Source organism: Ailuropoda melanoleuca, chromosome 11, assembly GCF_002007445.2.
Source record: "Ailuropoda melanoleuca isolate Jingjing chromosome 11, ASM200744v2, whole genome shotgun sequence".
NCBI classification, from domain to species: Eukaryota; Metazoa; Chordata; class Mammalia; order Carnivora; family Ursidae; genus Ailuropoda; species Ailuropoda melanoleuca.
Window position 1 is genome coordinate 57257947 of NC_048228.1, and position 113511 is coordinate 57371457.

Genomic DNA, 113511 nt, shown 5'->3' on the forward strand with positions numbered 1-113511 from the left:
TTACAGATATTGAGGATTAAATGAAATAATGTGTGCAAAGAACAAGGCCCATGGCAAGGTACAGAGTAAATGATAACTAGGTTTGTATGACAGAAATCTATAACCAATCTGTACCCAATAAATTACTGATTTTAACATTTCTAGTCAAAAATTAATTTTATAATTAAAACATCACACATGTGAATGTTTTCCTCCATATTTCCACTCTTTTGTGATCAATGAGTAACAAGCTGCAAAATGGCTACTTCTACAAAGCATGATCTAGTTCTCTCAGAAAAAAATACAGCATGTGAAGAGTATTTTTTATTTTAAAATGGCAGTTCTGGATTATGAAATACAAAAACAGATTTTGGGTACTTTAAAACTGCAGTTAAGAACTATGTGCTAAACGTCATGCAAGCAGCCTGAGTCAGCATTTCCATTAAACTCAAGGAATTTCCACACACACACACACACACCACATACACCACACACACCACATATGTAACAAACACATGCACACACCTCACATACACCACACAGATGCCACGAGCTCCACACATACACCATACACACACCACACATACAACCACGCACAACACATACACGTGAACTTTAAATGATTTGCTGATATGAAAAGGGAAATTGCTTTTAATATCATAGAGAGAAGCACATGGTTGAGAAAGATAACTTTGGACAACACACTTTCGTCCACATGTGATTCTTATCATCCTTACTGTCAGAGTTACTCGGATAGTAAGTATAGTTCTGTGTAAACACATAATTCAATTCAGCTCAGCTTTAGTCTACTCTCTTAAATATGTGTTTTTAGAGTTTGAGTACCTACACATTTCAAATCCAAATTAGTTTGGTGGAAATGCATTTTTAAGAGCACTGCCATCTTTAATCTTCTCTACTCATTACATACATAGTGGAAAACTCGGAACATTAATATCCTTTTCAAAAATTTTTCATTATTAAAAATATCAGGAATTTGTTCCTATTCCATTAATTAGTTTGAATTAGTGACTCTTCCTTTTTGTCCACTTTGGTTTTGTAATAAAACTGGCCTTTAAACACCTATTTTTTTCTCTATCTAACAGAGTTACAACTGAATCAATCCAAGAATAATATACCAAGAGCTCGGCTGAGGACCCTCAAGATGACAGTTGCATTTGCCACTTCATTTACTGTCTGCTGGACCCCCTACTATGTCCTAGGAATTTGGTACTGGTTTGATCCTGAAATGTTAAACAGGGTGTCAGATCCAGTAAATCACTTCTTTTTTCTTTTTGCTTTTTTAAATCCATGCTTTGATCCCCTTATCTATGGATATTTCTCTTTGTAATTGATAGACCATGTAGGAAGTCATATAAAGAGGAGCAAGGTAGTGAATTTCATCAAATGGGAATAATAAACACAAAGGTCACAGCACATTTACATATAAACAAGGCAGAGTTTAAGTTTATATTAACATCTTCTTTTCAAAATCACTCCAATGCAAATTGAAAAAATACAAACACAAAGATAAAGAAAATTCAAGAAAAATAATAAAATATTCCCTCATAATCATAAACTTCTGAATTAATGTCTGCCCTTTCTGGACTCCTATAACACATTACATAGGTTTCTTATCACTTTCTCCTTGTCTATTAATATTTAAATGTTTAAAACAGCCATGGCCCTAAGGCAAAGAGATTCCAAAAAGTAAGGCTGAGAAACCACAACACAGCCTTAAGCTAGGCATACCTTTGAGAGTTTTTTCTCCAAGGGGCTTAGCAGCAATTATATCTTATGCTACAACAATATCTAAAGCACAGAGAGAGTATTTCCCCTGCCCATAAGATCAATCTTCCTTCCTCTGGTTAAAAAAAAAAAAAATGCAATGAATCTATTTTTTTTTTTTTAATTACAAAAGCATTCTGAAGTTTGAAGTATTCAGCAACCAACTCACCATCCATTCCACCGCAGTTCTCCTTCATCCCTGTCTTTGCATGGAACAGCGTGAAGTGCCTTCATAAAAAGGAGAGGCGTTGAGGGATTAGTATTTGGACAGGGATTAGAACATTCTTCTAGGGGCGCCTGGGTGACACAGTGGTTAAGCATCTGCCTTTGGCTCAGGGCGTGATCCCAGCGTTCTGGGATGAGCCCCACATCAGGCTCCTCCGCTAGGAGCCTGCTTCTTCCTCTCTCACTCCCCCTGCTTGTGTTCCCTCTCTCACTGGCTGTCTCTGTCAAATAAATAAATAAATAAAATTTAAAAAAAAAAAAAGAACATTCCTCTGGGCTCCATAGTCAATGGAGTTTGTGGTAATTAACTGTAGTAAAAACGTTTTCAAATACAATCAAGAAAAGACTGATTATGCTTTACACATAATATGCCCTCTGTTTTAATATGATAGATTTTTTTCTGATTTCACTAAATCTATAATCCAAAAGTCCCTGAGAAAAACAAATAAGAAATCAAGCAAAAGCACAAGTGAAAAGATATTTGATACATAAGAGGAACATTGAAAACTACAGTTTTAATATATACAGGTCAAAGAAACAAAGTATTTAAAAAAGGAAAAGAAAAACTGTAAATGTGTAACTAACACCCACTGATAGTCACATCAAGTGGCATGGTTTTCAAAATATGTGGGTACAATACCTCTTTTAACTCAGGCCTGTTTCTACCTGTTCCATGAGAAAGGGGGAGGATGAAAACTATGAGAATATAATATAAATGACAAGAAAAGTTTAGAAAGGACTTTAAAGAAATTCAGCCATCATTTAACTTCTTAAAAAATAGGTAAAATACCATTATAGTCCTATGAGATATGTAGTGCCACTCGAAGATGAAATGTAATTTCAAATTTTCCAGAGCATGTGGAACTGTAGAAAGTCAATTAGTAATTAGACTAATGGAAGTCTTTCCTTATTTTTCTCTTCTCATACATTCTCTTCAGCATAGTTGCATGTGTGTGTGTTTCCACATCCTACATTATTATCCAATTTTTCACTTCCACTGATCCTGTTTGTCACCATTCAGCTCCTTCCTTCTACTCTCTTCATTCATATTTTCTTTTTTACTAAGCCCATACCTTTAATTAAGCAATCCATGTGCCAACTCCACTGTTATATTGCAAGGCTCAAAATTTGTAATGTGCTAAAATGCTCAAAGTTAACTTTTAAGGCATGTATATTGATACCAAGATTTAATAGTTCTATCAGATGACACAATGCTATCGATAAGTCACAATAAAACCAGTCTTCTTTAATCTTTATCATATACTATGATTCCTAAGTTGATAACAATTCTTACTTCCAGATTTAAAGGTAAAACAACACACATATATAAGATATAATTTAAGGGCTTTATTAGATATGTGTTCAATGAACATATATGTCAGTTTGGCTCTTAGATAATCAAGGAACTGTTTTATTTAGATAAGTTCTCAGGCATTTTTTGATACATTAACTAAAGGGCTATTCATAATTTGGTGCAGGGGTTTATAACCCATGGTCCATGCACAAGACTATATTTCAGTGCAACTGCTTTTCTTTTATTTCTATTTGTATTATTTTATGCATTTAAAAACATTATCCTGAAAGGGGTTTATAGGCCAAACCAGATTGCCAAAGGAGTTCACGTCACAAAGAAGGTTGAGTCCCTCACCGATTGTTGTATAAGAAAGTTTATTATAATAAAATTGTATCAGAACGTATTCATTTTAAATAAATAAAAATCTTTAAAAAGGTGGGGAGGGGCACCCGGGTGGCTCAGTCAGCCTCAGGTAAGCAGCTGACTTTGGCTCAGGTCATGATCTCAGGGTCCTGGGATCAGGGCTCTGCATCCGGCTCCCTGCTCAGTGGGCAGTCTGCTTCTCCTTCTCTGTGCTCTCTCTCACTCTCTCTCTCTCTCAAGTAAATAAATAAAAATCTTTTAAAAATGAATGTATTTGTTTATATGCATGCATAATAATGTTAATATTGAACTGGATTGTTTCAGTTTGGTTACTCACCATTTCAGACTTAGAAATTTTCTTAAGGCTCTGGCCTTCAACAGACGAATGGATAAAGAAGATGTGGTCCATATATACAATGGAATATTACTCAGCCATCAGAAAGAATGATTACCCAACATTTGCAGCAACATGGACAGGACTGGAGGAGATTATGCTAAGTGAAATAAATCAAGCAGAGAAAGACAATTATCATATGGTTTCACTCATTTATGGAACATAAGAAATAGCAGAGAGATTAGTAGGAGAAGGAAGGGAAGAATGAAGGGGGGATAAACAGAAGGGGGAACGAACCATGAAAGACTATGGACTCTGGGAAACAAACTGAGGGTTTCAGAGGGGAGGGGGGTGGGGGACTGGGATAGGCCGGTGATGGGTATTAAGGAGGGCACGTATTGCATGTACCACTGGGTGTTATATGCAAACAATGAATCATGGAACACTACATCAAAAACTAATGATGTACTGTATGGTGACTAACATAATATAATAAAAAAATTTAAAAAAAGAAATTTTCTTAAGGCTCAATATGTAATGAAAAACTTCTCAGAAATAAGTATATTATATAAATACTGTGGTCCATAAATTATAATATGGATATGTAATTTAAATTTATATCTCAAAAGGTAAATGTGGCTTTAAATTAAAGATATACCATTCAATATCGAATATTCAATATTTGATATTACAGTTGTTTACTCTATTCCCGATCATAATAAGATGAAGATTCCTTGTAAAAAAAGGATATACTCTGTAGAGTGAATCCAGTATATAGATAATTAAGATTCTATCTTGGCTGTCTCCTTTATTTAGCATATAAAACTGACTATAATTTGGGTTTCCTCTTGCATTTCAATTTAGTAAACAAATGACATAAATGAATGACAATGAATTGAACAAAGATTGCGCTAACTTAATTTCAGCCTAAGAAACAGAGCTATAACAGGTAAGAAAGAAAAGAAAAATACTGGAAGAGGAATGGTTATCACAAACATTCCTTTCCAAGGAGTATATATCGGTGTAAATGAGTTAGGAGTTTCCTTAAAGTGATGTGGTCTCAGAATTTACTTTGTAGTCATAAAGATAATATTTATGGGCAGTTAAAATACGTTTAGAATTTCTTCTATTCTACCTTTAGCCTAGTTTCAAATGTTGAGCCAATTCTTTGAGCTTGTCTAATTACTATAAATTGTGTCCATAGGAAACTAAATAAAAGAATAAGGTCGCGTTTAATCCCTAATTAAAATTAATTTATTGAAATCTTCAATTTAATAGTTAGGGTTATTAAGTTTAAAAAATCAAGTTTAAAACTATTAGCCTAATTTTTAGAGTTATATAATATATAAAATGCATGTATAGGAACAATAGAAGAATATATGTAAAAAGTATTGATATCATTATCTCTGAGTGATTTTTTTAATCTTCTTTCTTGTGAATTCCTATAATTCCAAATTTCCAGAATGACCATATATTGCTTTCGTAATGAGAAAAAAATAATAAATGTTATATGTGTGTTTGTATGAATTTTACGTGTCACTGTTCGTTAGAATGCTTTCTGCTGTAATAAGAAATGTCAGACTAGAAGTGACATGTTTTCATCTCATGTTACAGGACGTTCATAGGTAAACATGCAGAATGGTTAATTCAGAGCTTTGAGTCATTTTCTCTGCTTCCACTAGGCTTTCCTTTTGCAATTAGAAGTTAGTTGCCATTCTAAGTCTCAAAGAAAGCACGGCTCTCTCTCCCAGAACTTTCAGCACTTCCTTCTAAATTGGCTAGAACTGGAACACAAGGCCAATTCTAAACCAATCAATAGCAAAGGAGAGGGGAACTACCTTAAACACCTTAAGGGTATATTTCATTTTAGGGAGGCAGGGCTCATTTCCCTGAATATTTAGCTACCAGATAACAAAAATAAAGAATGTACTTCATTCTCTCCCTCTCTCTCTCTCCCCACTTTCTCTCTCTCTCTCATTCTCTCTCCTGCTCTCCTACCCCTCCCTCTCTTTTTCTCTCTGTCCTGTCTCTCTCTTTCTTTCTCCTAAGGGCAGAAGGAGAATGTTTTAGAGGTCAGAAAGCAGCAGTAACTTCCACTATCAAAATAAAATTGAAACTATGCATACCACAAAGTTTAAATAGCACACAATTTAATGCAAAGCATACAGACTAAATACAGTTATCAGAGCATAGTAATTGCATAGTGATTGTAGCCCTAAGGGGAAAGAACAGATTTTATTGTTTTCCACAATCTAAATCCAAACATTTTAAACCCCAGTAGTTGGAATCTTCAATGGATGCAGAGGGCAGCTTCTGCCCAATTATTCACTTTCCTGGGAACTCTTGGCCCCTGTTTTGTGTTTGTCTGTTTTTATCATTTATTCCACTAGGTAAGAAATTTTCATAAGTTTTTAAAATTCTGGCTATCACTTCAGATCCAGAGAATGACTGTGAAATAAATTAGTAATTAAATTTGTGGCAATCTGAAGCAGATTTTCCATGAAGCTAATAAAACTTAACTTCAAGTTCCTTATTTATACTGTTCCCTCCTAAGGCCCTGGGAAAGATGTCTTCATGATGTCATGTGTTTTGATAAAATTCACAAAAATAAGATATTATAATTGCAATGGGTTAAGACTATTTCTATCCCTTTTTATTCCCCTCTGTTTCCCTCCTTCCCTCAGATGAGGCAGTATTGGCATGGCCATGGATATCTTTACAATCCAGCTAAGGGTGAGTTGAAATAGGAATATATTAACATTGATTCTAGAGGGATATTATGTGGTTCTTGGTCACTTTCATGTACAGTGAGGTCACTGCTAACCATCACAGTAAACTTCTAGGCATATATGGTACTAGATAACGTATTGGTAGCAATCATACTGATTTATCTGTCATAGTGACAGGAAAGTGTAAGGTCAGAGGTCATATCCATGATGTAAATGTGTCTGGACTTATGGCACCAGAACTATGTGGGTAAGAGAGGGAAAACAAGGTATAAAATGTACAGAAGCTGGTCTATGGAAAATTTTTCCAGTCCCTAGGATGAACACCCTAAAGTATTTCCCAATAAATCACAACTTTGTATAATCCACTCTGAGGACAGATGGAACCTGTGATTTGCTTCTAACCATGCTTTACTTATGGCAAAGCTCATGGGATGTGACTCCCTTGGTTAGGTTACAATAAGGCAAAGGTGATGGGGTTCCCATGATTCCCATGATTCATTCCCATGATTATATTATGTTATATAAGACTCCCATCTTAGCTGACTGGAACCAAATATCCCTGCCACTCTTGAGAAAGCAAACAGCCATGCTGTGAACTATCTTTGCAGAGAAAACATGGGAGAGAATTGTGGGCAGCCTCTAGGACTTATGGGTAGTCTCCTGTGAACTGGGCCCTCAGTCATACAAATGCAGGAAAATGAATTCTGCCAACCAACCTGAATAAACTTGGAAGTGGATTCCTCCTTAGTCAGTCCTCCAGAGAAGTGCACAGCCTGGCCAACATCTTGATTACAGCCTGAAGAGACCCTGAGCAAAAGACCCAGTGTCACTCCAGGACTGTGTAGCCACAGAGCTGTAAGATAAGAAATATGTGTTGGGGCATCTGGGTGGCTCAGTTGGTTGGGCGTCTGCCTTTCGCTCAGATCATGATCCCAGGGTCCTGGGATCGAGCCCCACATCGGGCTCCCTGCTCGGNTTCTGCCAACCAACCTGAATAAACTTGGAAGTGGATTCCTCCTTAGTCAGTCCTCCAGAGAAGTGCACAGCCTGGCCAACATCTTGATTACAGCCTGAAGAGACCCTGAGCAAAAGACCCAGTGTCACTCCAGGACTGTGTAGCCACAGAGCTGTAAGATAAGAAATATGTGTTGCTTTAAGTCTCTATGTTTATGGTAATTAATTATGCAACAATAGAAAACTAATTATTTCACATGTATAATTAAAAGGAAAAGATTTGGTCCTTATCAAATCCTAGTCAAAATGGAAATTCTCTGCTCAGAAATATACTTAACAATGCAGCATATACAAATATAAACTCCCCTACATTTCTTTCTTTTGACTTTTTGACTTAAAAAAGTCTTTTTCCTTTTCCTTTTTGACTTAAAGTGTACAATGTATCTAAATTTCTGTGTTTGTAGGACACAAAACTATATGCAGTACTAAATACATCAAGTATGTCTGTTTTATGCATCTCAATGCATCAGAAGTCATTACTAATAAAGAATTGTGAAATTGAAAGAAAACTTTTTAAACTATCAATATATAAAAAGTTATATTATAAAACATCATTATATAAAAACATAATCAGGTAGTATGCATCCAAAATACCTNAGAAAACTTTTTAAACTATCAATATATAAAAAGTTATATTATAAAACATCATTATATAAAAACATAATCAGGGAGTATGCATCCAAAATACCTTAGGGAGGGGCGCCTGGGTGGCACAGCGGTTAAGCGTCTTCCTTCGGCTCAGGGCGTGATCCCGGCGTTGTGGGATCGAGCCCCACATCAGGCTCCTCCGCTATGAGCCTGCTTCTTCCTCTCCCACTCCCCCTGCTTGTGTTCCCTCTCTCACTGGCTGTCTCTATCTCTGTCAAATAAATAAAATCTTAAAAAAAAAAAATACCTTAGGGAAAAAAGTATTTTAGATTATGGCCAGGAATTAATGATAAAATTATTTTATTATTTTTGTAGATTGATGTTTATGGTATTTGTCAGCTTTTTGTAATTTGTGATTTCACCTCTCCTTCTAACAAATTTTTTTCTTTTATACCCAATTATGTATTACAGAGAGCTCTCAAAATTGTAAAAACTTCAGGCCTCAGAAAACATGAATCCTCTGATAGGAAAGAACTAAACCCCTGCTTGTTTGCTTGCTTGCTTTCCTTCTTTTTAAGTAGGCTCCATGCCCAGTGTGAAACCCAACACAGGGCTTGAACTCACAACCCCGAAATCAACACCTGAGCTGAGATCTGGAGTGAGATACTTAACCAACTAAGCCATCCAGGCCCCCCACCCCCATGTTATTTCTAAGATCATTTCCACTTCCCAAATTTATACACTAGTCCTAGTAAAAGGATACAATCTTATTTTCTTGCCGAGTTTGCCATCTTCATGATCTCTCCAGAAAGTTATACTTGCTAGGATGAGATCCCTCCTCATAGCTGCAATTCTAATGCCTCCTCTCCATCACACTTGGGACTGAAGTCTGTTCCTAAATCAGCTTTAACTGTCCTTTAGGAAAGGACATGCTACCTGATTTCAGACATCCCAGCTGCAAACTATATGCCAAGCTATGTACCAAAATTTTTAATGCTGCCTGTGATTATATATTTCTAATTATTATGTTCTACTACTAATTATCATGTGTTCTACTTTCTAGGCTGCACTTTCTATCTTTTCTAACAGCTGGTTCCTCTACAAACAACTGCTTACCCCAATAGATGTAGTTCCCAGAACTAGCTCCACAAAGTCTTCCCAAGTCTACTGCAGATAACAATCCCACAACCCGCTATTTGACAAAATACAACCACCATCAGAACTGCACTTTCAAATTCAATAGAAATAGATCTCAGAGAAATACAAGTGCAGAAACTGGCAAAGATTCATCAGAGCAGTGCTCTCTCACCTTCTTACTACTAAATCTATAAATCTTCCTCAAGGACATCCTGTTCTTTGTATCCTCCTATTACAGTGAAAGACTGCTCCCTGCTCCACTTAAAGGCCAATCCATTCCCCTTTGTTCTAGATACCATTCCCTCTCAACTTTCAAGGACATAACTTTTTCAGATCTCTTTCCTACACCATCAATCTCCCCCTCTACTAAATCAACCCCATTGGCATATAAAAATACTTTATCATCTCACACCGCTAAAAAAATCCTCAACTATATATTTGATTTCAGTTTCACCATCCACAATCCATTTTTCCATTCTTCACAGAACACTTCTCAAGAGTTGTCCACACCCAATCACTCCTCTTAATTCCCTTTTAATCTTCAACACATGTTAACCTGCATTCTGTTTCTTCTATTCCACTGAAACTCTTGTCAAGGTCACCAAAGATCACCTTACTATCAAAACTAATGGTGATTTCTCTATTCTTGACTTACTGTAATGCTCATCAATATTCAAATAATTGTCCATTCTCTCTGTAAGGAGCTCAGGTGGAGGAGGACTTCATCATACCTGGGAAAATACTGGAGTAGAGAGAGATGGAAGAGAAGACTTGACTTGGGAGATACCACATGACAAGGAAGTAGGTCAGGAGATTGCCAAGCACAAGGGAGCTTCATGGAAGCTAAATTGACGTCTGAAGGCCATCCTTCTTCCTTCCACTGAGTAAAGCACATTGCCCTCATGGAGGTGACCTATTGTTTCCTTGTCATTATCTAGTGATATCCTTCCAATTTCAGATATCTGCACATCATCCCTCAATCATTCATGAAAATAGTCATTGTCCTAAAATAGTGCTGAGCCCCCATGTGAATAACCACTCTGCGTGGAAATCCCACTTTTCATTAGTCTAGTACATTTTTAACTCCCCTGAAAAGGAAGAAGGGTAATTTTTTAAGAATTTGAGGAGAAAGTCCAGCATCAATACTTGAGTGGAACTGGACAGTGATGAAATCCTACACCTATTCACTTCCCAGTTGAGACACTCTTCTTAGTTCTGTGAAACCATCCCCTCCTGGTTTTCTTCCTGTGTCACTCACAGTTCTTTCTCAGTTTCATTTTGTGTTCCTTCTTTTCTACCTAATATTTATATGGGCTCATGGCCAGGGATTCTTGTTTGTCTGTCTGTCTTCCATCCCTTGGAAGTGAAAGACGGTGGGGGGGGGAGCACACCTATACACCCATGTGCAAAGCATACATTAGAGGAAGTGGGTTAGAGCAGTGAAAAGTGTGCTCATAGGTCTGGCAGCACCACAGCATACACATCATCAGGGAATTTGTTAGAAATGCAAATTCTCAGGCTCAACCCAGGCACACTGAAGCAGAAATGCTAGGTGGGGTCCACAATCTGTGCTTTAACCGGCAAGCCAGGTGATTCTGGTATGTGTTGAAGTTTGATGGCCCCTGGGCTAGAGGTTCTGGCTATCAAACTGAAGATGAGAAAATAAGCCAAAGATGAGAAGGAGGATCATCTGAACATTGTTTCAGTCAAGAAAAAAAAAAGGTGTAACTTTGGGAGGCAACTGAGTATGTGGTAAACAGTGACTGTAGCTGAATTGGGATCTTTGGAATAGGGCTCCGAACATCCTCTTTTATAAAAGGGCTTTTTTATGAAGGTGAGTTTATCCTCCAATTGGGGCAGAACCTGATGCACTTACAGGACATTCCCTAGAAAGCCCCAAGGATGTGAAGCCCCACTTACAGATTTTTAGGTCACCTGTTTTCTACCAATATTAGCAGAAGGTTAAAATTAGGAGCATCATTTATTACGTTTTATCTCCAGTCACTGTTGCATAAGTAAGTCAAATAAGAAAAGGGTCTTGGAAAATTATGTGTATTTTTTAATCTATGATTTGTCTATTTATTGCTCTGTAGGCAATATTTTAAAAATATTCCAGAAAAATGTATTTGCACATATCCTAATTCATAGGACACTTAAGAGAATATTCACATTTTGAAAAGATTTATTTCCTTCACAAAGGTATTTCTCTGGGTTCTTCTAAATAGTTAGCTTCAAATGCTACTGCAACACCTTTGGGCAAAGAAGCCTGCCTCAAAACTCAGGAGGTTGGCTACTTTCCAACTATATTCACAAAGGTCTGGCCTCAGGACTCAGTACTTCCTATTCTTTTTGGTAATCATGAAACAGGTGTTCCAATTGTTGGGATCAGGGCATAACATACTAGGAAAATACTCAATGAGGAATAAAATTGGGTTCTGGTCCTGGCTCTGCACCTCCAATGGTGTGAATCTGTTCGAGACGTTTAGCCATTTTAAGTCATCCTTGGTAAAACAATGGGGCTGTATATGTAGATGATTGTTAAGTATCCTTCCTGTGCTAATATTCAATAACTCAGGAGTATAAAGTGAAAAAATACATGTTAAAAAACTCTGTAATTATAAAACACAACATAGATGTTATCTTTATAATTTATGATGTGAACTATTTGATTTACAGAAATCCAATTGGCAACTTAAGTTTTCAGGAAGATATTCATAACAATGTACACCTATATAATGATCAAGATGGGAAGATTTTAAATGCATTGTTGTATTTTGGATTGGATCTAGAACAGGTAAAAATTACATTAGTGAAAAACTGGTGAAATACAAATAAAGTGTGTAGTTATTTAAGAGTATTGTACCAATATCAATTTCTTTGTTTTGACAAATGTACCATGGTTATGTAAGATGTTATCATTAGGGGAAGCTGAGTAAAGTGTATACAAAAATTCTCTGTCTTACCTTTGCAACTTTTCTAATATTGAAATTTCTAAAATTACACCAAAATAAAGATTTTAAAATAAATTATTGTGCTATGCCTTTGGAATACAACTACGCATTCGTATATATAAACATATACATATGTTTAGGAAAGAAACAGTGGGTCTTTGACGGATCAAAGTTGAGAAGGGAAGAGAGTCAGGAAATCACAAAATCAAACCACCATATTTTTAAAAATATTTCACAAAAGCAACAGAAAAGAGAGCTCTTTGATGTTAGAAAAGTTTTACTGAAAGTTGTTAGAAAGGAAAGAAACCTGGACTAAGAAAGTAAAAATCTGGGGCGCCTGGGTGGCACAGCGGTTAAGCGTCTGCCTTCGGCTCAGGGCGTGATCCCGGCGTTGTGGGATCGGGCCCCACATCAGGCTCTTCCTCTGTGAGCCTGCTTCTTCCTCTCCCACTCCCCCTGCTTGTGTTCCCTCTCTCGCTGGCTGTCTCTATCTCTGTCGAATAAAAAAATTAAAAAATCTTTAAAAAAAAAAAGAAAGTAAAAATCTGCCTTGGCATTCATCAGGTTTAGATAATAGATACAGATAAAGCCAGCTGTACAGTTAACAGAAGATAGTATTTTTCCCAAAAACATGCTGTTAAGTGTCACAAAAAACCCTGACTTTGGGTAACTGCTACTTTTTTTTACTCACAAAGAATCCTTTTCTCTAAAGTCACAGATTGTCAAAAAGCTTGCTCTTTGAAATCAATACATTAAGATTAAAATATCCTACTCTTGGCTAGGTCACCTAAGTCACTTAACACAGAGAAGCAGTCTCTGCTTCCAACCCAGGAGCAGAACTTCGGAAAAGGGGTTTGTGGACACATCACACATCTATTTTAACTGCAGTTTCCAAGAAAACAGCAGCCTGGGTCCATGCTGGAGTCCAGAACGAATGGAGACCCCTTTACAAACAGCCTCATTTTCTTTTGAGCCTACGAGCCACTACATTTTATTTTCTCCTAAATTCCACACTCCCCCAAATTCCTATAACAAAGCTATCTTTTCCTTTGTTTGGTGAGGCACCCCATAGTTCTTCCGGAATGTGGACTCCTTCCTGGCAATAAACCAGAAACTTGACTTTCTTGAAATACATTTTTTTACTGATAGACTTAGGCTTTCTTGGATGAGGAAGCCTGCCCCTTATTAAAAATTTGGGAGTAATAATTTGACATAAAAACGGACAACAAAAAAAAGTTTCAAGTTCAAATACTATACAAAATTATTATTAAAAAAGAGAATAAGGAACATAACATCATCATTATAGATGATGAAAACATACCTGAAAGATGTGCCACAACAATAGATCAAAACTTGTTACTATTTTTGAACTAGCTAAACAAAAAAGATACAACATAGGAAAGAACATGATTCAGAATTAGAAAAACTCTTCTGGATGGCAGGAGTCCTTTTACAATGCATATTTTAATCAAATCATCAAATTGCACACTTAAAATATCTTACAGTTTTGTCAATTACCTCCATGAGGGTGGGAAAAAACTCACAAATGAGGTGATAGATCTCAGAAGAATTAGTAATAAAGAATAAATTAGGGGGGGCGCCTGGGTGGCACAGCGGTTGAGCGTCTGCCTTCGGCTCAGGGCGTGATCCCAGCGTTATGGGATCGAGCCCCACATCGGGCTCCTCTGCTATGAGCCTGCTTCTTCCTCTCCCCTTCCCCCTGCTTGTGTTCCCTCTCTCGCTGGCTGTCTCTATCTCTGTCAAATAAATAAATAAAATCTTAAAAAAAAAAAAAAGAATAAATTAGGGAGCGCCTGAGTGGCTCAGTCAGTTGAGCAGGAGACTCTTGATTTTGGCTCAGGTCATGATCTCAGGTTCCTGGAATNCTCTCTCGCTGGCTGTCTCTATCTCTGTCAAATAAATAAATAAAATCTTAAAAAAAAAAAAAGAATAAATTAGGGAGCGCCTGAGTGGCTCAGTCAGTTGAGCAGGCGACTCTTGATTTTGGCTCAGGTCATGATCTCAGGTTCCTGGAACGGAGCCCCGAGACCAGCTCCGAGCTCAGCGTGGAGTTGGCTTGAGGTTCCCTCACTCTTCTCTCCTTCTGCCCCTGCTCCCGCTTGCATGCTTTCTCTCTCTCTCTAAAACAAATAAATCTTTAAAAAAAGAAAAAGAATAGACTAGAAGTGGGGTAGGTGGGATGGGTAAAATAGGTAAAGGGAATTAAGAGGTACAAATGTACAGTTATAAAATAAATAAGTCACAAAGATGAATAGTACAGCACAACAAATATAGTCAGTAATATTGTATTAACATTATAAAAGAAAAAAAAGAATAAACTAGAAGGAACACAAAAGCTAATGCATGTAACAGATTATGATTTCCTGTAAAGAATCTGAGCCAATCCTTAGGTCCTTTAGTCATTTTGCTTGTCTGATGCTCATTCTGTAGTAATTCTTCAGGAAGGCTTTATGACAACAATAGTCTCATCAAATATTGATCAAGTGTTGATAATAGTTTATACACTTTGTGCATGAGAGTTGCTTTTGTTGCACATAAAATCTTTAGCCCACATTTTCTCCTTGAGTATCCTAAATACGTTGTTTCATTTTCTTTTGGAAAAAAGTTTCACTGTCAAAGGTCTAGTGATATTCCAATTTTTTTCTATTTTGCAAATGTAATAATACATTAAAATGTTAAATTAGGGTATGTTATACTTTTGAAATAATTCACACTATATTTCACCAAACCTAAAATGACCTTGAATTTATGAATACCATTATTTTCTGTATTGATGAAAAAGGAAAAAATACATTCCAATTTCAGGGATGTTAAAATATAAAATGTGGGTTGTGGATGAAATTCAAGTTATCCATTTTCTATTGCTATATAACAATTTGCCATAAACATAGTACTAGCTTAGTACTAGAGTAGAATCTTGAAAGAATGGGACATAGACCAAGTTCCTTTTAATGATGATGCAGAAAATGTACAGAACTAGATTAAGAAAACTGAATAATGCCAAAGGCGAGCAGCATGAAGTTTCCAGGTACTTGGAAATGTTCAATTTTGAAATGAAAATGAAGAGGCACAAAGGATAATGCAGTTTTGCCTGGACCCTCTCTCCACACTACAGAGGAAGAAATTCCAATTAAAAAATGCCGTATGTTACAGGAGGTGATATAAAGTCAAAGTATATGCTTTTGAAATCCTACAGACTTTTCTTCAAATGTGCAGTTTAGAATGAAAGACAAACTCTAATGTTAAGTACTTCTAATTCTTGTTTTCTAAGAAAGGGGAAAGGGGAACCAATAGAAAAATTTAGATGAGAAGTCCTTAGACAGTTGTTCTACTACTTAATCTGACAGTGACTTGGTCTGTGACCTTGACCATGTTACTTTGGCTGTCTGGAGGTTCTTTTCCCTCACCTATAAAGTGGAAGCAAACTGGATGACAATATCATTCAAAGCTTTAGAAATCACGAATCTATTAAATCTGTGACAGTGCCGGGCACGTAGTAGACGCCCAAAGTTATTTGTTAAATGTATAACGTTTTAAAATGGAATCTCGGAAATCCTGAAAATCTGGAGCTACCTACTACAAACTTTCGATTTTTTATTTATTAAATGAAGGGGCTTCCTCTTATTCCTACGCAACCCCATCACTTCGCTGGCCACTGGAACCTCTATGCTTGGCCACCGGTCCAGAGGCACCGCGTAACTTCAGTGTTTCGGTCCATTTACATCCGCCGGAAACCAGGCGCAGCCGGGCCACTTACTGCACACACCTGCGCGGAGGCTCATCCGGGTCCCCCGCGGCCACACCCAAACCGGAAACCAGGGCGCTCCTGGGCTTGACGGGAAGGCTCTGGCCGGCTGCACGCTCCCCAGCCCCGCCCCCTCCGGTGATGTCACCACCCGCCCCTTGACCTCGCGGTCCCGCCCCCTTCCGTGCCTACCCGTAGCCAGTGGCGGCGGCGTCTCTTGGAGGCGATGGAGGCGTCGGAGGAGGTGGCCGCACCTCAGGGGGAAGAGGCGTCCTGCTCTTCCTGGGGGGCCGGCAGGTGAGAGAACGAGTGTGGGCGCGAAGCAGCGAGGGGTGGCGGCCGGGAGCCGGACGCCGACTTCTTGCTGCTCCCGGTCGGGCGGATAGGGAGCGCGCGCGAGGTCGCGGAGCCGGGCAGAACCAGCCCTGGAGAGGCGAGGGGAGCGCGCGGGGTGGGTGTGGCGCCCTGGGCTCGGACCTATGCGGCTCCCGGCTTCGCTGAGGAGAAAGGCCACTTCTCGGTCCTTTCCGCCCTTTCTCAGTTCCAGTTGGGGTCTACCTTCCTTTCAGTCAGCGGACGTGTTTGGGGGGCGAGGGCGCGGGGTGTAGCGGAGTGGAGCGGGCTCCGTCGGGAGTTCGGCCCGGTCGCTTGGCGTGAGCTTCCCAGCACTGTTGCCAAACACCTTACCTTCTTCTTTCGGTTAAATGAAAGCTAAGAGCGCCACTGTGCGGGATCTTGCATCGAGATCCTCCTTTGAAAACTATTACCAGAGGGAACTTGGTAATGATGAATCAGAGGCAGTCAGGACACCCTGAGGCCTCTGTTGACTACAGTATAAAAAAAAAAAAATCCAGGAAAAAACCCACGAGTTTTATTCATTCTTACTTCCCAGTTGGCGTTCAGGTTTTTCATGTCTTTTGCTCGCCTGTAAACCGGGGGGGGGGGGTTGTTCGTGTGGTTCCTTTTCAGTCATCTCGTGTAATTAATAAAGCGGTTAGTTGCATACTGCCCACCACCAGAATACAAGATTCCAAAGATAAAAGTGATGGGTATATGATTTTGAGCTAATGTGAGACTGTCCATAAACCTGTAGCTTTTTCGCTGGTTCATACTGAAGGGATGTTTTCAGTACCATGATACTGCCTACCGAGGCCAACAGTGCCACATCTACTTGGGGGATGTTATATAATACAAACAAAACCTCCCCCTGTTTAAAAGGATTTTTGATTGCCATACAGACCTTATTACAAAAATGACTTTTGAAACATTCCAGTAAGGCAGGATTTTCCGAAAAGTAAGTGCCAGTCGACATTAAGTGACAAGGCTGGTTAGAACGTAGCTGTTCTCATGTTTACTTAAGAGCTTTGCCCACTAGACTATCTTCCTCCATGCAAGAAAGACCGCTAGGGATAAGAAAACTGTGTAATAGGAAATTTTGCTTTTTTTTTGTATTTCATTATTATACCAAAACAGGGCATATTGTGTATGTGTGTGTTTTTATTAGACAGGTGATCTAAACATAGCTCTCTCCTGGTTTGCTTTCATAATTGCAATCAAATATTTCTAATAGTTATCCATATATCACTTAGCTAGAAGCTGATAACATTTTGATTAACTCTATTTACAGATCTTTTGGCTTATATATCAAAACCAGGCTTAGAAAATTGGATTCCAAAACCTAAATTTCGTGCTTTCACATTATTTTTAGAATCCTATAATTGATAATTAGAGCTTCCCAGAACCTGGAATAGGTTTCAGTTTTGCCAAGATGATATTAATCTTATCGGTCACTGTGTCTCAGGCCAAAGTGCCCCCTCTGCCTGGAAACCATTTCTGTTTCCCAGTGTTTATCCCATTTTCATTTTCATTTCACTTTTGTATGCCATACTGTGAAAAAATTGAGCTGTGGTAAATCACTATATCTTATCGTGCTAGTGTGCTTCCTTTTTTTTTTTTTTTTTTTTTTTTTTTAATTTCCTTAAGTAATCTCTACACCCATCATGGGGCTCAGATTCATAACCCTGAAATCAAGAGTCGCATGCTCTACCAACTGAACCAACCTGGCAGCCCCCCCCTTTTTTTTTTAATTTTTAAAATTCATTCAACAGATACTTTTTGAGTGCCTTCTTTATGCTTACTATGAGAGGCAGTAGGCAGTAGAGCATGGTGATCAAGAGCTAGACGGCTTAGGTTCAGATTCTGGCTCTACCATTTACCTACTCTGGAACCTTGGGCAGCTTATTTAAATTAACTTCTGTGAGCCTGTTTTTTTCCTCTGTTTCGTGCAGTTGGTAATAGTGCCTGTCTCATTAAGTTGTAAGGGTTAGCGGAGTTAGCGCATTTAAAGCACTTAAAACAGTGTGTGACACACTGTTTGCTCTTAAATTACTAATGCCAGGTACAGTTTTAGGTATTTGGAACACGTTAGTGAATCCTTAACAGATTGTATATTCTCTTGGGGAAGGCAGATAATAAACAATGATAAATAATTTGAAGAAAATACAGCAGGTTAATGAGTTAGGGGGTGAAGGAAAAGGGGAGACATTTAATTTAAAGGCTGATCAGAAGTGGTCTGTGTAATATTGTGAGGCAATATTTTAATTGAGACTTAAATGATAAGAGTCAGCTATTCAGAGATCTCAAGGAGGAACATTTCCAAGCAGAGGGAATAGCAAGTGTAAAAACTGAAGTGATAGCATGCTTGGCTTTTTGAGGAACAGCAAGTCGGTTCGTGTGGCTGAAGATGGTAATAGGGAAAGTAGTGGGAGCTGTGATTGAAGAGGTAGTTGGGATACAGAACACCTAAGCCCTTTTAGCATGGTAAGTTTTTTAAATTTTTTTTTAAAGATTTTATTTATTTATTTGAGTGAAAGAAGGAGCAGGGGGGAGGGGCAGAGGGAGAGGGAGAAGCCCAGTGTGGGGTCTCGGGGGCTCCATCCCAGGACCCTGAGATTATGACCTGAGCCGAAGACAAGCACTTAACCATGTGAGCCAGCCAGGTGCCCTAGGTGTTTAAAATTCGAAAAGTAAAGGAAATTTACTGAAGGATAGTTCTAAGTTGAAGAATAATGTCTGACTGCATTCTAAAAAATTTAGACTGTAATATAGAGAGTAAACTGAAGGGGGAAGGCAATATAGTAGTACCAGAGAAACTAGTTAGGAGGTCTTTGAAATAGTTCAGATGAAATATAATAATGGTTTGGCCTGAGATTGTACTGGCACACAGTTGAGAAAATGAGGGAACAAACTAAGAAAGATCTCTAGATTCTGGGCCTGAGCAAGTGAGTAAATAATGGTACCAGTGAGTTGGTAAAGACTGGCAAAGAATAGAATAAGCAGGGAGAATTGAATTCTGTTTTGGGCTTGTTATGTTCATGAAACCAATTAAACATCAGAAGAGAGAGATTGTTCTAGCGGATATGGAAAATCTGGATGTCAGAAGAGAGATCAAACATAGAGAAATAAGTTTAGATATCATCAGTATATGGTAAATTCCATATGTGGATTAAATGAGATTAGAGAGAGTATGTATATTAGAGAAGGTGTATGGGGTACTCCAACAAAATTGCTTAAGTACAGATTCATCAGAATATATGTAAAATAACATCTTGTAACAACTAAGAATAAAACTGTAGGCTGTAATTTTATAATACAGAGTAGGCAGTCAGTGAATTTAACTTTGACCTATTTTTAAAATGGAAATAAAGGGATGAAAAATAAAATATATATCTGGTTTGTAAAATCCCCGTTAGTAACTGCCGTGTATAATTGAATATTAGATTATAAAATGTGAATATTGAATAACCATACTTGCCCTTATAAGTTGTGTTTTATTTTTTCAGTTCAAATACAAATTTGCCCATCGTGTCAGAATCTGTGGAGATTGATGATGCATTGTACAGGTGAGAATCGTATGGAAACTGAAACTTACTTTCCTCATTTTAGTTCTAAAGTAATGGAATACTCTATTCGAAAATACCGTTAGGCCTATGCAGAGTTTTGTAAATATATCCTAAGAATTCCTCTGAGGTTGAAATTAGGGTTTTCTCTGATTTTTTTTTTTTTTCTGTAGTCTGAAAGGTTGAATAATAATTAAATCTTAGTTGCTTTAGGTTTAGGTGATATGACTAAGAATGATTTTCTTACCCACTATAAAATATTCGTCTTGTTTTTGGACAGGAGTACATATTTATGTTCTTGATAATGCAGGAGTCTCATGAAAAACAGTCCATTTCGCTTCAGTTATACAGAAACGTCTGGAGAATATATTTATTTCAGTGTAATCTCATTAACAACATTGCATGTTTGCACTATATAGATAGCAAGGAAGTATTATGTGGTTGAAGATGATTTGAATGGAATTTAGTGAGATTCTTTTTTACTGTACCTTTTCATGAAATCAAAATATTTTTATTAGAATTAAAGAGAAATTTAAAATATATACATTGCTAGCACTTTTTTTTTTTTAAGTTGTTGATTTATTTGTTTAAGTAACCCCTACACCCAACATGGGACTTGAACTCAGGACCCCAAGATCAAGAGTCGCATGTTCTTCCAGCTGAACCAGCCAGGTGCCCCTGTATTGCTATCTCTTTTAAGACATTTTTTTAATACTTCAAGTTGTTTGTATGGAAGATAGTATAATCTCAGTTTTAAAGTTTTTAGATTTCCCCTCTATTTAATTATGAAAATTAGATTTTATGTAGATAGAATTGAAATAATGGGCTATTTCTTTTTTATATTTCTTCTTTATATATATTAATTTCTTTATATATATATTTCTTTTTTATATTTTGTGTGGGATGCAGAGTCAATTTTGAGCATTTTAAGAAGAGCTGAATCAACCTAGTAGGTTGATTCAATTATTGTTTTGTGCTGTACACTTGAAAAAAGAGATAAAAGACTAAACAATTTTACTTTGTGAAAATTACTTTACCATATGGTTTCCTGATTATAAATATACTTTAGAAATCACATTAAGTTTGGACTCTTAATCTATAATTATGATGTTCTTAACATCATTTTGATCATATTCCTGGGATAACAAATAGCAGCTTCTTGGAATAGCGCTGGCTCATTTTATTCATTGTTTAGTTACAATCCTTATGAAACTTTTTATCTCTCTCCAACCCTGTAATGACTGATTAGTGATCATAATTTTCAGTGTACCAGAGATTAAATTTTCCTTTTGCAATGTTGTGTAAGTAGGGCTGAAGTTTACTTGAGTGAAAAATACAGAATATAGTAGTTTATATATGATCAGGTACTGCTGGATCATAAAGTGGTTCTAGTTTTAATTTTTGAGGAACCTCCATACTGTTTTCCATAGCAGCTAGACCACTTTACATTCTTACCAATAGTGCACAAGGATTCCAATTTCTCCATGTTCTTACCTTTTTATTTTCTGACATTTTTTTTTTATAATGGCCAAACAGGTGTAAGGTGATATCTCTTTGTGGTTTTGCATTTTCTTGACAATTAGTGATGTAGAGCACCTTTTCATACCTGTTGGCCATTTGTGTCTTTGGAGAAATGTCTGTTCTAGTCCTTGCTCATTTTTAAATCCTATTCCTGGGGGCGGGGGGCGGTGGTTGCTATTGACTTGTAGTTCCATATATAATTCAAGTATTAACCTCTTATCAGATACATGGTTTGCAGATATTCTCTCCCATTCTGTAGTTTGCCTTTTCACTTTGTTGATTGTCTTCTTTGCTGCACAGAAGCTTTTTAGCTTGAAGTGGTCCCACTTGTCTACTTTTGCTTTTATTGCCTGCGCTTTTGGTATCATATCCAGGAAATTCTTGCCAAGACCAATGTTAAGAAACTTTCCCCCTATTTTTCTCCATAAGTTTTATAGTTCGAGGTCTTAAATTTAAGTCCTTAATCCATTTTGAGTTGATTTTGTATGCAGTGTAAGGTAAAGGTCCAACTTCGTCTTTTACATGCAGAAATCCAGTTTTGCCAATACCATGCATTAGCCCCAACTTTCCTTTTCCTCTGACTACACTGGTTATACTAGACACTTTCTTACCAAACACAGTTTCTATTTTTACACCTCATTGTCTTTTCCTTGATTGCCCTTTTGTGCCTTAAAAGCACTCAACACCATTGGATCCCTTTTCCTTCTTCCCTCTTCCCATTCCCAAGCTTAATTAAATGCTACCAAATCTACTCAGTAACCTAAGCTAGACACCTTGGTAAAGTCTTAGATTATTCCCTATTCGTCATCCCCCAAATTCAATTTTTTAAAAATCCTTTTAGTTCTTTCTGAACAACTCTTAATTTCAGTTCTTTAATTCTCTCTCCCTTCATTCAGCATCTCTCAGTTGAACTGTTACAACAGTCTGTTATGTGATCTCTTTAGTAAATCTCTAATCCACCTTCCATACTTCATTCAGAGTGATGTTTTTCAAATTTACCTCAAAGCCCCTGGTTTCTCTGTTTAAAATATTTATATGGTTCTCTATCATTTACATTAGTGAAGCCAAACTTTATAATAGCATATAAGTTTCCTTTTCTATACAGCGTAACAGTGGATGAGAGGATAATCTTTGGTATTAGATCTGAATTTGAATTATCCTTCATCATTTTAGAGTGTGTGATCTTAATTAAATTACTCTTAAGTCTAATTTTTCTTTCATTCATTTATTTTTCATACATTCATCCATTCAACAAATATTAAGGAGAAAAATGTATACAAATTGCAAATTAATCATGAAGAATAGTGCCTAGGAGCTCAATAATTCTGTTACTATTACCATGAGTTATGGCCGTGTGTTTCTTTTTAGCGTCCATGTCACTCATTACTTTACCCTCTAACATCCTATTCTTTAGCTTTGTAAAACTATATGTATACACTGTCAGAGTCTAGTATTTGATATTACTCTACGTATAACCTAAAAGCTAACATATTATTGTTTAGTGGATGCTGACAGAAGATGTTAAACTTCAGGGTCAGAGACAAAGGATTTCATTACTTATGATACAGCAATTAGCATGCCCATCAGGGTGGTGTTGGTTCCCCTTGCCCCCAAGTCCCATAGGGGCAGTGCCATGGGCCCAGATGGATTCTTTGTATGCAATGAGTTTACATCACAGCTGAAATACACTGCATTTGGGGGACCCACCATTTTATGTCAAACAGTAAGCAAGCCTGCTCTTTGTCTTGGAGAAAGACTCACCTCATCCCTCAATTTTATGTGCTGCAAACACGACTCTAAGAGAAGGCCCAATAAAGAACAGTCAGGAACTTGCCTGTTAGACATTATCTAGAGAGACATGTAGGAGTGTGAACGGTCCACGAAGAGTGTCTTCCAACATAAATATATGTTTTTTTCACTGTTTTTGAGGTGTAACTGATGTATAATAAAAGTACATATTTAAGGTATACAATTTGATGCGTTTGACATAATGTACATATTAATGAAATCACCATTGAAATACAGATAATGAATATATCCATCACACCCGAACATTTTCTTTGTGCCCCTTTGTAATCCCTCCTCCTTTCTCTCTCCATCCTNTTGGTTCCCCTTGCCCCCAAGTCCCATAGGGGCAGTGCCATGGGCCCAGATGGATTCTTTGTATGCAATGAGTTTACATCACAGCTGAAATACACTGCATTTGGGGGACCCACCATTTTATGTCAAACAGTAAGCAAGCCTGCTCTTTGTCTTGGAGAAAGACTCACCTCATCCCTCAATTTTATGTGCTGCAAACACGACTCTAAGAGAAGGCCCAATAAAGAACAGTCAGGAACTTGCCTGTTAGACATATCTAGAGAGACATGTAGGAGTGTGAACGGTCCACGAAGAGTGTCTTCCAACATAAATATATGTTTTTTTCACTGTTTTTGAGGTGTAACTGATGTATAATAAAAGTACATATTTAAGGTATACAATTTGATGCGTTTGACATAATGTACATATTAATGAAATCACCATTGAAATACAGATAATGAATATATCCATCACACCCGAACATTTTCTTTGTGCCCCTTTGTAATCCCTCCTCCTTTCTCTCTCCATCCACCATTTCCCCAGGCAACTACTGATCAGCTTTTTGTCACTATAGAATACTTTGTATTTTCTAGAATTTTATATAAATGAAATTGTACTTTATGTACATTTTTGGGGGGAGAGGGTCTGGTTTCTTTCACTAAGCATAATAATTTTGAAATTTGTCTATATTGTTTTACCAGTAGTTCCTTTTTATTGCTGAGTTGTATTCTAGCATATGGATATACTACATTTTATTTAACCATTTTTTAAAAAATTTTTAATTTAGGGGCGCCTGGGTGGCACAGCGGTTAAGCGTCTGCCTTCGGCTCAGGGCGTGATCCCGGCGTTATGGGATCGAGCCCCACATCAGGCTCCTCTGCTATGAGCCTGCTTCTTCCTCTCCCACTCCCCCTGCTAGTGTTCCCTCTCTCGCTGGCTGTCTCTATCTCTGTCAAATAAATAAATTCTTTAAAAAAAAAAAAATTTTTTTTAATTAAATTCAATTTAAGTAACAGACTGTATTATTAGTTTCAGAGGTGGAATTCAGTGATTCATGAGTTGCATACAACACCCAATGCTCATTATTTCAGGTGCCCTCCTTAATGCCCATCACCCAGTTGCCCCATCCCCCTACCCACCTCCCCTCCAGCAATCCTTAGTTTGTTCCCTATAGTTAGGAGTCTCTTATGGTTTGCTTCCCTCTCAGTTTTTCTTACTTTTCCTTCCCTTAACTGTTGATAAGCATTTGGGTTGTTTCCAGGTTTGCATTATCACAAATAAGGCTGCTATGAGAATTTATATAGGAGTTTTAGGGTCAATATATGTTTTCATTCACTCATTGATAAGTACCTAGAAGTAAATGTCTGGGAGGTATGTAAATGTATTTTTAACTTTTTAAGAAATGCCAAGCTATTTTCCAAAGCATTTGTACCATTTTACATTTCTACCAGTTGCGTATGAGAGTTTGAGTTACCCCACATATTTACTCACCCCCTGAAATGGTCAGATCTTTTTTAATTTTAGGCTTTCTAGTACGTGTATAGTAGTAGTACATTGTGGTTTTAATTTGTATTTCCATAATGACTAATGATCACGGGCATCTTTTCATGAGCCTATTTGCTACCTATCTTTAGGGAAATATCTATAAATCTTTAGCATCTCTTTTTTTTATTAGCTTGTCTGTCTTAATGGGTTCTTTATATACTATATAAATCATGTCCTTTGTTACATATATGGTTGCATATATTTTCTTCTAGTTTGTGGCTTGTCTTTTACTTTTCATAATGTCTTTGGCAGAGCAAAATTTTTAATTCTGATCGGACATAATTAATGTGTTTTTTGTGCTATTTTTTAAATGTTGGCAAGACTCAAGGACGCGAAGATTTTCTCTGATGTTATCTTCTTGAAGTTTCATAGTATTAACTCTTAAACTTAAGTTTTTGATCCATTTTAAGTTAATTTTTATATAATGTGAGGTGAAGGTCAGAATTTATTTTTTTCCAAAAAGCACTAATGTTTTAGCACCCCAGTTGAAGATTATCCATCCTCTTAGAATTCCCTGGGTATCTGTCTTTGGCAGAATTCAAAAGAGTATATATCTGTTTATTTATTTCTGGTATTTTCTTTTTCAGTGATCTGTATGTTTCACTTTACAACATCACACCTCCTTGCTTACCATAGTCCTGTTATAAATCTTGGAATCTGGGAGTGTAATTCCGCCAACTTTGATCTTCTTTTGCAGAGTTGTTTTGGGTCTTCTATGTCCTTTGAATTTCCACATACATTTTAGCATCAGCTTGTCGATTCTTTAAAAAAAAAAAATCCTACTGGAATTTGGTTTGAGTTTGTGTTGAATGTGATGTTCAGTTTTGGGAATATCGACATTTTGACAATATTGAATTTTAAGATCCATTAATAAACATGGTATGTCTGTCAATTTATTTCTTTAGTCTCTCCTAGTAGTGTTATATAATTACCAGTGTGGAGATCTTAGACAGCTTTTATCAAATTTATCCCTAAGTAATTTGCATTTTTATACTATTGCAAATGGTCATTTTTAAATTTCAGTTACCATTTATTCATTATTCTTAAATTCAAGCTCAATTGATTTTTGATTAATTATACTTATCCAACAAGCTTGCTAAACTTACTCACTAGTTCTAGTAAATTGTTTTGTAAACTCCATAGGATTTTCTAACAGTCATGTTGTTTGAAAATAAAGAAGTTTTACTTCCTCCTTTCCATTCCAGATGCCTTTGTTTCTTTGTCTTATCACACTGGTTGGAGCATCCAATACAATGTTAAGTGGAAGTGGAAAAGGTGGACAACGTCACTTTGTTCTTGATTTTCATTGGAAAACATTCATTCTTCCATGGTGGAGTATGTTGTTAGCTGTAGGCTTTTCATAGATTCCCTTTATTAGGCTGAGGAAATTTCCTTCTGTTACTAGTTTGCATAGAGTTTTGTTTTGGGTTTTTTTTTTAAGTCAGAAATGGGTATCAAGTTTGTCAAACACTTTTTCTTCATCCATTGAGGTGATGATATGGATTTTCTTTTAGTCTTTTAATGTAGTGAATTATAATGATGGCTCTTAGATTATTATACAACCCTTGCATTCCAATTCTAGGATAAAACTAATTTGGTCATGATGTACTTTTATGTTTATGTATAAAAATTCTGTTAAGAATTTTTGCTTCTGGTTACCTAAGACAGATAAATCACTGAACACTACCTCTGAAACTAATAATACTCTATATGTTAATTAGTTGAACTTATATTAAAAAAAGGAAAAAAAAATTTTTGAATCTGTGTATGTGAGGGATATTGTTGGTGGAGTGTTTTTTAATTCAGTGATTTTGTGTTTTGATACCAGGGTAATGCTGATCTCATAGAATGAGCTGAGTATTTCTTCAAATTTCTAGAAAGTATGTGTAGAATTGGTATTATTTTTCCTTAAATTTTTGGTGGAAATAACAATGGAGTTTCGAGTTTTCTTTGTGGGAAAGTTTTTAACATCTAATAGACATGGTAACTTTCAGGTAATATACAATTGACCCTTAGCTCAGATTCATGTGGATTTTTTTCAATAAGTATATTAGAAATTTTTTTGAAAATTTGCAACAATTTGAAAAAATGCAAACCACACAGCCTAAAAATACTTAAAAATTAACAAAAAGGTATGTCATGAATGTATAAAATATATGTAGAGACTTCTCTGTTTTATCATTTACTACCATAAAATACACACAAATCTATTATTTAAAAATTTTGTCAAAACTTATGCAAACAAACACAGAATATACATGGTGCCATTTATAGTCAAGAGAAAGGTAAACCAACATAAAAGTTCAGTACTAAGTCGTAACTGCATAGCTGATATATCACTGTATGTTAACTGGTGGGAATTAAAATAAAAACTTAAAAAATCATAACTACATAAAAATTAACTGTAGTGCATACTATCCTAGTGTAATAATTTTGTAGCCACCTCCTGTTGCCATTGTGGTAAGGTCAAGTGTTGGCGAGTATCCCCTTAAAACACCATGTGATGCTAATCATCTTAGTGTGAGCAGTTTCTCTCTTCAGTAAATTGTGTATCTCAGTAAAAAGTGACCTCACAGTTCTCACATATTTTTCATTGTGTTTAGTGGAATGCTGTAAACCTCGAATAACACAGTGGGTCCCATACAGTGTCACTAATGATGCTAGAAGTGCTCCCTAGGAGTAGAGAAAAGCCATGACATTACAAGAAAAAGTTGAATTAACTGATACATACCATAGATTGAAGTCGGTAGCTGTGGTTGCCTGCCATTTCAAGATAATTAAATGTAGCATTAAGGACCATTGTTGAGAGAGAGAAAGGAAGGGAGGAAGAAAAGGAAGTTTGTGAAGCTGAAGCTGCTGCTCCACCAGCAGGCACAAAACCTTGTACTTTTTGCAAAATTCCTTTTTATCTTGTATTGAAAATGCAGCTTTTATGTGGGTATAAGAGTTGCTCTAAGAAAAACATGCTTATACACTCTAATATGATTTGAGAAAAAACAAAGTCATTTTAAGACAACTTAAAGCAAAAAGAAGGTGAAGGATCTAAAGCTGGATAATTTAATGCCAGCAAAGGATGGTTTGATAATTTAGAAAGGGACTTGGCTTAAGAAATGTCAAGATAACAGGAAGAAGCACTTGCTGAACCAGAGGCAGCAGTTGAGTTCCAGATGGCTTTCAGAAAATCATTGTGGAGAAAGAATATCTACCTGAACAGTTTTTTAATGCAGATGAAAGTGTCCTGTTCTGGAAAAAAACAATGCCACAAGGAACATTTATTGGTAAGGAAGAGAAACAAGCACCAAGACTTAAGGCAGGAAAGGATAGGCTCACTCAACTATTTTATGCAAATGCAGTTTTGTTTATGATGAGCACTGCCCTTACCTATAAAGCTGCTAACCGCCCCCCCTCCACCCTTGAGCCTTAGAGGAAAAAAGTAAACACCAACCACTAGTCTTTTGGTTGTACAGCAAGAAGGCCTGGACAGTAAAACTCTTTATTCTGAATTGGTTCCATTGATGTTTTGTCCCTGAAGTTAGGAAGTACCTTGCCAGTAAGGGACTGTCTGTTAAAATTCTTTTGATATTGGACGGTGCTGTTGGGCACCCAGAACCCTATGAGTTCAGTATGAAAGGCATCAAAGTGGTCTACTTGCCCCCTAAATACGTCTCTAATTCAACCTCTAGATCAGGGGGTCATAAGGACCTTTAAGTCTCATTACACATGGTACTCTATTGAAAGGATTGTTAATGCCATGGGATAGAAACCCAGCAGAGAGAACATCTTGGGAAGGATTACAGCATTGAAGATAATCATTATTATAGAAAGTGCCAGCAAAGCATTTAGGCCCAGAACAGTAAATTCCTACAGGAGAAAACAGTGTATAGACTTCATAGGATTTATGACAGAGTGAATCAAGGAAATTAGGGAAGAGATTGTAGCTATGGTTAAAAAAAAGGGGGGGGCAGGTGATGGGTTTCAGGATATGGATTTTGGAGAAATTCAAGAGCTAATAGACACCATACCAGAGGAATTAACAGAAAATGACTTGATGGAAATGAGTACTTCCAAAACAGTACCAGGTGATGTGGAAGAAGATGTAGAAGAAACACTGCCAGAAAACAAATTGACATTTGATAATCTAGCAGAAGAGTTCTAATTATTCAAGACTGCTTTTGACTTCTTTTATGGCATGGACCCTTCTGTAATAAGGGCACTGAAATTAAAGCATATTGTGGGAGAAGGATTGGTACCATATAAAAATATATTTAGAGAAATGAAAAAGCAAAAAATAGACAAATCATGATGTATTTCCGTAAAGTTACACTGAATGTGCTTGTATGTCTTGCTTACCCTTTCCCCTCCTCCACTTCTTCCACCCTTGCTACCCTGGGCAGCAGGACCACCCCTCCTCCTCCTCCTCCTCCTATTCAGTGTGAAGACAATCAGAATGAAGACCCTTATGATCAGCTTCCACTTAATGAATAGTAAATGATCACCATGCTGCACAGTTAATAAACCGATCTGTTGTGTGTGTGTGAAAAACTAACTGTACTGAAAGAACTGTATGAGACATTTATGTGTCATCATCATCATCTAAGTATTCATTGTGTAGAACATCATATAAAAAGTGGATAGCCTGTCCTTACATAGGCATAAGGTGAATATGTAATTCAAAATTAACATGTTATCTTACTGTTTCGTATCTTTACTTTCAAAGAATTGCATTATTCTACAGTATGACCCCCTCTCTCTCATCATTGGAGAAACTGCTTATCAGCTTCTCATTACAAGTAAGTGGGTTTTTTAGAAAATGTAACAGTTTCCAGTACTGTCTAGATGTATGACTACAGTAATATATGCCATAAAAATTTTGTAAAGATTTACTCATTAGTATATAAGCTAGGCTACCAAAAGCAATCCCATTGCTGCTGCTTTGTTTTTAAATACATGGATTATTAAACTTATAAATAAATATGGATTCTTTTTCATGTTATCTTTTTAATGTCTGGTGTTAATACATCTAACATCTACAGTGTTTTGTATCATGTAAGACAACATTGATGTAGGTACAGATGATTCATTTTATAAATATAATTTACAGTATCAATAAATACAGTACAGTACTGTAAATGTATTTTCCTTATGATTTTTCTTAATATTTTCTGTAGCTTACTTCATCATAAGAATATGGTGTATAATACACAGAAGTTACAAAACATGTTAATTGACTGTTTTTGTTACAGGTGAAGCTTCCAGTCAACAGTAGGCTATTACTAGATAAGTTTTTGAGAGTCAGAAGTTATGCACAGATTTTTGACTGTGGAGGGTTAGTGCCCCTAACTTCAACATTGTTTAAGAGTTAACTGCCTTTCTTTTTGAGTGAGCTTTGAGATTTTGTCTCTTTCGGAGAATATGTTTGTATCTTAGTGGTTGAATTTAGTGGCGTAAAACTGTTTGTAATTTTCCCTGAATACCCTTTTTAATGTCTGTAGAATCAGAATTATGTTCCTTCACCATTTCTATTACTAATAATTTGTCTTTTTTCTGATCATTCCAGCTAGAGGTTTATTGATTTTATTTTATTCTCAAAGAACCAGCTTTTAGTTTGATTTTCCAGCTTTTAGTTTGATGTTCTGTATTATTTTTCTGTTTTGTATCTTGGTGATTTCTCTCCTTTTTTGGGATTTTTCTTCTGCTTACTTTGATATCAATTTGCTTTGTTTTTCTAATTTCTTTTTTAATTAAGTTTTTATTTAAATTCCAGTACAGTTAACTGTACACAGTGTTATATTAGTTTCAGGTGTACAGTATAGTGATTCACCAATTCTATACGTTATTCAGTGCTCATCAGGATAAAGTATACTCTTAAATCCCTATCACCTGTTTCACCCCCCCCACACACACCCTCCGTCCGGTAACCATCAGTTTGTTCCCCATAGTCTGTTTCTTTATATCTGTTTTTTTTTTCTTGAATTTGTTTCTTAAATTCCACGTGAGTGAAATCATATAGTATTTGCCCTTCTCTGTCTTACTATGCTTATCCTTATACTCTGGCTCCATCCATGTTGTAGGAAATGACATGATTTCATTCTTTTTCATGGCTGAATGATAATCCCATTTTATGTATATACCACATTTTCTTTATCCATTCATCTATCAGTGGACAGTTGGGCTACTTCCATAATTTGGCTATTATAAATAATGCTGCAAGAAACAGAGGTGTATGTATTTCTTTGAGTTAGTGTTTTTGTATTTTATGGCTAAATAACCAGTAGTTTGATTAGTGGATAGTAGAATAGTTCTATTTTTAACTTTCTGAGGAACTTCCATACTGTTTTCCACAGTGGTTACACCAGCTTGCATTCCTACAAACAGTGCATGAGGGTGCCTTTTTCTCCACATCCTCACGAACACTTGTTGTTTCTCGTGTTTTTTTTGATTAGAGCTGTTCTGAGAGGTGTGAGATGATATCTCATTGTAGTTTTGATATTGCATTTCCCTAATGATGAGTGACTTTAAGCATCTTTTCATGTGTCTGTTAACCATCTGTATGTTGTCTTTGGAGTAAAGTTTATTCATGTCCTCTGCCCATTTTTAAATTGGATTATTTGGGGTTTTGGGGGTGTTATGTATGAGTTCTTTATATATTTTGTATACTAACCCTTTATCAGATGTGTCATTTGCAAATATCTTGTCTCACTGAGTAGGTTGCTTTTTTAGTTTTGTTGATTATTTCCTTCACTGCAGAAGGTTTTTATTTTGTTTTAGTTCCAATAGTTTATGTTTGCTTTTTTATCCCTTCCCTCAGGAGACATATCTGGAAAAATGTTCCTATGGCCAGTGTCAGAGACATTACTGCTGTGCTCTCTTCTAGGATTTTTATGGTTTCAGGTCTCACGTTTAGATCTTTTATCCATTTTGAATTTATTTTTGTGTTTGGTGTAAGAAAGTGGTCCAGTTTCATTCTTTTGCATGTTGCTGTCCAGTTTTCCCAACACCATTTGTTGAAGACTGTCTTTTTCCCATTGGATATTCTTTTCTCCTTTGTTGAACATCAACAGACCATGTAATTGTTGAGTTCATTTCTGGGTTTTCTGTTGTGTTCCATTGATCTATGTTTTAATTTTTGTGCCACTACCATACAGTTTTGATTACTACAGCTTTGTAATAACAACTTGATGTCTGAAATTGTGATACCTCCAGTTTTGTTTTTCTTTTTCAAGATTGCTTTGGCTTTTGGGGGTCTTTTGTGGTTCCATACAAATTTTAGGATTGTTTGTTGTAGTCCTGTGAAAATGCTGTTAGTATTTTGATAGGGATTCTAAATCTATAGATTGCTTTGGTAGTATAGACATTTTAACCATATTCTTTCAATCCATGACCATGAAATGTCTTTAATTTCAATTTATTTCATCAGTGTTTTATACTTGTCATTACAGGTCTTTCATTTCTTTGGTTAAGTTTATTCCTAGGTATTTTATTATTCTTGGTGCAGTTGTAAATGGGATTTTTTTCTTAAGTTCTTTTTGCTGCTTGATTATTAGTGTATAGAAATGCAACAGATTTCTGTATGTTGATTTTTGCATCCTGCAACTTTACTGAATTCATGTATCAGTTCTAGTTTTTTGGTGGAGTCTTAATGGTTTTCTATATATAGTATCATATCATCTGCAAGTAGTGGAAGTTTTACTTCTTATCAATTCTTACCAATTTGGATGCCTTTTATTTCGTTTTGTTCTCTGATTGCTGTGGCTAGTACTTTTAGTACTGTGTTTGAATAAAAGTGAGAGTGAATATCTTTGTCTTATTCCTGACCTTAGGGGAAAAGCCCTTGGTTTTTTCCCATCAAGTATGATGTTCATTGTGGGTTTTTCATATAAAGTCTTTATTATGTTGAGATATGTTCCCCTCTAAACCACTTTGTTGAGGGTTTTAATCATGAATGGATGTTGTACTTTGTCAAATGCTTTTTCTGCATCTATCGAAATGATCATAATGGTTTTTATCCTTTCTATTGCTGATGTGATGTTCTTTTTTTAGTTTCTTAAAGTGGAAGTTGAGATAATCAATTTTTGAGACCTTTATTCTTTAGTAATATGTCTATTTCACGCTAAAAATGTCCCTCTAAACACTGCAGTATATGTATCTCACAGATATGTCATTTTCATTCTGTTCAGAAAAATTTGTAACTTTTTTTTTGACTCATGTTATTTAGAAGTGTATTACTTGGCTTCCAAATATTGAGAGATTTTTCAGAGATCTTTCTGTTGTTAATCTCTAATTCAGTTCCCTTGATATCAGTGGATAAGCTTTGCATGACTTCGTTGTTTTGGGGTTTTTTTTTTTTTAGTGTTTTGCTACAGAATATGGTCTATCTTGTCATTGTTCTATATGCATTTAAAAGAATGTCTGTTCTGTTGTTTGTTGGGTTGTCCTATCAATGTCAAATTGTTTGATAGTGTTTTTTAGGTATTCTATATCATAATTGATTTTCTGTCTAGTCTTTACACCAATTATTGAGAAAGGGGTGTTGTCTTTCATTTTGTGTTTGAACATTTCTCATTTCAGTTCTATCAGTTTTTGCTTTGTATAGTTTGAACCTCTTTCATTAGTGCATAAACTTTTAGAATTGTTATGTCCTCTTGATGTATTGATGTATTGACCCTTTATCATTTTGAAATGGCCCTCTTTATCCTAGTGGTTTTCTTTGTTCTGAAATCTATTTGTCTAATGTTAATAGAGCCACTCCAGTTTTCTCTTGGTTATTGGTAGCATGGTTTATCTTTTTATACTCACTTATTCCTATTTGTATACTCATCTTATTTGTGTATTTAAATTTGGCTCCTTGTAAATAGAATATAGTTGGGTTTTTCTTTTTATTCAATCTGCCAATCTTTGTTTTTTAATTGGAGTTGTTAGACCATTTACATTTAATGTGAAATACTGATACCATTTTGCTTTGTAATTGTCTGGCCTCTTACTGGTTTTCCATTTTTTCTGTTTTTTTTTAAGAGTTGAGCATTTTTTATTATGATATTTCATCTCCTTTGTTGGCATATTACTGTACTTTTGCTTTGTTTTTTGATTACTTCATGGTATGTAGCATATATCTTTAATATATTACAGTGTATGTTAAAATACTATTCTATCACTTTCTGTACGGTATAGGGACGTTACAACAATATACTTCCATTTCTCCTATCCCAGGATTTCACTTATTGTTATCTTACATTTTACTTCTACATATTTTACAAATTTGCAATTCATTATTGTTTTGGGCTTAGTCAGCTATCTTTAAAAGAGATTTTTAAATAACAAGAAAGGGTTTTTGTATTTATTATTATATTTGTCATTTCTGGTATTCTCTTTTCCTTTGTGTAAGTTAAGATTTCCATCTAGTGTCATTTTCCACCTCCCTGAGGATTTAGTGTAACATTTCTTATTGTGAAGGTCTGTCAGCAATGAATTCTTTCAATTTTTGTATGTCTGAAAAACTCTTTACTTTCTTTTTTTAAATTGAGTATAGAATTCCACATTGACAGTTTTTTCCTTTCAGTGTTTTTAAAATGTTGGGCCACCATTTCTGATCTGTAGTGCTTCCTGGGAGAAAATCAACTGTCATCTTTCCTCTGTAAATAATGTGCCTTATTTTCCCTGATTGCTTTTAATATTATGTCTTTGTAATGGTTTAAACAATTATGATATGCCTTGGTGTAGTTTCCTTCATATTTCTTATTCTTGGATTTGTTCACATTGTGGTGGTCTGTGAGTTGATTGTATTCCTGGAAAAATGGTAGTCATTAGATCTTTAAATATATTTTTATCTCTCTTTTTCTCCAGTCTCTTTCAGGGACTCTCATTCTTGTTCCACAACTCATTTATGCTGTGGGCTCTTTGGGTTTTTAGTCAATCTATGTGTTTCATTTTGGAAAGTTTCTATTGCTGTTATCTTCAAGTTCACTTCTGCAAAATTGAGTCTATTAATTCCATCCAATATATATTTTCATCTTATTTACTATGGTTTTTATCTCTAGAGGTCTTGCTGCTCATGCTTTCCTCTACCTTTTTGAACATATGGATTATATTTTATAATTATTTCAACATATTTGTCTATAAAGCCTATCATCTATGTCATTCCTAAGTCTGTTCTGTTGTCAGTTTTTCTATTCATTGTGAATTGTATTTCTCTACTTCTTTGCATACCTGGTAATTTTTTAATATATGCCACATAGTGTGAATTTTACCTTTTTGGGTGCTGCATCATTTTGTGTTCCTTTAAATATTCTTGAGCTTTGTTGAGAGACGCAGTTAAATTACTTGAAAACAGTTTTATTTTTTTCAAAGCTTGCTTTTAAGCTTTGTTAGACGAGATTAGAGGCGACTTAGGTCTGAGGCTAATTTTTGCCCATTATTGATATATTCCTCTGAGTATTCTATCCAGATTTTCCACTTGGCTGGAGAGGAACACAAGCTATTTCTGGTCCTGTTTAAACAACCATCATTGTTTCACAAGCCCTTCTCAGGTGTTTCTTGCTCCAGCTTGAGGTTGTTTCCTCACATGCATTTGCTGATCTTTCTCAGCTAAAGACTCAAGGAGAACCCTCTACAGATCTTTGGTGCTCTCTGTGTGCATCTCTCTGCTTTCAAATTTTAGCCTTGAATTCTTCAGCCCTGTCTCATCAATTCAGGGAGACCACCAAGTTCTGTTTAGGTTCCCCTTCCTGCACTGCAGCCTGGAAACTCGGTAGCTAGGGCATTCATAAAGCTCACCTCATTTGTTTTTCTTTTCTGAGATTACTGTCCTGAGATGCCTGTTCTCTGTGTCTGAAATCTGTTATTTATATTGTCCAGTTTTCAGTTGTTTCAGGCAGGCAGAGGATAAATCTGGTCCTGTTATTTCACCATGGCCAGAAGTAAGAGTATTAATGTATTTATTATGTATCTCTTATATGCCATTCTTTTCCATGATTTTCCAGTGCTTTTCCTTTTTTGATTATTTTTTAATTCCTATTAATTCTTCAGAATTCAGCTTGGATAAAGCTCATTTGTGAAGCTTTCCATGATCTCCACTAATAGAGATAATTGCTCCCTCTTCTGTATTTCAGATTCCTTTAGTTTCTGGTACTTTTGTATATAGTACTTAATAAAGAATTAGTTTACTATTTATCTTTCTCTCTTGATAACATGTCACAGGCATTCTGCTAAGTATTTCATATATTTTATCTTACTTAATTTAATCCTCATAATGCCCCATATGAGGTTGTTATTTTTATGGTCCCCACACAGTGCCAGTGCCTGGCATGAGAAAGATATTTTAATAAATTTATCATGGCGAAGATAATTGAAGTGCATCCAGAAGAAGGTGATTAGAGTGTTGAGGGGGCCTCAAAATTATGTCATGTTTGGAATTGTTTAAGGAACTGAAGATGTTTAGCCTGGAGAAAGAAGACTCTAGAACCTGAATACCATCTTCAAAGGTTTGGAGGGCTGTCACATCGAAGAGGGATTAGACGAGTTCCCTATGGCCCCAAGGAGGTAAAATTAGGACTATTGGGTGAAAACTGTAGGGAGATATCATACTTTGATGAAAGGGAGAATTTTTAATGAATAGGGCTCTCTAATCTAAAAGTAGAGTGGATAACCCTGGTAATTTCTTTCCACTGGATACCTCACTAATATTTTGAGTATCCACTTAGTGTAGAGTAAGCTGTAATATAACAATGCTGGACTTGAGTTTATACTCTAGGCTCTTTAAATCCCATCTTTACTACTTACTAACAATATGAACTTCTTAGGATTTAAGTGTCAATTTCAGAGTACCTGACATTGCCTAGCACAAAGTAGGTACTTAATTATTACTCTTTCCCTTGGTGGCCAAACATTGAAAAGGTAGATAATTTAGGCGACTGCTGAGAATCTGTCTGAGATTTTATGACTTTTTGGAAAACTTTGATTCATCTATCTTTGTTTTATCCTTTTGTCTGTAAGTTCTTTGTCATTCATAACCCAGTTTGTGTCATGGCTATTCATTATTTACCTAAGTAGTCTTCAGACTAATTCATGAGAACAAGTCTGAGATGAAAAACATTTTCTTAACGTAGTTCCTGTGACTCAGAACATAGGAAAAAAGGATTCAAGTCCTCTGCTATGTAGAACATAAACATGTTGTTTTTGTTCTTATGTGCTAATTCATTTCATTAATTTAGCAAGTTGTTTTTATATGCCTATAATGTGCCAGGCCCTGTTAATCACTGAGACTACAGTAGTAAATAAAGCAAAGGTCCTGCTTTAAGGAATCTACAGTTTCCTAGGAAAAATAGACAAATAACAAAAACACATTGTGATAAATCTTGTAATAGCTTGAGTGTAGGATGTCATGGATGCACATAAAAGATGATCCGGCACTGTCTTGAGTAAGTTTAGGTGTCAGGGGACATATCAAGGGGGAAAGTAATGTAAAAGCTGAGACTGGAGGATGAGTAGAAGTTTCTCAGGCAGAAAATATTGAGGGAGAGAAATACTCCAGAAAAATGTCTAATGCCCAAAGACAACATACCACGTTTGGGGAACTGAAGACCTTTAGTCCACCTGGAAAATGGAGTTTGATGGAGGAATGACAAAAGATGAGACTAGAGAGACAAGCAGAGACTAGCTTATGAACAGCCCTGTGACTAATAGTAGAATCTAGGCTTTATCATAAAGGAAATAAGAAACCATTGGAGTTTTTAAAGCAGGGGAATGATTTGACCAGATTTGTATTTCAGAAAGATTATTCAGGTTATTAGGAAGTTAATAGGTTACATATAAAACTGAAAAATCAAGAAAAGTATAAACATATTACTGGGAAAAAAGGGGGTAAATATTAGAAGAAACAACTAAAAGAATTGAGAGTGTTTGCTTTGGTGTATAGGAATCTGAGTAGGGAAGAGTTAGGTTAGGGAACTGATTTTTTTTTTTTATTTCCTCCAGTAAACCTTATTAGAATGATTTGACTTGCTTAATCTACATGCATTGTAGCATAGTGGTTTAGAGTATGGATGCTGGGGCACATGGGTGGCTCACTCGGTTCAGTGGCTGCCTTCGGCTCAGGTCTTAACCCCAGCATCCTGGGATCGAGCCTCATATCAGGCTCCCTGCTCAGGGAGAGCCTGCTTCTCCCTCTCCCACTTCCCCTGCTTGTGCTCTCGCTCGCTCTCTCTCTCTCAAATAAATAAAACCTTAAAAAATGCATTTAATAAAAAAAGCATGCATGCTAAGTCCAGACTGCCTGAATTGAGTCTTACTTCCACTATTTATAAATTTCTCTGTGCTCAAATTTTCCTTTCTGTAAAAATGGAATAATAATAGAACTTGTAGAATTTTGTGAGGATTAAATTAGTTGATACAAGTAAAACACTAAAATAATGTGTGGTGCATAATAAACACTCAGAGTTATTCTGATATTACGTATCAGCACTGTTAAGGTACTGACATACAAGAATAGACAAATTTACTGTTATGTTGGTGGAGGGGTTTAAATGTTGCTTTTAATAATCAAGAGAACAAGCAGACAAAAAAATCAGAATGGGTATAGAATTCATCAACATGGTTATTAAAATTAATGTAATTGTATATGTAAAGAATATTGTATCTAACCAACTGTTGAATACATTCTTTTAAAGAGCACATGGAACATTTGCAACATTTGCAAATTCTCAAATATTAAAAAAGTGAAATCATATAGATTGTAATATCTAATCACAACACATTTAGGCTAGAAGTTAACACAAAAGATAACTAGAATATTCCCCATGAAATTAGAAGTTTAAGAATACACTTAAGCTTAACCCATAAGTCAAAAAAGAATCATAATTAAAAATGGAAAAAAATAATGAAGTACAATGTATCAAAATTTGGGGTGCTCCAATGTTCATAGCTGCATTGTCCACAATAGCCAAATCATGGAAGGAGCCGAGATGCCCTTCAACAGATGACTGGATTAAAGAAGCTGTGGTCCATATATACAATGGAATATTACTCAGCTATCAGAAAGAACGAATTCTCAACATTTGCTGCAACATGGACGGCACTGGAGGAGATAATGCTAAGTGAAATAAGTCAAGCAGAGAAAGACAATTATCATATGATTTCTCTCATCTATGGAACATAAGAACTAGGAGGATCGGTAGGGGAAGAAAGGGATAAAGAAAAGGGGGGTAATCAGAAGGGGGAATGAAACATGAGAGACTATGGACTATGAGAAACAAACTGAAGACTTCAGAGGGGAGGGGGTGGGGGAATGGGATAGACTGGTGATGGGTAGTAAGGAGGGCACGTATTGCATGGTGCACTGGGTGTTATACGCAACTAATGAAGCATCAAACTTTACATCGGAATCTGGGGATGTACTGTATGGTGATTAACATAATATAATAAAATAAAATTTAAAAAAAATTGGGGGTGCTGTTTAATATCAGTTCAAGTTTTACATATGTATTTTAGAAAAGAAAACCTGAAAACTTGTAAGTTTTTATTTCAGGAAAAAAGAAAATAGAAGACACCAGCCAAGGGCTATCCTTATAAGCAGGCTAATGACCAAGACCTACTGTTAACTTTTTCCTACACATTAAGGATGTGAAACTACAGGGACTTTGATATACTGCAGGAGTGGAGTTATTTGGTACACTTCAGAAAAACAGTTTGGCATTATCTAATAAAATTATCCCTATATTTCCTCTCCTAGATATTTTATGCTATATATATATATACACACACACACACATACACACACACATATATATCTGTAGAAACTGCTCTGTACACATGTGTATCATGAGACATATCTACATATCTAAGAATGCTCATATTCTCACTATAAGTAACTGTCCAAAACTATAGAATAGCAGGGGTGCCTGGCTGGCTCAGTTGGAAGACCATGCAACTCTTGATCTCAGGGTTTTAAGTTTGAGCGCCCCATTGGGTATAGAGATTATTTTAAAAAATAAACTTCAAAAAGTCATACTACAAAACTATAGAATAGTTAAATTATGGTATGTTATTACAGTAGAATAGTACAATACAATAGAATACAATAAAACAACTGAAAATTAATGAATAGCCACATGCATTGATAATAAATAAATCTCATAAATACAGTATCATTCAAAAGAGGCATGACATTAGACAATATTCAAAATGATCCCACTTACATAAAGTTCCAAAACAGGCAAAACTTAAATATATTGCTTAGGGTTACACAAATAAGGATGGCAAGACTATATAATACACAATTCCACATGTACCATAGTAGATGTTCAGCAAATATTTGCTGAATAGATGGATAACTTGGATCTCTGAAACAGAAATGGTAAATACTGATTTAAAAAGAAAAGTCTAGGTTTTATTATATTTTGCAAGAATAAGGAAGGAGGGGCGCGTGGGTGGCTCAGTTGGTTAAGCATCTACGTTGGGCTCAGGTCATGATCCCAGGGTCCTGGGATCCAGCCCCACATTGGGCTCCCTGCTAACCGGGGAGCCTGCTTCTCCCTCTCCCACTCCTGCTGCTTGTTTTCTCTCTCTCTCTCTCTCTCTCTCTCTATATATATATATATATGTGTGTGTGTATATATCAAATAAATAAATAAAGGAATAAGGAAAGAAATAACAGCTTATGTTTATGAAGTTTCTTCTGACTAGACAAGAAAACCCTTTTCAGGCTTTTAAATTGAATATAAATGGCCGAAATACAGAAATTAAATAAACATCTCTATACTAACCAAGCATACATTAAACCAGCATGTATGTTGTGAATTCCAAAAAAGATCCTTGTAAACCAAAGGGTTCAGTTATTTGTACTTAATTCATCTTTCAGTGATTCTTGTAAGAATCCATTGGAATGTCCATTATCTTTAAAAACTTGGTACAGCATCAAGTTTATCACTGTTCTTTCAAATTAACTTTCTTTTGCCTTTGTTATTGTATCTGACTTTTTAAAATCGCCAATATGTATTTTTTGAAATTCCCGTTCTGATGCTACCTTGTGGCTATTAGTATGAATAGCTTAATAAGATCCCTTATATACTTTATCAGCATTTATATTTAAAGTAATGTTTGGGGGTACCTGGCTGGCTCAGTTGATAAAGCATGTGACTTTAGATCTTGAGGTCGGGAGTTTGAGCCCTATGTTGGGCGTAGATACTACTTACAAAAAGAAAGAAATAAAATAATGTTACAGAACTGCCATAAGTCATCTGAACTCCAAGAAGGGAACCAGTTTTTTTGTTGCAGAAATCCTGTTTATAGTGAAAGGCTTAAAGTGGAGATAACAAACTCAGATGCCTATAGTGGCCCCTGAGGTAATACATGAAAGGACCAGGATGGAAACTGTGGCAAGTCTAGAGCACATAGTCCTCCCTATCTAAACAGGACAACTCCTACTCAACTCCATCTGTTTGTTGCCGTGAGAGAAGGTGGTGCCAGAGCTTCAGTTTTTTTCAGAATATGTCATATATTTGGCAATTAATTTAGGAATGTTAAACACTGCAAGTGATCCAAAACAGGTCTGTGGCAGGATCTAGTTGCTAGGCTATTCATTTGCAAACAACTTTAAAGGATATGTAATTTTGGTGAAGTCATTAATTTTTCATTGTGTTTTACCTATAGTCGACAGAGGTACGTTCTTGGAGACACAGCAATGCAGAAGATGGCCAAGTCCCATGTTTTCTTAAGTGGTATGGGCGGTCTGGGTTTGGAAATTGGTAAGTAGTATTTTTATTCATAATTTTATGACACTTTGAGCAACATAAGTTAATTTAATTTCTTTCCCTTGTATATATTGTTTCCTATAAAGGAAATTAAATCCAAAATCTTGAGAAGATTCAGTTTTGGTTCTTTTGCCAACCTTTCTTTCTTTTTCTTTTTTTCTTTTTTGTTTTTTTTAAGATTTACTTATTTATTTGAGAGAAAGAGCAAGCACAAGCAAGGGGGAGGGGCAGAGGGACAACTTGCCACTGATCAGGGAGCCTGACCTGAGGTTCAATCCCAGGACCCTGGGATCATTACCTGAGTCAAAGGTAGACACTTAACCAACTAAGCCACCTAGGAGCCCCTTGACAACACTGTTTCATAATACTGTTACATTCTTCCACAAGGAACCAATGACTCTTGCTTCTCTTTGTGATGTTAATAGCCATTAATGATCATTTCTCTATCTTTAATTCATTATGACAGAGCACACACACGTATTTATAACAACTTGTCTGAAATAATACACTAAAACATTAGTGTATTATACCTCATCGTGGTATGATTACAGAGAATTTAACTATTTCCTTTTTGTTCATCTGCATTTTCTAAGGAACTTGTATTTCTTAGGTAGTAAAAAAAAGTTAAAATTATTCAGTCAAAGATGTGACCAAGCTCCATCAAAACTGTCTAATATGCATTCCTGATAATTAAGCTATTCCTTTTTCTTTTTCCTTCATAGCAAAGAATCTTGTTCTTGCAGGAATTAAGGTAAGTGAGTAAATGTCCTTGGTTAAAATAATTGTTTATTGTGAACTTTTTTTTTGCTCATCATTAGTGGTAATATTGTTTACACTTTTGCCTAATTATTGCTGCTTCTTCATTTAGTAGCAAAATTATTTAAATGCTGTATTTTCCTCTTTTTAATATTACAGAAAATTTCAAAAGTACATGACAGTAGAATAGTTTTAACATGTACCCATGTACCCATCATGCAGCTGCAATTACCTGCTCATAGACAAATTTGTTCCATGTTTTCTCTTTCCCACTCCCCACTCTTCCCCAACCGCCAAATTATTTTGATATAAAACTCAGACATCCACATAGGGGAAGGGAAGGAAAAATAAGGTGAAAATTGAGAAGGAGGCAAACCATAAGAGACCCTGAACTCTATGAAACAAACTGAGGGTTGGGGGAGGGGTGTAGGGATAATTGGGTGATGGGCATTAAGGAGGGCACTTGATGTAATGAGCACTAGGTGTTATTTGCAACTGATGAGTCACTAAATTCTACCTCTGAAACTAATAAAAAAAAAAAAAACCCTCAGACATCCTAATATATCATCCTTAAATATATTAGTATATATCTCTAAATGATAAGGGTGCCTTTCGAAAGCATAACCACAATACCATTTTCACATCTAAAAATGTAGCCAATTCCTTAATAGCATTGTCTTAGTTAGCTATTACCGGAAACACATTACCCCAAAATTTAGCAACTTAACACTTATAAGGGTGCAACTTACTTAGCTGGTTCCTCTGAGGATCTCTCATGAGGCTCCAATCACGATAGTGGCAGGGCTGCAGTCATCTCCAGGCTAGGGAAAGAATCTGCTTCCCAAGCTTGCTTTCACAGTGATTCACAGGATTCAATGGCAGGGTTGTTCCACTTCACATTCCCGCTTCAATTCCTTGCTTGCTCTTGGTTGGAGGTTCCCCTCAGTTCCTTGAAATAAGACCCTTTCCATAGGACAGCTCACGATATGGTGGTTTTCTTCATCAGCGTAGGCTATCAAGAAGACAAGAAAGGGATGTACTAGCAAAACAATCACAGTCCTTTGTAACCTAATTTCAGAAGTGACATTCCATTATCTACGCTTGTTTGCTAAAAGCAATTCACTAGTTTATGAATGTAAGGAAAGGGAATTACACGAATGCCTGAGTAACAGGAATTGGGAGTTATCGGGGCTGTCTTACAGCCTGCCTACCTCAATCGTCAAATATCTAGCTAGAGTTCAAATTTTCCCAGTTGTCTTATGAAAATTTTGTTTTGTTCTAATCAGCATCCAAGTTGAGTCCATATACTGAACTTGATTGCTTTCAATGTATAGATTTCCCTTCCCTGATTTTTCCCCCCTTACAATGTACTTGTAAATGAAACCAGATCATTTATTACATATACCTCTGCCCGTGCATTTCCTGTAAACTGGTAGTTCTATGCAGAGATTCAAATTCAGATTCGATTGTTTTGGCACTACTGCTTCACAGATAATTTTATGTTTTCTCATCAGGAGGAAATCATAATCTGTTGGCCTTGTTTTTGTGATTATTACTAACTATTAATGATCATTGCCTAGATTCATTATTTCATCAGGGATAATGATATTCTAATTTTGTCATTTCTTTTTGATTTAATAGCTGGAATAATATTTTAGACAATTTTCCATTCATCCCATATTTAGATTCACTAAAGTGTAGTTTGTACATGTATAAAAGGCACGATAAAGACTTGATTTTTTTTTCACCTTTTCAAAATCAGTAGTTTCATCCCCCAACAGTGACTAGTGAACTTGTGTGGCATGTGTATATATGTGAACATCATGATAAACATGGATTTAAACATATATGATTTGTTTTGATCCAGTGTAATTGTTATTCTCGTTGATGCTTAAATTGTTTCTTCTTGTCTTATTGGGATCTTCATCAAGTTCTGGAGTCCTTTTGATACAACCCTAGTACTTTTTGTCACTGATGGTAAAGTCTTTTCAGTGGACAGAGCTAGAAAATTGATCATGAGTGAACACTGAAATTTCTGAGTTTCAAGTTTAGGATGATAGCATATCGACCTCTTTAATTTTATGATTTTGTATTTGTATCTCTTCTCTTACTCTAAGGGTTTGAGTCTTAGTGACATTGACCTAATTATGTATTTGCTTTATCCTATATTATATTATACCTATTTATGAAATAACTTCAGCATAACAATTTCAGTATTGTTAATAACAATACAATTATTTTATCACTTTTTGATTTTTTTTTTAAAGATTTTATTTATGTATTTGACAGAGATAGAGACAGCCAGCGAGAGAGGGAACACAAGCAGGGGGAGTGGGAGAGGAAGAAGCAGGCTCCCAGCGGAAGACCCTGACGTGAGGCTTGATCCCAGAACTCCAGGATCACACCCTGAGCCGAAGACAGACGCCCAACGACTGAGCCACCCAGGCGCCCCTGATTTTCTTTTTTTTTCCTTAAGAAAAGTCCCATCTATATTTGGCAGGCAAATTAACTACTTTTTAGAAAGTAGTGGTAGTATTTTTAGGGATCATTTTTTAAAATCTAACTTACTTTTACTATTATAAGACTTAAATAATTCAAAGTAGAAATTATAGGGGCGCCTGGGTGGCTCAGTCGATTAAACGTCCAACTCTTGATTTTGGTTCAGGTCATGATCTCAGGGTTGTGAGATCAAGTCCCACCTTGGGCTCTGCACTGGACATGAAGCCTGCTTAAGATTCTGTTTCTCTCCTTCTCCCTCTATGCCCACCACCCACCCCTACCCTCCCACCACATGCTTGCACTCCCTCTCTCAAAAAAAAAAAAAAAAAAAAAAAAAAATAGACAAAGTAGAAATTATAAAGCAAGGTTTATTGAGGTAAGTCTACCTTCTCTCTATCCAATTCCCTTATTAGGTTGCCTGCCTTTTTTTCGTGTTTTTAAATATAAGCAAATGCATACATACAAATATGCAAATCTGTGTGTGTGTGTGTATAGATATATTATCCCTACCTCCCTTTCTTAGATAAAATGCCATACTTGCCTCTACCTTGTTCCTTATCACTTAACAACATATCCTGGGATTACTCCCTAATGATAAATACATACATTTCATTCTTTTTTTTATAGCTGCATGGGTATACATTGTATGGATGTATCATATATTATTACCCAGTTCCTTACTGGTGGACATTTTTATTATCTTCAGCCCTTTTCTATTGCAAATAGTCCTACAGTTAATACTCTTGTACTTATATCTTTTTGTATCTTTTCCAGTGTATCTTTGTGATAGATTCTTAAAAGTGGGATTGTTGTGTCAAAGAATAAAAGCACACATTTTTTTTTTTTTAAAGATTTTATTTTATTTTTATCTGACAGGGATAGAGACAGCCAGTGAGAGAGGGAACACAAGCAGGGGGAGTGGCAGAGGAAGAAGCAGGCTCACAGCAGAGGAGCCTGATGTGGGGCTCGATCCCATAACGCCGGGATCACGCCCTGAGCCGAAGGCAGACGCTCAACCGCTGTGCCACCCAGGCGCCCCTAAAAGCACACATTTTGCTAGAGATTGCCAAATTCTTTTCCATTGAGGTTATGCCACTCTACATTCCCACCGATAATATATGAGAATGCCTGATTTACCTCATTCACCAATAGAGTATATTGTCAAACTTTTGGATTTATGCCATTCTGTTGAATGAGAAAAGGTATTTCATTCTTGAACAGGGTTGAACCTGCTTAAATACTTTAAAGGGCCATATGCATTTCTTTTTCAGATCTCTAATATAAGTTAAAAAATGTTCCTTCCAGTTAGTCAGTTATCTTTCTTACTTTGAACGTAGAGCAGTTGGAAATGTTTGTTTTGGTGGGTTCTTTTGATTTTTTTTTTTTAAATTTATTTGTTTGACAGAGACAGCCAGTGAGAGAGGGAACACAAGCAGGGGGATTGGGAGAGGAAGAAGCAGGCTCCTAGCGGAGGAGCCTGATGGGAGGCTCGACCCCAGAATGCTGGGATCACGCCCTGAGCCGAAGGCAGACGCTTAACGGCTGTGCCACCCAGGCGCCCCTCTTTTGATTTTTTGTATTTTGATTAATATAGCATGCTACTTTCCTAAATTAAAATTCTCTTATGATTTAAAGTAGTCTTTTCATTAATATTCCTGGGTTTCCAGGTATATATAGTCCTACCGTCTGTGAATGAATTCAACTTTATATCCTTCCCAGTTCTTAAGCTTTTAATTACTTTGTATTGTCTAATTACCCAGGATAATTCTGATACAGTATAAATGGTATTGGAGATAGTTGTCTTATTCCTGACTTTAACAGAGATTTTTCTCTTTTTCAAAGGCACTTACCATTCATGATACAGAAAAATGCCAAACATGGGATCTAGGAACCAACTTCTTTCTCTGTGAAGATGATGTTGTTAATATGAGAAACAGGTGAAGATAGGATATTTTGATGTATTATTGTAGGATTTTTTTTTTACTCCTGCGATTACTTAGAGTGTTTTCTGTGTCCAGAACACCAGTTCATTCATAGTTGTTTGACTCATCACCGTAAATTCACATCACTGTAGAAAAATAAGTGTTAACATATACTTATTTATATTTGTGAAATTTTTAGGATATTAATAGTTACCTAGAAATGAATTCAAGATTGTTAAAGGTCTTTATTATTGCTGAATTATTGAAAGACTTAATGGGCTTGGAACCATAAGAGTACACTTTGGGATTCTCTGGCTTACTATGAAATGTGACAGTATGCTGCATCTCAAGATTGTATAGTTATCTGTAAACATAAGTATGTCTTATCTTCTTTCATCCTCTATAGTTTGTTAAATTTCCTTTGAAATTTTCTAACATTCAGGTTTCTCTGATGTCATCAAAGTGTCCGAAGTATGAGGGATTGGGTATATTGAACGAAAGAATTGTGAAGTTTTTTTGTTTTGTTTTGTTTTTTAGAGCTGAAGCTGTACTTCAGCATATTGCAGAACTAAATCCATATGTTCATGTCACATCATCTTCTGTTCTTTTAAATGAAACCACAGATCTCTCCTTCTTAGATAAATACCAGGTTGGTACTATTTTATATTAGATGTTATTGACAGATTACAAGGCAAATTGGTAAGTATTATTGTAGTATATAATTAATTAAATCTAGTCTCTTGAGCAGAACAGAAAATTTTAGGTTAAAAGACTTCCTTTAGAATAATACCTTTCAAATGCTCCAGTTTAGGAAGGGGCCTGAGAACTACTGACCAAACCATTACATTTGACTAATGGTTTTGGCTAATGACCATATACATGTGCAAACCCAGCTACTTTCACAGTAATGTGCATAAAAAACCACCCAAAACTCTGTGGTTTCTAGCAACATGTATTTCTTTCTTCTCCATCTTCATGTCAGTTGGAGTTCAGCTGTTCTAGGATGAACTCAAATTGCAGAGTCTTTGTTTTGTTCCATATGCCTCTCTTCTAGAACCAGGAGCCACCAGGGACATGGTGCCATGCCAATAAAAGAAATGCAAAAGGGCAAGTCCAACTATCTAAGCACATTTCAAGCTTCTGTTCATGTTACTTCCATTAATACTTTATTGGCCAAAGCAAGTCACATGGTCAAGCCCAAAGTCAAGCAGGAAAGTACCTCTGCTCTTCCTAAGGCTATGGGCAAAGGATGATGTACAATCCGATTGCAGAGGAATAAAAAATGCAGGTCAGCATTCAGTCTAATAACAGCAACAATTCTCAACACCTTAGATGTTTCAAAAGTGACCAGGTTGACCCTGGTTTTCTCTGTGATTAAATCATGATGTTGCTTATTTAGGGAGAAACACTCCTGTGTTCCACCTTTACTCAGTGCTTTTGACACTGTGTAACCATACGTGTGTGGATTTTTCTCCCAGCATAGCAGTTCTCCAACTCCCTGGACACCTAGTTCAGTGTCCTACAGTTCAATTCAGTTTTGACACTACCTATCTGGAGAAGATAGCTTCACATCCCACACATTAAGAGTTCATTCCCTTAAGAGCACTCTCTCTTTGCCCCATTTCTGATATGAATCACAGTTCCAGGTTGTTACCCTGTGCTTCTGAGGACTGGCTATAAATCAGAGGTTCCCACATCCCCCTCCTAGGGTCCAATTAATTTGTCAGAGCAGCTCACAGAACTCTGTAAAACAGTTTACTTACCAGATTGGTTTATTAAAAAAGCTATAACTCAGGAACAAATGGAAGAAATGCAAAGAGCAATGTATGGGGAAAAGGGCACACAGCTTCCATGCCCTCTCCAAGTATGCCACCTTCCCAGTGCTTCCATGAATCTGGAAGCTCTCTGAGCGCCTAGTTCAGTTTTATGAAGGCTTCATTATGGAAGCACAACTGATTAAATGATTGATCTTTAGTGATTAAGTAAATCTCCAGCCCCAGTCTCCTCCCTGTAGGTCTGAGACATAGGGCTGAAAGTTCTGACCTTCAAATCACAAGGTTGGTTTCCCTGAGAATCAGCCCCCATCCTTAGGGGGCTTACAAAAGTCATTTCATTAATTTAAACTCAGGTGTAGCTGAAAGGGGCTTGTTATGAATAACAAAAGATGTTATTTCACCTTTATCACTCTGGAGCTATTTCAGGACTTGGGACAAAACTAAATACTATATGTCTCAATAGCTCTTATATAGGAAATTACAAGAGTTTCAGGATCTGTGTGCTGGGAACCTTGTGTGATGACCAAAAGGTTTATTTATTATTATAATTATAAAATCACACCAATTTAAAAACCAGTGTAGACTTCCATTCTGGACTAGATAACCTGAAATCCATCTTCTACAAAGATGCACAATAGTCTTCCTAAATAAAATTGTTTAATAGACTTCCTCTTTTTTTTAATTGAAGTATAATTAACATACAATGCTTTATTTCAGGTATATAGCATAATGATTCAATAATTCTATGCATTACTCAGTGTTCACCATGAAAAGTGTAGTCACCATCTGTCACCAATGTTAATTACAGTATTATTAACTATATTCCCAATGCTGCACCTTTCATCTTTGTGACTTATTTATTTTATAACTGAAAGTTTGTACCTCGTCATCCTCTTTACCTGTTTTACCAGTCCTCCTAGCCATCTCCCCTCTAGCAACCACCATTTTATTCTTTCTATTTGAAAGTCTGGTTTTTTTGTTTCTTTGTTCATTTCTTTTATTTTTTGAGATTCCACAAGCAAATGAGATCATACAGTATTTGTCTTTGACTTATTTCTTTTACCATAATACTGTGTAGGTCCGTCCATGTTGCTGCAAGTGGCAAGATCTTATTCTTTTTTATGACTGAGTAATAATTCCACTATATTTTCTCCACAATATGCATCCTCCAGTTTGCATTCTCACCAACAGTGTAAGAGGGTTCCTTTTTCTCCACATCCTCGCCAATACTTGATATTTCTTATCTTTTTGATTCTAGCCATTCTGACAGATGTGATGTGATACCTCATTGTGGTTTTCATTTGCATTTCCCCGATGATGAGTAATGTTGAGGATTTTTCATCTGTCTGTTGGCCATATATATGTCTTTGGAAAATGGCTATTCATGTACTCTGTTTAATTTTTAATCAGATTATTTGGGATTTTGGTGTTTTCTTGTATAAGTTCTTTATATACTTTGCATATTAACCCCTTATCAGATATATCATTTGCAAATATCTTCTCCTGTTTAGTAGGGTGCCTTTTCTTTTTTTTTTCTTTTTTTTTTTTTTAAGATTTTATTTATTTATTTGACAGAGATAGAGACAGCCAGCGAGAGAGGGAACACAAGCAGGGGGAGTGGGAGAGGAAGAATCAGGCTCATAGCGGAGGAGCCTGATGTGGGGCTCGATCCCATAACGCCGGGATCATGCCCTGAGCCGAAGGCAGACGCTTAACCGCTGTGCCACCCAGGCGCCCTGGTTGCCTTTTCATTTTATTGATGGTTTCCTTCACTGTGCTGAAGCTTTGATATAGTCCCAGTAGTTTATTTTTGCTTTTGTTTCCCTTGCACAAGGTGACATATCTAGAAAAATGTTGCTGTGGCTGATGTTGAAGAGATTACTGCCTCTGTTTTCTTCCAGGAGTTTTATGGTTTCAGGTCTCACATTTAGATCTTTATCCATTTTGAGTTCATTTCTGTGTTTGGTGTAAGAAAGTGGTCCATTTTGATTCTCTTACATGTAGCTGTCCCAGTTTTCCCAGGACCATTTTTGGAAAACTGCCTTTTCCCCACTATACATTCTTACCTTCTTTGTTTTAGATTAACTGAATATATAAGCATGGGTTTATATCTGGGCTCTCTATTCTGTTGATCCATGTGTCTCTTTTTGTGCCAGTACCATACTGTTTTGATTACTACAGCTTTGTAGTATAGCTTGAAATCTGGGATTGTGCTACCTTCAGCTTTGTTCTTCTTTCTCAGGATTGCTTTGCCTGTTTAGAGTCTTTTGTGGTTCCATAGTATTTTTGTATTATTTGTTGTAGTTCTGTGAAAAATGTGTTGGTATTTTGATAGGGATTGCATTAAATCTGTAGATTGCTTTGTGTAGTATGGACTTCTTAATATTAATTCTTCCAGTCCATGAGCATGGAATATCTTTCCATTTGTTTTATTGTATCTTTAATTTCTATTATCAGTGTTTCATAGTTTTCAGAGTAAAGGTCTTTTACCTTCTTGGTTAATTTTATTATGGGGGGGGTTGGTGCAATTGTAAATGAGATTGTTTTCTTAATTTCTCTTTCTGCTACTTCATATTGGTATATAAAAAGATTTCTGTATATTAATTTTGTAAACTGTGATTTTACTGAATTCACATATCAGTTCTAATAGTTTTTTGATGGAGTCTTTAGGGTTTTCTATGTATAGTGTCATGCCATCTGCAAATAGTGACAGCTTTACCTCTTCCTTACCAGTTTGGTTACCTTTCATTTCTTTTTGTCTGATTGCTACAGCTCAGACTTCCAATACTGTGTTGAATAAAAACGGTAAGAGTGGGCATCCTTAACTTGTTTCTGATCTTAAAGGGACAGCTCTCAGTTTTTTACCGTGAGTAGAAAATGTTAGCTGTGGGTTTTTCACACATATGGCCTTTATAATGTTTAGGTATGTTCCCTGTAAACCTGCTTTGTTGAGAGTTTTTATCATGAATGAGTGTTGTACTTTGTCAGATGCTTTTCCTGCATTTATTGAGATTAAGGTGATCATAGGGTTTTTATTCTTTCTCTTGTTAATGTGACTTATCATTTTGATCAGTTTATAAATATTGAAACCCCTGCCTTGCATCCCTAAATAAATCCTACTGATCTTGGTAGAAAGGGTTTTTTAACGTATTGTTGAATTGTTTGCTAATATTTTGTTGAGGATTTTTGCATATGTGTTTATCAGAGATATTAGCCTGTAGTTTTCTTTTTTTGTAGTGTCTTTGTCTGCTTTAGAATCAGAGCCTCATAGAATGAATTTGAAAGTTTTCCTTCCTCTTCTGTTTTTTGGAATAGTTTGAGAAGAATAGGTATTAACTCTTCTTTAAATGTTTGGTGGAATTCACCTGTGAGGCCATCTGGTCCTGGCCTTTTGTTTTCTGGGATTTTTTTGATTACCTATTTGATTTTTTATAAACTTCTTTTAAATGAGAATCTGAGACCAAAATAATGTAAGGGATGTGTTCAGAGACCAAAAAGGAATAGGTAGCTAAAAGAAACCAATGAACTACTTATTGGCTATGATCACTTTCAGACAGGGGTTGCTGGTTTCAGTAACCACATTTCTTGGGAATTAGTGGTAAAGAAGAAACAGAAGATACGAAATAGGTTTACATGAGAGAGAGAAATGGAATTGAGACCTATCCACCTTCATAAAGTTAGAACCTGAGAGAGCTATACAGTGGAAGTGTGGATGAGAACAGTCTCTGCCCATCAGAACAAGAAGATTGCCTGTTTTCTCTTGCGCTCTGGATGAAAAAATCATGATCTTCTTTGGGAATTCGCAACCATATGCCTGTCCTCACCCGAGTTTGGAGATAAACTTTATAATTCTTTGTAATCTAAAATACCCCAAGCTGAGAACTTAACATAAGAAGTAGGCTCGTGATTTCCTGGAATGCCAGAGAGAAACAAACTGAACAATTACAGAGGAATCTACCTTCAACTAAGCCATAGTATATTCCAGTATATAAAGCCCCTTTGAAGATGAGTTCAGGATACAAAATAAGACAGGAAAAAGTAGTACAGTGTGATCAAGAGTCAGTGGATATAAAAAACAATAGAATTAACCTCCAGGAATTTCAGATAATAGAGTAATTGGATAGGGACTAAAAATATAGGTGTTCAAATTGACTGAATCTTAAAAGAAAGAATTAAATATACAATATGGAAGTAAGACACTATTAAAAACACTCAGGCAGTTGAGATAGAGAGCCAATAGAACTTTTAGAAATGAAAATATAGTCTTTAAACAGATATTTTTTTTTTTAAGATTTTATTTATTTATTTGACAGAGATAGACACAGCCAGCGAGAGAGGGAACACAAGCAGGGGGAGTGGGAGAGGAAGAAGCAGGCTCATAGTAGAGGAGCCTGATGTGGGGCTCGATCCCATAACGCCGGGATCACGCCCTGAGCCGAAGGCAGACGCATAACCGCTGTGCCACTCAGGCGCCCCGAAAATATAGTCTTTAAAAAATTAAAACTCACTGGGTAGATTAAACAGTGGATAGATAAAACTGGAGTGAGAATTGTTGAATTAAAAGAGCCGAGATTACTGAGACTATAGCCCATTGAAATTAGAGTAAGTATGAAGAGAAATTAAAAGAAATGAGAGCTTGGGGCACCTGGGTGGCTCAGTAGGTTAAGCGTCTGCCTTCAGTTCAGGTCATGATCCCAGAACCCTAAGTTTGTAAATAAAATAAAATCTTAGACTCATTATTCACTGAATCTAATTTGTGTTTCATCAAAACTGGAAAATTCTCAGCCGTAATTTTTTCAAATATCGCTCTTTCCTAATACTTTCCTTCCAGAAATCTAAGATTTTATTTATTTATTTGAGAGACCGCTTGCATGAACCCGGGGGGGGGGGGGGNCGGGGGGGGGGGGGGGGGGTCAGCGGGAGAGGGAGAAGCAGACTCCCTGCTGAGCAGAGAGCCTGTTGTGAATCTGTTGAATATCTGAAGTAAAAGCAAGCTAAGCCAACTAATGTAATATGTAATATTTTTACTTTTGCTATTCCATAACTCTGAAGGTTTTAACCTTAGGATGGAGTATAATAGGATAGTATTTTTTAATAACGCAAACAATGTGTTTTTAGCATAGTAAAACTGAAATGCTTCTGATTTAGAAGTGTATTTTTCCGAGCTAATTGTTTATTTTCTAGTATTTAATTTCTTATATTCTTCTTAACAGTGTGTAGTATTGACTGAGATCCAACTTCCGTTGCAGAAGAAAATCAATAACTTTTGCCATTCTCATTGCCCTCCAATTAAGGTAATAGTATCATTTAATAATGACATGTAGTTAAAGAAAGAACACTTTTACTGTTAGAATTTGTAGCTTCTCAGTGGGTTATGTAAGAAAGTTTTTTTTACAAGGGCAATCACAATAATATTTTTCTCTTTAATTTTGGCATCGTATTCATTTCCTGTTTTTAAAACCAAGATCTAAATTTGGCTTATAGCAAATTGCTAAAACCAAGGAAGAATTAAGGTTAGTAATAGAAAGGATAGTAAATATTGAATTTATCATCTAACTTTAAATATGGTGTAACGGTGGTTTTCAAGAAGTTTATCAGTTCTTGTAAGAAATACTCATTGAGCATCTGCTACAGTTGTAGGCACTAGGAATACGTTAGTAAATAGGACATACAAATTTTCCTGCTCTAGAAAATTATCATCCAGTAAGGAACATACATAATAAAAAAGGAAGTAAATACCTAGTTTCAAGTCTTATGAAGAAAAAACCTAGATAAAGAGTAGAGTATAATGTCTGCATGATGTTGGGATGGGGACCAGAGCTGGTTTTCTTAAATTGAAGGTCAGAGAACTCCTCTCCGAGGAGATGACATTTGGATAGAGCCCTGAATAATGATAAAGAGCCAGCTATGGAAAATGTGGGAAAGAGCATTCAAAGCATGAAGAACAGCAAGTATAAAGAATTGTAAGTAAAAATTCGCTTGGTGTGTTTAAGGAACAGCAAGAAGCAAGCAAGACCAAAATGGAGTTTGGGTAAAGAGGAGAATAGTATGCGTACAAGTTACCAGAGGATTAGGTTCAAAGAAGTAATTAGAGGGCCATAACTCACATAATGTGAGGATAGCTGAGATGTAAGCCCATGAGTTTTGACCCGATTTATGTTTTTAAAAGATCACTCTGGGTATGCTGTATGGGAAATAGTCTAGAGCAGTAGTTTTCAAAGTGTGGTCCAGGGGTACTGAAAATTCTTGAGATCTTTTCGTGGGGTCTGCAAAGTCAGACTGTTTTCATACTATTACTAAAATGTTACTTGCTTTTTCACTCTGATTCTGTTATGGGGTACAGTGGAATTTCCAAAGTCTAGATGATGTGTAGTGATACTATTGCTTTGACAGCTAATGGAATGTGTATGTGTTCTTGCGTTTTAAGTGTTTCCCAGTTTTAATCTGTAACACAGCAAATATCAGAAGTTATAACCCAGATAAATAAAAACTCTTTTGGTCCTCAGTATTCTTAAGAACATGAAGGAATCACAAAACCAAAGAGAAAAGAGAGCCATTGAATTTTAAGAGTAGAGTAGAGGCAACTAGTAGCCTACATGAGAGATGCTGGTGCCTTATTCAAGAGAGGTAGAAATAGAGATTGTAAGAAATCATTGAATTCGAAGTATGAGAATGGATGAATATGAGTTGTGAAGGAAAGAATGATCAAGAATACTTCTAGATTTTTCTGGAGTAATTGAGTTGTGACATTGGAAAGACCGGAAATAGGTTTGGATTGGAAAAATCCTAATTTATCATGTGCAGTTACATACATATTACTAGCTCCACCTCCTTTGTGGGGTTATTTATTCCTCTGGAAAAGGGAAAAAACTATCTGTTCCCTTTGAGGTAGGCACTAGACCAACAATCATACTCTATTGAATAGATGTGCTAAAATCTTTTGGATTGTGGTGTTTACATAACATATTTACATTCTGTGCAACATTTGTGCTGTTCACAATTTAAGCTAAACAGATGAATAAGACATAGGATTGTCAGTAAATTTAAGACAGGGTACAGAAGTTTTTTTTTTTTAAAGATTTTATTTATTTATTTGACAGAGATAGAGACAGCCAGTGAGAGAGGGAACACAAGCAGGGGGAGTGGGAGAGGAAGAAGCAGGCTCATAGTAGAGGAGCCTGATGTGGGGCTCGATCCCATAACGCCGGGATCACGCCCTGAGCCGAAGGCAGACGCTTAACCGCTCTGCCACCCAGGCGCCCCAAGACAGGGTACAGAAGTTTTACAAAATAATTACACTGAGTTATGAACTAAAATCTTTATGTAATTGATTTACATAGCCCTACTTGAAAGTTGTTTTGAAAAGAAATTGTCCTCAAGTTTGCAGCTTTTAAAGTTAAAAATGTTTCAGTTTTGTTTCATAAAAAATGCCACGTGTACCTATTTTGATAGTAAAGGCAGTACATGATCCAGTAGGAAGTAGTCTTCTGTTAACTCTTTCACTACTTCATGTAATAGGTGGTATAAATGACCTCAGTAGGCTACATTTTTATATCCAAATATGAATAGAGTTTAGTTTTTGTTAAAAAAAAATCACTTTATACAGGATCATATGTGTTACAGAATTAGAACTTTTCTTTATTATTTTTAGCTCTAAAAATAACTTTGAGCACAGAAACAGTTTCTTTACAGATTTTTAGAATGGAGAGAGTGTCTGTATTATAAAAATCACTTTAATACAGTGTTTAAGAATCTGATTTTTACCTCTCTTGACTTTGATGTATACTGTCAATTCCTCAGCCCTTTTCTGTTTATTGTCCATTTTCAGGTTTTACCTCTGTTCTGTTTTCCATTAACTCTACTTTTGCTGAATGGACACTCTTTATTTTCTCAAATGAAAAGTAAAAATTCACTGCTAAGATCGTTGAATCAAAATAACCATTTCATAAAAACTTTGCTTGTTTTTTAGGGCAAGAAAAGAATTTTTGTTGCTTAAAAATCAGAGAATGTATAATGATGATATGCTGCATCTGCTGATTGCATAGCACTTAGATATCCAGTCCCAAATACCAATATCCTTGATTCCTGAACCAGTTTACAAATAATGTATTTTATTTTTGATTCACTTTATATCCCAAAGAATAATGTTTTCGTTTTGTTTTTTGTGGGGTTTTTTGGATAATCTTAATTATAAATAAAGTTGTCGTGAAGGGGCTTAAAATAGAAGTGGAGGTTTTTTCTTCATAAATAGATTAGCTTGAACTTATTTTTTTATCATTTCACAGTTCATCAGTGCAGATATACATGGAATTTGGTCACGGTTGTTTTGTGATTTCGGTGATGAATTTGAAGTTTCAGATACAACAGGAGAAGAGCCAAAAGAAATTTTCATTTCAAATATAACACAAGTATGATTGAATATATATATACATATATTTTTCGGTATATTTATATGATTGATTTTTTAAGGTTGATGTGAATACAATTTTTTAAAAGGTGATATTAGCAAAATATTGTAATATGCAGTTACCTATGTCATAAATTTTAATTTGAATTTTGTTCAATGTTGTGCTCCTATTGGACATGAAGTGTGATTCAGTGTTTACTGAACTGTGTTTATTGTGTCAGATCGTAGATATACTAAGTATGTCATAAGTCACTTGGCCTAACGCTTAACTACAGGAGGATGCATGCTTAAGTCATTATAGACAAAAGCTTTTCTAAAATTTGTTATGTTTCTAAAACATCATTTGGAGGAGGAAAAAAGTGTAAGAGTTAATTACCCTTAAGATCAAAAAGTATGAACTTTCTAACCATGTTCTCTTCATATAAGCTTAAGTTTTTTATTTCCTAAAAGAATTGGAGAAATCATCGTGATCAATTTCTACTACTTGTTTTTTAGTCTAAATCATTACATTTATTTGCATACTTTCTAATCAATTTACATTAAAGCTCAAAAGAAGCCAAATGTAAGGGAATAATATACTTTGACCTAATAGTGTTTGTGCTTCTATCTTTAAGCTTGATTTTTAACCCAGTGTAAGGTTGCCTTTTCACCCCTTTTTAAGAAAAATGCATTTTATTTTATTTATTTTTTTTTTTTAAAGATTTTATTTATTCGACAGAGATAGAGACAGCCAGCGAGAGAGGGAACACAAGCAAGGGGAGAGGGAGAGGAAGAAGCAGGCTCACAGCAGAGGAGCCTGACGTGGGGCTCGATCCCATAACACCGGGATCACGCCCTGAGCCGAAGGCAGACGCTTAACCGCTGTGCCACCCAGGCGCCCCAAGAAAAATGCATTTTAAAAGATCATTCTCTCTCTACTTACAGAATGATTTTTTTATTCAGGCTTTAACCTTTATACGTGTTTTTAGTTTGTCCATAAGAATCTCATATAATTAGAATAGCCTCCAGGGTATAGTATGGATTCTTGTATTGCATTGATGTTTTCTTTTATTGAATAGTGTACAAAGTATGAAGGTTATCCATAAAGAATTATAAAAATAACCATAAATGTTCCCATTTAACTTATCTGCAAGTTATTCCTCTTTTTTAATAAAGTCCTTATGAATTTTGTTCTTCTTGAGACGTTAGTAAACCCACATTAGGGTAATTTTATCTACAGGTTTGTGATCATAATTTTATTCTTTTCCAAATTATTAAGCCACAGGAGAATTTTTAGAATCTTCACAATTATGAAAGACAGAATGACAGTTCTTTAGGTTTTATGTAGATTAAATTATTATTACCTTATTCAAGAGTTTGTTGGTAAGATAAGCCAGTTTCTTCCTATTTTTATCCTGGTAAGCTGGGCTACACGATATTTTTTTCCTTTAAAGTGTTGGGCAAGCTTTATCAATTTTCTGGCTTTAAATGTCTATCCTTTCTTATATTTCTTTGATTTTCAAAGTTAGACTCATCTTTTTTGCACAGTTTTTTGTGACATGAGTTTAAAATTTAAATTTGATGACTTTGAATATCTTTTAGAAGTCACAGAAATCTTTATATTTGTGAAATACTTGAACTCCCATGTAGAATCTCTTTCTCCCCATACATAAAAATTGTATTTTAAACATTCATAATAAAATAAGATGATCATTATTTAGCAATAATTCTTAAAACGCTTTTACTAAGAAGGGAATGTCTTAGTATTTTGATTGTTTTGAGAATTTTATGATAACATGATCCGTTTTGTGTGAGATTTGAAATTTGTACAAAAAAGGTATACATGAACTTGCTTTTAGGCTAATCCTGGCATTGTCACCTGCCTTGAAAATCATCCTCACAAGCTTGAGACAGGGCAGTTCTTAACATTTCGAGAAGTTAATGGAATGACAGGCTTAAATGGATCTACACAGCAAATAACTGGTAAGTTCATGTGTTTTATTAATTCATTTATACTTCTTACTCAGCACTTTAATAGTTCAGACAGTCTACTCAGGGTTGAGAACACAACATTAACTCAGACAAACATGATCTAGTTCTTGGCCTCAAAACATTCAATCTAAGTGAGGAGATGCTTACATTAAGCAGTGATGGTATAAAGGGAATACAGGCATTCTGGAAACTCTAAATATAGCAAGGAAATCTACCCAGTCTTGGTACAGCAGCAGTGGGGACAGTGTGTCTTGATTAAAATTTTAAGATTGCATCGGCTCAGGAAGGTGGTGAAAAGAATATTCTATGCAAGGACAAACAATAAGACGCTAAACAATTCAAGGGACTAGAAGATATAATATGGCAAGGCTGGCAGTGGGAGTTAAGATAGCAAAACTCTTAAGGCACTTCAGAGGAAATTTCATAATCTCATATAGTAAATAAGCAAAGATTCCAACATGGGCAACTTATTTATTCATTTAGGGAGTGCAAGAAAGGGAGGTTTTGGAGAGAAGATAATGTGACAGTTCAGGCTCGTTGAGTAAGATGGCAGTGAACTATACTAGTGGAGACATGTTTTTGTCCAGTGGTTGGATGGGTAAAAGAAATGAATGGATGTTATTGTGGGCGTTTGTGAGTTTGTTGGCAAAAAGTTGAAGGAATTTGTTTTTTTAATAGAATAAGATGAGATCGTTGCCCAAAGGAGAGGAAAGGTGCCAAGGTCAGAGATTTGGGGAGAATAAACATTTTAAAAAATAGAAAGATTATCAGGCTTCATTTAGTGCCCATTTGAAGTTGAAGATAGTGAATATTTAGCAGTGTTAATCTGCGTAGTTCGTGATTTTCCTCCCTCCATGTTTAAAAGAGTTAAAGACATTTCTAGACATCTTGTAACTCAAAGATGGCATGTTTACACCTGTTAGCTAAGAACAATTCAGGTTTATCTTTAGGACATTTGTAAATGGACTAGTAAATGGATTACTTTTTTTTTCTTTTAATGACTGAAAAATGGATCCTTAGAGAAAAAAATTAGTCCCTATTATGAACTCTTTATACGAAAACAATTTTGCATCTACAGTTAGTTAAGCATCTTTGGTAACAGAATTACTGGATTTTGTTTCCCAGACTATATCCAGATATGTAAAATACAGGTTAGATCATTGATATTGAAGAATTTGTATCTGCTTTTGCAAAAATTGACTCAACTAATCATTTAGGGTTATTATTATTTTGGGGTCTATGCAGTGGGGGTTTGTGATGGTTCAGAATCTTGAGGCTACATATAAAATGTTCCATTTGTTTGCTTATCTACACATTAGCCAGTACCACCCTATATTTTAGTACCAATTGTATATAGTTATCAATATTAGTTATTATCAATATTAGTTATTGATGTTTTATAAAATATTTTAATATGTAGTAATAAGCACCTGTCATTACTCTTATCCCCCTCTGATTTTTCTTGATTATTTTTAAGTCCTTAAGTTCACACTGGAAAAATAGTCTGTCTAGTTTTCCACACTTTCTGCCCCCTCCAAAAAAGATTTATAGTGGGATCTTCTAATTTTATAAATTAGGGAAAATTAACATCTTTATCATGCTAAATCTTCAAATTTAAATACCCATATCAGTATATAATGGTTTTCTTATTTTTCTTTTAGTGGTATCACCATTTTCTTTTAGCATTGGTGATACTACGGAACTGGAACCTTACTTACATGGAGGCATAGCTGTCCAAGTTAAGACTCCTAAAACATTTTGCTTTGTAAGTATTTTTTTTTTTTTGCTTTAAATATATTTCTTTGCAGAAGAATGGCAGAAGAGAAAAAAGTAATAAAATAGTTAACCAGACAATTTAGGAGCTGAACAGATTTTTGGTTTTTAATTTGTACCCACTTTGAGGGAAATATCAGTTTAAGGAAATAAACTGATATCAATAAAAAATATATAGCTAGAATACCAGTGCATATAATTGAGGTATAAAAGTTACCTCAGAGGAACTTTGTGAATCATCAAAGAGTTGATCATACTTCTTACTCCCTAAGACAAAAGATAAAACTAATATATATTTGTAAGATTTAACAAGCATTGAAACTGTGTGCTTTATTACTGAATAACTTACATTTTTAAAGTAAAAGAAATATTTATTCTATTTATCATACTTGTCAGTTCAGGTTTTTAAATTTTAATTTCAAGAAAGAGTGTATATGTTGGAAATGTAAAAGAAGTCCTATAAACTGACATTGTAAGGAAAATTTAAGTTTCTAAATAAAGAGAATATAGTAGGGACACTTGGGTGGCTCAGTCAGTTAAGTGTCTGCCTTTAGCTCAGGTCATGATTCCAGGGTCCTGGGATCAGTTCCCACGTTGGGCCCTTTGCTCAGTGGCTGCTTCTTCCTCTGCCTGCCGCTCCCCCTGCTCATGCTCTCTCTCTCTGACAATAAATGAATAAAATCTTAAAAGAAAAAAAGAGAGACTATAGGAGCTATTGTGTACCAAGGAACTAAGGAGTCTCTTGCTGCTTAAATCCACAGGCCACTTCTTATTATAAGCTGTCTACTACATCTCTATCTTTTCTTGTAAGTTCTCAAGGTTTAGCTTGATTGCCTCTTCTTTTCCAGAACAATTATTAACATAGCCCTCTACAAGGCTTGGTTCAAGCCAAAGTTTGAACAAAACAACAATTAAAATACAGCTCATCAAATCTGCCCCTGCATTATTAAAAACTGTCCCCAGTTTTTAATTATGCCTCAGGTTTATGCCCCAAGTAAATTTCAGATTGGGCGGGCATTTTGGGGGGATGGTTGGTTGGTTGGCTGGGTTTTTTGGCCTTTGTGTATTCTTTGCTCCACACAGAAAATTTCATCTTTGAGTATTTATTCAAGTCTTGTCAGGCATAACAAATCTTGATAATTTGATATCAAAAAAATATGGTAGCTTTTTGACTAAAACAGTAGATTTTTTTCTAGTATATAGGTGTTTTCGCCAATTCTTCCCAAATATAGTATGTGCAGCAGGTTGTCTAATTGCATTTAACATTTAAAAAATGAAGTGTAGCAATTAAGACAAGGGTCAGTGGGAAATAGTAGCTCTTATATTTCAATTAAACCATATTAGCCCAACCATCCGTATTTATTTCAGACCTTTGGGAGAGATGTATTCCTTTTAGTGCTGTATATATTTTGTTCGGTGATCACTCACTTGCTCTGAAGTAATAGTTTTTGTTTCTTTTAAGGAACCATTGGAGACTCAGATAAAACATCCAAAGTGCCTTATTGCGGATTATAGCAAACCTGAGGTAAATAAACACTTTGTAGGTTTGAAAGAGGCAGTAGAGTGGGGGTTGGGATTTGGTAAGAGACATTATAAAGTTGAAGTAGGGTAACCATGTATACACCTTTCTGTAAGGTTTTTTTAAGGAAGGTTGGATTCACATACCTAGAGTTGACTCCCAAGGATTAAAAACAGGAATTTATATCATGGGAAATTTTTAAAAATAATAGGAAAGTGCTTTACTTTAATAATGATATGCTAGCTTTGGTAGCTAAAAAAACAGTTTCAATAATTTTTGCAAATAATCTTACTAAAAGATTTTCTGAACCATGTAGAGTTTTATATGATACATGTTTCTTAAAAACCTTGGAAGCATTTATTCTATTCTTTCAAATCCCTGAATATAATTTTGTAGCAGTGAATGTTTTTGTGATAAGAATTATATTAACAGTTTCCAAATTTGTAAGTATTGATCAGGAAAGAGGGTTAGGTGATATTGATCTTGCACAAATGTTTTTTGTTGTTGTTTAGTTGATACTACTCTGACTTTCATATGGATAATGTACTAAAAACTGGTTATACCACCTGGGATTGACACTTGGAACTGTTGCTTAAATATAGGTTAGTGGCGTTGAAGTCAAGTTGTTTAACTTCTCTAAGCTTCAGCTTCCTTATCTGTTAATTAGAGATAATAGTAGTGTTAAGGTAATTAATTTATTGTAAGAATTAAATAATATTTATAAAGTGTTAGCATAGTGCCTGTCTAGTACATATTATGTTCTCAGTAACTCTTGACCAATTTTTAATGTTCTAAATAGGCACCTTTAGAGATTCACACAGCAATGCTTGCCTTGGACCAGTTTCAGGAGAACTATAGTCGCAAGCCAAATATTGGGTAATTTTTTTTGTTTGAAATAACTTGTTTCCTAAGTAGTAGTTTGGAAATGATAGTTTAAAAAATTTAAAAAGTAACTAAAGCCCCTTATAGTTGCAATACTACTAGATACACCGAACTGTATAAACATTTATTATGACCTTCTGTTCTTTGTTCTGGTGGGAGTGGAAAGATCAATTTATAAAAATGGAATTATGCTAAATAAGAATTTTCCCATTTTGAAGTCTTCAAAAGCTGCAACTTTCTAAAATAAAAAACCTGAGAATTATTGAATTATGAGTCCACTATGTATAATTTTTTCCTTTCTAGTCTATTAAATCAGAGGTATTACCACAAAAAGTTTTTGCCTTGTCAATGTAAAACTAAATCCTATTTATATACCATACTTTGGTAAACATGATTTTTAACTAATCTATTTATGAATCAGTTACCTTCAAATCAGGGAAGCACTTCATGCTGCCTGCTGGCAAAATTCCACATTTTTTTCATACATATTTCTTAAATTTTAGTTTTGAATATGACTTAATGTTTATAGCTCCTGAGAAAATTGAAATTGGGGTGCTTCATTTTGAATCGTAGGTGCCAGCAAGATTCAGAAGAGCTCTTGAAACTAGCAACATCTATAAGTGAAACCTTGGAAGAGAAGGTGAATATTCAAAGTTATGGCCATCAAAAAAGGTGTAACATATATATATTCTATATATTAATATTCTCTTACCTTTCAGATCCCAGCTTTGCTGCTTATTGACTCTGTGACAGTAGGCAAGTTACTTGAATTTGTTCTGCTTTAGTTTATAAATCTATAAAATAGGGTTAACCTACCTCAGGGGGTTATTATGAACATTAAGTGATTTAATTTTGTGAAGTACTTAGAAGAGTATATGGTATATAGTAATTAGTATTTGCTGTTGCTGCTATATTTTTAGTATTAATATTATCTCTTCTGATTTACTTTGTTAACCCACTAAAACTCACTGTATAAAGTTGTAAGCTTTCCTATAAATCATCTTTTATCCATTATATATTCATATCTCTGAATTGCATTTTGCACATCATGTTTGGACATTTCACCTAGAAAATGGCTTTTTCATGTTGTGATGCCAGTGCCAGCTAGCCAGTAGTTTCATTTTAGCAGATACCAAAATAGCAGTGTTTGTGCGATTAGTTGAAAATTTTATTGTTTTTGTTATTATACCATAAAAATGAGGGGGAAATGAAAAGTCTTAACATTAGTAGTTAAGTAGAATATGATCTCATATTTTGCGTGATTAAACAAAGAAGGAAATAACGTACTGAAAACAGTGAGTCATTAACCACAAGTTAAAGACCTTGTATGCATATTTAGTGGTTACAGAAATGTGTGAAAAGCTAGAAATAGATTGATAAAGTCTGTGATTAAAAGGAAGGATATGATTAAGGATTCACCTGGTTTACTGAGGTAAAACTTAGATAAAGAAAATTTCACCTTTTTCAGATATACAGTACATAGAATTCTGTATACCATTCAACTGTACACAATTAAGTCAAAATGTACAGTCTTGTATCCACCACCACCATTGAGATTTATAAAACATTTTCATAATGCCAAAAAATTCCCTCATGCCTCTTTATAATCATCTCCCTCTACCCCAACCAACCCATGCAACCAGTATAGTATTGCCTTTTCCTTAGAGTGTCATGTAAATGGAATCACGCAGTATGTAGCCTTTTGAGTCTGGATTCTTTTACTAAATGTAATGAATTCAAGTTTCATCCATGTTGTTGCATTTTCATTCCTATTTATTGTTGAGTAGTATTCCATTGAATAGGTATGGAAAACAAACTGTGGAGCAGTTACTGTTATAGCAGATAGTGGACATTTAGGTTTCCAATATGAACAATTATGAATAAAGCTCCTACAAACATCCATACAGATTTTGATGTGGACATATGTGTTCATTTCTCTTGGGTAAACACCTAATAGTGTATTACAGAGTCAAATGGTAGGTATGTTTAATTTTATAAGAAACTGCCAAATTGTTTTTGCAGAGTAGCTGTACCAGTTTTGCATTTCCACCAGAAATGTATGAGAGTTTGAATTGCTCTGTATTCGCTTCATAATGGTGTATTACCTGTTTGTTTGATTTGAGCCATTTTAAAGTGTGTATATTGGTTTCTTGTTTTGGTTTTAATTTGCACTTCATGGATGACTATGAATTGGGTATCTTTTCATGTGCTTATTTGTCACTCCTATCTCTTCTTTGATAAACTGTTCTTTCAGATCTTTGTTTTTTAATTAGGTAGGCTGTTTTCTCATTGATTGAGAGAGTTCTTTATATGTTGTGTGTATCAATCCTTTATGGAATACATGTTTTACAAATATTCTCTTCCCGTTCATGGATTGTCTTTTCATTTTATTACAGCATCTTTTAAAGAGAAGTTCTTAATTTTGATAAACTTCAGAGTATCAGTTTTCTTGTATGTGGTTTGTACCTCTTTTTAAATCCAAGGTCACAACTTTTGTCCTGTGTTTTCTTTGAAAATTTTTATAGTTTTGTGAGTTCATTTTTGTATACATGCAAAGTATAGGTCAAGTGTACATAACTTACATTTTTGATTCACTGGGTACAGTTTTATACTTTTATGAGTTTTTTTAATACCTTGCCAGGCATAGATTAAGGTTAATTTTTTTTGTATATGAATATCCAGTAATTCTAGCCCATTTGTTGAAAAGATAATTCTTTCCTTATTCAATATTCTGGGTATTCTTTGTCAATAATTTATTGAACACATGTGTAGGGCTATTTCTGAACTCAGTGTAATCTTCCAATGGTTGTTTCTGTCCTTTTGCTAGTACCATCCTATCTTGGTTACTGTAGCTATATGATAAGTCTTGAAATCAAGTTTGGCCTCTAGTATATTTTTAGAAAAAGCTCAAAATTATGTTTTTTTCGACTTCTTACATGTTTTAAATATTTTTGGTAGCCTCCATGCTTGAAAGACAATTTGAATATAAAATTCTAGGCCTTACTTTCTTCAGTGGTATCTTACTTTGTATCTTATTGTTGAGAAATTTGCTGAGAAATATGATACGAACTTAATTTTCTTATTCCTGTAAGTAGTCTGGTCTTTTTGCCTTATGACTTTGTATATTTTTTCATCTGTAAACTATAATAATTTTACCTGGTTATATCTCAAAATTGATCATTCAGTCCATTTTCCCAGGTATACCATAAGCCCATTTTGATACATAGATTCAGATTTTATTTCTTCCACTTTTGGTGGAGGGGAGTGTTTGCTGGTGGAATGGATTATTTTGGTACTTAGTTATTAAATTTCTCATTCAAGGTAGGTTTTTTTCATGTTTGTTTTCCCACATCTCCCAAATGTTCATTAAGGGTATATAATTCAGTCAAATTTCCTCTGCCTTTGTGATTAGTTTGGTGGAGAAGTTTTCAGTAGCTGAAATGTTTTGATTCTAATTTTCTGTTTCTTTCTTTCATTGCTGTGATACAGTAAATTGGTTTTTCTGCATTTTTTTGGTTTAAGGTAAGGATTTTGGATGCTGTTCAGATTACTACTTCTAAAATCCCTATTCTCTTAGGATACTGGGGTTTCTTTGATGGATGCTTTTTGGGGGCTTTTTGGGTTTCTGGTTTAGCTTGTTTGTTTTTGGAGGGTAGGGTTTGGTGTCTTGTGGATGGATCTCTTTGATTTCTGCCAAAACCTTAACTTCCTCTCTTACTTATTGTTTTAGCCTTCTGCGTCAAAGGATGTCGCCCTCTTTCTGCTTACATCATTCTCTCCCAGATAAATTCATTCACCGTAGTCAGTGCTGAGATCTGCTAGATTTCATGTTTTCAGTATTTTTTGCACTTAGTGTGGGGCTTTCTGTTTTCTCAGAATGATTTGTCACTGTTAGGCCTTTCATTCTGTTTTCTGTGGTTACACATTTCCTGCTCTCTGTGCAGCCTTGCAACAGTATGGTGTCAGGAAGTAGTTTTGTTGGAGTTGAGTACTTATTTTTCTATTAACAGGTAATTTGAAGTTCATAAGGTTCTGATTCTTAGTAATACTGAAACTCTGCCACTGGTTTATTTGTCTTCTTGTGGATACATACCTGGTTTTCGAGATTGTGTGGGGAAATTCAGATTTAAGCTGTTGTCATTATCCTAAGGCAACCAGATATTCCCCAGATTTGGCTGTTTGTTAATTAAAAAATAATAGAATCTTAGGAGATAGTGTAACCTAATGGTAAGTTGTACTTTTGGGGTTCAGATTCTATTTGATTAGCTATAAAATCTTAAGTGAATTCCTTTTTCAAAGTTTCAGTTTTCTAATTTGTATAATAAAATTATATTTTCTAGGGTTATTTTGCAAATTACACGTGGGTTTAATACAAACTGACAGTAGGTGCTCAAATTACCTGCTTCTATTCGCGTTCTCAATATTAAAAATTTGCATTTTTAATATTATCACTACCACCAGTATCTCTGCATTCAGAAATGGCACAGCTTAAATGAAATCATAATCTGAGTTTAGTTTAGTACTAAGTAGTTGAAAAATAATGAAATCTAGAACACTGAAATGGAATATAAAATTCCATTTTTATGGAGTGGGTGGAATAATAAGTAGATAGTAACCTCTTTTGGTATCACAGAGAACTTTGAGAATATAATAAAAGCTTTCACTATTTCTCCCTAAATGCACAAATAGTGTTACTTTACATAGGATTTCAAATCAGTTGAGCCCTATTTGAATCTTAAGGTTACGATTAAGGTTACTGGTGTTGAAAGAATAGGAAGAGAAAGAAAAGCCAGAGCTCATGAAGAGATCGTTCTCACAAATAAAAAAATGGTGCTAATAGCTCCAGAATCCAATTCTCCAATATTTCCTTAAAAGAAGAAACAACATTTTAGTTTTTAAGTATGATAATGAGAACTTCCTGGTGATTGGTTCTTAAATTAGTATGAAAAATAGCCATTACTTTCAATTTTTTTCTAATGATGTATTGCGTCATTATTTTTTACGCTTTTACTTTTTATTTACCACTTCAAGCACAAACTAATAGCTCCTTATCATTTATTATGGGTCATTTTATCTTTATTTTCTTTTATTTAGGATCGAGTTTTTCCAGTAGTTTTCATTTAAACACTTTTTTAAAAATTCTGGTTATTTATATATATTGACTGACATCACAGAACTAACTGGTCTTTAACAAAAACTGTAAATGGTAGATATTCCAGTTAATCTTAAATCTTGCCCTAGTGTAACATAAGATTCAAAAAGCAAAAATGGGCAGTTACTGGTACAGAGAAATACTGCTTACGGTAACTAACATGCAATTGGATCTTTTATTATGAGATTGGAACTTTTTTAGGACCTAAAATCTATTTAGTAGGGAAATTGAGTAACTTTTTTAGAAGTTAAGCTACAATAATTTAATAATTCTCACACTAAGCCACTGAAATTTTGAGTGTCTTTGTAAAAACCGTTAAGATTATTGTCTTTCATGGATTGTGTTTCAGCCAGAAGTAAATGCTGACATTGTGCATTGGCTCTCTTGGACTGCTCAAGGTTTTTTACCCCCACTTGCTGCAGCAGTAGGAGGTGTTGCCAGCCAAGAAGTATTGAAAGCCGTGACAGGGAAGTTTTCTCCGTTGTGCCAGTGGGTTAGTTCTGTATTTTAATATTTTTTTATACTTAAGGTTGAATTTCCCTCTCATACAATGAATGTTTGTTATGAATTATAATATTAATATATTATAAGCAACCATAAAATATTTTTTGATGCATGAGTTAGATGTGATATGCCACCAAAATTTAATTCTCTAATTGAAACTGACAAGATCATTGGTTGAGGCTATTGGAATATAACTCAAAGTTGCATTCTAGGATATATTTCCCTCACTCATTTGTGAGAGCGAAGGAATGAATTTTCTACCCTTATACTTAGTTTCTAGTACTATGACCTTAGTGTTCATGGGCTCTCAGGACTTTTAAACAGTTGCATGGAATCTTTGGGCATCAGGAATCTTCAGAATCCCTTCCTGGGTTTAAACTAAAGGTAGAAGCATGGGAGTGGTGTAAATTTGAAGCCTATACATATAGGGTAAAAACATCTCAAGAAGGAATAAAAAATCGTTCTTTCTGTTACCAAAAGGACTAATTGGCAGAAGATATCAAAGGATACTCTTTAGGCCCTTTCTTTTTTGAAAACACTTTAACATTTTGAATGTAACATTTAATTTTTTTTATGTTTTAAAAAGTATCCACATGATGCTATTTTGCTGCTGAATTACTTGGTTTATTTTAACACAGTGCAAGTTCAGCTGTAAATGTCTGGTTTAGATACAGCTGTTAACAGTATGGGGATTATAAGTTAAATATATTATTGGGATTCTGTGTTGTTATAATTAAATAAACAACCATTTAGTTATGTTCAAATTTAGCCACATAAGTTACTTAAATGAAAATGAGTGTGAATTCTTTTTTTTAATCAACTTGGTATTTTTTTAAATGCTAAAATTGTGGCTTCCTAAATCATTTCTTCTGTGGTATATGTACTTATAAATGACATAATATACCCAAGCTGGAAAATAAAACAGAGTAGGTACTTTCTTATTGAAAAGTAATCAGATTACTTATTCAAATGTAGCTGAAATTGAATGGGGCGTCCAGAGTTTTTGTGTAATTATAAATAGATTTGGAGGTGAAATTTCCTTTTGTTTGTTAAAATTAGAATGTCATTTTTCAGATGGGTAAGTAACATGAATCAAATTATATCTTTTTAACAGTTCCTTAAGGTTTAACCATTGTTTTAATGAAGTAATATAGGGAAGTATATTGTATAAAAAGCAGTAGTTTTTTTAATGTATTGTTTTACTCAGGATTGGCATTTTTATCATTGTTTCCCTTAATGATTATTAAATAACTAGAGAAGTGACAAACTACTTTTTTAGCAACTTGATGTTTATACATAGTAAGTTGTGTTTTTATCTTCTATTTTAAAGTTATACATCGAAGCAGCAGATATTGTTGAATCCCTAGACAAACCTGAACGTGAACAGTTTCTCCCACGGTAATTCTGAAATTTTTCTCACTTTTTTCTTAGTTGAATGTTTGTAAGAGACAACCAGGTTAAAAGAGTTTTTACTCGAATATGCAATTGTTTTAGATTTCTTTTATAACTTCTTGATTTCTGTAGTCATTTTTTTTCTCTACTTAGAAGATAAGTGTCACAATAATGCAGTATCTCTTAACTCCTTTATAAATAATGAATATAAAGTTTTAAGTTGTATGCTATGAGAATAGTTACCATTTAGAATTTGAGAATATGGACGCCAAAATTCTCAACAAGATCCTAGCTAATAGGATCCAACAGTGCATCAAAAGGATTATCCATCATGACCAAGTGGGATTCATCCCTGGGAAGCAAGGGTGGTTCAACATTCGCAAAATCGATCAGTGTGATACATAATATCAACAAGGAAAGAGTCAAGAACCATATGATCCTCTCAATTGATGCAGAAAAAGCATTTGACAAAATACAGCATCCTTTCCTGATTAAAACCCTTCAAAGTGTAGCGATAGAGGGTACATTCCTCAATTTCATAAAAACCATCTATGAAAAGCCTACAGCGAATATCATTCTCAATGGGGAAATGCTGAAAGCCTTTCCCTTAAGATCAGGAACACGACAAGGATGCCCACTCTCGCCATTATTATTCAACATAGTCCTAGAAGTCCTTGCAACAGCAATCAGACAACAAAAAGGGATAAAAGGTATCCAAATTGGCAAAGAAGAAGTCAAACTATCTGTCTTCACAGATGACATGATACTCTATATAGAAAACCCAAAAGACTCCACCCCCAAATTACTAGAACTTATAGAGCAATTCAGTAATGCGGCGGGATACAAAATCAATGATCAGAAATCAATTGCATTTCTATACACGAACACTGAGACTGAAGAAAGAGAAATTAGGGAATCGATTCCATTTACAGTAGCACCAAAAATCATATGATATCTTGGAATTAACCAGAGACGTAAAGGATCTATATTCTAGAAACTACAAATCACTCTTGAAAGACATTGAAGAAGACACAGAAAGATGGAAAAATATTCCATGCTCATGGATCGGAAGAATAAACATAGTTAAAATGTCTATGCTGCCGAGAGCAATCTACACTTTCAATGCCATCCCGATCAAAATACCAATGACATTTTTCAAAGAACTGGAACAAAGAGCNTTGAAAGATATTGAGGAAGACACAGAAAGATGGAAAAATATTCCATGCTCATGGATCGGAAGAATAAACATAGTTAAAATGTCTATGCTGCCGAGAGCAATCTACACTTTCAATGCCATCCCGATCAAAATACCAATGACATTTTTCAAAGAACTGGAACAAAGAGCCCTTAAATTTGTGTGGAACCAGAAAAGGCCCCGAATCGCCAAGAATTGTTGAAAAGGAAAAACAAAGCTGGGGGCATCACGTGGCCAGATTTCAAGCTATACTACAAAGCTGTGATCACAAACACAGCATGGTACTGGCACAAAGACAGACACCTAGACCAATGGAACAGAATAGAGAACCCAGAAATGGATGCTTGGCTCTTTGGGCAACTAATCTTTGACAAGGCAGGAAAAAACATCCAGTGGAAAAAAGATGGTCTCTTCAATAAATGGTGCTGGGAAAATTGGACAGCTACATGCAAAAGAATGAAACTTGACCACTCTCTCACACCATACACAAAGATAAACTCCAAATGGATGAAAGACCTCGATGTGAGACAGGAATCCATCAAAATCCTAGAGGAGAACACAGGCAGCAACCTCTTCAACATCAGCCACAGCAACTTTTTTCATGACACATCTCCAAAGGCAAGAGAAACAAAAGAAAAAATGAACTTGTGGACTTCATCAAGATAAAAAGCTTCTGCACAGCCAAGGAAACAGTCAAAAAAACTAACAGGCAGCCCAAGGAATGGGAGAAGATATTTGCAAATGACACTACAGATAAAAGATTAGTATCCAGGATCTACAAAGAACTTCTCAAACTCACTACACGGGAAACAAATAATCAAATCAAATCGAAAAATGGGCAGAAGATATGAACAGACACTTTTCCAATGAAGACATGCAAATGGCTGATACATAAAGAAATGTTCAAAATCATTAGCCATCAGGGAAAGTCAAATCAAAACCACATTGAGATACCACCTTATGCCAGTTAGAATGGCAAAAATGGACAAGGCAGGAAACAACAAATGTTGGAGAGGATGTGGAGAAAGGGGATCCCTCTGACATTGTTGGTGGGAATGCAAGCTGGTACAGCCACTTTGGAAGACAGTGTGGAGGTCCCTTAAAAGGTTAGATCGGTAGGAAAAGAAAGGAAAGAGGAAAGCGGGGGTAAACAGAAGGGGGAATGAACCATGAGAGACTGTGGACTCTGGGAAACAAACTGAGGGCTTCAGAGGGGAGGGGGATGGGGGAATGGGATAGGCCGGTGATGGGTAAGGAGGGCACGTATTGCATGGTACGCTGGGTGTTATACACAAGTAGTGAATCATAGAACTTCACATCAAAATCTAGGGATGTTCTGTATGGTGACTAACATAATAAAAAATCATTATAAAAAAAAGAAACTAGTAAATATAAATTTTAAAAAAAGATGTGGTCCATATATGCAATGGAATATTACTCAGCCATCAGAAAAAACGATTACCCAACATTTGCAGCAACATGGATGGGACTGGAGGAGATTATGCTAAGTGAAATAAGCAGAGAAAGACAATTATCATATGGTTTCACTCATTTATGGAACATAAGAAATAGCAGGAAGATCGGTAGGAGAGGGACGGGAAGAATGAAGGAGGGGTAAACAGAAGGGGGAATGAACCATGAAAGACTATGGACTCTGGGAAACAAACTGAGGGCTTTAGAGGGGAGGGAGGTGGGGGACTGGGATAGGCCGGTGATGGGGTATTAAGCAGGGCACATATCGTATGGTGCGCTGGGTGTTATATGCAAATAATGAATCATGGAACATTATATCAAAAGCTAAGAATTTACTGTATGGTGACTAACATAACATAATAAAAAATTATTATTAAAAACCAAAAACGCCAAAATACCATTTTGAATTTATATGAAAACAATTGCTATCTGCAAGTTTTATTTATATCAGTCATTCTTCATCTTTTTGAGTCACAAATCTCTGAGAATCTGATAAAAGCTTATGGATTCATTCTCCCCAAAATTCACATAACCCAAAGTTCTGCATTCAATTTCAGTGCATTAACAACTCCAAAGCCCTGCCATAGACTTCTCTAGGAACCTTTATTAAAAATCCCTACCTGGGATGCGTGGGTGGTGCAGTCAGTTAAGTGTGCAACTCTTGCTTTAGCTCAGGTCATGACCTTAGGGTTGTGAGGTCAAGCTCCACATCAGGTCCACATTCAGTGTGGAGTCGGCTTGAGATTCTCTCTCTCATCCCCCCTCCCTCTCATACCTTCTCCGTCTCTCTCTCCCTCTCTCAAATAAATGAATACATCTTTAAAAAAAAAAAAAATTCCTCCTTTACTTGATCTCAGGATCATGAGATCCAGCCCAGCCTCAGGTTCCACGCTGGGTGTGGAGCCTGCTTAAGATTCTCTTTCTCCCTCTCCCCATCCCCCTCCATTCATGTGTGTGTGTGTGTGTGTGTGTGTGCTCTCTCTTAAAAAAAAAAAATCCCTACTTTAGAAAATTGTCTTATCTAGATAAAACTGGAGTCACCTTTACTTAAGTCATTTGGATATAGGATATTAAATGGAGAAAGAAAAAACTGATATCTTAATGGGGTTTTGTGTTTCAAATAAGATACTTTTCTTTTAGATTGGAGGAAACTCAGAGTATTCTATTTAAAGTACAACATTAACTTGGTATTAACCATAGTAAAACTAATCTTCATAATGTTTTTATGCCTTTCTGGTTTTTGGTGTATGTTATTTTCCTCAGGGGAGATAGATATGATGCCTTACGAGCTTGCATTGGAGACGCTTTGTGTCAGAAGCTGCAAAAGTTGAATATCTTTTTAGTAAGTATAAATAATGATGAGAATAAATCGTACAAACTGCTATTGTGTATCCTCAAATTCATTTATTAAAGTAAATTTGAGTCTACGTGTCTACAATTCCTGACACAGTAGACATTCAGTAGAAGTTTAAGACAGGCCAGATCCATTCTGCTGCCTGTTTTTGGAAATAAAGTTTCATTGGAACACAGCCAAACCCATTCATTTATGTATTGTGTGTGGCTTCTTTCATGCTATAATAGCAGAAGTGAGTAGTTGTGACAGAGACCATATGGCCTACAAAACAAAATATTTACTATCTCGTCCTTTACAAAACGTGTTTGCCAAACCCTACTGTAAAGAATTAATACATTCAAAATTAAAATATGAGTAGGATAAGTATGATAAGTTTTGAAAATTAAGTGATTTTCTAGAAGTACATTAAAAATTGGATTTGGGCTGGGTTTGTGGGGTGTTTTGTTTTGTTTTGTTTTTTCCATTTAATTTTTTCCCTACCATATGAAGGAAGATGTAGGTAGAATCTATCTTTCTTAAATCTTAAGTAGTACATTGGCAGGATATCTCTCCCCAGTACCAAAAAACTCCTTTTCCTGCCATTTATGGGGGTTTTTAAAATTAGTGAAAATACTGCTGTAGTAATAGTTTTTAAAATAATGTTTTGCCTATCAGCAGCTGTTGCTGAGCTATAGAAATTCTTAGAATAGGTAGCTTCATCAAATGAATTTTGAAAATTACCTATAAACAAGGAATCTTTCATCAAAATGTTGCACTGATGTTTTGTATGTGTTTGTTCCTATCTCATAGAAATAATTAGCTCAATGTTTGCTTTCGTTGGAATATTAAAATGTCTTCTGTTTAAAGGAATTGTAAATATTATTCTTGAATTATAAATATTATTCTTTTCCTTACTTGATTTATATATTTTTTTCTTTAACTAAAACAGTTAAAGTAGCATAATAAACTAGTTATGTATTCTAAAGTAAAATGAATCACAAATGTTTGAATTATTTAAAAAATTATATATGTATTAAAAATTGGCATTTGAAGAAAGTTAAGATTTCCCTGTAGTAAGTAGTCTTAATTGTATTTAATCTGATATATTTCATTTTTCTTCTCTATAGGTAGGATGTGGAGCCATAGGCTGTGAAATGTTAAAAAATTTTGCTTTACTTGGTGTTGGTACAGGCAAAGAAAACGGAATGGTAAGATATAAATCCTTGAGAGTTAAAAGTTTATATTTCTGTTGCTTATTTTTTTTTTTTTTTAAAGATTTTATTTATTTAATAGAGAATCAGCCAGCAAGAGAGGGAACACAAGCAGGGGAAGTGGGAGAAGAAGAAGCAGGCTCCCAGGGGAAGAGCCTGACATGGGCCTGGATCCCAGAACTCTGGTATCATGCCCTGAGCCGAAGGCAGATGCTTAACGACTGAACCACCCAGGCGCCCCATGTTGCTCATTTTTGTACTATATTTGACTGCATAGATTTGAAATACTATTTTTTAATGAGAATTATGCTAGAAATTGGAAGATTCTGATTATATTCTGACCACTTTTCAAAAATTATGTGTCCTTGTGGCAAATTATTTTTAATTCTCTGTTCCTCAGTTTCTTTCTCTAATACTATGAAACTGATATCTCTACTTCCTACCTCATCATGTAATTATGAAGATCAAATGTGAAAGGGGTTTGCAAACTATAAAGCACATTAGAATTGTTATTTCTATTAAGATTCCTTATTAATTATTAAATAAATCTTTAAGATGGGAGAAGCTAACATTAGAAAGGGGCAGAGTTCTCAGATAAAGTTTCAGTTAGTGATTATCAAAAGAAAAGGGAGTAATACAAATTTTGGTGTACAGTTTAAATCCTTAAGATGATAAATATGAGTTAATTGGGAAACCATGTCATATATTTAAATAAAAATATATTTCACTGATTTGTTTTGCCTTAAATATATAAACTAGCTTCCAGAGCAGTGATTTCATAGATTTATCATGGTTACTAACTGTAAGTAATGAAATGACTAAAGTTTACATACTAGTTCACATTTTATGATTATATTAACATTGTCTTAATATTTCACGTAAAAAGTGAAATTAAGAAAAGGTATTCATTACTATCACAGTTATAGACAGATATTCTTACATATATATTTTTCCTGCTTAGCATTTCCTAAATTGTGTTTCACAAGCCACTATTAGTTCTGGTGGTTTTAAAAGGTACTTCTAATTAAAAAAAAAAAAAAGAAATCTTGGTAACCTAAGTTTGGGAATCCCCTGAATATCGTAACTCCTTGGAAATTCATAATGCATATCAGCATATAAAGAGACTATCATAAATAATCCTACTGATTTCAGGTGACAAAACACAGTAAGTTAATGTGCACAGATCTCTATCCTGCAAATACATAGACTTGATATGTAAATTATTCTTTCTTATAGTGTTTACAAATGTAGCCAAGCTAACTGAGAAGGAAGGAGAGATCCTGAGGTTCCAAGAACCAAGAGAGAAATTAATTCCTAAACTAAAAGCTGTGGTTATTCACAAGTGTTTTCATCTTGAGTATATGTCCAAAACATTACATAGAAAAGGAAGTAACATGAGAAACTGTTAACTAAGAAGATGTACCACATGGGTATGTGGAATCCAAAATTATAAAAATTTCAAGCAGGGAGATGAATATAACAAATAAGACCATTGAAATCTCCAGAGCTCTGACAAAAACAAATATGAAACTGCATCATGGTGATACTTTAACAACAAGAGTACATAGAACTATGCAGAGAAATTAATGTCCATTCAAGACAATTCACAACAAAAAAAAGACAATCCACCAGAAAAAAAAGTACCACCTGGAAGAATAGTCAGCCAATGAAAATAGCAGAATTAGCTAAGAACTATAGATAACAGGAGTGCTACAAATAATAGAGCAAACAAACTTTAAAGTTTAAAATGACCAAAGGTAAAAAAAAAAAAAAAAAAGGAATAGAAACAAGAGGGGGAAAGCACTAATATTTTTACAGAAAACCAAATAAGACTTTTTGTGTAGTCAGTGAACTTAAAATTCATATATAACTGAAGTGAGAATTGATGAACAGAAGTTAAAAACCCAGAAGGATATCTTTCTTTAATGAAAGAGGATCCATTTGCGTGGTCCAATGTAAGTGTAGTAGAATTTTCAGAGAGGGTAAGGATAGTGAAGAAGCAGTATATTCCAAGATAATGACAAAAGTTTCCAGAGTTAGAGACCAGTGTTTTGAAATTGAAAAGGTAAACTAGCCAGCAAATCAAAGGCAAAGATAAAAAGAGAGATTACCTAATAGATTTCTCATCAGCAATAAACGCACCCCTGAAGACAGAGAAGCATATCTTTATAGTGCATGGGAAAATTATTATCAACCTAGATTTCTATATCCAGCTCCATTATCTTTCAAGAGAAGTAAAGAGAACTGACAGGTGAAAGGATGAAAGATAGTCATTTATTGGTTCTCATTGAAAGAACTATTAGATAACATGAGCAGTGCATGAAGCAAGGGTAAGTAGAGGCATTTGTCAGCATTCTTAGATTTAAATAAGCATTGGGGGTTTTTTAATCTTTAAAATATTGACTTTGGGGAATGAGATGATTAAGAATAAGTAAAATGTTCATTGATAAGAAAGGAGAAGGGAGAGTTCAGATATCCAGTTATTCAGGAGGAAGATAGAGATTGTCATTAATTTTAGTGCTTAAGTCACATGTGCATGTGAAAATTTTGAGTATAACCACATAAAAATAGATGTTTAACTTCCAAACCAATTCAGTAAGGATTGAGGGGGATTGGAATCAAGAAAACTTAAGACCTCCCCCCCAAAAAAGGGAGTGAATAAAAAGTGGGGTGAAGGAGGTAGAAAAAAAAAGCTTTATATCAGTAATCACAATAATTATATATTGATTAAACTTTTTGTTAAAATACATATTCTATTTGGTGCTTTTTTTCTCTGTTTGAAAGAGACATTCTCTAACACGTAATTATGTAGAAATGTTGAAAACAAACCCCCCTAAAAACATATATTTGGGTAATACCAGCTAAAAGAAAGTGAATGTGTTTGTGAACATCAGTCAATATCTAACAATTGAGACACACTGGAGAAACACTGCTGCTAGTCAGATCTTGTACATATACTAATGTAAGTGACAAATGTGTTACGAATACTTTTCAGATTATCTTGGATCTGTTTGTTTTCATTTTGCATCCCTTAGAATGTCTGCAAACTTTTTCTTAAAGGACCAGATTGCAGCTATTCTAGGCTTGTGAACCAAGGATCTCTGTCACAAGTCAGCTCTGCTGCGTTACAGCATGAAAACAGCCATAGACAGTACTTAAAACAAATGGCATGACAGAGTTCCAACAAAATTTATTTACAAAAACAGGCAGGCTGCCACTGTAGTTTGTAGACCTCTGTTTTAGCAAGAGTTCCTTTCAAATTGAAAGATGCAGACATTCTTTCCAAATTTGTTGTCATTGAAAATAAATATGTTTAAAAAGAAGAGCTAACTCCTCTATATGGGTCATGTTTCTAAAATGTGGTGATGTTTTAGCCTCTTATTTTGTTATGAACAACTAGAAAAAAGTTTTGAACATGAATTGTCATCAGTTTCAGCAGTTTTGTTTGACATGTTCTTATGCTAAACATTAATTATAGTTAAACATAGTGTAAAAATATTAGTATTGATAACCATTGGAATATTTGTATTCTTATAACTTCTACCAGCTAAAATAATTTAGAATAACTTCTGGGAATTGCTTTAGTCTTTCTTAGAAAAGCAAAATAGATTTTTTTTTTCTTACATAATTTAAGCTTGTTTCTATTCTTGACATCAGGTTACAGTTACAGATCCTGACTTGATAGAAAAATCCAACTTGAATAGACAGTTCCTATTTCGTCCTCACCACATACAGGTCTGTTGCTACTTTGTTTCAAATTTAAGTCATCTGTTGTGTTATACAAAAAAGAGAGTTTACTTTTTTAAATAGAAAATGGTGCTTCAACAAGCTTAATGTGTTTTTATATTATTAGACTCTCTCAAATTATCAAATATTGGGAATGACATTTGGGACAAATATAAAATTATTTTTTAATATAAAAATTGGTTTTTGCATTGATTTTGGATAGAAAATCTAAGCTGTGAATCATGGGAAGTATTTTTTCATTTTATAATCAAGGTGTATGTACATATTTAATCCTAGAAATTAAGGATGCAGAAGTCAGATTTCCTAATTTAAAGTTTTAATAGATCACACATTTGGCACTGTCTTTTTGGAGTCTTTATTACAAAATAGGTGAAGTTTAGCACTTAAGAATTTTTTGCTTTTTGGTCTTGACTATTTAACATCCTCTTTATTGTAAAATAATGCTGGTTTTCGGTCTTCTTTTATAGAGATCAAAATGTTTAAGAAAAGAAGCATTTTAGTCAGTGAAACATTTTTACTTTAAAAATGTTTTTGCAATTTATCGTCCAACAACCCATTGATAATCTTAAGGAATGTCATCAACAGAAAAGTAACTACTAAAGCAGGTGGCATAATTGCCTCACTTATCCAAATACAAAAAAAAAAAATTAACAGTATCTATTGGGAACCAAAATGTATGTCACACAATTCATTCACTGTGTGCATTTTACCTGTAGAAGAACTTTTAAGGCCTGTTTATTTTTATTCTGAGTTCTGACAAATTTACAATTTGTGTACTTAACAGCACTGAGAAGTAAAAACGTGTCGGGGGGACTCTTATAAAACTGAAACATACATAATAATTTTTAAAATATTTCCATCCAGAACTGGTAATATATTTATAAGATTTCAGTACCAAAGTGTTAACTTCCCATACCTCTGAGAGCTCATTTTTTGCAGAGTTAGGATTGCTAATATTTTACTGAATGTGTTATTTTTTTCTAGGCACTTAGCAAGTTCAAACCTTAATACTAGGAAAAACGTACTTTTAATAACTGATATTTTAAGAACTCTAAAGCACATGGCTAAAATAGAGGTTGTTTAGATTTCAATTAATAATATGTTAATTATTCAGACTAATGTGGATTATTAAATGTAATATGACTACAGTGAGTTTAATTTCCACAAACTAACAATGAAAGTTGGTCTCATTACTTTACTCTCATATAAAAAATGTGTGAGTTCAATCGTGGCCTAGCTTTTCTGTTTAATATTTATTTCTTCTGTTTTTATTTATTATTTGTTTAGAAACCTAAAAGCTATACTGCTGCTGATACAACCCTGAAAATAAATCCTCAATTAAAGATAGATGCACACTTGAACAAAGTATGTCCAGCCACTGAGGCTATTTACAATGATGAGTTCTATACTAAACAAGACATAATTATTACAGCATTAGATAACGTGGAAGCCAGGAGATATGTAGACAGGTATGTTCTTGCAATTCAGGTTCATAAAAATTTTTTCTTTTGTTTTCACTTTTTTCCACACCTATTTATCGAAAAGTTACCCAATTTTCTGATCATTCTTTGTGTTTCTGTTGTAGTTCTCAAGCCCAAATCCTTTTTATGATTTCCCATTGTACCTAGGATAAAACTAAAAACCTTTACATGGCCTGAATGTTTTTCATAGAGTGTCTGCCATCTGTCTACCACTCTAGCTTAAAATTTACCTGTCTTTGCTGGCTCCCCTCATTCCAGCTACACATTCCTTCTTTCAGTTCTTATAAGGCATACAGCACTTTTTCACCTTAGAAACTTGTACGTACTGTCCTTCAGACTCAGGAAATTATGCTTATCTTGTTCTAAAAATCCTGACCCCAAATCTGCCTGGTTTAGTTTTGTTTTTTTGTTTTTTTTCTTTTTCTTCGAACCTTTCAGTTTCATCCTAAATGTCTTTATTCAAGCAGACTTTCTTTAACCACTAAATTCTGTAGATTCTTGTCTGGTAATCTTTCAAGCACTCTGTTTTTTCCATTACAGTGCTTATTTTTATTGATACACTTATTAATATTTGTTTCCTTACTAAATCATTTATTCAGGGACCATTTAGTTTCCTGTCACTGTATCCTCAGTGCCCAACATATGTCATTCAGTGAATAGTTGTTAAATAAGTAGATGAATAAGTGACTATAACGTGTACATCTTACATAATTTTTCTTACATCTTTGTATGACTTTTTTAATGTTAGAGTTCTAGAGGAGATTTATTAACAGAAAAATTTGCCAGTGGAGAGTGTAGTTGAAAGTTTGTTATCTTAGGAAGAGAAAGGAAGAATAAAAACTTTAAGAAATTAAAGTATGTAGAATATAGATATTATAAGTATTAAGAAAGAAGTTAATATTGTTTGAGGTAAAGAGAACATTGAGAAGATACAGTAGGACAGAACTTGTAGTCAGCAAATAACCAAAGAAGAAATAGAAAGAAAGACAAGAAAGGGCACTATCTAAGTTAAGAGTTAGCCTAGAGTAAAAGAAAGTTGAAGCCCAAAATCTAGCAGTAACAGTAGAAGACGACGAAACAGACAAAAATCACTAGGTTGAGTAACAAAATTTGTGGAAGGAGGGGGACAGGAATGATAAATGCATTATTTGGTGGTAACGTATCTGTGTCCTGATATTACCTTCAATAAGTGATCAGTGTGTGAAATGATTAACAGAAGGTGGTAAGAGGTCCTCTGCTTACACTGTTATTGCTCACTTAAATGTTTGTTACCTCTTATCTTTTCAAATAGCCGTTGCTTAGCAAATCTACGACCCCTCTTAGATTCTGGAACAATGGGCACTAAGGGACACACTGAAGTTATTGTACCTCATTTAACTGAATCCTATAATAGTCATGTAAGTGAACTGACATTTTGAAATATATGTCTCTCTTCTTTGTATCTCATAATTTTTGTATCTCATTTTTTTCTCTTCATTAGTTGGCACATTTGATTTAGCTTTCCTAATCTGTCTGTTAATCAATCTGTCAGTAATTTCCATACACATGTGCATATGCATTTTTTTTTTAAAGAGAGTTGAACTTATTTTTTTAAATCATCAAAATTTTGTTTCAGGCCTTTTTGCAGTCTTATTCTTATGTTCACTGTTTATTTCTCAGAGGTGCTTAATTGGTTTTCTAACAACCTTTGAACTGACCCACCCAAAATCTTACTGAAGACTTAGTTGATCCGTGGGAGGAACCAAGCCATCTATCTATAAATATAAGGCATATAGATGTAATTTTTTTAACCTCTACAAGTGATTTTGATACACTGCCAAATTTGAAAAATACTGGCTTAGGAAATAATTGTTGGCTTTAGAATTTTAAAAAAAACCAACCCAAGTTGTAAAATGGAAAAAAGAAATTTTTTTACAAGTGTAAATATCACTTTAATAGTTATGTTTGCTTTAGTAAAATTTTTAAATATTTATAAAATTTGTTTTCCCATTTATTCTCATGAAGTTTATATAGTAAAAATTATAGTAGACAAATTTTATAAGTTTAATTTGAAGGAAATTAGAGAAAATCATGATATGCTGAGGTCATATTGCAAGATTTTCAGAATAGAGAATGCTTGATTCTGTCATTCTACCACATTATTCCCAAGCCTTTTCCTATATCCTCTGCTTTATACTCAGAAAAAATAGAATTCTCCTCTGGCTTCCTTCTTTGGTTTAAAAATATTTTATGGAGGGACGCCTGGGTGGCATAGCAGTTAAGCATACTGCCTTCAGCTCAGGGCGTGATCCCGGCGTCATGGGATCGAGCCCCACATCAGGCTCCTCCGCTGTGAGCCTGCTTCTTCCTCTCCCACTCCCCCTGCTTGTGTTCTCTCTCACTAGCTGTCTCTATCTCTGTCAAATAAATAAATAAAATCTTAAAAAAAAAAAATTTTATGGTATTTCATATGAACAAACTAAAATACAAATCTCTAAGTAAAAAGAGATAAATCATTTTAGATTGGTTAAACCAATAAGCCTAAGCCAAATGTACCCTGTAATAGAAAATGGGTCTTTTTAATGGTATTTTTTTACATGAGACAACATAGACACTTGCTGTTTCTTTTTTCTTTCTTTTTTGAAAGTTCTTTTTATTTTTTTAATTTTTTAATTTAATTTTTAAAATTTTATTTGTTTTTTAAGTTTTCTTTTAAATTCCAGTTAACATACAGTGTAATATTAGTTTCAGGTGTACAACATTTCCATACAACACCCTGTGCTCATCCAAAGTGCTCTGCTTAATCCCCATCACCTATTTCACCCATCCTCCCATCCCTATCCCCTCTGGTAGCCATCAGTTTGTTCTCTATAGTTAAGAGTCTATTTCTTGGTTTGCCTATCTTTTTTTTTCCCCTTTGTTTCATTTCTTAAATTTCACATATGGGTGAAATCATATGGTATTTGTCTTTCTCTGAATGATTTATTTCACTTAGCATAATACTCTCTAGCTCTATCCATGTCATTGCAATGGCAAGATTTCATTCTTTTTTTATTTGTTGTTTATTTAATACACACTTTCTGTAAGAAACTATACTAAGCATCAAGGACATATGATCCGTGCTCCTAAACTTTTTCTCCGTGGAGAAAGAAACTCATGGTATGCTGTGCACTGCTTTGGGGATTCTTGAATTACTTTTCAAAGTAGGGAATGTTGTAAAGTTTTCAATTCACCTTGATTCTTGGAGAAAAAAATTAATTACATATGGGAGCCTGCTATAAGTACTGTTGGTATCAAATAAGTACACAAATAATAAGTTATATAAAATTCATGGTTTTTGTTACATTGCTGTTAAGAAATGGGTTAAGTGTCAAAAGAATCCATTTTTCCTCTTATTTGCCTAGGAGAAAGAAGATATAAAAATGTTGGATTCATATTATTCCATTTTATTTTTTAATGGTCTTAAAACACTCATATTCAATCAATGAAAAATTGCCATTGCTCTTCTTAACTATCTGTTGTCATATTTTATAAATTAGCGGGATCCCCCAGAAGAGGAAATACCATTTTGTACTCTAAAATCCTTTCCAGCTGCTATTGAACATACTATACAGTGGGCAAGAGATAAGGTAATAAAGATCTTTATTTCAAGAAGTTTTTTTATGAAGTAGACAAGATATTTCCAGTTTTTAAACAGACTTCTGTTTGTAACCTTTTTTCATTTTCTCCTTTATAGTTTGAAAGCTCCTTTTCCCACAAGCCTTCATTGTTTAACAAATTTTGGCAAACCTATCCATCTGCAGAAGTGGTGTTACAGGTAAAAATCAATACGTTTTAATCTAATCTCAACACTCTCTCAGTGTACTCTTACTTGCGAATTGCCTATAAATAGCTTATTTTACCTCCTTAAAGAAAGATTAGATTATAAGATTATAGCATCATTATTATACATAAGTGCATAAGGAATCTTGAAATTAGCAAGTCACAAATGACCCCTTTTTTCAGTTTGGATGAACTATGTAAAATTGCCAATATTTGATCATGGTTGACCTACAGAACAGGAATTCATGCGGTTCAACCTAACAAAGATGTCATAATAATAAAATAATAAATAGCTTGTTAAACTCTTTGGAAAAAAACTGAGGTGAGTTCTAGTGAAAATTTCATGAGTGGAAAGTAATCTCTGAGACTTAAAACTCTCATGATGAGGACAACTTTAAAGATGTTTTCTTGCTTTTCTTTATTCCTATACTAAACAGGCTAACTTTTTAGTATAAATTATTATTCATGAGCACTTCTTATATTAAGTACATATGTAGTACTAACAACTTATAGCCAACAAGACATCAGGGTAACATGTCCGATGAGAAACTACACACCGTTCCCTCTGCTCCACACTCTTCCTCCCATCTCCTACCTACTGGCCCTAAATGTTTCTTTCTTGGGAGCTTTTCTGATTTCTTGGTGTAGAAAGCAAGATTTTCTGTTAGAATGTCTCTTAGCATTACACTTATTTCAGAGTACTTATTCTAGTGATAGTTTTAAGATTATGGATGTGATACGGCCATCTGGGTCACCACCATATTCCCAGTGTTGGGCACACAGTTGCTGCTCAGTAAATTTTGATGGAATGACCTCCAAAAAAGAAAAGAAACTACAGTTAAAATTCCATGTGCTCTCTTTTCCCATTCTCCCTCTAAAAAAAAGAAAGGGGGAGAAGAAAAAGACAGGGATAAGGAGCTCATGGTGAAAAAATTAAAATCATAGTTCACATGAGCTGGCACTTCAGACTTTGGCTAATACTTCCTGGGAATGATATGGGTGGGTCGGTGGGTGTTGTGTGTTTAATTGGAAATGTATTTTTTTTTCCTCTCATTCTAGAAGATACAAACTGGACACAGTTTAGAAGGCTGTTTTCAAGTTATTAAGTTACTTAGCAGAAGACCTAGAAATTGGTCCCAGTGTGTAGAATTAGCAAGATTAAAGTTTGAAAAATATTTTAACCATAAGGTAAGTATGCATTATAAAACATTAAGAAGAGATATGAGCTTGGCGCATTTAATTGCTACCAAATTAATTTCACTAGACCAAACATCTGCTCTTTTGGAAATCTTTTCAGAAGTAAGTGGTAAGTTAAGTGAAAACAAGTGGAGAGCACACAGCTATTTGTCTTTGAATGTTAAAAGAATGCACTTAGGGGCGCCTGGGTGGCGCAGTCCTTGAGCGTCTGCCTTCTGCTCAGGGCGTGATGCCGGCGTTCTGGGATCGAGCCCCCACATCAGGCTTCTCCGCTAGGAGCCTGTTTCTTCCTCTCCCACTCCCCCTGCTTGTGTTCCCTCTCTCGCTGGCTGTCTCTCTCTGTCAAATAAATAAAATCTTAAAAAAAAAAAAAAAAGAATGCGCTTAAACCCCACCCATTGGTTTGTCAGTCATACGTTTACTTGATCCTTGTCTTTCTATATGCAAAATTCAGTTTCAGATAGGGGTTCCCTTTGGAGTATAAGGAATACATTTCACCAGTGGTCTAAAAGAAGTTTGTTGTTCAGAATAAAGCAAGAAGGTGACAAAATAGATATGTTCAATAAGAAATTTTGTTGAATTTTGCCTTGCCCACCAATACCCAAAAATCACATCTTATGTCTGTTTTGTGTCTCTTTCCTCATTTGTAAAATGGGGATAATAAAGTGGTGCGTAATTCATAGGGTAGTGTGAGGATCAAATAAGCGAATACATGGAAAGCATTTTGATCAGAACCTAGCCCATGAGTACTCACTACATATTAGCTGCTATTCTTATCTCCCATTACTTATAGTTGCTAGAATGTGTCCTGCACTCTCGAGTCTCTCCCTCTCTTTAGGTTCTTACCTATCAGAATATAAATTAAGTCATCTTTTTTTAAAAGTATTTTGATTACACTTATCCTTGCTTTTCACTTATTTCTTGGCTCTGCTGCTTAGAAAAGTGGCCTTATACTTACTGTTGCTACTTCCTCATCCGATAAATCTGTCTTCTTTCCCCACTCCTATTCAAATTATTTTTACCATAATTATCAATGACCCCTTGTTTCAAAATCTAAGAACTCTTTTTAATCCTTACCTTTTGTACTTTTTTTTTAAGCTTTTTTATTATGGAAAAATTCAACCATAGAAAGTGGAAAAAATAGTATCATGAACCCCCACCTAATTTTCACGAATCTGTCACCCAGGTTTAACATTTATCAACTTGTAGATAATCTTGTTTCATTTATATACCCTCCCTAATATACCCTCTCCAGATGGTTTTGAAGCAAATCTCAAACATCATTTATCATTTCAAAATATGAAATACTGTATATTTTTACTGGTTTTGTTTTTATTTTAAATTAGTTCTTTGAAAGAAGCAGAATGATATGTAAAATATGACACTGTGTAAAAACTGATAAAGTAATGTATATTCATGTTTGCTGTAGATGCAAAAAAAGGAAAAAACTATAAGTGTTGATAAAAAATTACAATAGAGGTTATTCCACATGGGGAGGTCAATGACAGGAGAATGGATAGAGTACAGGGGTAGCTGGAGGCTTCACTGTGTATCTTTTTATGCATTTTGATTTTTTTTAATCATATAATATTAAGTAGTGATTTTTTTAATTGATTTTTTTCTTCAGGCTCTTCAGCTTCTTCACTGTTTTCCTCTAGACACACGATTAAAAGATGGCAGTAAGTGTGACCAAGTGTTGAGGAGAACATTTAATATAATTTATTACTAGGCCCTATAATGAAAATAATATCTGTATCTTTTGTTAGGTTTGTTTTGGCAATCACCAAAGAGGCCCCCTTCTCCACTAAAATTTGATTTAAATGAACCTTTGTAAGTATTTTTATGCAGTTTTATATGCCGCCTCTATTGTAAATTTCTTAACTATCAGTTTACATTGCAGGGTGAAAGCCTCAGGCTCTGGAAATGTATTTGCATCCCTGTTATCCTAAGAGTTAGCATATTAGGTCTGGCCAACAAAGCCAGCCACAGTCCTTCTCCCCACACATACATGAATCTGTTTGTTTAAATGGTAAAATAACTTCATTATTTTTATCTGAAGTGAAACCAAAGTGTTAACCTCTTTGAATTTATCCATAAGCAAAAACCATAAAACGACAACAAATGTTTTCCTATTAAATGAAGCCAGTATTTAAGAAACTTTAGTTTGGGGGCAGGGTGATTACTACTGAATATCTCCCTAAATTATCTCAAATTAATTTTCAAAGTAGTTAATGTTTATACAGACATTTATGCACACACACACACCCCTATACTTGTATGTATGTATTCCAATTAAACACTTAGTTTGTTAACCTTCCTTTCAACAAATAGCTCCCATTTAGTTTTCTCATGTGATGCTTATGTTAGGCTTCCAGTCACCTTATCCTGACTGCTTCTCTTATAAAACTTACCTTATTTGTGTTTTTAAACAAACTTCATTTGCTTAATTTGAACCTACTGTATGTTCTTTAAAAACAAATCTTCTTTCACTAGTTTAATTTTTCTACTTTCATCACTCCTCTCCCCAAAGAAGTCATGATCATTTCCTAAATATTTGTACTAAGAAGGATAAACATCTAATGTTTCTTATAGCTTCTGTAATTTCTTTGGTCTAAACCAGAACTTCATTGCCTAACTTTTAAATATTCCTGTAACAAAAGTTTTGTGATTATTTTTCTAAACATTTCAAAGGCTATAGTTTTTGATGAATTAAACATCTTTGAAACTGTGCATTGACACTTTGCCTTATTTTTTAATTTCAAAAGGCACTTCAGTTTTCTTCTAAATGCTGCCAAACTATATGCTGCAGTCTGTTGCATTCCATTTACAGAAGAGGTAAGATAACCTTCAAGCTCTAGAAAGTAATACAAAACCAGGAAAAAATTCGGTTACCTACCAGCTAATTGCATGATCAAAATATGTTATGTTACAAGAATCGTTCTTTGATGTAAACTTTGTTTTGTTGTATTGTCCACTCTAACATAGCAGAAGCTAAAATCTTGTAGCAGCATTACTAAGTAGAGGAAAGCAGATTTTTTCTTTCTAAAGGAATGAAACAAGTATTTGTAAGGCTTGTCTTTATTTTTAAAACATTTTTAACCTTTTAGCTTCAATTATCATAATTATTCTGAAAACCCAAAGTGAACGATTTCATAACAATTTTTGAATATTCCTTAGAGATTCTCTGTTAACATTTGATTTATTTTGTGATAGCAACTTATGTCTTCAAATTTCAGGAAATTTAAAATGCTTTCCCATATTGACATTTCTTAACCCTTACCCTACCTATTCCTTCAGACATCATCTTTATCGACTAACATATAAAGGGTCTCATACAGTTTTAATTGAGAGGCAGATCTGCATTCGTGATTTTTTTTTCTTCACAGATACAAAATAGAGCCAAATAAATTGCTATACTTTTAGGTAAGCTGAATGGGGAAATAGGAACCAGAGTCACAATTAACACTGGCTCTTTTGGACCCAGATAAAAATGCCTACTGTGAATTAATCCTTTTTGGAGTTAATGATAAAATATACCATAAATGTCTGGTTAAAATACTGCCATTCAGTCTGGTATTCTTTATAAAAAGAGTGGCAATTTTGTGATAAGAATATAGGTGACCTCAAAAACAGTATGTCTCAGTTTATTCTAAGCAGCTTCTTAATAATGAATATAGATCTGATAGCCTTGAATTCATCTAAGTTCATCTTGAACCATTTAAATATTTTCCTGCTTCCAAAGATATGAATTCCATTTACTTATGTATTTTATTTATGGTGTCAGTATTTATTGAGTATAACTTTGTGCAGGGTACTTTATAAAACAATGACAAGATAGTCCCTAATCGGAGAGCACTCAGTCTGATACAACCAGCCCTAAAACTGCCTTTTTAAAAATTTATGGGAAGAACTAAGATTTCAAGTTTGTTGACTAATAAGTAATTTTTCGTACACACCACCCCTGCCTCCCACCCTTTTTGAATGGCATTTTATAGAATAAGGGTAAATGTCACAAGTCGATGCGGTCTAAATGGTCTGATGATAAATGATTCAAATAGTTTAGTATGGTAAAGGACCTTTTTAGGATTTTTTAGCTTTAGAATTCAGAATTTAAAAAATGTTTGTTCATAAAATTACTCTTTAAAAAAACAGGACTTATCAGCAGATGCCCTCTTGAATATTCTTTCTGACGTAAAGATTCAAGAATTCAAACCTTCTAACAAGGTATGTTTAGAAATTTATTCACTCAGCAAGTAGTTATTGAACTTTTACTTTTATCAAGTCACCTTCTAAACTGAGAGAATCCCATAGTGAACTCAACAAAAGTCTTGTTCTTATGGAAGTTATATTCTATTGGGCCAGAGGTGGACTATTAAAAAAAAATGCTGTTATATAATACTGCAATATGGGCATAGTGCTAAGAACTAGAAATAAAACAAGGAAAAGAAATAAAAGGTGATGGAGCTGTTGTAATTTTTATGTGGGCTAAAGGGAAAGCCTCTCTGATACAGTACCATTTGGTCAGAAGGCTGAAGGAAGTGATAGAGTGAACCATGCTATTATGTGGTTAAACACAAGCAATAACAAGTTCAGAGAAAGGCCTTGAAAGACATTGAAGGCCAGGATTTTTCTGAAGGAGAATATGCAAGAAGAGTGGTAGACAGTGAGATAGGAGAGATATTTGGGATTATGATAAGTACTTAATGTTTTATTATGAGATAATCCAGTGAATGATTTTAAGCATAGGACACAGTCTGGCTTATATTTAAAAGGATGACTCTGGCTGTTGTGTTAAGAATGATTATACGGGACATGAGAGAGGATTCATGAAAAGCTCTTAGGAGGCTATAGGCAAACGATGATGGTGTTTTGAATGAAGTAGTAGGTAACAGGTAATTTGTGATAAGGGATTGGATTCTTGTATATGTTGTAATAGTCCTGACAGGATTTGAAAGGGATTAGAATTGGAGTGTAAGAGAAAAAAAGCTTGTTTTCTTAGTTGAAATAAGAAGCATGCTTAATCGCTCCAGATGAGGAGGAGGAGAAGTTAAAGGAAGTTTGAACAGAGGGAAAAAGGTGTGAAATAATTGCTCAGAGTCATGGGAAAGTTACTTACTAGAAGATGAGGTAGAATTTTGGACAGCACTGAGAATCCACTTAACTGTTAATCCACTTAATGTATTTATACTAAGTGTGTCTGGGGAAAAAAGGCATTTAAAATGCCGGGGTGCTGCTGGAAAATAGCTGGAAAATTGGATATAACTAGGGTTGGGATTTTGCTGGGCAAATATGTTAGAAGGAAAAAGAGATAGGGAGTATTAATAAAGATGGAACATGAAATTTAGGCAAGATAAATAGGAAAGTTTGAAAATATTAAGTATTTTTCTTTTTCACATGCTCATTATATACATTTTTATATACTCTAAAAATCATCTACAAAACAATCTTTTGTTCCCCTTACCCTCTAGCTGTATTGAAAAATGTGGAATAGTGATTGCCTCCCTATAAAATTCAAGCAGGAAGTGGTATGTGCAGTCTTCCACTCTGCACTTTCAGGAAAAAGGAAAATTTGTAACTGTTTGATATTGTACAAGTAAATGGGTGTGCTGAATGAAATGTTCATGACTTGTAGCTTATCAAGAGTAAAAGAACAGAAAGGTAACCAGAATTCCTATATAAAGGAGTTTCCAGTTATGGAATGAGTAAGTGAAGGAAATAAAAGGCACAGCATAGGGAATATAGTCAATGATACTGTAATAGAATTGTTTGGTGACAGATGGTAGTTACACTTGCAGTGAGCACAGCATAACTTATGGAGAAATTGAATCACTGTTGTACACCTGAAACTAATGTAACATTGTGTATCAACTCTATTCAAATAATTTTTTTTAAAGAGAAGATTCCCTTGGGGGGCGCCTGAGTGGCACAGCGGTTAAGCGTCTGCCTTCGGCTCAGGGCGTGATCCTGGCGTTATGGGATCGAGCCCCACATCAGGCTCCTCCGCTATGAGCCTGCTTCTTCCTCTCCCACTCCCCCTGCTTGTGTTCCCTCTCTCGCTGGCTGTCTCTATCTCTGTCAAATAAATAAATAAAATCTTTAAAAAAAAAAATAAATAAAATAAAGAGAAGATTCCCAGCACATGTTCCTAGTAGACAGAACTGCTAGACAGAGGCCAAAGAAACATGTATGAATATCCTTGCTACTCTTTATTGCTCTTCCATGTTTTAAGGTGTGAATTGCTTCTTTCTCCATCAAAGTTTTGGGGTAATAAGTTATCCTGAACAATTTAGCTGCAGTTTTAGTTTTAACATGAATTTTGAGCTTTTCACAGCTCTCTGAAGCAACTCACACTGAAACTTCAGAGTCTAGCACTTAACAGTTAACAGATGCCAAAAATATCAACTAGACATTATGGCAAATAAAAGTTTCTGCTTCCTTGACTCTTTACTATTTCTTAAATACTTATAAGAACACTTAATCTGTAAAAACACAAGTTGAATGTGTACTATACAAAGAAATAGTATTTTTAATTTGTGATAATATAGATATTTTTTTGGTTTGAAAATATTAACTTTACTGCCCTTGTGGAATGTCTAATAAGTAATTTCTTAAAGATAAATTATTTAGATGTGCTGCTCTGAGCATGCATCTATATGAAGGAAGACATATTCTTTAGGAAACAGCTTCTTGTCAGCAATCATTAAATATCTAAAGGATGCCCCATTATGTATTTTATGGATTTATTTGGAGACAGAAAACAGCTCTGCACTAGTTAGAGCTATGCAATTTGGTTTGAGGTAGATATGTCAGAATTGTAAACTGTTGATTAATACTAACTTCATTCTGCTGTGGAATTTTAAAAGAGATCTATATGAACACAGTTCTTATAAACTATTCAGTGAATATTTTAACACAAGCAAATTTGTTTTAAATATATTGAAGTTCTCTCAGTGAACAAGATAAAGATCCCTGTTCTAAGAGTTTACATGTCAGTGTGAGGAGATAGATAATAAAACAAATACATAAATAACATATTACTTAACAATGGAAGGTGTAAAATACATTGGACCATAATGATCAATAATGTGATTAAACTAGGGACACCTAGTTGACTCATGAGTCACAAGTATCTGACTCTTAATCTAGGCTCTTAATCTTGATCTCAACGATTGTGAGTTCGAGCCCTGTGTTAGGCTCCATACCCTGATTTAGTGATATCAAAGCCATCGTTTTCCTATCTTTCAATAACTTCATTTTCCTGGATTTTTGGTATATTTCAGTGATTTAAAAACATATATAAAAAATAATGTGATTAAACTAGATAAAGGGCGTATCTTCTCTGTGTGACTTATTTGGTAAAATGTATATGGTAATCAAACTTAGGTACAGGATATGATAACATTAATGAATATATGTCCATGTATTTAAAGGTTGTTCAAACAGATGAAACTGCAAGGAAACCAGACCATGTTCCTATTAGCAGTGAAGATGAGAGGAATGCTGTTTTCCAACTAGAAAAGGCTATTTCATCTAATAAAGCTACCACAAGTAAGGGGAAATCTTTATAAAAATGCTTTGAACTGGAGGGAATTTTTATTTTCAATAAACGGTATACCCAAAAGCTTATGGGACTAAATAATAACTATAGTAATAATGATGTTAGTTGATTTCATGATCTTATGAAAGTCACTGTTCATCTTTAACTGTGACTAAATTCATTATTTTTTTAACCCTTGCTGTACCGTCAGTTGCTGAAATGTAAGTCTGCTTTATTGTCATTCTGATTGGTTTAGTCCTTAAGATTCTACTGTGGCCAACATAATGAGCAAAAAAAATGGAGTTCCTGGGGCGCCTGAGTGGTTCAGTTGTTAAGCATCTGCCTTTGGCTCAGGTCATGATCCCAGGATCCTGGGATCAAGCCCTGCATTGGACTCCCTGCTCCACGAGAAGCCTGCTTCTCCCTCTCCCACTCCCCCTGCTGGTGTTCTCTGTCGCTGTGTTTCTGTCCAATAAATAAATAAAATCTTAANTAAAATCTTTAAAAAAAAAAAATACTGGGGCGCCTGGGTGGCACAGCGGTTAAGCGTTTGCCTTCGGCTCAGGGCGTGATCCCGGCGTTATCGGATCGAGCCCCACGTCAGGTTCCTCTACTATGAGCCTGCTTCTTCCTCTCCCACTCCCCCTGCTTGTGTTCCCTCTCTCGCTGGCTGTCTCTATCTCTGTCGAATAAATGAAATCTTTAAAAAAAAAATAAATAAATAAATAAATAAATNTAAGTCTGCTTTATTGTCATTCTGATTGGTTTAGTCCTTAAGATTCTACTGTGGCCAACATAATGAGCAAAAAAAATGGAGTTCCTGGGGCGCCTGAGTGGTTCAGTTGTTAAGCATCTGCCTTTGGCTCAGGTCATGATCCCAGGATCCTGGGATCAAGCCCTGCATTGGACTCCCTGCTCCACGAGAAGCCTGCTTCTCCCTCTCCCACTCCCCCTGCTGGTGTTCTCTGTCGCTGTGTTTCTGTCCAATAAATAAATAAAATCTTAAAAAAAAAAAAATACTTTAAAAAAAAATGGAGTTCCTATATAGACTAACACTTAGACCCAGTGAAGTCACTTTAGGATAAAAAACCATTGACAGATTTCTTCCTGGCTTATTAGTCTCCATAGTTGTACGAAGGGAATACAACTTGACCTGTATACATCCTTGTTAAATAGTTTTAAACATAAGGAAACCGAACTTGTATTCTTTAAAATCAGAGCTATTTGCTTATTTTTTAGACCTGCTCACCATCTTTTATTACATAAATCAGCAGTTTCCAGACTTTCAGGATATTTATGCACAAACCACTAAAATTCTGGAAAAAAGAACCTACGTTAGCCAACTATTTATTTTGTAAATAAAATATAAATGTGTTAGGGGTGCCTGGGTGGCACAGCGGTTAAGCGTCTGCCTTCGGCTCAGGGTGTGATCCTGGCGTTGTGGGATCGAGCCCCACATCATCGGCTCAGGGTATGAGCCTGCTTCTTCCTCTCCCACTCCCCCTGCTTGTGTTCCCTCTCTCTCTGGCTGTCTCTTATCTCTGTCGAACAAATAAATAAAATCTTTAAAAAATATATATATACATATATATATGTTAATTTAATCGTTACAATTCTAGAAAAAATTCCATTTCTTTCTCATTTCATAACAGATAAAACTATACCTATCTACAGAATGATTTTTGAGAAACAGTAATCTAGAAATATTCCAAACAGATACATATTTTTATTAGATTAACTGACTCTGTGCTTAGTTATCAGAGGTAAAATGTTTCACAGTAGTATTTATGGAATCAACTTTAGAACAGTACCCAATGTTAACGTTTTTTCATAAACAGCTTACTATCAGATGAGGTACATAGCTTCCTTATTTTCCGTGTTTTAGATTTTTTTTAATATAGAAACTTCTCTGATTCAGTGATACCAAAGCCATCATTTTCATATCCTTCAATAACTTCATTTTCCTGGATTTTTCTAATATATTTCAGTCATTTAAAAACATAAAGGAATATTTAAGAATAGTGAATCCAGATTGCTTTTTACCTAATAAAACCTTATTTTTTTGGTTGTGATCAGGTGATCTTCAGATGGCAGTGCTTTCATTTGAAAAAGATGATGATCGTAATGGACACATAGATTTCATTACAGCTGCATCAAACCTTCGTGCAAAAATGTATAGCATTGAACCAGCTGACCGTTTCAAAACAAAGCGAATAGCTGGTAAAATTATACCTGCTATAGCAACATCCACTGCTGCGGTTTCTGGCTTGGTGAGTTTATTATTCTTTGAATGGAAATATATCTTTTCATTGTCTCTTAACCTGTTTTCCCCATTGTACCACGCCAGCCAGGCACTCAGAGATCTTAGAGAGGGAGGGATCCATATTGATCTTATATTTTAAATTTCAGGATATTTCTGAAAATACGGTAGTCCACATTTTGAAGCTTTACAGACATATAGACATTTTAACATAAAATTAACCTGTGTCAAGACAGTATAATTTTTCTTATAAGCAGTAAATCCTCTTAATCATTCTTGTATCCTCCATATAAAGTAGGTACTGTATTTTTCTTGAATAAGATGAATTGCTCTAATGGTTGCTCTTTGATCGTATTGGATTTTAGTTCTTTGCCTTAAAAAATGTAATTCCTGTTAGTGATTCAGATTTCTTACAATTTAATCTTTCCTTAATGATTCAGAATCTTTAGGCTGGCCCTGGTTGTTTTGCTGTACTGTAGTGTTATACTTAGAAGCTGTGTAATTATCTGCCCCTATATTAAATTACTTTAGACTATTGTATTTCTTGAGTTCTGGTATCTTCCAAAATAGGAAGATTACATGACCCAAATAATTTTTTTAGTAACTTTGCTCACCGCATATAGAACAGGTGAAAAGTTTGAAAGTATAAGATATGTTAAAAGTGGACAGATTTATAAGAAATTCCTGCTATTTCAGCCTAGTAGCTGCTTTTACTCTTTACAGAGAAATGCTTGAGAAGAATTTAGGAAAATTAAGTAGATGCATTTAAAGTCGTGAATAGGTTTGGGCTCTTTATACTAAGATCACCTTCTTTTTTATCTAGGTTGCATTGGAGATGATCAAGGTAGCTGGTGGCTATCCATTTGAGGCTTACAAAAATTGTTTCCTTAACTTAGCCATTCCAATTATAGTGTTTACAGAGACATCTGAAGTAAAAAGAACTGAAATCAGGTATGCGTGAAGGTCTATTTCTCTCGCATAATGAAATAAAATTTTTACCTTCTAAAAGGAGAAAATTGTAGTTCCACCTCTCCTTTCCTCATGTATATACGAGTGATATATGAGTGATATGAGTGAATGAATATGAGTAAAATATATATCTATATATATTTTCATAGATAGATAGTGATCCTTGCCGTCACTTCAAGACTCGGTCAAAATCCCATCTTCATGAAGCATTTTTCTCTTTCTTTCTTTTTCTTTCTTTCTTTCTTTCTTTCTTTCTGAAATAATTGACATGTGTTAGATTAGTTTCAGGTGTGCAACACAGTGACTCAACACCTGTATGTTATTAAGACATGATCACAAGAATAAGCCCGGTCAACATCATCACCATACATAGTTAGCCTCTTTTTTTCCCTTGTAATAAGATCTTTAAAGATCTGTTCTCTTAGCAACTTTCAACTATACAGTTAGTATTATTAACTATAGTCACCATGCTGCACATTACATACGCATGATTAATTTTATAAACTGGAAACGTTTGACTGTTTTCACCCATTTTGTTCATGCCCCAGCCCCACCTCTGGCAACTACCAGTCTGTTGTCTGTATCTGTGAACTCAGTGTCAGGGTTTGTTTTTAAGATTCCACATAAAAGTGAGATCATACAGGTATTTATTTGTCTTTCTCTGTCTGACTTATTTCACTTAGCATAATGCTAATATTGTTCCAAATCCCAAGATTTCTTTTTATGAATGAATTGTAGTTGTGTGTGTGTGTGTGTGTGTGTGTGTGTGTGTGTGTGTGACGTTTTCTTTATCCATTCACCCATTAATGGACACTTAGGTTGTTTCTGTATCAACACCTTAGCTATTATAAATAATGCTTCAATGAACATGGGGGTGCTGATATATTTTGGAGTTATTGCTTTCATTTTCTTTGGCTAAATACCCAGGAGTGGAATTGCTGGATCATATGGTAATTCTGTTTTTAATATTTTAAGGAACCTCCATACTATTCCAACTCTTGTTATTTCTTGTCTTTAATACTAGCCATTCTAGCAGGTGTGAGGTGATACCTCATTATGGTTTTGATTTGCATTTTCCTGATGTTTAGTGATGTTGAGCACCTTTTCATGTACCTGTTGGCCATCTTTGTATCTTAAAGTTCTTTATATATTTTGGATACTCACCCCTTATCAGATACATGATTTGCAAATATCTATTTCCATTCAGTAGGTTGCCTTTTCTTTTTTCTTTTCTTCTCTTTTCTTTTTTTAATTCAGTTTATTACTTCTGGCATAGCTGGTAACATGAGCTTCATGTTTACACTGTTTTCTCTTGCCCTTTAAGTCCCATACGGAATAGTGCAGAGGATCCAAGTTGATAGGGCACATACAATAGATCTGTGTCACAGCTAAGGAATACTGAGCTTAAGAACGCCCCAATTTTATACAAAGACTACTGACAAATCTGACCAGTTGTTGCCCAGCGGAGTGGCATTATCTTTATTACCTTGTCCAGGAATCAGAACTGCCTGCTGACCTGAAGGGAGACAAGCTGTTTATTCTGAAAAAAATATCTTTGAAAAGATATTTCTACTTTTTGTTTTTCTGTTTTTCTTTTCTTTTCTTTTTTTTTTTTTTTTTTAAGATTTTATTTATTCGAGAGAGAGAGAGAGACAGCATGAGCCAGGGGAGGGGCAGAGACACAGACTTCCCGCTGAGCCAGGAGCCTGACATGGGACTCAGTCCCAGGACTCTGGGATCATGACCTGAGCTGAAGGCAGATGCTTAACTGACTGAGCCACCCAGGTGCCCTGAAAAGATACTTCTAGATAAAAGCTGTCATAAGACATGTAGAAATGTCATGAAAAACTGCCTCCCAATAGTGAGTGCAAGAAGCCTGGATTACTACCAACTTTATGAAACAAATGGAACATCCCTGGTTTGCCTACTCCTAGATTTCTTTTATGTAAGATTATTAGTTTGTGCAGTTAACCACTGTTCATTTTGTCTGCCTTTTTTTTTTTTAAGATTTTATTTATTTATTTGACGGAGGGCACAAGCAGGAGGAACGGCAGAGGGAGAGGGAAAAGCAGGCTCCCCACTGAGCAGGGAGCCTAATGTGGGGTTCAGTCCCAGGACCCTGGGACCATGACCCGAGCCGAAGGCAGATGCTTAACCAGCTGAGCCATCCAGGCACCCCTTGTCTACCTTTTCATTTTGTTGATGGTTTTCTTTGCTATGCAGAAGCTTTTTAGTTTGATATAGTCCCATTCGTCTACTTTTGCTTTTGGTACCAAATGTAAAAAACCATCACCAAGACTGATGTCAAGAAAGCTTTATTACCACCTGTGTTTTCTTATAGGAGCTTTATGGTTTCAGGTCTTATATGCAGGTCTTTAATCCATTTTGAGTTAATTATTTTTTAAAATTTTCTTTTTAAGTAATCTCTACACCCAATGTGGGGCTCAGACTTAGAACCCCGAGATCAGGAGTCACATGCCGTACTGACTGAGCTAGTCAGGAACCCCTTGAGTTAATTTTTGTATGGTGTAAGAGAGTGGTTCAATTTTATTCTTTTGCTTTATGCAAAGCATTTATGACTAAACTAGCTATAGAACTCTCACAATATTTAATCTACCACATTATTTAGCATTGTACTTTCTTATGATTTCATCTGTTTTCCTAATTCAGATGAGTTAAGGCACTATAATGTCTGACTGATGTATCATGAGATTTAGAATCTGGTTCCAAAAATTATGTGACAAAGCAAAACAGTTCCCCTGGACCTCCATTTTTCACTTTCAAAATGGCAATATCCAAAACTTGAAAATCCCTGTTTTGGCAAGAGTGAGAAAACATTCTCCTCATACATCACTACTGATAGGAATATAGAATAGTATAATCCATAGTGGAAATCAGTGCGATATTTCAGATTTTCAGACACATTTGCACTCATCTCAAATGATATATTTATCAAGATATTCACTGTTTATCATAGCCAAAGATTGGAACAACCCAACTGTACAGTAATAGGGAGCTAGAACATCCACACAGTGAAACCCATGCAGCCGTTAGAGAACTCTCTTGCTAAGACGCACAGATTTATTATGAGACACTGGAACAATCAACAAGGTGTACTGATAAAAATGGTTATCTTGTATGGTGTAATGGAGAAATAAGTTGTATTTTTCTTTTTCCTCTATGTTATTATGTAGCTAAATCACAAATAATGGACTTATGGGGCTTTTTATTATTACTAAAGGGAAAAATATTAAAATGTTTTGAATATTTTTCTACAACAGAAATGGAATATCATTTACAATTTGGGACAGATGGACTATACATGGAAAAGAAGACTTCACCCTCTTGGATTTCATAAATGCAGTCAAAGTGAGACATTTATTTACTTCATTAGTTGGAGGTTTTCATAAATAATATTTAGGAGAAATTTGCTGTCTTTTTACTGGTTGTAAAACATTGTCACCCAGCCCTTTATATCTGGACATAGCTCTGATTGTTTATCTTTTGGGTATTTACTTTTAGGAGAAATACGGAATTGAGCCAACAATGGTGGTACAGGGAGTCAAGATGCTTTATGTTCCTGTAATGCCTGGTCATGCAAAAAGATTGAAGTTAACGTAAGTATTAAACCTTACATCAGAAGATTCACAAGAACTAAAACATAAGGTGATGCACACTGGGAAATCAAATAGATTTACCGCTGCTAATTTAACCGGTTTATTGATAGCACCATCTCCCAAAAATCAGGATCTTTGTTGATAGCATCAGTGTTGTAACCCATGAGCAGCAGGTCAAATGACACATGTTAACTTGTATTAAATAAAAGTCAGCATAAAAATATTTGTTGTATGAATTTCTGCATGATGGGTACTTTAACATATGCAAGGGTTTTTTGTGGGTTTTTTTGCTTGTTTGTTTTGTTTTTTGTATATATTTATTAGAGAGAGAGAGATGAGAGAGTGCACACAGAGGGAGAAGCAGGCTTACCCGCTGAGCAGGGAGCCCGATGCCGGGCTTGATCCCAGGACCCTGGGATCATGACCCGAGCCAAAGGCAGATGCTTAGATGCTTAACCAGCTGAGCCACCCAGGCGCCCCTGACATTTGCAGGTTTTAACTATGATTATCAATTAATGAGATTAATCACTTTTAATTACTATAATCCAGGCTTAATGGTCTATACTTTAAAAAACAAAATTGCTATTACATATAATGCATTAATTTGCCTTACATTACTTTGTCATTAGGATCCCTGAGTATCTCTTTGATATATTAATAATAGTATTTCCTGTGTACTACTTAGATGAGAGTAGAATGTTCTGTCCCGGGGCGCCTGGGTGGCGCAGTCGTTAAGCGTCTGCCTTTGGCTCAGGGCGTGATCCCGGCGTTGTGGGATCGAGCCCCACATCAGGCTCCTCCGCTGGGAGCCTGCTTCTTCCTCTCCCACTCCCCCTGCCTGTGTTCCCTCTCTTGCTGGCTGTCTCTCTCTGTCAAATAAATAAATAAAATCTTTAAAAAAAAAAAAAGAATGTGTGGTCCTGAAGCATATTGATTAGTGGAAATTAAAATTTGTTGCAAATAATTCACAGTAGTGCTTTATAAGTTGGCCAGTATTTGGAATCTCCAGCATGATATACTTTGTGATTGATATTTTTCATTTATTACATTTTTCATTTACCAGATATTTACAAAGTACCCGTTAAGTGGCTAGACAAGCTTGGCTTCAAAAAGACCTGGATTCACATCCATGCCCAGTACTTGTTTTGTCATATTGAGTAGCTTACTGAACTTTTTGGAAACTTAGTTTTCTATCCACAAATAGGAATGATTGTGCCCGTAGCTATTGATCATTAAAATAATAGTAAGATTAGCAATGTAATAGCAACTGAGAGGTAGCCCATAAATCTTACTCCTATTACTATTTTGCCATTATACGTCTTTATCAAATAGCCTGTGCCCTCAAGGAGTTCACAGTGTTATGAGAAAGGGACATGTTAATCATTAAAATGTAATTGAATAATTAGTATAATAAAGGTTTTTACAGAATACCTTAGGCATTACTAACTCATGCCTTCCTCTTAGGGTAGATTTCATTTGAGCTACTTTTGAAAATGGATATCAGGCAAAAGCAATAGTTTATGCAAAAGCATACAATTAATAAAGAGTACTCATGATCTATTTGGGAAATCAGCATTTTGGAATAACTTAAGGATGAGATGATAAGAATAAATGGTAGAAAGAATGAGAAATTATAAATGGAACAAAATTTCTTTGTAAAATGGAAAGAGCTATTATTGAGGTTTAAATAGATTACATAGTTCGGAGTCTGGCATGAGATAGGTACGTGACATATGATATATATTATTAGGCAAGAAAGTAAAATCAGATTTACATTTTAAGAGGATTCTGGCAGCAGAGTAGATTGGAGATAGAAGACAGCTGGCTCGAAGCTAATCTAGTAATCTAAGGATATATAGATGATAACTTGATTTGAGACAGTATCTGTGACAATAGCAACAACAAAGTAGTTTTTTTAGTGAATAGGATATACATGGGATATGAGAGAAAGGTAAAACTTAATGTCTTTCGCAGTGATTAGCTTGCATTTTTGAAGATTTGAAACTAATTTGCTTTTTACTCTTTACATAGAAATGGCTTGAGAAGAATTTATGGTGCATCCACACTTTATAGGGAATATGAAGATAATTTATTTTTAAAAAACAGTGCTTACATTTTGGTTTTGTGGGTGGGGAGATTATCTTTTAACAAATGGTCTATCTTCTTTACCAATACTAGCAGTAGTCCAGACTGATTCACTGTTAGATTAATGAATGTCTTGAGTTTAGAGCTTTTAGTAAAGAAAAATTATAATATATGAAAGCATGTGAATTGTTAGATTTAAAAATAAATGTAAAGTCTAGGCACACAGGTTCAGATTCTCTGGGCAACATTAAACAGCAAATCTCATTTTACAGAATTTACCAAATTATTTGTCCTTGATTATCTTTCTTAGAATGCATAAACTTGTGAAACCTTCTACTGAAAAGAAATATGTGGATCTTACTGTGTCATTTGCTCCAGACACTGATGGAGATGAAGATTTGCCTGGACCTCCAGTAAGATACTATTTTAGTCATGACGCTGATTAACAGAAGTTGTCTTAAATTTACTCCACTACTACTTGATGTTGTAAAGATTGCACTTAATTCAGGAATGAAAAAAAATCAATTCATAATACTATGGATTTCTCTTTGATGAAGCCTTAATTTAAGGGAAACATCAGTAGAAAACTACAGTGCAGTCTTTTAAAGCATTTTGGAATATAATCTAGACTTGTCTAGTGCTTTATATGTGGATATGATCACAAGCAATTTTGAACTGGACTGATGTTTTATAATGCTTACAAAAAAATTGTGTATTAGCCTCTCTGGATGAAAAGAAGGAAAAAAATTTGTATCCATCACCAGAAGAGATAAAAGATCAAGAAATTGAAAGTAACAGATGCAACTGTCCAAAAAGTTTAATCTTACTTTGTGAATTTTTTGTTGCTGTTCACTATTTGAGACCCAGTTTTTCTATAAAAATAGTGTTTGGCACCCTGCACCTCTTATAATTAGGCTTTTGAGTTTAACACCAGTGGGAAGAGGAGAGATGGTAGCTGTGAATGAAGAGTAGCCATTTTAAATTGTACGGTTACAGTTTACTGTCCTGTTAATTTAAGTGGAGTTTGTTAATATCACTATCTCCCGAAAATCAAGATCTCTGTTGATAGCATCAGTGTTGTAACCCATGAGCAGTAGGTCAGATGACACGTTAACTTAATGTATTAAGTGTTAACAGTATTATATGAACTTTGACAACCTCTTAGAGGATCCATGAATGTGAACAGGTAAATATGGCTAAGCATTTGATTCTTCAGTATGCCTTCTAATGTGGCTATTTTATTTGTTTGGAACTCTAAATCTGATTGTCATAGTATATAAGACTAAAAGGTTTTGTAAAGGGAGTGTCCTTAGAAGTAGATGAAAACTAGAAATTAAAAAAAATCATTACTAGTTGAGTCTTGATTTTTTTTCTTCCAGCAACCTAATGGACAGAAAAAAGACATTTTACTTTAAAGGGAAACATGCTATTTTATTCTGCATTCCCAGACAGGGAGTGGACAAAGATAAAAATTTATTTTTTTAGGTCTTTACTGATAGAAACTTTCTGTTTTCTGATAGGAGATACTACAGAAAATTCATATAAATGCTTTCATTAAAATGATGTAAAATGTACTCAACACTATAAACTTGGTTAAAACAGCAAGTATTTCTTTTATTTCTAAGGCTATCATGCATTCTAAAGCAATTGGCATTTTGTAACCATAGGAAGTCACTTCCCTCTAGCTGCTTTTAGTCTGATCTCCTGTTCAGGCGATTAATGGGTACTTTGATAAACTCAAGACTAGATTTACGTCAGTATTACTCCTATTTGATATGTTTTTATACTCTCTACTTAAGTTTCCTTTTATTTCATTTATAAATAGTTGAAATTACTTTGTCAACCAGCTGTATTGTTTCATTCTTTTGTAAAAGTATCATCTAACTGGGAAAATATATTTGGGAGTAGAAGGTGAATTTGAATGAATAAAAGGATACTCTGCATTGGAGACAAAGATAGGTGGACGAGGTGAATTTAAAAGAGATGGATACCCTTGAAATAAGTAGTTTTTGTTCAAGTATAATGTTTAAAATTCCTTAAAATTGAATTCAGGAACATCAGAGCTCTATGGCTTAGAACTCTTGAGGCTAGCAATAATAAAAGGACTTTTCTGTAAGAAGCCTTTTCCCCATTTTCATTTTGCTTTGTATGATAGTAACTGATGTTTTCCAAGTAGCCATTCAGTAATCCTCAACTATGATCTAATAGCTGCTTATATTTTATCTAAATCTCCACATCTTTTTAGAAGTAAATTTGGAAACATGCTATCAGTTCTTATTTATAGTGATCAGTGCTTTAATCGACATAAACAAAACCAACAAGGATTAAGTTCATTTTGTGATTAAACCTGAAACCAATTTTGTCATTGCTTTTTTTTTTCCGCTGTAGGTAGTGGTTATTGCCATTAATCTCTATATAGTTCTGCTAAGCTGGAAAGCCAGGGTGTGAAGTTAATGACAATTTTTTTTCATTATCTTTTATTTCTGGACCATGAGATCACTTTTGGTGATTAAAATACCAGGTGCAAAAATTATTTGATTTTGTATGGTACCACTGAGTGATTTTTTACTTATTAAAAATAAATTAAGAAATTTGACAGTATCTTTGTAAATCCTGTTCCATGGTTGACTCCAGAGATTCCAGTTTTGCTGTTAATTTCGTGAGTAATGTTCTTTGGTGTTTTCTGATTTTCAAGTTGGCAATCATGGAGATGTAACAGTCATTGAGTGTAGAAGAACATTACTTCAAAGTGCTTTTGGCTCCTGGAAATTCTGTGAAAACAATTGAGAAATGGTGACTTTGTAAAACCTAGAAGATCTGGTAAATCTCACACTGTTGGTTGGGGATATCTAAAGTATACTCCTTTTTTTTTTAGATTTTTATTTTATTTTTAGTAGGCTTCACACCCAATGTGGGGCTTGAACTCACAACCCTGAGATCAAGAGTCACATGCTGTACCAAATGAACCAACCAGGCACCCTTAAAGTATATCCCTTTTTAGAGTTCAAAACTTTTTTGATAGTTATCAGTAATTTCCTCTAAATTGTCCGAAAGCTAAAACTTAGAAATAGATCTATGTCTTTGTTTTTATTTTTTGTCTATTATAACACTCCCTGGTGATGCCAATGAGAAGCCATAAAAAAGTCAGCAATGTTTAGAGTCTACTCTTTTATAATTTATAATTAGTAAAATGACAGAAAATTGTTCTTTTGAGATCTTAAGGAAAAATCTCTTGATGTAATAATTCAATTATAATGAACAAAAATTAAAATTACAAAAAAATCATTGTGATTATAAGTAAATAATCATTTTGTATACAGTCAGTGGGTATGAATTTAACTCTTTTATTTGCAACAAATCCAAACCAAAATCAGGAAGTTGAAATCATGGGGATTAGAGTAAGTAATTAATAGGTAATTTTCAGTGTTCATTTTTCTCTTGCCATTTCTTAGCTTTGTTTTAAAGTAAGGGCTTGTATATCCAGCTGTCAAATCGATAGAACGTTGACAGCAGACCAGAAATGTCCCTCATAGTCCCTTCTCAATCAGCCAGCTTCCCTACACATACTCTCTGGCAATACCACTCTCCTACCTTTTGTGATAATACTTCATTTTTATTTAGAGTGTTAACCACCTATCATGTACTTAAGTAATATAGTTTACTTTTTGATGGTTTCTGAACTTGATGTAAATGGAATCGGACTGTATTTTTTTTGTGGCTGCTGCTTTCGCTCAGCATGAGCATCATCCATATTGTTGCTTATAGTCACACTTTATTCATCATTGTTGTGTAGTCTACCTTTGCATTAATACACCACCACTTATTTATTTCTGTTGACTATGAGATGTTTTTAGTTTGGGGCAATCACAGTTCCTCAATGAACATATTGTATGTATTTCCTAGTGCAACTAAGGTATATACCTAGGAATGAAATTACTTGGTCATAGGTATTCACATCTTAAATTTTATTAGGCAGTAACGGATTGTTGCCTTAGCAGTAGAGATAGCCTATATTTCCACACCTTGCTCGACACTGGTATTAGCAGATTTTTTTTTTAATTTTGGCAGTCTGGAGGATGTGCAGTTGTAGGTCATTGAAGTTTTGCTCTGTATTCCCTAACTACTAGTGAAATTGAGCACCTTTTTCTAAGTGTGCTGGTGACTTTGACTTTCTTTTTTGCAAAGTGTCTTTTCAATTCTTTTGCCCATTTTTCAGTTGTGTTAGTCTTTTTCCTCATTGATTTATAGACGATCTTAAAAGTCCTGTTTTTAGTTAGCTGTATGTTTCCAAATATCTTTTCCTACTCTGGCTTGCCTTTCCCTCTATTTATGATCTTTGCTAAAAAGAGTTTCTCAGTGGTTGGGTACTAAGAAGTATCAGTCTTTTGTTTTAAGGTTAGTGTATTTTGTGAGTTGCTTAAAATACTGTTCTCTGTCCAGGGTCATGAAGGTACTCCCCTGTACATTGTCTCCTAAAGGCATTAACTTTGCCTTTCACATTTTCAGTTTTCAGTTCATGAGGAATTAATTTTGTGTATGCTGGGAAGTGCCTCACCACCATTTATTGAATTATGAAGTATGTTCCTTTTTTCAGTGCCACTCTTCTGCATTACCACCAAAGCCATATATCCATTTATGTGTATATCTCTGAATTTTTTGTTTCTTTTCTATCCCTGTGCTAGTATGGTATTTTCATCAGTGTAGCTGATGTATTGTTTTTTATATTTGGCAGAACAAGTCCTCCCAACTTATTGTTCTATAAGAATATCACGTATTCTTAGCCCATTGTATTTTCAGTTCTCAAATTTCTATAATTACAAATATGCAAATTCTGTCACTTTCACAGTTTCCAGTTGCCTTGCTGAAATTTTCAATCTTTTATCTACCTGAACATGAAAAGTATTATTTTGTAGTGTGTATTTAATCCCAAATCTGGACCTCTCCTGTGGGTCTGTTTTTATTTTTCTTTTATTTCAGCTAATCTTTATTTTACATCTTTGTGTGTATGGTTATCTTTAATTGTATGCCAATATTATATTTGAAAAGTTGCTTTTACAAATAACTTGATGTCCTACATAGCATTTTCATCCTCCAGAGAGGCACTTGGCCACTAGTAACTCAAGACCAGTTCCAGAGTCAAGATTTTATGAATTATCCATGTGACTCGGAGTTGAGCTATAGACTACTACTCCTCTTACTTCCTGTTTACCCTTACTCCTACAGCCCTTTAGAGTTGGGTTCAAAGTATAGATTAGGGTTACCAGGGCTAGTACCTCTTGGCTGGCACTGGACTCTGCCTTTCAATCCCTCGTCCCATAACTCTCCTCAGCTTCTCAGTGGACTCTTAAAAATCTGCAAAAGCTCCTAGGGTCCAAGTGATCCAAATGAATGGTTCACTTTTATGAATTTCTTCCAGATGTTAGTCTGACCATTCACTAACATAGGTCTCCAATGCCATCCAACATTTTTTAAATACATTTTGCCCACCTTTTCTAGATATTCTCAAGTAAGAATGTTAATTCAAATTATGTAGCCCACTTTTTATCCTTTTGATTATGTGTTAAATAAAATTTGTATTCTGTATCTGGAAACATACTAAATTCTAATGATTCTTATAAATTATTTGCAAATTAATTTGGATATACTGTATAAACTTCAAATAAGGACAGTGTTTAGTCTTTTCTAAGATCCAGAATTTTATTTTTGTTAATCCCCTCTCTTGTGTGTTTGCTTTCTACCCCATTGTTTCCTGCTCTTATTAATATTTTTCCTTTTTTTTTTGGGTTTCTTTTTTTTTTTTTTTTTTTTAACTAGTGCTGTTTCTAACTTCTTGAGCTGGATACTTACCTCATTGATTTTCATCCTGTCTTTCAATATACACATTTAAAATTAAAAATTATAAATATCTCTATATTACTATAATATAATTATATGATGTTCTGTTTACTATTGTAGCCATATTCCACAAGTTTTGACACATAGATGGTTAATAGTTAAAATATTCTCTTTCCATTAAGAGTTCCTCTGCAACTCAGGTTTTTTAGATTTTTTTTCAGTGTTTCTTCATTTCTAAACATAGAGTTTGTATTTTAGGGGTTCTTTTTAACCCAATTTGATAATCTCTGCATTTTAACTGAAACACTTAGGCCATGTACATTTACTGTAATTGCTGATATATTTAGGTTTAGTTCTGACATTTTATTTTATGGGGTTTGGTTTGGTTTGATTTTCTTTTTTTGTTTGTTTGTGTGTTTTTGTCTAGGCAGTTCTATGATTCTTTGTCTCTATTCTCTTGCATTTTAAAATTTTTTTATAGTTTTTTATTCCATATATGCCAATTACTATTATTATCTCTCAACTCTAGAAACCCTTTTGTATTCTAGAACTTTGCAGACTGCATTTCTCTTTTGCCATTTGGCTTCCTTTAGGTTCCCTAAATAGGTGGCACTAGGAGGAGGACTGGAAAGCTGGAGAAAGGGAAAAGAAACTTTTCCCCTTGCCATTTTTGCTTCCCGACATTGTCAGCATCCCCTCAACAGTGGCTTTTCTTCCAGTAGTCTCTGGTTGGTTCTTAGGCTCTAGCTTTTCTCTGGCACTCTGCAGGGTATCTCTTCTAGGCTTCCAGGTTCTAATAATGTCACCCTCATCCCTGTAGTAGCTGTGTCCCTTGCTGATGTTTTCAATTCTCCCAAAACCTGTTTAACAAATTCTTTATGTTAAACTCTTCATTAATATACATGATATGGTTTCTCTTTTCCTAAGCTATACATACCCTTTTTCTTTTTTCTAGTTCAGTGGTGTTTGTCTTTTGATGATTACCCTGTATTTATAGTTTGCACATTCAGATTAAGCCAGACTAAATGTAATCAATATCTTTACCTTTTGCTGATTTTTGTTTCCAAAAATGGCCATGGCACTGTTTCCAGTCTCACATGCTTTTCTAGAATCTTGCAGCCTCCTCCAACCCCCATAAGAGACCATCTATTTTCACTCTCTTTGAACCTGAACAAGAATTTATGATTGCCCTAACTAATATAACATAATGCATCATATGTAACTACAGCATTTGAGGTTAGGTCACAAAAGGCTATGTGACTTCCTCTTGGAAAGCTCGCCCTTGGATTCCAGACACCATGTCACAAGGAAGCCTAAAGTAACCCACACGGAGAAACTCAGGTCCCCAACCTACAGCCAGCATCAGGTGTCCAACATGATTAAGCAAGTTCAGATGATTCCAAACCCAAAGCTTGATGGAGCAGAAACAAGCCATCCTTGCTGTCCTGCCAAATTCCTGACCCACAGAATCCATGAACATGGATGGTTTATACTAGTAAGTTTTGGAGATTATTTATTATACAATGTTATGTTCTAATAACTAGAACAACTCTAATTCCCAGTTTGGCTACTATGATCACTTATTTTATTTCTGTTACGTACTTTAATTCTGTTGTCATTTACATAAATGTCTTTTAATTCTGCAAGACTCTTATTTTGTATTTACCCATACACATATTTCACCTTCTTTGCTCTTTATTTTTGTATCTCAGGCTTACCATCTGGGCTAAATTTCTTCCCACCTGAAGTGCTTTAGAATTTCATTTTGTGAGAGTCCACTGGTGGCACACTTGCTCATGATTCCTTTGAAAATATATTTTGCTCTCAATCTGCAAGATATTTTTGCTGAATGTAAAATTCCAATTTGGCCTTCATTATCTTTCATTGGATATAGTTTTCTACTCTCTTCAAACTTCCCTTGTTGCTGTTGAGTCAACCATCAGACTAAACTAAACATTGCAGCTTTAAAAGAAATCTTTATCTGCTTTCATTTTACAAAGTTTAATTATGTGTCTGGATATGGATTTCTTTTATCAATCTTGTTTGGGATTTGTTTAGCTCTTTGAATCTAGATTTGGGTCTTAGTTCTTAGAAAGTCTCGATACTACTCCTTCACATATTGCCTCTTTCCGCATTCTCTTCTGTGGGGATTCTCATTAAGCATAGCGGACTTACTCTGCCTTCTATGTTTAAGACCCTCTTTTCTGTATTTTCCAGTTGTTTTTGTCTCGTCATGCTTTATTCTGCATCATTTCTCCTGCCCATGTTCTCGTTTACTTCATCAGTTTTTTTATATTAACGGTCATCCATTTTGTTTTTAATTTTGATTGTGTTTTTCAGTCCTAGAAGTTCTGTTTGGTTCTTTTAAAAAAAAAAAAAAAACTGCTCAATTACCTTTTATAGTTTTCTGTCCCTGCAGAAATTTTCTGTTGTCTATTATTTAAACTATAAGGGCCATCTTATGGTCTCTGTCTGCCAGTTTCAATTTCTGCAGTTTTTGTGGCTCTTCGTCGTTTCTCCCAGCTGACTTTGTTGGTGGTCTTTCTTTAGATTCTCCTCCTTGGAGAGGTAAGCAGCTTGATAATCAGGATCAGGAGAATAGAGGTAATTTTCTCTACAAGCAAGATCTTCCTTTTAAAAATAAATTATCAAGATACATAAAGGTAGTTTTCCTATTTTACTTTCATGCAGTGTGCAGATTTTTCTCCTGTCTTGCTCTTCTCCCTTCTGTGGTGGTTTCTTAGCCTAAAAATTGTGGGTGGAAATGCTTACTTAAATAAAGAACCAATATGAAGGCACAGGGCAGTTCTTTATTTTCAAATGTGAATTGATTTTCCTGTTGTACTTGGAACATTGGTGGTGTGTTTAATGTTTGTTAATTAAATAATGAATATTCATATGCTTTTTTAATTTTTATTTTATTCGTGACTTGTGATTTGGCTCCTAATAAATTTTTCTCTAGGGAATTTTTTTTTTTCTTTTTCTTTTTTCTTTTTTTTTTTTTTAGATTTTATTTATTTATTTGACAGAGAGACAGCCAGCGAGAGAGGGAACACAGGCAGGGGGAGTGGGAGAGGAAGAAGCAGGCTCCTAGCGTAGGAGCCTGACATGGGGCTCAATCCCAAAATGCCGGAATCACGCCCTGAGCCAAAGGCAGACGCTTAATGACTGAGCCACCCAGGGGCCCCTCTAGGGAATATTTTTATTCTTCCTGACTAGCTTAATATCAGTTACCTACCCTACCATATTTTAAAGTGGCTTTTAGTTTTGTTTTGTTTTAAGATTTTATTTTTAAGTAATTTCTACACCCAGTGGGGCTTGAACTCTCAACCCCAAGATTAAGAGTCGCATGCTTGGGGTGCCTGGGTGGCACAGCAGTTAAGCCTCTGCCTTCGGCTCGGGGCGTGATCCCGGCGTTGTGGGATCGAGCCCCACATCAGGCTTCTCCGCTATGAGCCTGCCTTCTTCCTCTCCCACTCCCCCTGCTTGTGTTCCCTCTCTCGCTGGCTGTCTCTATCTCTGTCGAATAAATAAATAAAATCTTTTAAAAAAAAAAAAAAAGAGTCGCATGCTTTACTGACTGAGCCAGCCAGGTGCCACAAAAGTGGCTTTTATTTAAAACTGTTGATTTCTGAAGTTGGGGAAAAATAAACTGAGGAAGTTATCTTTGATTGTTTGGTTCTGTCATTGCTTTTCCTTTTGGTGTCAAAGAAAAACCTGAATGTTGACATGGGTTAATGTCAAGGATCAAAGAAAAAAAATCTCACTTTCTTTTTGATAGTATGTTTTTGGAAACACTTTAATTTTCTCCAAGTCTCCAGATTTTAACCCTTAGGTGCTCTACAACTTCCATTTCTTAAGGCAAGTTAAAGCTAAGGGCTCCCGCATCTCCACTGTGCCCCAATCAGCTATGGAGTCCAAACTCCCTAAAACAATTGTAGGGTTCCCCAAAGTTTCCTTGAAGCTTAACACTGGGTTTAAGATGGGTTTTGGTGTTTTTGTAGTTTTGGTTTTTTTTAGGTCCTTTCTCCACTGTCATTTACTCTTCCATCATCTTTCTGCTTTTCAAAGAAAATACATTACAGAAGATAGTCTGATTATTTGAAGTCTCTCTCCATGTGATCATCTAATTCTCTCTGTTCATATGTCGCTCCCTCACTCTTTTAATAAGGGAATATGAAATGCAGGGAGGTTGAGTAATTTGTTTTTGATCAGAAAGCAAACTGAACCAGTTCAGCCACCAATCTGGTTGTCTGTTTCTTTTTTATTTTTTTTTAATTTATTTATTTCACAGAGAGAGACAGCCAGCTAGAGAGGGACCACAAGCAGGGGGAGTGGGAGAGGAAGAAGCAGGCTCATAGCAGAGGAGCCTGATGTGGGGCTCGATCCCATAATGCCAGGATCACACCCTGAGCTGAAGGCAGATGCTTAACTGCTGTGCCACCCAGGAGACCCCTGGTTGTCTGTTTCTAAAAGCATTGACATTTTACGTGAACAGCCCATTTTTGGTTATTTCTTTACACTCTTTTTTTTCCCCCTCTCTTCTGACCCTGCTCTGAGGATGGCTCCATCTCAAGGCGCTGCACTGTAGGCAACAGAGGTCAGCATAAGCACCTACCACCCCCAAAGAAAGCTCATCCTGGCCAGAGATCCTGGGAAAAGTAGACCCTGTGGCCTAAAGAATGAGTGGACAGGGTGGGTGGGGGTTACCAGAGAGGAGAGTTGGAATTCTTGTTAGTTTTTTCTTTCTCTTCTTTTAATATGTCTTTTCCCCAAGGGCAGTCCCAGTTTCCACAGAACTATGTGGTGGCACCGGTGGCTAAAACTCTTAAGAAGCCCCATCTTTAGACCAGGAAAAAGGACCCTTGGTAGCAGGAGAGTGGGGGAAATCCTGGAGAGATGAGAGAACTGAAAAAGCATCCCCTAGTTCTGTGTATGAAGTGACCCCCAAGCTGTGCATGCACAAAACATATAAAACAGGGCACCTGGGTGGCACAGCGGTTAAGCGTCTGCCTTTGGCTCAGGGCGTGATTCCGGCGTTATGGGATCGAGCCCCACATCAGGCTCCTCCGCTATGAGCCTGCCTCTTCCTCTCCCACTCCCCCTGCTTGTGTTCCCTCTCTCGCTGGCTGTCTCTATCTCTGTCGAATAAATAAAAATAAAATCTTTAAAAAAAAAAAAACGTATAAAACAAATAACGGAGGCTTTGAGAAGTAAAAACTACTCAACTATATAAGGTATATATAGTTTATATATGTAGTTTATAT

The 113511-nt window shown here is 35.1% G+C and overlaps 2 protein-coding genes across 2 annotated transcripts in view; both read left to right on the forward strand.

Annotated features, from left to right (window-relative positions):
- The window catches only part of GNRHR (gonadotropin releasing hormone receptor), a 10884-nt gene extending 9077 nt beyond the window's left edge, over positions 1 to 1807 (forward strand). Inside the window, exon 3 of the mRNA XM_034670948.1 lies at positions 1083 to 1807. Within this exon, the coding sequence (XP_034526839.1) occupies positions 1083 to 1327 (245 nt within the window). The 3' untranslated portion in view covers positions 1328 to 1807. The remainder of the gene's footprint in view (positions 1 to 1082) is intronic.
- Positions 1808 to 16391: 14584 nt separating this feature from the next.
- On the forward strand, positions 16392 to 104996 carry UBA6 (ubiquitin like modifier activating enzyme 6). Its single transcript, XM_002926718.4, has 33 exons — positions 16392 to 16462; positions 20008 to 20067; positions 41851 to 41945; positions 42674 to 42702; positions 47049 to 47143; positions 47666 to 47777; positions 54117 to 54197; positions 57189 to 57311; positions 59149 to 59272; positions 60943 to 61046; positions 62517 to 62579; positions 63373 to 63449; positions 64029 to 64095; positions 68957 to 69100; positions 70442 to 70509; positions 74435 to 74513; positions 75632 to 75712; positions 79373 to 79450; positions 80750 to 80931; positions 82235 to 82340; positions 84462 to 84551; positions 84659 to 84739; positions 85804 to 85932; positions 87569 to 87620; positions 87708 to 87771; positions 88707 to 88776; positions 90094 to 90165; positions 93372 to 93489; positions 95555 to 95748; positions 96562 to 96689; positions 99989 to 100076; positions 100230 to 100324; positions 102720 to 104996. Exons 1-33 carry the CDS (start codon positions 16392 to 16394, stop codon positions 102853 to 102855), a joined length of 3156 nt encoding a protein of 1051 aa, XP_002926764.3. The 3' UTR covers positions 102856 to 104996.
- The last annotated feature ends 8515 nt before the right edge of the window (positions 104997 to 113511 follow it).

Excerpts from the sequence above, each read along its gene's own strand:
- UBA6 (XM_002926718.4), top strand. The coding sequence starts at position 16,392 with ATGGAGGCGTCGGAGGAGGTGGCCGCACCTCAGGGGGAAGAGGCGTCC. Across the intron at positions 87,772-88,706 it reads TTTGATTTAAATGAACCTTT|GCACTTCAGTTTTCTTCTAA; the intron begins GTAAGTATTTTT and ends TAATTTCAAAAG. Across the intron at positions 88,777-90,093 it reads GCATTCCATTTACAGAAGAG|GACTTATCAGCAGATGCCCT; the intron begins GTAAGATAACCT and ends TTAAAAAAACAG.